Source organism: Ictidomys tridecemlineatus, chromosome 14 (genome assembly GCF_052094955.1).
Source record: "Ictidomys tridecemlineatus isolate mIctTri1 chromosome 14, mIctTri1.hap1, whole genome shotgun sequence".
NCBI classification, from domain to species: domain Eukaryota; kingdom Metazoa; phylum Chordata; class Mammalia; order Rodentia; family Sciuridae; genus Ictidomys; species Ictidomys tridecemlineatus.
The window spans coordinates 61,778,759-61,922,937 of NC_135490.1; the positions used below are offsets into that span (position 1 = coordinate 61,778,759).

Here is a 144,179-nt window from a genome sequence, read left to right on the forward strand (position 1 = left end):
CCAATCCCAAAAAACCAAATGTTCTCTCTGATCTCTCTGATATGCCAATGCTGACTCACAATGGGGCTGGAGTGGGGCACAGGAATAGAAATTCATTGGATTAGACAAAGGGAAATGAAGGGAAGGGAGGAGGGAAGGGAATAGGAAAGACAGTAGAATGAATCAGACATAACTTTCTTATGTTCATAAATGAATACAAGACCAGTATGATCACACATCATGTACAACCACAAGAATGGAATCCAAATTGGAATACTCCACGTATGTATGATATGTCAAAGTACACTCTACGATCATGTAGAACACTATCATGGACTATCGGTAATATCATGTACTATCTATAAACAATAAATTAAAAAGAAAGGAAGGAAAAAATTAGATTACAGGTACATGCTCTGTTCACAATCAACTGGACAATTTGGGTCCCTCAAAAAGAGTTCTGCTTCTCACTGTGTAGTTTTGTCCCCATCTCCAAGAAGACAGGTGCTCCTCTGGTGATCTCTGGGCATGGCAGGGAGTAGGAAGGACTCCACTCTCTGACCTCCTGCTTTCTGATGGTGGAGTTCCCCACTGAGTACAAACAGCTGAGCAGATAACTCTAGCCCTGGGACGGCAGATCACAATTAAGGAAACTCTTGAACCCCTCCACCTCCAATTTAAGGATGTCTTTGTGTTCAAAAAAATCCATGAGAAGTATTAGAAAACCCGTCATCTGACTCTTCTCAAGAAAACTTCATACCCTTCACTCCAGGAATCAGGACCTGTGGTTCTAAAAACCCAGGGATCTTGCCTTCCACTGAGACAGGCTTCCAAATTACTAAAGAGAACCCCCCACCTGCTTCCAACACAGAGGCACCACTAAAACACAGTTCCTACAGCAAAAGGGAACTCAGAGGAACAAACCAAGCTGCATAAACCAAAAGGCCCCAAACCAGATCATAGAGCAAGGGAAAATCTGTCGTCTAAAAATGAAAAGAAAAGCCGCACAAACCCCCAAATCACCAACCTAGACAACAGAATGAGGAAAAGTGATGATTATAAAAATGAAAAAAGCCATCTGGATTAAAGGAAGAGACTCTCAAATTGACTTGAGTGGTGAAATGGGCATGATTTCATGACAACTGAGGAGTTGAGTTTTTTTTAGATAAAAAAGAGATGCTTTCAATAAAACAATTCTCTTCAGTTGTAGAAGGTCTATTTCAAAGGTCCACAGGAAGATGAGGTGACTCATCTGCTGCACAGTGACTGCATCCCAGTGTTTCCAGATTTCAGGGGAAGCCATGCCAGTAGCTGTGGATCATCCAGGACAGTTATCTGAGATCCACAGACCCAATTTACAATGCATGATGAATTAATAAACAGTCAGGGAATTCTGTGTCCCAAATGGAAATGCACCAAACTCTATAAATTAAAGCAACATCAAAAATAAACTGTTAGAAATTCCAGTAGAAACGATAAAGATAATACATTCGAAATACAGTAGAAATGAATAGAAATCTGGTGCTGACATGAGCTAGCCATACACACATACATGTCATCCTATGATGCAAAACCGATAAAACAATAATAATGGCAAATAGGATTTCGAAATGGCTTCATAGGATATCAATTCCCTTGACAAAATAATTCTGAAGTTCATTTGAAAGAAAAAATAACCTGAGATGTCTATAAAATTCTAAAAGACTAATGAAAAGACTTAGCCCTTATCAAATATTAAAATAAATTCTAGAGTTACAGTCATTGAAAAAGTGTGGAATTAGTGGAAGAATTAACGAAAGATGAAGGAAATAAAAGAAATGTCACTGAAGATGTCATACATATTTAACAATTATTAAATTTAGATGCTATTTATATACCCATTTAATGTGACAAATAACTAATTTATTTAATCTATAATAAAATATACAAGTAAACATATTGAGATAAACATACTAGCGGTAAATTTTGATACTGAATAATTAAATATAACTTAATAAAATGTAATATAAAAAAAGCAATAGAGGGTACAACAAATATTGGAGAAAAATGACTAAGCTAGTTGGGGAAAATATCAAGTTAAATTCTCACTTCACATTAGGTGCCTGACAGATAATTAGATCAAAATAAATAAATATTTGTTAAAAGAAGAAATGAATAAATGAATGAATAATATATTCAATTTCAGATGGATAAAATACTTGGCAAAACATAAAACACTACAAGAAATTACAAACATATATTGTGCTGATCTCTAATTGAGAAAGCCCTTCCCAAATATAGAAATGATGGGTAAGATAACAAAGAGGACATTCAACAGCACTGATTCCATAGTATTTTTTAAATCTCCCTATGAAAATTCACACAAATATGGCCTACCCAGGATCGACATCTTGCATGTAGAAAAGGATTTTGCAAATCAAAAGGACAAGACAAATACCCCAAAGAAACATGAGCAAGGACGTGAGGAGGCAATTCTCAGGAGTAGAAAGATAAATGACCGATAAATGCATAAGGAAGTGTTCAACCTCATTTATTATCTAAGACATGAAAAATTAAACAAAAACACAGGAAGAATTCAACCCTTTACAATTCTGTCACCAAGAACCCCCCTCCAAAAAATGTCCATACACATAAAATTCGGCAAACCATTCCAGGATCTCCTCAGACTGCTGGATGCCATGCCAAGGTTCATGGGAACCTGGACTCAGAACCATTTACCGTCACCGCCTGCAAACGAGTAACAGGGATACAGTAAGATGGCTTTTTTATAAACTGCTGGTGCAAATATATGTTCATACATTTCAGAAAAGCATTGGATGACATGTATTAAAGGCCTCAAAAATATCTACATTTTATTCTTGATGTAAATACTTTTAAGAAAATCTCTTGAGGAAAGCAAATAAGATTAAAATGATGTATGTGCAAAGATTCGTTAGCTTCAAAGATTGAATTGTTCATTGTAGCATTATTTATATTAACAAAAGGTGTTAGCTACTTAAATTTCCAAGACAAAGTGTTTAAATATATTATGCAAAATGCTTAAGATGAATTTTTATTCCATTACTATGGTTTTCAAGAACAGTTAATGACATGGGGAAATACAAAGGATGTAACGTATAAATGGAGAATGCTATGAATGTGGTATATGGAAAACAGCATCAGCTAGGGTGTTAGCTTAATGATAGAGCATGCATTTCACATGTGCAAGGCTCTGGGTTCAATTTCCAGGAGGGAGGAAAAACAGTTGTATTATATACCATATCTCACATATGAGAAAAGCTACAAAGAAATCTGTCAAAATGTTCATAATTATTATTTCTATTTGAACAAATTATGAGTGTTTTCCTATTCTTTTCTAATTTAAAAATATAGTTTACTTTCAAAACAGCAAAAAAATTAATACAAAAAAAATACCAAGGAAATGTTGTTTCAATAAAAAAAATGCAGAACGAGAAACTTGAAAGCCTGCACCATGCCTTTAGCTGGCTCCAGGGAAAGTGAAGTCTTGCCTCAGGACGATGCTTCCCAAAGGACATTCTGTTCTCAGTGCTCCTGAGGGACAGCACCACGGTGGTCACTCGGGAGTGACATATACTCACATCCAGGGGCAAGAATGGTCACCAATTCACTTTGGGATAACATAACATAGAATTCATCTTTTCTTTTTTATTTCTTCCATGAATTGCAAATTTGTAGGAAAAACATATTTGTCTCTCTAAAAAAAAAAAAAAAATCTCAGTTTTTTCACTTCCAGGTGTGTGGCCTTGGGCAACTTGCTTAAGTTCTCTGAACATTGATCTCCTGGTGGGTCACAAGAGGCAATACCTGTGCCTACGTCGCAGGGCTGTGGGTACAACTGAGCTAATGTGCCTGATGTGAAACTGTTCATTTTGTCTCCCTGATTCTGTCATTTGGCCCCAGTTGCAAATGACTGTGTTTGACTTTGAGCTTGATCATAGATGTTCCCCTTTTATAAAAGGCAGAGTTTGATTGTAAGGCATATTATCCAGATAGAGGAAGTGATGTCACTGTCACATTCCTCAAGTGGAAAAATAAATAGAAGTTCTAGAAGGAAGTCGAAAGAATTGGGGAGGCCAAGACTCAGGGTGGGAGCCCTCTGGGGTTCACAGGAGAGGATGGGCTTGGAGAAGAACAGGGCAAGGTGATAGGAAGGTCCCAGGAGAACAGCAGACAGGCCTGGGGAGGTTGCCGTACCTCGCCATTATCTGCCTCATTTCTCATTCCCCACCCTTTCCTGAGTACTGTCCCAAATTTCCAAGACGGAAAAGTCAAAAGAAAATCTCCACTTCCCAGTCTGCCTTCCATCTAGGGTTCCAGGTGTGTGGGCCGCACCCAGCTCTGCCAGAGCAAGGGCACCCCAGCAGGACAGGAGCAGAGAGAGGGCAAGGGGGCACAGCAATTCTAGCGTCAGACCTGAGAACTCGGATCGCCTGGTGAGCCTTGCAGCAGAGGCTTAGGCGAGTGTGCATGAAGGCCTGTGTCCAGTCTCCAGTGAGGCAGGTGTCAACCTGCATGGAGCTGTTTTGCTAGAACATTCCTGTGATACAGCTAGGTACTTTCTGGCTGCTCAGTTCTTGGCTATTTCATCCAAGCTCAGTTTTCTGAATGGCCAAGGGGACTTGACGAGTTACCTACATTACTATAGTCTGGATCCTAAGTGCCCCCCAAAGCCCCATGTGTTAAAGCCTTGTTCCCCAGCTTGGCCTTATTGGGGGATGGTAGAACCTTTAAGAAGCAGGGCCTAGTGGGAGGCCTTAGGTATTGAGGGTGTGCCCTCTTCTTCTTTTTCATTTTCTGGCCATGAGACCTCACCACAGGCTCAAAATCACAGGACCTATCAATGATTGAAACCTCCAAAACTTTGAGCCAAAATAAACCTTTTTCCTTCATAAGTTGACCAGCGCAGCTATTTGTTATACTGACAAAAGCTAACAAAAACATCATTTTATAAGCAATTTTCCACTTAATCCACATAGAATGGACTCTGCTGGACAAAAGGTGTTAGCTACTTAAACCTGCAAAATTCTAAGGACATTGGATTTGGTGCCTCATGACCTCTAAGCATCCAGCTTGACATAGGAGGTCCAGAGGACGTGGCCCAGGGGATGTACCTGTTGGGGATCTCCTGAATTTTAGGAATATTCTAGATACTCAGACACTCCCTGGGGCCCTCGTGGAGAGAAGCAGAAGTGTTGAGAGGAGTGTCGGTCTTCAAGAGGCCTGGGAACTGGAAGCAGGAAGCTGATGAGGTAAGGGACTTTGAAGCCAGAGACAATGGTAGAGTCCAAGGGCACCTGCAGGGGAATTCCAGCAAGTAACTCCTGAAGCACATAACAGCACAACTAAAGATGTTTATCTGTAGTGCACATAGGCCTCACAGTATGTGAATTTCAACACTGTATGCTGCATTAGGTCACCAGATCTTCTAAACAAGGCTGTGAAATATGCATCGGTAGACACATAAGGACACCCTGTATCAAAAATTAGGAGAAAATCATGCAGGTAGTGGTGGCCATAACCAGTTCCCCAAACCAGAACTTTCTCTCCATCATCCATGACCATTCCACTGCTCACACAATTCTCAATGATTAATAGCAATTAAAAAAAAATCTCTAGTTTATCAATAAATGGTCCCCATTCCACTTTCAAAAGCATTACCTTTATCATTTGGGTATATTTATTAACCAGTAGGAAGAAAGTTGTGCCTCCTTTCAATCCTGGTTCTTAAGCCAAATTCCTGACTGTCAGGACCAAGACCCTAGAAAACATTTGTTGGTATAATGAGTACACCCAACGATTGGGGGAAGAGGAGGAAGCTCAGATCACTGGCAATACGAAGAACAAACTTGTAGACAGATAGGGCCAATGACAAGGGAGAAGGAGGAAAACATAGATCAAAAGAGGAACCAATTAGTATAGTTTGGGAGAGTATTGAAAAAATCAAATGCATATCCTAAACCACAAGGTTGCGAGGCTCTCAAGATGTTAATTAGCCATGTTTCTGATGGTGAGAATTATGTCAAAAAGATGAGGGGGTCTTTTGGTCAATTAGGTCTGGGAAACACTGGGTTAAAAAAGAACAGACTTCCAGTACTATCAACTACAGGTATATGGATACCTGCCCACTGGACCCACTCACTGTGCACATTATCTCTCGGGACCCACAGACCTCACATCTTCCCATAGTACCTGGGAGTGGCATATTCCCAGCTTCTACAGAGAGGGGGAAATGCCCATAGAGTATGTCCAGCGATCCAGAAATGATGAAGATCTCAGATTTCATCCCTAGAAAGCCAAGAAAACCTGGGTACTACTTAGCCATTTTTAGATGTGTGATCTTCACACTGATCAAATTAAGAACTTGACATTCTTCGAGCAGCATGTACTCGGACTTTCTTTTAAGCAACTTGCTGCTACTTCAGTGGAGAAACTGGTAAAAATAATTGAGCTGCCAGGCGTGGCGATGCTCGCCTGTAATCCCAGCATCTCAGAAGGCTGAGGCAGGAGGATCACAAGTTAAAGCCAGCCTTAGCAATTTAGCAAGAATCTAAGCAACTTGGCAAGATCTTGTCTCCAAATAAAATATATATATAAAAAATCCAGCTAATTAGTTACTAATTACTCTGTGCATTTTTAAAAATCTGCTTATTTTTCCTCCTCTTTGTTAGAGAGACAAAACAGAATTTAGTAAGAGATCATTGTTGTTTCTGTTTTAATTAGCAGGTAAAGTGACTTGGAACTATGATGCTATGATATTGCAGTTTCTAAGCTATGAATTTTTACTATCAAACCAAATGCAAAGAAACAGTTATTTTAAACCCATATAATGTGTCAGTACTTGAATTATAACTCCTGTCCTGTGACCATTATACCCTCTACTAATGTCAAATTTTCGTATCCTATGGCTGGATCATATATGCACCGTTTGTTCTAGGGGCTCTATATTTTGTCTAGTTGTTGAATTTACAAAACTCAGGAGTGCTTCCCCTGGATAGGGTCGAAAGACACAAACAAGCAGTTGCAATTCTTCCCCTGAAGACAGGAGGCCTGCAATGAAAGGGAGAAAAGCAATTGCTTTCTGAGTTTTCCCCACACAGGACGTGAAAGGTATGCAGAGAAGGTTTTTTAATATTCGTCGAAGGCCTTGGAACCACGAGTTCCATTCCACAATGTCTAAAAGATTTATGGAACTGGAAGTTCTTAGCTCAAGTTTCCTGGAAGCCTCTGTTCTGGGAGATTGGGAGAGAAAGAAATGTAAATTCTGCATATTCCAAAGAGCTGAACCCTTTGGCTGTTAAATGATGTGGGTGTGTTCGCTGTTAAGCAGGAATTTTTATGAACCACCACCTATGCTGGGGGGTGGGGGGGCAACTGCCTCTTTAACAGTTAGCAACTCCTTTAAAGTCATTTTTCATTTCACATAAGACCCTCTAGAAAAACTTACAAATAGATAGCCAAAATCACCCAATCTGTTTAGGTGACTTTTTTTTTCAATGACTTAGAGTAAACTTTGTTCACTATAATACTAAATTCTCCACCCAGAGGTCTTCCCTTAAGTATGACTTCAGACTGGGCATGCTCAGTGATGTGCCCACCTGTGCATGAGATGATGAGTCTTTCCTACAGGAACAGGTTTGAGTTTCCCCAATGAAAGCTCCTTGCTTTCTTTCTTCAAGGGGACACGGCTTGGGGAATTATTCCCAGTGCTCTCCGTACTTGCTACAAGTAATAAATCTTTCTTCACTTTTTTATCTCCTGGTTGTGTTGATTGGCTTTGCACTCCATCAGCGGTTTCATTCAGTTACAGGTGCTGTCTGGTGAACTGCCTGCTTCTGGCATTCACCTCTTTTGATAGGATTCACTGAGGACAGAAAGTTCTAAATGGCATTTCCAGGACAGGCGATGACAAAAGAAAAAATTAAAATTATTTATAAGCAACACTGCACTAAAAGGGAATTTCTAAAGAGATTCAATTAAATCTAATAGGTGTGTCTACATGCTCAAGTCTGTCCTAGGAGCTATAAAGGGGCCACAGAAGCTTTAGGAGCAACTGTGAGAGCAAGACGTCAGCCATAGCCATGCAGTTCTTACAATCTAGAGAAGGGAGCAGAACTCAGCATGGGGAATAATTATTTGGAGCTTGGTACAAAATGATGTGAAAGCAGATGCTCAAAGAATGGGGAGCAGCCCAGGGCCGGGCAGAGGAGAAGGAGGGGATGCCCCTGCATTAGGTCTGAGGAGGTTTATAGAGGGCAGAGATCAGCAGAAATGAGGGACAAGGACATCTCCCAGCCAGGAGCTAACAGGCAAGGAAGGACATGAGGTAACTCCACTCTACCATGGATCGTTTCTGGAGTGATGTCACTCCATTGCCCTGGAGTAATGACCACTCCATGCACAAATGCCACAAAATACCACTCAAGTGTGATCTCTGCCTGGACTAATTCCTGTGGTGCCATCTTATCTGTCTCACAGTCCCTCAGGGGAGGGATTCCCAGAAACAGGCAGAGGCTCTGCCTGTGGGAAGGCAGGGCTTCCAGGACGCAGAAGCAGGCCCTCCCTGGAACCTCCCTTATATCAGCTCACATGCAAAAGATAGAGGGACTCTCACCTCCAGGGATGGGGCACCCAGCATCTGTTTATCATGTTTGATAATTAAGTTTGAAGGAGGAAACACAAACTACCTGTGTTCTCCCTAAAGGCAGGGGACTTTGATTGGAAGGTGAGCTTCTTTGCATGGAATTTCACAAAACCCTTGTCCTAGTATCCTTCCTATCATCCCTCCATCACAGGGACCCTCTTTTTTTTTTTTTTTTTTTGAGATAGAGCAAAACCAAACCAAAGAACCCCACATGTTAAGTGTGTTTTTGCATCCATACTGGGCAAACCAGGCATTTGAAGAAACAGCCCTGAAAAACCCAACCAGGATCTTCTGGAAGCACATTTCCCTCCTTTGATTTCCAGAGACTGATTTCCACTTTGGAAGGAGCAGTTACAAAGCTCAGGAAGGTTATGCACCTGGTAGGGAGAGGAGAGCAGAATCAGCAAGGAAAGGAGACAATGTGGTTGTGGTTGCCCATCGTTCTGGGGAAGTCTGCATCTCTTTGTCCCTCTACCTCTTTTCCCCTCCCTAACACATTCACTCATTCTCTTTCTCTCTCCCGCTCCACCCACATCCTGGCAGTGTATCCGGGGTCAGTGTGCACTGATGGAGGAACCCAGCTCAGCCACATCACCCAGGACTTCCCTATCCCTGTCCCTGGGGAAAGATGCAAGGCTGGGTCACATTTCTGTCTTGCCTTTATGAAACGGGGACAGCAAAAGGAAGCAGGTAGAGATGTCAGGACAAGGTGAGATGGAAGACCCTGCAGCCTGAGGTGGCACCATGAGCTTAGAAGTGCACTAACCAGAGAGAAAACACATCCTCAGCCACCCCAGGAGGCCCTCTGACCCCTGCGGTGGCACCTGAACCCTGCCATCCTCACCACCTGCTCTTACCTACTTCCTCCCTGCTCAAGCAGCTGCCTCCAAGGTGGGGATCTTGGATGAGGTTCCTAGTCCTGGAAATCAGGCACAGCAATACCTGGAGGATCCTCAGAGACCGTCCTTTGCCCAGTGGATGGTCTTGGCCCTGGGTTTGTGAGGACCCAGGTCTCAAAGAGATTCTGAGACAGGAAAGAGAATAGATCCCATTTCCACCAGGGAGTTCTAATTATTCATTTTAATCTTGGTTTCCCAAGAGTTCGTGTTTTAAAAACTTCTTCTGTTAAGTCAAAACAAAGCCAAAATAAGTTCTGTCTAGTTCAATCATCTGTATGTAAGAATGGAAGCTTGAGAGACCTCAAGGTCCCTGCCCAGGGTCACCCATGTGGGTCACCTGGTCAACCCCAGTGGAAGGAAAAGAGCACTTGGTACCAACAAAGGAGAGCAAAGTCGTAAAGGACAGGAGCCCAGGAAGTGCAGAGAGCAGAGGCTGAGGAATGGACTGTCAGGGACTCCCTCCTGAACTTGCTGCCCACCGCAGCCCACACTCTCTGGGCTCCTCCCTCACTCTCCCAGCCCACAGGAGGGCCGTCCCAGTTGTCCTCCCTGGAGTCTGGGAGGAGCCAAGCATGCTCCGCCAAAAAGCAAAGCCAAGTGCCAGCAAGCAATTACTGTAGTCACAGTGTAGAGATGCTCATGGAAAGGTTATAAGATAAATGATACAGGCTTTCGCCTGAACCAGGATCTCAGCTGCTGGAGCCCCAGTGAGATGAGTTCTAATGGACAAGGTAAATTATTTTCTCTTCTACTGAAGCACAATTTTCTCTTCGTTTCCTCCTTTTGACGTGTACCATAGAATAAAAAAAAAAGAGGAGGTGGAGGGCAAGGAGAAACAGGGGAAGAAGGAAAAAAAAAAAACCATTTAGACTTTTAATGGAAGCTCATTTTGGTAAAGTACCCCAGCGTCCCCGTGGACCTGGAGAATTAAATGCTGTCACTCAGGTCTGAAAGCAGAGTCGTCCAGTTTGCAGACACCTGTCATAATTAAACTAATGGCTCTGAAAATGTGCCTTGATATTAAATCTATCTTCCACTGAGGAGCAGAGCTGATTAAAACCACTGTTTGACAGTTAATGATGAACCTCTTGCTTGCTGAGCTCTGTGACTGGAACCGGCCAGTTTGGGATGTTCTTTGCTCCAACAGCAGCACGGTTCCTATGCCCTTTCCTTCCTCTCTCATGGATACTGGGGTGTCCCTCTTCACCCTACCTCACAGGTTCCCCTCTCCGCCAACCAGAGAACAGAGATTCTCAGCATGAAGGATTGCCTTGCAGATCAACACGGAGCTATTGTTTGGACATCAGGCATAGAGTTCCTAGACATTGCCTGTGTCAGGAGTAGAAGCAGAAGCTCTGGCCAGCCTTCTGGTGTCTTCTCTGGAAGATTGAATTTCTAACCATATCTACGGGAGAGGCTATATTCAGCATCAAGGAGTCAGAGAAACTGCCAAGTTGTAAGAAGGCCGAGTTGGCTCTCTTTTCCCCAATCAGACTTTGGGCTCAATGTTCAGACAGTGTGGTCTACAAATAGAACCATCCATCCTTTGGGAAAGCAACATATTCTGAGATGACCATTTATACACAGCTACTCTCACCAATGAGAGACCTTTGGCACCAGAGGAAGAAAGTAGAAAACTACAGAGCAAAGCCCTTCTGCTTTCTGGATTTCAGATTCTCCTCCAAAAATGAAAATCTAAAAAAATTAACTTAAAGTCTCTTCTGCATCTAATAATCCAGAAAAATCTAAGAATTTTGTCCCTTAAGGAAGTTATAGGTATGTATTGATAAAAAGCTTCTCCCGTAGTTTAGACAGTTGGTCATGCCCAAGACTGACAGACTACTTCTCAACACAGAATGGAGATTCTCAGGAACAACTGGCTGAACTTAGTGTTTCCTCCTTTCTGGTACCCCAGTCCTTAACAGGCAAATAGAATCAGCAATATAAAATGTGTAGGAGGACAAGATTCTCAAGCTCCCTGCCTTCTCCTAACATTCAAGGTTCCTTCAGAAAAGATTCAGGCTCTCTACCTTGCCCTTGGATTCCCCACATTCACATGAAAACCCGCCTTTACCTTCCAATATCATCCCTTTTCAAGTAGAGAACTTTCCACTTTTGTCCCTGAGAGCACTTGTTACACCTTTCTTTCCAACAAGAGGACAAGGGTGACCAGGGACATAGGAGAGAGAGCTCCATCCTGTCTAGGTCCCTCTGTTCAAAGCTGAGCAACTCTTCCAAGCAACAGCTCTTAAGTCAGCAGCGAACAGTGACCTGAGTAGTCACACAGAGTTTTTAGCACCCGCCAATTATCTCTGCATTGCATATGAGTCTCTGTTGGTAGCTTGCTTAACAGTTTGATTGATTTGTAGTGTTTTATTCTTTTCAGAGCCTTCTCAAATGTTTCCTTTGATTCTGACACCACCCCTTGTTGGATAAGTATTTCCCCATTTTACAAATGAGTAAAAGTGCCTTCTTCAAAGCCCCAGGACCAGTAGGGGGTAGACTGGGACTAGAGCTCACATAGCTGACCCCCTATGGAGGGCCACTCTCAGATCACTGAAACCCCAAAGGAATCTTGAGCTGGGGTCTAAGTTTCTACTTCTTTCTGTATGAATTTGCTTTTGGGTGCTCTATTAAATTTCCATTTTTCTCCATCCTTTTTAAGTACGGTCTGGGAGTATTGTTAAGAGTTTTATTTCGTCTTTCTTACTTTCTTCATCACTATTTTCTGCTTCTATAAAAAATGCATGATTGAGGTAGATGCCTATTAAATTGATCTGCCAAATAGACAGAGAGAGAATAGGGGAGCTGGAAGAAGCAGACAAAGAACATGAGAGGTTCAGAGTGAGAAAGAGGAAGCAGAGATTCAGAAAGAAGGGAAATGAGAATCAGGGAAAGAAGAAAGACTAGATGACACAAAGAAAGACAAGGACAGGAAAATTAGGAGGATAGCTCTCTGTTCCTCAGGGCCCCCCCCCAAACATCCTGAGGTCAGACTCCTTTTCAGCACAACACATGCTTGCACGTGCACACCACACACACACACACACACACACACACACACACACACACACACACACACACACACGGCTGTCACATTTTAGAACACCATTAGGAAAGTGACACCCAGCTAAAGGAGTCCCCTGTCCAGTGACCCAGGCTGACACTCCTGTCTGACCCCTCCCCTCCAAGGGTCAATCCTCCCTGTCTTGAGTGACAGACGCTCCCTCTCTCGGAGGGAAGTGGGGCCTCTAATTGTGCTGAGCAGCGATGCCACGGATGCCCGGGCAGCCTCATGTCTCTCACTATCATTAGCTTTCTTACCAAGGCTCTGAAGCCTTCCGCTGCCACAACAGTAATTACCAAGAGATTAGGCAGGCATTAAGCACTCCTTAATTTGACACATTGCAATGATCTCCATTCAGCCTTTCTGCTTGAATAACTCTCAACAAATATTTCGGAGGCGACCAAAATAAACAGAAGCGCTGTGTTTGCACAGCTGAGGCCTCTTCCTGCTTCTCTAAATGCCATCAATTCCAGGTAGGGGCGAGAAGGGGGACAATGAGGGGCTAGGTGGGCAGAGCAGGGTAAAGAAGAGGGGACAGGGGAGGTGGCACATCCTGCAGGGCCCTAAAAGAGTCTGCAAAGCCCAAGTCCATCCACTGGAAAGCTATCAGTAAAACACTAACATATGGCATGCTACAACTGATGGCGATTTAATAGGGCCCATTTTTTAAGCAAGTAGTTACACAAGAACCTAGTAAAAAGATAATCAGTATTTATATAAAAACCACCATATTAGGAAAAAATAATAATTACAGCAAAGGGAGTTATGTTGTTGTTGCTGGATTTTTAAGTGGGTTATTAGCTCAGATATTATTCATTAAGTAATGCAATGGAGAAACCACTGTTAATATGGCAATAACTCCCACCGGGACCCATCACAAGGAAGATAGGATCATTTGGTAATTACAATGCATTAGAAGTTCAATATTCCCATCCAAGCATTTGTTTCATTTCCCCGCCCCCACCCCAACATTCACATTCTCTCTCTCTCTCTCTCTCACACACACACACACACACACACACACCCCTCCATCAACTAACCTGAATTCCAGGGGGTGGACAGTGGAAAGGCAGAGGAGAATGGCATGAGGTAGAAAGATACCACATCCTGGAGCCCTCTACACCCTCTTAGGCAAGATGCAAGAAAGAATGGACAGCCAAGAAAAGTAGAAATGAACTTTCAGAGAAATGAGCATGCCCAGAAATTGTGTTATGGACTTAGATGTTTATATGAGGAGAACGGGTTGATTAACAGTATTATTAAATGAGAAAAAAAAAGTCCAACAGCGGCATAGTAAAATAACTGGACTACAATAAGATGAGGAAGACTGTTCTAGAGTCAGAAACCAGAGTCAAAGTAATTTTCGTGGGGTATTCCCTATTCCTGAGAGATATGCCTGTCATCCACGTAGTCCTCTTGACAGGTCCCTGGTGAGCACCTGTGTGCAGGAAGGCATCATGGTCAGAGGCAGTTCTTACCTCCTGTGCTGGGAGCTTGGCTGGTATAAAAAGAGGGTGGGGATTCCGGGTGGCCTGGAGTATTTCTTCCCTCCTGGGTGGACATCAGCATTAAACTTCTTTACAAGAGGAAGAAGATAAGTAATTGGACAGACTGAGCAAGAGATTCCCATTTGCAATTGTAACGAGTCATCTTAGCTCTTACACATGCCTGATTTCTCATGGCTTTTCAACCAGAGATGATGGTTATTGAACACTTAAATATTGCTGCAGTGTAAAGAATAATACTTTAGATCAGAGATCAGTAAACTATAAGCCATGGGCAAAATCCAGCTCACGGCCTGTTTTTAAAAACTAGGTTTTATTGAAACATACCCAAACCTATTACTTTATGTACTGTCTATGGCTATTCCACACAATGATAGAACTGAGTAGCTGCAAAAAAGTTCCAGTGGCCCCAAAAGCCTTAGATACTTACTATCGGTTGGCTCATAGAAAAAGTTTATTGATAGATGAATGAATAAGTAAGTGAATGACATAATGAAGGAACAAGTCATAGACTGAAATAGATTCATAAATGTGAGAATGATTTTACCCAATAGTGCTGGTGGTGACATCTAAAAATTTCTTTATTGTAGGGCTCTGTCCTCAGTTCTCTTCTCTTTAATACGTTTTTAACAACTGAGAGTAAGACATAGATGGGACGTTTATCAGATTTCCAAATAATGGGAAGACAATATGGATAATAAGTATATTGGATAACAGGCCCAATATTCAAAATAATCTTGACAGCCTGGAGCAAGAGACTAAGTCTCATCAAATGAAAAATAAAGCAACAAAAAAAATTCTACAGTTGGGTCCAAAATATCAACTTTTCAAATGTAGAATTGGGTAAAGGTAGGAGGAAGAAAAAAGTGTGCCTCAACAAGAGCATGCATAAAGATGACTTATAATCACATTGCCTCAATCATGGGTAAGACTGTCTGCCTCCAAAGACAAAGTTTATTCCCAAGCTAAGTTGTCTGGTACATAGAACAGGTAAGGTAAATGCTGCTTCTGTATTTACAGGTAATACCTATGTAGTCAGATAGTGATTCCTATAACATAACGATAATAAAGTCATTAAAAATTTCTGAGGGTTTACCTTAAGTACAAATGCTTAACATTAACTCTTTCTCTTAATTTTGCATACTTGAACTTTAAAATATGAAGTAGGGACTATTTTTTTAACCCCATTTTGGAGCTGAGGCAGTTTCAAGAACTAATGTCAGGTAGCCAGCGTGTGGTGAGACCAGGAATCAAACCAAGACAGCACTGTCCCAGAGCCCAGCCTTTCAGGAACCAGATTCCGTTGCTCTCCTCCTCTGAGGTTGTATTTTGAGATGAGGTGGTGACTGGAAAACCAAAGAGCCTCGGAAGGTGAGGTACTAACCATGTAGCAGAAAGTGAAACACTCTCTGTGTGCAAAAGAAGATTAAAAGAGGAGGCTTTGGAAGAGGCCTGGGTCATCCTTCAGATGAACATAAAAGCATCACTAAATTTAACTGCAGTTCCTTTTGTCTAAACCAGATCCACACCCACCTGTGTCTTCCAGCTCCTCACATATGTCCACACACAGCCATTGTGAGTGTACTAGGTCAGTGTAGTGGGGAAGGCTAGCTGTGTCCTAAAACCACGTCTAGCACTCTGCACATTATGCAGTGAGCATTCATTTCTCCCATAGGTCAGAGCTGTTGGGAGATGATGGTGATGGAGGCCCTGTAAAAGGACCTTTCAAGGGCCATCAGTGGCCTAGGTACCTCCCATTTTGAAGCTTCACTGTTCTATACAGAACCAGCATTTCTGAGTCCTTGGAGACACTCCTCCATTCAATACAGAAAAAGAAACGGTGGTTCATCCAAGGTTTTCAGGGATCAGGCACCCATCACTTTTGCTCATAACTTACTGGTCAATTTACAACCACCGGGGAGGCTGGAAAAATGGACTCTCTGGGTAGCCCTGAAGAAGAAAGTATGCATGTTGCCAAGTATTAGTCTTCTCTCCTACAATCAGAGCTACAGAATAGTGGTTAGCCACAAGGGTGGGGGAGCAGGGGGCATCAACCAGTACCTACTCTTCGTTCCTAATAAGGGATACATTCTGTGTATAAGTCATTCTGTTGAGACCCCTATGGATAAAATGACCAATGCTAATTCCAGTTTTAGTGAATGAGTAAAGATATGCAAAGATACTTAACCACAATGTTCAATGGGGTGAATTGAATACTCCAGAGTTGAAGCACAAAAGCAGAGTCCTCTGTGATGAAAGAAATCAGAAAAGGCTTCAGGGCAGAGTCTTAGCTGTCTTAGCTAATGATTAGGATTTAGCAGGCAAAAAAAGAGATAATGGAGGACAGAAATAGAATAAGGAAATACAGAGTCATGGGAGAACTTGGCATATTTAGGGCCATGTGATTGGTTGGTTCCATGTGACCTAGTCACAGGGTGTGTGAGACACATGACTGAAGGTAGGATAGACCATGGAGGCCATGGAGAACTTTGACTTTATTCTGAATGATGTGGAGAATGGAAGAGACTGATGCATCCAACCCCTCAGCTACATGGTCAGATGGAAAGTTGAAAGGTTGAAGGCAGCAAAACAAGTTATTAAGTATTTATGTAGGTATTTGATGGAAGCAGGGATTGTATGGCTATCCTGCTCTTTCAGAACTTTCCAAAATGGACATGAAGTCATTTGGTGTCAGTGGCATCCTCATATACAGTTGATTAAGAAGGCAGTGTGTCAATAGAGCTACACATGCAGAACCACCATGTAGACCCAGGTTTGCTAACTTTGAACAGGTGCCACCCAGCCCATTTATAGTCTGCTTCAACTAGGCCCTCACCTGGGAATAATCTCACCTCAAAACTCTGTTTCTCTGCCACTTGTGTTCATTACTTCTGGTCCCACTCACTGCCTCACAATTGCTCCAGTGGGGCTTATAAAAGCCACTTCTATTCTGGGTCCAAAGATAGATGTACCGGCAGCTCCTTTCAAAATCCCTTGGGTAGCCAAAATTCTCCATGGTCCTCTTCTTCCTAGAGGATACATATGCCCATGACTTTCCTACCCTCCCCTATACCTCAAACTCAAATGTCCAGAAGGGAGGGTCACATTAAACTTGCATCCAAACAGTTGGACTCCACTCTCTCCTGCCAAGGCCCATTCCTTTATAGTGCCCATACAATGATGCAACCTGACGTTAGGTGCTTACTTTAGTCTCTCTGCATACCTCCCAAACTGCACTCCTATCCCATCCTTCACACAGAAATTGGCCCTCAGTTCTCAAGGCCTGGTAGAGACCTAGGCCAATCTAACTATGGCCCTGGCTTACCCTTATTTTAGACTGTTATCTTAAGGAAAATGGTACAGATGGCCTTCAGTCCCATGAGCTAGCCCCAAACTCCCTCCTATACCCTTTGCTTCCCAGCATGCATCAAAAAAAGATTGTAGCCAGGCACAGTGGTGCATGCCTGTAATCTCAGCTGCTAAGGCTGAGACTGAAGGATCATGAGTTCAAAGTCAGCCTCAGCAAAAGCAAGGCACTAAGCAACTCAGTGAGACCCTGTCTCTAAATAAAATACAAGATAAGGCTGGGGATGTGGTTCAGAGATTGAGTGTCCCAGAGTTCAATTCCTGGTACCCCCCATCCCCCCAATAAAAAAAGATGGGTGAGCAGACTGTACCCACCTTCTCCCATGGCCAAGAAGTGAGAAGGGGAGAGAATGCTCACAGCATCGTTTGAGGGACCATGGTGAGGAATGACAGTGTTGCCTAGGGAGATGGAGGAGCTAAAGTTCCAAGGTTTTTCTGTTGAGAGAAGGAGAAAACTGTGATTCAGGAGCAAGTCAAGGGGAAAAAAAATCCAACTGCCTTTTGAGATCCATAGTAGTCACAACACAAAAGAGATACATGGCTCTTGGAAAATGAATGTCGTTATTCAGGGAGATGATAAGGGAAGGACAACCAGACCAGACCCACTGTGTGATAGGAGACAAGACAGTGTTGCGGAAAGGAAAAGGAACTCATGCCTACCCACGTCCCAGCTCTGGGTCCAGGAAGCTTTCGTTTTCCCACCTGTAAAACGTGGCGGCTGCGGAGGTATGGAAAGATGGCTTCCCGGAGAAGTTGTCAGCAGGATAAGGAATGAAAAATGCTAACTGCCAAGCTGGTGTCTTCAGTATACATGTGAGGCTACAGAAAATCAATCTAAGAACAAGGAGAAGCTATAAGTAGACAGATCGCAGCCCTAGAGAAGGGGAGCCTCTACTGCAGCCACGAGACAATGAGATGGGATATATCTTGAGATTGGGAGTTCATGTCACTGAAGGTAACCAAACAAATGTGAGATAAGTACACAATCCAGGGATGCTGGGATATACGGGGGTAGATGAATCCTGAAATTTCTCCCTGCCCAGAGATTCAGTGATTCTTGATGTTGCCCTTAAACAGTGAGGAACACAGGGACCCAAATCCTGTCACACAGATAAATGGTCACTCATTGATGCCTGGGAACTGAGGCCTAGATAGACCAAGGGCCCAAATGGCCTTTCTCCAGGCTTCCCCTTGTCCGATTCAGTGTCCACACCTGGCATGCATTCAATTCCATCCGATGGTTCTTATTTGTAAGGGCTGAGGAGGAAGGCAAATCACTCAGGGTTTATTTTGCCAGTCTCTGTAAGTAGAGAGGCTTGATATAAGCAAGCCCCGTGGGCTGCCAGCAAAGCCTCGGCCCTTAAATAGTAATGAGATCTATCGCTCTCCTTAACAAATGCATCTTCCTGAGTGCTAAGTAAACTGTCTCCATTTACAGTGTCAATATCAACGCGGCCCTTCCCTGCCTCTCCAGCAGCTTGAACAGATTGCAATTGGCTGCCAGTCCTGGTGCCTGTGCTCAGTGAGAGCTGTCAATGGGCATGTCAATAAGATACCGGGGCTATTGATCAGCATAGGCATTTAGGGGTCACTGGTCGATGAGAACTCTTGCCAAGAGATGTAGAAAATGATAGCTTTCAGATAAAGGCAGCAAAGTGAGGTTCCCGAAGGAGAAATAATATAGCTCAATTTCCCCTGTCCTGCTGCTTGTCAATTTCCCTTGGTTTTCTTGAGTGGGGGAGGAGAAAGTAGGGATAGACAGGGAAGGAGAGAGAGGGAATGCCAGCGAGCAACACCAGTGTTTGACTGAAAACATCTCAGGGAGTGTAAAATCAGCAGCCACAATGAAACCACACAGCATCCCCCAGGCCACTGTGTGCACCAAAGGAACAAAGAAAAACCCAAAGAAGCAGCACTTCTCAAAGAGGAGAGCACAGAAGAGGAAGGTAAAGATAATCCAGAAATGGAATTTAATGGAATAGCAAAAAATCCTTTGGAGCTCTTCTAATAAGTCTTCTGTTGGAGTGGTTCATCTCTTCACTCATAAGTCATTTGCTAGCCCAGGTGATCTGGGAAGAGATCCCAAGAAGAGAAAGGCAGGTCCCCTTTGAAGCAGTGTGACTTATAATTCATTGCTAAAACAAAGTCTGTATTATTGGCTGAATTCAGTTCAGCCAAAATTCATATTGAATCCATGATAACATTGGATTGTGACTCTGTTTGGAGATAGGCCCTTTACAGAAGTGATTATGTAAAAATGATGTGATTAGGATAGGCCCTGATCCATTCTAACAGGTTCTCATGAGAAGGAGAAATATGGACACAGGAGGAGACACTAAGGAGACACATGTCCTCTGGAAGGAACAAGTGAGGGCACACAGAGAAAGCAGCTGTCTGCAAGTCAAGGAGAGATACCTCAAGAGAAATCAAACCTACTGACACCTTGATGTTGGCTGTCTAGCCTCCAGAACTATGAGAGAATCCATTGCTGTTGTGTAAGCCACCTACCTGTGCTACTTTGTTATGGCAGCCCTAGGAAATGAATGCTATATGTTGAAACAATATTATGTATAGATATGAGACAAGATGGCAGATAGGATGACAATTATTTTTATCTATTCTGTGCCCCCAAGTTTTGACGATTTTTACATTATAAAATGATTGTTCATTATATCAGTTTCAACCATGAACTGCTTTAATGCAATGTAAATTACCTCATTTATAGATAATTGATTTGCATAGAAATGCCCAGTGTGCATTAGTACAACATTTTTAGATATTCTTTTGTTTACTTCCTAATTCTAGGTTTTCCAGGATGTGGTGCTGCACGCCTGTAATCCCAGTAGCTCTGGAGGTTGAGGCAGGAAGATCAAGAGTTCAAAGCCAGCCTCGGCAACTTAGGGAAGCCCTAAGAAACTCAATGAGACCTTATCTCTAATAAAATACAAAAAAAAAAGGGGTCTGGGATTGAGGCTCAGGGGTACAGCACTCGCCTCACATGCATGAGGCACTGCGTTCAAACCTCAGCATCATGTACAAATAAAGATGTTGTGTCCACCTATAACTAAAAAACAAATATTAAAAAAAAAAGAATCAGAGGTGAGCTGTTTATTAAACCTTTGGTTTAAAAAAACAAAATACAAAAAGAGGCTGGGGATGTGGCTCAGTGATTAAGTGCCCCTGGGTTCAATTTTTGGTAGGGAAAAAAGAATTACTCCTAGTCCTAGGTTTGACAGATGATTCTGGTTACGAAATATTCTTTTACATATATGAAGAGTAAACAAAATGATAACTATCAGCTTATAGGTCAGTTATCAGTGAGGAAAGCCCTCTTATAAAGTCTCCTGACTTCTTAAATGGAATACAGCCACACACAAATTGACTACTGTTTTTATCCACCTTTTTTTTTTTTTCCTGGATGGAGATTCTTCTTGTGACCTCATAATATAATTATTTCAGAATTGCTTCATCCTCCCAATGCAAAGTCATGAGACAGTGAAATTTATCTCAAGCTCCCCTCTACCTCATCAGAACTTCAACTTTAATTGAGCCCTGAAAGTTGCTTAAAGCAATAATTCAGATCTATGTCTAAAACTTTAGGAGCCAGGATAGGAAAAAGAAAGAGGTGCATTTCAATGAAGTGGAGCATATCCCATTCAGCCCTGATGACTATATTCTTCGCTGTGTATCGAAGTTCATTCGTTCATCATTTCAAAAGGTATTTATTACCAAATAAGAGATAGTGATGGCTTAAAAGTAAGATATAAAGATGGATGATTGAATATATACATTTTATCCTGCCTGGTTCTGACTAATGACACTAAAATGACAGTAAAAGCAAAAATAGAACAAAACAGAAGTTTAGCAGACTCACAAAGAGCTGGAGGAGAGGTCACGGGCGACAAGAAATAGTCACATAATTTTGGAATCAAGAGAGTAAATAGGCAAATCATAAATGAAATAACAGATAAGAGAAACCTGAACTCTACACAGGCATTAAGAGAGAAGCCTCAAGAACCAGGCCACTTCACAATGGAGTCCCAAAAGGCTCAGGAATTAGAAACACTAAATACCCCTAAGCAGGCATGCCGGGCAGAGCAACACATAAAAAGCTTGATTTAAAAATCTTTAAAAAATGTAGTCAGATAGCCAGGTGGTCCCTTCTTTGCTACAGCAAGAGTCTAAAGGTTTATTCAATGGTATGGTTCTCTGACACCAGCAGCATCAGCTTCGTGCCTGAACTTATGAAAAGTGCATATTCTCAGATCCTACTCCAAAGCAACTGAATCAGAAACTTCAGGATGGGGGCTCAGAACCTGTTGGTCAACAAGCTTTCTAGATGATTCCAAAGAAGACTGATCTCTGAGAACTAACCATCTCTGGAAAGAATGAACCATACAGAGTCTGATATCAAAGGCAACAGCAGTCGCTGAAAGCATGATGAGCCAGCTGCTTAAGAGTGGGGTGCAGGTGAAACTGACATGCAGATGCTGCACATCCTCCAGCTCCCAGAGACAGCTGCTAAGATTCCTATTATATGGAGTTCTTCTAATTTGGTCCTGAGCTCTCTCTGTTCGAGAGTAGTCATAAACCAAGGAAGTTGCTCTTTAAGAGAGGCCTGAGTAGGAAGAAAAGTCGGTTTGTGTGTGTGTGTGTGTGTGTGTGTGTGTGTGTGTATGTTTGTGTGTGGATATTAGGTGAAACTCAGTGAGGAAGTAAAGAAAAACTGCATGAAACAGAACAATTTATTACTCACAGGTCTCCTAGAGGTTGAGTGCTGAGGAGAGGCCAACAGAAATCCAGAGACAACAGGGAGCTCAACCAGTGAGCAAGGGAATGGACCTATAGGACTCTGCCTTCAGCAAGATCCATGGGCATTAACTTTTAGTCTTTCCCAAGGGGGCTATGGATTGGGCAGTTTACAGAAAACACACTTATTTATGATCCTGGTGTCAACTTTTGATTTTATCATAGTAAGTAGTTGTAGGATGTATTGGGTTTAGACACAGTGAGATGAGGAACAAGAGGGGTAAAACACTAACCACCACAGAGGGAGGGGGAGTTTTAACTAGGCTAAAATGACAGAGTAGGATTGGATTTCAAATGACTTAGGTCAACCTAAGTTATCTGGATGCTAAGTCAGCAACATCCATATTACTAAACAAATGTGTGGCAGCAACCAAACTGCCATACCCAGGCAGGCTATTTAAGGATTATTTCCTGGAAATTAATGGGCCTAAAAGAAAATATATGTAGTTAGAGACCTGAGGGATGGAGAGATCCCCAAATAAAATGTCTGGGTCCCAGTCAAATTGACTTACAGACAAATCCTCTGGCAAAGGTACCCCACCCAGGCAGACAAAGCTTCCCATCAGTCTAGCTTAATTATGAACTGAATTCAGTGATTACCAAAGTGTGGGGAAATTCTTCAACAGGAGAGAATAAGAACAAAACAAAAACAAGAAAGCAAAACAGAAATAAGAAATGTGCGATAAACGAAGGCAATGTAGGGAAGAGGAGAAAGCTTTTAAAACAAAACTAAAACTGGGAATGGGGTTGTGGCTCAGCGGTACAGGTTCCAGCCTCAGCACCACATAAAATAAATAAATAAAATAAAGGTATTATGTCCAATGACAACTAAAAAATAAATATTTAAAAAACATTAAAATATAATTAATTATTTCAAAAGGGTGAGAGAACATGTTCATGAAATGAGAACATTGAGATAAATTTCTCACCAAGGCAGCAAACCAGCTCAGCCTGTTGGTTCATCCATTCACAATTGACTTGAAGAAGTGAGAAATCCAGTGGCCCTCAATATTCCCCACACTTTGGAATTACAGAGCAGCTTTGTGAAAGCAAAGATTGCAGGGTCTCACTCTTACTAAGTCTGTCCACAGGGTAATATCAGGATGGTGACAACATGCTATTGGGATGAAGAATGAGAAAAATAGGTGGTGTCCCTGGGCATTTTTTTGAATTGGGGCTTAAATGTCCTCAAAGGGACATGTGTTGAAGACTTGGTCCTCAGCTGATGGCACTACTGGCAGGTGGTAGAAACTTCAAGAGGTGGGGCCTAGTAAAGGGAAATTAGGTCTTTAGAAGCATGCCCTTGAAGGGAACATCTGGACTCTGGCCTTTCTCTGACTTTTCACTTCCCTTTTACCAAGAAGTGAGCAACTTTGCTCACCATGCTCTCCCTGCCATGACACTCTGCCTGGCCACAGATCAAAGGGACTGAAACCTCTGACACCATGAGCCGAAATAAACCTTTATTTCTCATAAGTTGATTGTCTCAGATATTTTGTCACAGAAACAGAAAGCTCACAGACACAGGCATTCACTCTTCAACCAGGACTTCTTTGTTGTAAGAATTTAAAGGTAAAACCTTGACCAGAGAAGATAACTTATAGGAGTGAAGGCAATATGCAGTTCTATGGTGCTTGCGTATCTTCACTCTGGGTCCAGCACCTGCCTTCGAAGCTCAGTATGGCATAGTCTAGAGGACTCCAGCCCCTACGATGGAACATACACATCCCCAAAGGAACTTGAACCTATAGACCCAAAATAACCCACAGCCAAGGCACCTGGGTATTAGAACCAACTGCAGAAAAGACATTTAAAGTAAAATAATTTTAAAAGAAAACAAGGATTTCAAAGGGGGCTCGATAAATAGACTTAAGTATAAAAGGAAAAGTATAAGCATTATAGGGGAAAAAAGAAAAAAAATTATGAGGAACCAAGTGGAAATATTATTTATTAAACAAAGAATAAAATATATGTAATATTAATTGAAGGATACATCTGAAAAATCAGTTACGGAGTTGTGAGATTTAAATGAAGAACTTATCCAAAAAGAAGGAGGCAGAAAACATTAATTTTTTTAAGCCAAGAAACAAACAAAAAGCCAAAAACCATATCTAAAAGAACACAGTAACTGTAAATAGGAAAAGAGAGTTTATAACAGAGGAAGGAAAAATAAAAGCAATAATGAAAACATGAACCCAATTTAAAATTATGAAGTTGCCACGCACTGCTCAGGGTGGGAAGAGCACAAACTTGTATCCGCTGCTGGTGGGATATAAACTGGTACCTTGCAGAGAAAAACACTTTGGCACTAAATATGCCAAAGTAAAGTTGAATATGCACATAACATTCATCCCAGCAATTCTACCAGTAGGCATATACCTTAAAAAATTCTCAGCCTTTCATACCAGAAGATATATAAAAGAATGTTAATGGAAGCACCATCCTTACAGGAAAAACCAGAGGGAAAACCAAATGTCCATCAACAGTGCAATGAATAAATAAGTTGTGGATTATTCACACAATGGATTATATAGTGATGAAAAAATGAATTACAATTTAATTATTATCATGTATAGACCTCAAAACCTATTACTCTAAATACATGCATATTTTAAAGAAAATAATATAGTATTGTTCCATTTACATCAAGGTCAAAAATCAAGCAATACTAAAGAATACATTTTACAGAATATATATCATGTGGCCAAATAAACCTCAAGAGCAAGAAACAATTCAAAATAATTCAAACAAAATTCAGGATAGTGCTCATTTGTAGGAGAGGGAGAGCATGATAAGACAGGGAAACCCACTCGGGCTGCTTCTGCGTAGTTGTTGATATTCTATTTTATAATCTTGGCAGTGAATATCTGGGTAGGGATTTTTATTGATATATATATATATATATATATATATATATATATATATATATATATGTACACACACACATACATACATACACACACAAACATATGTTTTTCATAAACATACCTATGTATGCTACATTTTATAATAAAAAAGATAAATTTTCTAGAACTGAAGAAATATGAAAGTTATTAGAATGCAGGAAAGGGGATTAGGAAATGCAGCAGAGCAAATTAAAAACATGACATGAGATGCAATCCTAATATAATAGTCACTGTTGTAAATGTAAATGGGTTAAACTCATCAATCAAAAGATAAAGAATTTCAGGTTGGACTTTTAGAACTCATCCAGTGATGGAATGCCTTTAAGAAATATATATATTTAAAAAAAAAAAGAAAATAGGTTGAAATGAAAAAAACTGAAAACGTAAAATATCTCAAAAGCACTAGCCAAAATAAAGCTGAGTTAGCACTGCTTATATTAGACAAAATAAAATTTAAGACAAAAACAGAAAATCCTGAGGGATAAAACAGATATCATATGTTGAGCATTTTAAACATAAACATACTTAACAATACAGTCTCAAAATACTAAAAGCAAAAACTGACATAAATTAGACAAAATCATAGAATTTGGAGGGAAGTGGATGGCATTAGAGCAGATTATGCTAAGTGAAGCTAGCCAAGCCCTAAAAAACAAATGCCAAATGTCTTCTTTGATATAAGCAGAGTAACTAAGAACAGACTAGGGAAGAAGAGCACAAGAAGAAGACCATCATTAAACAAGGATGAGAGGTGGGAGGGAAAGGGAGAGAGAAGGGAAATTGCATGGAAATGGAAGGAGACCCTCAGGGTTATACAAAATTACATACAAGAGGAAGTGAGGGGAAAGGGAAAAATAATACAAGGGGGAGGAATGAATTACAGTAGAGGGGGTAGAGAGAGAAGAGGGGAGGGGAGGGAAGGGGAGGGGGATAGTAGAGGATAGGAAAAGCAGCAGAATACAACAGACATGAGTATGTAAATATGTAAATCAATGGAAGTGTAACTGATGTGATTCTGCAATCTGTATATGGGGTAAAAATGGGAGTTCATAACCCACTTGAATCAAAGTGTGAAATATGATATATCAAGAACTATGTAATGTTTTGAACAACCAACAATTTAAAAAATAAATAAATAAATAAATAAATAAACTGACATAAATTAAAGAAATAAATCATAAGTGTAGTTCCAGATTTCAATAGACCTTCCCAAAACAGAACCAGGAGATGAAAGAAATGAATGGAAATGTAGAAGATCCAAAGAACAGAAATGAATTTTGGCACTTCTAAAACTCTGTAGCAAATAAATAGACAAATTGTGTTGTTTTGATCATACACAGAACATTTTAAAATCTAAATTGTATATTGGGCCACAAATGAAACCTAATAAATTCCTCCAAACCATCCATATTATACCAACTAAGCTCTAAAACCAGAAGATGATTAAATTTGATATCAAAAACAAAGTAGTCATTTTTCATTCTAAAGTATATGTTACTAAATAATCATTGAGTTAAAAATTGCTGTAATAAATAAAATAAGAAATATTTTGAACCAAATAATAAGAAAAATATATGTCAACATTTATGGTATAAAATTATTTGTGTTTAGGAAATTTATAGATTTTGTGTATTAGGAAACAAGGATTGAAAACAAATAAAGTAAGGTTTCAGCAAAAATTAGAAATACGGACTAGCCAGGTGCATGTCTGCAATCCCAATGGTTCAGAGGCTGAGACAGGAGGATTGCAAGTTCAAAGCCAGCCTTAGTAACCTATTGAGGACCTAAGCAATTAAAAAGGCGGGCGGGAGTGTGGCTAAGTGGTTAAGTACCTCTGGTTTTAATCCCTGGTTACCCTTCTCTTAAAAGAAAGAAACAAGTAATAGACTAACCCAAAGAAACAAGAAAGGAAACATTAAATATAAAGAGCATTATGGTCCAGTCAGGAGAAAGAAGAGTCCAAAGAAAATTCCATGTTATGAACATGGAATTCTTGATATAGATAAATATTACCCATTCACAGGATACTACCTACTGTGATGAAGATAAAAAGAGAATTCCAAAGAATACCCCAGGTCTAGAGGAAAGTACCCAAGGAAGCCACAAAATGAAAGGGATTCCACATGAAAGCTGGGATTCTGACCCCAGTAGAAAGGGGAGGAGTGGTAATCTATTGGCACCACAGACATTCTCTAGGTTTTCATGGACCAGAGCATGTCCCCATCTAGTAGGCTGAGGTTGGCAAGGGCAGAACAAAGCTCCCAGATTAGCAATCAGGAAAGCCCCCACTAAAGGTCCAAAAAGCTGAAACTGGCAGGCAGGAAACTGGCCACTAAGATAACAACAGAATTTGCAATGATGCCACTCAGCAGAGAACTGATGAACCAACCTCTAGTTCACACATTTTGCTAAGGCATCTAAAATACTTGCCACTTTCCTGCTCATCATCTAGTCAGCATAATGCCATCAGTGATGTGGAACAGGGTGATGTTTTGTGGAATGTTAAGATAATTGAGATGTCTGCAGCCTTTATCATAGTGAAGAGTAGGAGAACCATCACAGGCCCGAAAGCAGCACTGTGCAGATACACTATTGGCACTGCTGGGTAAAAGCAAACTGCTATTGGTATTCCTTTCAGATTGATATGGAGAAACAAAGCATCAGCCACATTGAAAACTACAGAACAAATGCCAAGAGTTAACTGATTTGTTCTAGAAAAGATAGAACACAGTCAACAGCTGCATTTCGACCACCACCTGAATCAGTTTACTCTTCAAAATCCATCCAACTCTTACACGGGCCAAACAGGTGAATTGAATAGGAATGTGATGGCCATCACCACTCCTGCAACTTTCATGGCTCAGATAAGAGCATAAATCTCTGAAATTTGCCCTGCAAATGCAATATTGCCTCTGATTTATTACGGTGGTAGGGATGAGAATTTCCAGAGATTTCTATTTAGTCTTTCCAAACAAGATGGCCCTCTTCCCATGGGTCTAAGAGCCAACATGAGGATACTTCCAGTTCACAAGAACATGATTACAGAAATACCTTCAAGATCTGCAGATCACCACTGGGTGGGTCTGTGGATGAACTAGGCCATCTTTGGAATTAAACTTCAGCTAAGGCTCCATCTATTACTTTATTACCATAGCTCCACTTTGGAGGGTCAGAGTCACATTTTGTTTTCCCAAGAATTCCTATCAATTCATAGCCAATGTTTAGTAATCTCCAAAAAAAATTTGTGTATTTCCTTTTTCCTCATGCATAGTCATTCTAGTAAGGGATCTTACTAGGATCTTTCTGGATTAAGCTTGGAAGAAAATTCATAGTACTTACTTGTGAAAATTGAGCAAGGTCCTTCCAGTGTCTGGGTCCTTCCAAGAAGCTCTGGGTCTGTGCCTTGACTTAGATCTGGAAGCTGGTGATGCAAGTGTGGATTTTTGCCTAATTTTTCTATTGTACAGATCACAAAAATGTTATGGTTGTCTACCCATTTGTTCATTCTGAGGAACCCTGGGATTCATTGATATCGCTAAAGATCAAATTCAGATCTTGTTGAAGAGGTTGTGAATACAACCTGCTAGATGGTGGAGACTTTCTCTGGGTTGTCCTGAGCTAGAGTTGGCCCACAGTTAGTGGGCTGCGCCGGTAGACATGGAGACACAGAACAGAACTGACAAGCAGGAAGACCTGCCACGGGCCAAGCTTGGTGGACAAGAATCTGCCCGCTGGAATGTGGCCTGTAGTCTCCCAGAAGCTGCCCACCATGGCTGCTGCTGAACGCAATTCCTTGAAGCCAGCTGGAGCACTGTGGACCCCACAGGGAAGGCGTCTGCCAAAGTATCATCAAAACTTGCTGGGGGTGAGCTCCACTGAGTGTCCTGCACTACCGCTGAGCACCACAAAAGCAGTGGGAAGAGAAGGCTCTTCAACACCCTCTCCCCACTGTGGCAGCTGGTCTCTATCACAGTTAGGGCGATCACAGGTAGATTTGGAGCTGAGAGGCCACAAAGTCGAACTGCCACGTAAGGAAAGGAATAAACAAAAGAGAGAAAATTAACAAACCCAAGGAGGGTTGTTTGAAAAGATGAAAAGACACAAGAGTCTTAGGCAAGATTAATTTAAGACAAAAAGAGAGCAAAGGCAAAAAAGGAAGAGTCAGAGAACAATAAAGAGATGGTATAAATTTGAAATACAATTGCAAAAGTTTTTTGAATTAACTACAGTGTTGGAAATAAATCCGAGGAGGTTTATTTTCAGATGGTAGAACAGCAATAAAACAAGTCTCTGGGAGTTGTTCTGCCTACCCCTTTCTGCTGCTTTTCTCTTTGAATCAAGTGGTTTTGTTTCACCCATGCGCAGATTGGTGCTCACCAGACATTTCTCAGCCATCAGCCTGTGAATTCTCTTTGCTTTTTTGCTCTGTTGGATTCCCAGTTTCCTGGATGCCATCTCTTCCTCTTTATGTTTATTTCCTCATTTTGGTGGATTAAGTCTTCTAGTGGCCTCCTATGGAATTGGGTTTCTTATTTTTATTTTATTTTGGAACTTGAATGTCTCAGGGTCGATCCTTGTATTTGACTTCATAATTGTCAAGCTTTTTTCTGTTGTGTCTGACTCCCAAGCCTACATGTGTGATCTCTCGAACTGGAGTTTCCCTTCATTCCAAGTGTTCTGAAATCTCAGTTATTAGATACAGTTGAGCACTTGGTGGATCCTCACACTCTGGGAAGGTTCATGTTTCCATCCTGAGATGTTTTTTCCTTGAATTATTTCTTTGGTGAAGTTTTTCCCTCTGTTGTCTATTTTCTCTTCCTGAACTTGTTGGAGAAAGTGGTAACCCTGGTGAGAAGTCAAAAGTGTAGAGGGTCAGAACAATCACATAATTAGAGGTTCAGAGTTTGGAACAATGAGAGATTGGATTTAGCTAGAGCCAAGGCTCTGTGGAATACACCAGTGAAAAATGAAGATGAAAAGGGAGCTTAGAAGATGCAACACACCAGAGGGACTTCAATGACAAGGCAAAGAACTAAAACTTTTACCTGAAGTCAAGGAGGAACTATGAAACACTTTCAATAAGAGGTGGGTCATAGCAGCTGCCCTTGGTGTCTCACAGGAACCCCCTTACCAAGGCCAGGCCCCTCCCCCAGGTGTTGTAGGTAATGGCTGCTAAAGGCTTACACCAGGACTCTCCTTGGGAGGATTTCCTGTGCTTTGTGGGGGAATGGCCTGTGGCCAATGATTGACCACTAGGGGAATAAGCATCCCTGTCTTCCTGCCTGGGGATGAAACAACCTCTTTGGTGCAATTTATGCTCCAGAGCTCCCTGTGCAATTAGGCTGAGGCTAGACTCTCCCTGAAACCACATCTGGGCCTGTCTTCTTCCCCAGCGCTTTCCTTCCTCCCTCATTCCCTAAGAGGCTTCTCCTGAGAACATTCCCTCAGTAAATTACTTGTACAGAAATCCGTGTCTCAGCCTCTTCATCTGGGGAATCCAACCTGGGGCAGAAGAAGGACATGATGAAAGCTATACAAGGGGGACATGAATCTAACAGGGGTCTTTAGGGTGAGTTAGAGCAAGGACACCTGGGCTTAAGGGAAATCAGAAAGGGGAGAAGAGAGGTAAGAAAGACTGAAACTAGGGAGAAGAGGGGGAAATGAAGAGGAGAGGGCAGGTAAGGGATCATCTGTGGATAGACTCCTTAATACTGAGGCAACATGGCAGATGAGAGCCAGGAAGGATGAAATGGGATGACAAGGTCTCGGGTCACTAGCAGGAAGGCAGCCCTACATATAGACATCAGGTAACCAGAGAATGATCACATCTGGAAAAGGCATCCCCCTGTAGAACCGTCACACAAGACCTGCCATCTGCCTAACACTGAAATCTACAAAGCTCTCAAATGTATCATGTACTGTTTTCAAAATTGCTCTATGAGATGGTGTGGTAGGTGTTTCCAGTTCTTTGCTTCGCTCCCGCTCTTCCTTGTGATCTTAAAGGGCTACCCCACTAGGGTATAGGGAGAATATATCCTCATGCCCATTGCCTTGGGCTTGCCTATGTGACTGACTTTAGCCAATGCAATGCAAAGAAATGTGACATGTGCAGAGGCTTTCTGTGTGCTTCCATGATTTGGCTCTTGTGTTTTCAATATCCACCTTCAGATGAACATACCCCTGGGAGGTGCTGATCCAAGGAGAATAAGACGTGTGGAACAGACCTAAATCCAACCCACTGCTTAGAGCTACACATAGCTGATCCTATCCAAGCACAGCAGAACCACAGATATATATATATATAAATGAGAAATAAATGCCTGTAGTCATGTTTGTTATGAGGCACTATTGCAACAATAACTAATACAGTAGGGTAACTGATACTGTTAAAACGCCCATTAAACACATAAAACAGCTGAGACACATAGAGGTTAAAAATTTGCCCAGGTTCACAGCTCAAAGGAGAGGGTTAACTCTGCTCTTATCTACATACTCCACAGAAAGACTCTGTGAACGTTGACACATTTCACAGCTTAGAAGCCCAGCATTCAAAGGAATAATTTTTAAATGCTTTAAAAAAAATAAAGTACTGAGTTTGCTAATAACCTAAGAAATGCATGTTTTCATATATGCTGCCTATTAAGTCTGTTCATATCGTATCAGCAAACATCATGTCGTCTTGGAGAGGTTCCTAGTTTTTCCTGTGAAATGTTTTTCAACGCCTGAGTGAATCAAAATGAATGTAAATGAGGTTTATTAAGTCAACCCCACATGGTGCTGTATTGTCAGCATTTGTAGGGCTGTGACAGGTTAGTTATTGCAGTTTGAAGGAAATGTCACCAACACAGCAGTCTGCAGAATTAACTTAAAAATATATATGTATAAAACGTCTCAGGATTTTCCACCCTTTCAAAAATTGTCTCCTCGGAAGGTGACAGGGGACCCAGAGAGAGGCTAAGGTTTGCTTATTCTTTTTCGTCAAGAATCACTCTCTGGCTACATGATACCTGAGGCCAAGGGTCAGGGGCAGCAGGTAACCCCTGGGATTCTGATGGCTACTGTTAATGGACTGTAAAGAGGAGACAAAATAAGGGTGACTGGAGTTGACAAGGAGTGACAGTGGCTGCGGCATGGAGAATGAGTGTCAAACTGCTTCGGGAGCAGAAGCAAGTAGATAAAGAAGCAAGTAAGGCCCAGGATGCCGCGCTGTGGGACAATGAGTGGGACTGACATCAAGGAGGCTGAGGATCTGGAAGTGGCAGGGTCACTTTTTCTGTGCCCACGAGGGCAGGCCTCAGGAGCAGGCTGGACAGGTGTCAGTCCTGGGGTAGCTTGATCTAAGCAGAGTCTGGAGCGTTATTTCTCTCAGAATCATGTTCAGTCAATGAACTTGAGTTTTGAGAACCATTCCTTTGTGTCTGGGAGCCTTCTTTTGGTCTAAGAGGTCTCCTCTTAGATGAAAATGTCTCCTAGGAAAGGTGAACATGGGAAGCTTTAATCTATGAGCCTCAGTTTAAAGAATATCTTTTCACTAAGACCTCAAGGCTCATATGGCAGGGATGACATGGGCACCTAGAACTTGATGGAACAGCCGGAGGGGAAGAAAAGGAACTAACTGGAAGAAAAGGGGAGAATAGCTGGAAATAGATGTTTCTGACTTCTCCGCTTTTCTCAGCTAACATTGTTTGAACCTGGCACTCCTGCCAGACAGACAATCCAAACTGAGCAGAGGTCTGAGCAGAGTCTGTCTCCAACCCCGTTTTGCAGTTGCATGTGGGAGAACTACCCTTCCTCCTCCATTCTCCTTTATATAAAGTGAGAGAACCACAGAGTTTGGGAGATCCTCATGTTTAACAGTTTTTACATTAGAGAAACAGAATGGTGGTCGGGGGTAGGGGGCGGGTAGTGAATTTCTAACCATGCCCAGCTGTGCAAACTTTGCACAAATCTTTTTCAGAATTCTGTAGGATTTCTGCCACTCCACACTCTGAATTCTCAATATAGGATTCTGCATCCAATGACTAAATTTGTCTGGACCACTACTGTAATCAGAAGCACTTATTAAATGATACTGATGAACTATGCATGATTTTCTGTGCAAACTGGGATTAAAGCTTTCATTCACTCTTTTTGTGCATGTGTTCATTCATTTAGAAAGCATTTGATGATTGCCTATATTTCCCTGATCTCTAGAAACCTTACAGACTAAAAAGCTCAAATTGGGCAAAATCTTTGGAGGCCTACATTCAAATAATATCACATAAATAAAGGGGATAAACATTCACTCTGAGGATTCATTTTATGAGATAGGAGTGGGCAAAACATAGAAGACCTTGGTGGAGATGGCCCAGTGAGGGAAGAATTATGCTCTTCCTCAAAAGACAGATGACACCCAAACAACCCACTTTTGCTTTGCTAAGTCCTCTAGAAAAGAGTCACACCATCATTGTCAAAAGAAAACAAGTTCTTCAGAATTCTGAAAGGCTATACGGTTGTCAATGGCTAAAGTTTACTGGGATATGGGACAGAGAATGCATAGGCCCTGCATCCTAGAAAGAATCAGAGCAAATGTTATTTCAAGGACTGAATTCTGTTCAGTGACTTGAATTACCAAGTTTAAGGACAGAGCTGAACTAGGATAGCTACCACAAGGAGAGGACTTCCAAATGAAAATCCTCAGCAAGCAAGTAAGTGGTCCTTAATTCAAGAGTGACCTTGAGGATAGAGGTGAATATGGAGCATTACAAGTGACCCTGAAGATCCAGAAAGTAGTCCACTGTCTGGGAAGGGAGGTTAATGTGAGAAAAGAAGCCAGCCACGAGCTGAAAAGAATCAAACACAAGCAACAACTAGAGGAGGAACCAGAGGAAGAGTCCAAGAGAAATGGGGTAATCCAGGAGTTTCCTACCACAAAGCCAAGAAAACCACAAATGGTGCCGAAAACTGTTCTTAAGCCATTTATTTCAACTCCCTCCCCACCAAACACTTGTAGCAGCTTTCCTAATGGTATCAATGATTGATTTGGATTTCACTCCCTCCTTAACAAATACAGCTGTGTTGTGGAAAGAGTCATGAGTCGGGTCAGAAGCCTCGGGGCTGACTCCTGACATGACACTGTGTACTTGTCCAGCTGTGTGACCTTGAGGAGTGGCCCTAACATCTGGAAGTCAAGATTTCTCATCAAAACTCACAGATCACTGTGAGCTTCAATGAGGTGATAGATACAAATGAAAATGTAAAGTACCATATGAATACCATGGTTTTTAAAACACCGTGATTCTTAGAGAACTTACAAGTCCCATGTGAACAATAAAATGGTTGGTACACGAAGTAGTCCTGGGCATAGGAGTACTCCAGTACCACAGTCTCAGGGCTTGGTCCCCACTCATTATCAAAACACCACTTTGTTTGTAGTTATTGGAACTGCTCTGCTTTTTCAGTTTATTTGATCCATTTTTAACACTTTGAAAAGCACGATGTTAAGGATAAAAGGAGATAACATGGGTGGAAAGACCATCAGAACAGTAGGAATTTAGGCACTGTAATTCGACCTACTTCTATCTCTCTTACACCAGTCCTGAATTAGCCTTGAACACCAGCTGCCCTGTAATCACCAGAGGAGGTTTGGAAACTGAGTTTGAAGCTCCTCAAAATGTGCCATCCCAAGAACATTATCACTATTTCAACCCATTCACATGAGTTGTTATTTGCCTTTGCCTTCTGTTCAGGCTCACTCTGCAGAAAAGCCCTGTCCCCAGAGTGTTTGTGGAGGGAAAAAATATTAGCAGCAGTTGTTTAGCATTGCAGCTGCTTGCGGATATAATACAAGTTGGAGAAAACAAGAACCTGGCCCAAAACAAAACAAAAAATCTAGGGAATAGGATGTCCACAGAATGCTTTGAAAAGCACTGACATATCTCTGGGGATCTAGAATACCAAGTGCAGGTCTACACACATTCCCAGAAAGAAATGAGAGGTCTTCAGCATCTCCCTTGCATACAACCTTGAGGTCCCATGCAAAGAAAAAGTTAATGCTAAGGAAAAGTTGCTTAAAAAGCATTTAAGGCATGTTCCCAAAATACAGAGACCCTCAGCAAAGGATGAAAGATATATTGGTTTAAAGTACTTAATGAAATCTGCAACCAATCATTAGCAGACCTCTAAAATAATTAGAGATTTTAGTATCCTCACACAATAGAAAGTATGCACTTCATAGAATTCATCTGAGAACGCCATTAAGCAAACAAATAGCAATAACAGAAAACAAGATCAGCCACAAAAGCAAATCTTGATGGAGCAAGACCTGATTTTTGGAATTTCCACATGATGTTATATGAAATGTCTAATTTATTAGAAAAAGATTATAAGACACTCAAAAAATGGAAAGTGTTCCCCATAGGCAGGTTAAAAACAAATCATCAACAACAGTGTCAAAAAGTCATTAGAAACCAACCCAAAGAGGAGTTCAGAATATGGAAATATTGAACAAAAATTCTAAGTGAACTCATATACATATACTCAAAAAACTGAATGAAATTATGTAAAGAATTAAAGTTTGACAACAGTGTCTCACCAAACAGAAAATATCAGTAAAGAAACTTAAATGAGGAGGAAGAGGAAGTAATTGAAGAGGAGATAATGTAATTGAAGAGTATACTAATTCAACTGCAGAAGTCACTAGATTTGTACTCACAGAAGAGTGAAACAGTAAAATTTGAGGATATATGAAATAAAATTATCCAGTCTGACAGAAATAAAAGAGGGTAAAACAAAAAAAATCATGAACAGAGCCTCAGAGACCTATAGGATAGTATGCATATTATGGGAGTCTCAGAAAGAGAGGATACAAAGAAGAGATCAAAAAAATTATCTCTTCGAAAAAATAATAGCCAAAAGCTTCCAAGGTTTAATGAAAAATAATCTATACATCCAAGAAAACAAATAAACTCTGAATAGAATTAACTGAAAGAGATCTACATGTAGATACATCTTTATTAAATGGTTCTAAGACAAAAAGAGAGAATGATGCAAACATCAAGAGAAAAATGACTCACCATATACAAGTGATCCTCAAGTATATTAACAATTGACTTTGCACTGTAAATCATGAAATCTTGAAGGCCAAAAGGCAATGAGGACATATTGAAAGTACTCAAAGAAAAAGCCATAACTAAGAGTTCTATATTCAGGAAAAAACTATCATTAAAGTAAATTAAGACATCCTCACATAAAAATGAAAAAAATTGATCACTAGCAGACCTGATCTACAAGAAATCTTATAGACATTCCTTCTAGCTAAAATAAAGGAAAATTAGATGACTAGATGTTATCTCAAGTGCACTTGAAGACATAAAGAACCCTAATAAAAGTAACTTCACAAGCAAATACAAAAGATGGTGGATATGTATTTTTATAACATTTCAGTTTTCCTATCTGATTTAAAGACAATGGCATATAGCAATAATTCCAAAATTCTCTCATGGGCTGATGATGTCATTTGTATCACAATAATAACACACAGGATGCAGGAAAGAATGGAGTTATACTGTAACAAACCTTCTGTTTGATCATTAAAACTAATTTGTATTAACACAAACTAGACTCTTTTAAGTTTAGAGACTAATTATAATTCTCAAAACAATCATTTAAAAAAAGGTCAAGAGACATAATAAAAAAAATTCTACAAAGAAATTAGTAAAGTAATGAAGGAAGACAAACATAAGATATATATAATAAACAAAGGATAATGGCAGACATAAATCCAAACTCATTAGTAATCACATTAACTGTAAATGGATAAAATTCATCTAGTAAAAATGCTTTTAAAAGAAATCTCAATAAATTTAAAAGGGTTAAAAATATACAAAATGTGTTCTCAGATCCCGATGAAATTAAATTAGAAATCAATGATAGATGGAATTTAGAAAAGTCATAAATATGAAAAAAATTAATCAACACACTCCCAAGTAACTAATGAGTTTAAAAAAGACATCACAAGGCAATTAGAAAATATTTTGAGATAGATTAAAAACATGAACATAACATACCAAAATTTATCAGATGCTACTAAAGCAAGATTTACATGAAAATTTTTAGCAGTATAGGCCTATTTTTTATTTAAAATAACAAATTTTAAATATACATATGCATATATATGAAACTGAAAGAAAAGAACTACATAAAAAAGCAGATAAATGTTAAGATTAGATTGAAAATAAGTGAAATAGAGAATAGAAAAAAAAATAGAGAAAATTAAAAATGAAGATTTGATGTTCTGAAAAGGTCAACACAATTAACAAAATCTTAGCCAGAGTTAACAATAAAAGAGTAAAATTGGGAATAAAAGAAAGGACATCAATGCTCTCTTTACAAGAATAAAATAATTACAAGGGAATATTATGAGCTGAACATATGCCAACAAATTAGATAATTTAGACAAAATAGAAAAATTCCTAGAAATACATGAACTACCAAAACCAAGCAAAGAAAAAAAAAAGTAGGAAAGCTGAATTAAGCTACAATAAGGGCTGTAATTGAATTTAGAATTTAAAAACTTCCCACAAGGAAAGACTCAGACTCAGATGGCTTCACAAAGGGAATTTTACCTAATAGTTAAATAATTAATAGCAAATTATTCTAAAATATAAGAGGGAAAATAGTACCTAGTTTATTCTATTAGGCCAATATTACCCAGATACCAAAACCAGGCAAAGACATCGTAAGAAAAGAAAATTATAGAATGATATTATTTATGAAAATAGAAAAATTCTCCTCAAAGTCCTGCAATATATAATAAGAATTTTGCAACATGGCCAAGTGCCACTTATCTCGGGAATATAAGATTAGCTTAACAACTGAAAAATCACCAATGGAATACACCAGTAACAGAATAAAAACAAATACCATGTGATCATCTCAGTAGACCCAGGAAAGCATTTGATGAAATTCACTATCACTTCATGATAAAAGCACTCAATAAACCAAAAACACATTTTTCTCAACCTGAAAAAAAGAGTAAAAGACAACATTTTCTAAGAGAAGAAACAAAACAAGCATGTCAATTCTTGCCACTTCAATTCAACATTGTCTTGGAGGTCCCAGCCAGGGAAACTATGAAATAAAAAGCATCTGGATTGGATAGATAGAAAGAAAAAAAAATATTTCTCCATGCAGATCATACAATATAGACAATCTTACAGAATTCACTAACAAAATTATCAGAACTAATATATGAATTCAGCAAAATTGCAATATCAAGATTAATATATAAAATTATTTTATTTCTCTACACTAACAATGAACAATCAGAAAATGAAATTAAGAAAATAGAAATTTCATCTACATTAGCATCAGAAAGAATAACATAACTAGGAAATGAATTTAACAAAAGAACTTCAGGATGGAGAACTACAAAACATTTTTGAAATAAATTAAAGAAGTTCTAAATAAATGGAAAGATACCTCTTTTTATGAATTGGAAGATAATTATTGTTAAAATGGCATTATTCTTCATATCAACCTATGGATTCAATGCAGTCCCTGTGAAAACCATAGCCTCTGTGTGTGTGCGCCCCATGCACAAATTGACAAGCTGATCCTAAAGGTTACATGGTATTCCAATGAACATAAAGTAGCCAAGCAATCTTGAAGAAAAGAAGAGCTGGGCATGGTGGCGCATGCCTATAATCCCAGTGACTGAGGAGGCTGAGGCAGGAGGATCTCAAGTTACAGGCCAGCCTTAGCAATTTAAGGAGGCCCTAAGCAACTTAAGAAAACCCTGTCTCAAAATAAAAAGGGATGGAGATGTAACTCAGTGGTAAAGTGCCCTTGGGCTAATCTCAGCTACCAAAAAAAAAAAAAGAAAAGAAAGAAAGAAAGAAAGAAAGAAAGAAAGAAAGAAAGAAAGAAAGAAAGAAAGAAAGAAAGAAAGAAAGAAAGAAAGAAAGAAAGAAAGAAAGAAAGAAAAAGGAAGACAGTTGAATATTTATTTCCTTATTTCAAATCTTAATGCATAGCTAAACTCATCAAGATAATGCAGTACTGGCTAAGTATGGACATATTAATAGATGGAATAGAATTGAGAGTCCAGAAATAAACCCTTACATTTATGTCCAAAAAGGACAAGTCTATACAGAAGATACAGAAAGATTAATGTCTGCCATGGGCTGATGGAGCAGGGAGCATAGAAAAGAGTGCATTTGCTGCAGGGTTCTGTATTCCTTTTGAGGGTGATGAAATGTTCTAAATCCAATTCTTGTAATTATTTTGCACCTATGTAAAGCAACTGCATTGTGTGCACTTTAAATGGGTAACGCTAATAAAACATGAATTACATCTCTAACAAGCTGTTTTAAAATAAACGTCTACCAAAACAATACATGCAGAGAATCTGGGAATTCATAAGAAGAAAAGTGGATTCATAGTCCCAGGCTTTAAGAAAATCTGATTCCCAAAGGGATTTATTTGGGTGTGATTTTTTTTTTTCTTGAAGTTTCCACTTTACAAAACCGATCTCTGCCTTTGCATATACATCCACGTGCAGGCGAAGCCAGGTTGGGCTTTTCTCTAGCCTAAACCCGCAATGCACAGGTAACTAATTCTGCCTGTTTGGGAATTTTTCCCACAACACTACAACAGCCCCTATGTTGAATGGTCCAATCTCCTGATTCAGAACTTTCCCAAACATTCAGTTTGGGATCTAGGGAACCAGGGCTGGGCAGAGGAATAAAGAATGTAGAGTTGGAGGGATGTCATCTGGTTTTTCCTGGATGTCAATGTTTGTACAATGTAGCGCCTGGGGACGGAGAAGTGGGCATGAGGGTTGGCTGTGGAGAGATCAGACAGGAGGTAGGACAGGCAAGGAGAGACTCCATTGGCCATGATGGTTGTGGCTAACGAGAGAGGAAGAGTTGTCATTCGTGGATTCCGAATTGCTGCACATTCTAATTTCAACAGGAAGATGTCCTTTTCAAGTATCGCTTTCCAGAATGAATGATCTGTTTGTAAAATAGATAATCGATTGGTTTATTTTTAATCTATCAGGGTTGCTTTTATAAAGGTCATATCTATAATCAAAAGAAGGAAATATTTTCTCCACTATTGAAAGAGCCGATCGATACATTGAGTGTTGGGTTCTCCCAGTTGCCTTAGGACAAGCAGGTGGCGCTCCGGGAGGGCACCCCCCCACACACCTCTGCAGAAGAAATTCCTATTTCCAGAGCTCTCAGTTATTGTATCTGAGCTGTGTGCATGCCCTGTGGGGGCTGACAGCTTAGAAAACCTGATTGGAAACTGGCCTGTTTCCTCTGGAACACAAGCAGTAAAAGTGAAAGGGCAAAACTCAGCCCTGAGATGGAAATGGACCCAGGAGTTGTCAGGTTTAGCATCTCACTGTGTAACTGAGGAACTTAGCCCAGAGAGGATAAGTGACTTGTCCAAGGTCACTCAGGCAGATGGTGGCAGGTTTGGAATGAATGCCTGGCTTCTCTCTCCCAGAAGACACACAGCCCCCAGGCAGGCCAGGCTGTCACTAATAGGCATATAAGCACGCCTGCACCTGTCCTGGCATGCCTCGCGCTCAAATCAGGAAACCTTCTGCTGCGACCCTGATGAGGAAATTAAATTAGCTACTAATTGGTTAATTGGCAGCAGGCTCTGTAAGACAGTAAGGAGCAAATTAAGTTGGATGGAGAAGCACACATTTGTTAGGTTTGATCATCTTCATTATCACCTCTGTGGCCCGCCAGCCACTCTGTGTATATCACCCCTGAGAATACTCTTAGGAGGATTCTGTCCTTTTGGCTGTCAGAGAAATTGTCCCTTTCTCTACCTTTTTCTTTTCCACGTCCCCCACCTTCTCAGTCCCTGTAACGCAGCATTTCCCAAAGTGTCATCCTCACCATTCTAGTGTCAGCAGTGTGCTGATAAATGTTTAATGACTGGCTCTCTGGGGTAAAGAATCTTGATTTGTAGCATTTAGCAATTTCTGTGGTGTAAATACATCCACCAGGGTTCAATTTCAAGGAATCAACATGACATGCACTGGCTTTGCAAACTTCCTGAAAATTTAACAATAGATTCTCACAAACCAGCACAAGCCGGCTCCAACCCACTTCTGACAGTGAGCACCGAGGTTAACAGGACCATTGGAAGGGTCCCATGGTCAAATAAAGAAATAGGAAATTCTGCATATGGTGTAGTCTCTGAGAAAGTCTGCAAAAGAAAACGACATTTAATCTAACTTCGTACTTTTCTAACATATGGGACCAGTGAATTCGTATTTCATAAAATATTAAAACTTCCTAGAATACTAGGTTTCTGCTGACTTGAAAAACACTGTGATAATCATATCATTATTTGCAATTCTGGATGCAAGCATCTTTCTAAGCAGCTCAGATAAGATATACAAGATGGACATTTCCCTTAAAGTAACCAAACTAAGGTAGTAAACCTCGAGTATCAGGTAGCTGGTACAGATCACAGTTACAGTAAGATTTTAGAAAATAAATACCATCACCAGACTGGGATCCAAATAAGGTACATGACTCTGCCAGGGAAAGGATCTCCCGGGCAGACAGGAGTGATTGGCAAAGACGAAGAGATGCAAATTCCTACGTGTGTTCAGAGATAACTAGGAGACCAGTATGACCAGAAGTGAGGCGTGGAGCATGGAGGTAGTGGCAGATGAGAATGGGGGAAAAAAATACGGGTGAAGGTCTAATTGGGGGAAAAAGGAGCTAAACACTCAGGAGTTTGAGCTTGTGCCATGACATGGTGGAGATACTGAAGCAGAAGACTTATGTTGTTTGAATATTTCCAGAGCCTTCCCCATCATATAATTTTTTTTCATTTTTATCAGGGGGAGAGAGATGGTGTCTCTTGACTTGGGACTTGAAAAAATGGCCAGAAACTGGGTACAGTGGCACATACTTATAACCTCAGCAGCTCAAGAGGCTGAGGCAGGAGGATCCAAAGCCAGCCTCAGCAACTTAGTAAAGCCCTAAGCAATTTAATGAGATACTGTCTCAAAATTTAAAACATTTTAAAAAAAGACTGAGAATGTGGCTCAGTGATAAAGCATTCTTAGGGTCAATCCTCAGTACCAGAAAAGTAAAAAAAAAAAAAAAAAAAAAAAGATAAAGAAAAATAGCCAGAGAAGTTTACTTAGCTCTCTCTGTGGAGCCAAGTGGTTTTATCTTCTGATCTCTGCACCAGTTGACAGGGATGTGGGTGTCCACCTAGGATTTTTCCTCCTTCCAGCCCTAGACATTGTACCTAAATGCCCTTGGGGTCACCTCTATCCCTCAAGAGTTTCTGTTCACATATCCATGTGAATATGTATCTAGGATAGAATGCAATATCCTCAGGCTTTGAATGAGTCATGACAGCTATGTCCCTTTGGGGATATGTTTTGATCCCTAATGTCACTATTGCCGCCCCTATAAATCCCAGATGAAGCTGGTCCCCAGCCTGTTCCTCCATTCTCCTTTGGCCCCACAGCAGACAACTTGGATGTTCTCACTTCCCTTGTGTTGCGCTTTCTAATAAATAAATAAATAAAAATATTTTTAAAAAACCCTGCTCTCAAGAAAAGACCTAAAACTTACTCTAAGATGCAAATAAGTGATAACAGCTTAAAGTCATACCTTTCCAGAATTATTTTTGTCTTTTCATCATGAAAAAAAACCTGAAAGCTCAAGGATTCAAACTCTAATTTGGGAATAGTAGGCAGCCCAGAGGACATAGGTAGTCGTATTTCTAGAACAATCGTGTTGTGGCAGGTCCCTGCAGGGGCTCCCTGACCTATCTACATGAAGAGCTGAATTTGACTCTGCTTCCAGGGCTTGCCATCACCCCACGAGCAGGACTTGTGTCTCCTTGTGCCTTCAGATAAAAAGAATGGGAGGCCAGAGCCTGTAAAGGTGACGATGATAGAGAGAGAGCAGCAGCCGGGCTAGTGGCAGAGAGGAAGCAAACGTCATGAGTTTGACCGTGGTCCTAAATTCTAATCACAGGTACATCACTTTCCAGCTTCGTGACCTCATGAAAGACGCTTTATCTCTGATTTCAGCTTCTCATCTTTAGAACGGAATGCACAAAGCCTCCTTGTGGGATTGCAGTGACACAGGGTGATAACGGACAAGCTCCTGAGGGTGGGGATGGCCTGGAAGGAAGAACTCGGACCCCAACCTTTTCTGGGAAATAAAAGTACCAAAGTCGAACATTCCCAGAACACTCCATGCAGATGATCCCTGGGTATAGGCTATTATTTCTCACTGGCAACACACTCAAGCTGCCAGCCCAAATGATGTAACTCTGCAAGACTCCAAAACTTGGTTGAGGGCAGTGCTCCTCTCTGGAGGAAGCTGGACCCGTGTTGATTGGTGCTGACAGCAGGTGCCGGGGAGACATCTTTGCCGACCGTCCAATTGCCATGGTCCTCTGGTAATTCAAATTACTTTCCAAATGTCACTGCATCTGTCTGAGTCTGACAGCTCTTCAAACCAGGGCCCTGTCTCTCAGTCTGAAGACCTGGACATATTCCTGAAGGGGCTTTTGATCTTCATTTCTTTCCACGTGGGAGGGTCCTTTGTCAGACAAAGTCCAGATTCGTGAAACCCGCAGACAAAAACCTTAGTGACAGGTAGTGTGGCAGGTGTAGGCAATAACACATCCAATGCAGAGACCCAGCTAGTTGGATAAGACACATGACATTCCTGAAAATGAATAGTCAGGGGAAAATACTTATACGGTCTTCAAACCCACTATAGCATCACTCTCACTTAATCTTGAAGTCTGACTTCTGGTAACTTCCAAGATGTGCAGGAGAGAAAGCCCCAGATACTTAAAATGAGTATTGCACAGTCCTACACCAAACTGGTGGACTACATTTCTTAGAAGGAAGACCAAGGCATTCGTTCAAGTCCTCTGCACTCTTGCTTAACATGAAAGTGTAACAATCTCAGATGGTGGGTTTCTCGGATACGGCAAATTGGATATAGCATATATAAGATGTTCAGGAGAAGGAAGAGGGAAACATAAGACAGCTCACTCAATAGCAGTAATGAGAATTGGCAGCTGATTGCCTGGTGGCAGAGAAAATACACAAAGTTAAGCAAGCAGAGGAGCTGTGTGTGTGTGTGTGTGTTGGCTACTGGTAGAAATTAGGCAGGGTCATCCAGAAAGGGTTAAACCCACTTGTGTTTCTAAGAAGGTAAAGAGGTGTGTAATGCACTTTAGAAAGTCTTCCATCCAGAATAGCTAAAATAAATGAAATTTTGGCTTTAGAAAGAACAAGCTTGGGATTTCAGGAAAATTCACTTAAGTGGAACACTGTACTCCCCTGACAGTGGAAGATAAATGAGGCGGTACTGTACCTGCAAAGGCCGCCAAGACAGGCTGAGGAAAGAAAATAGACCCCTGTAACCTTTCCAGCAGCTCATAATGTTCTGAAATTTCCCCATACCCTCCCAAAACACCCTGGGCCATGCCTTGCTGTAGGAGCTGCTGTGTTCATACTGCAGTGCAGAGAAGCCCCTGCCCTACAGTCTGCCTGCCCCTTAGGAATGGATGCCCTGGAGATATATTGCAGGTCACGTGGCTTCTGCCTCTCCTTCTCTCTCACCGTCCCTTCCACCTTTCACCTCCCTTTTCCTAAGTTTCCCAATGCCTGTGTGAACTCCAGCTGCTGGACTACATTTCCTAGAAGGAAGACCAAGGCATTTTAAGAATCCTGACAGAAGACGGACTCTGATCATGGATGTTCTCAACCGTAGCTTGAACATAAGAACCACCTGGAGAGCTTTCACAAAATACAGGTGTCCAGTGCCCCCATCACCACTGGACAATCTGTTCCAGTTGACCTGGGATGGCCTTAGCATCCGTATTTTTCAGAAGCTTCCCCATCATTCAGCAGCCTGAGTTGAGAACCACTCACTTATCCAAGAACAAAACAGAAATAGATGTGATTTGGGAGCTCCAAGGAAAGCCTCTATGCCATCATGAATCTGCCAGGACAAGGTTGAGCCTGACTTTGCTGAGAAAAATAAAGCCTAAAACCTGCCTTTAACCCATTCTGTTCCATTGTCTCAGATGTGATCCATCTACAAAAACTTAATTTTAGTACATAATAAATAACATAATTATATAATATATAATACAATTATAGTAATAAAAAGAAAAAATTATAATTATAATGTAATAATTTAACATAATATATATACTCTAGATTTAACATAATAATAATATATAAGCTCCAGATTATGATTTCTAATCTATTTTAATATACCTGTAACAATTTCATTAAAATATTTGCAGAATTGGAAACTTGGGACTGAACATGATTTATTAAAGATCAGATACTAAGAAGTGGATAAAGAGAAAAAGGAATGTTGCCCTGGTGTCACCTGGTGTCATTCACATGGTGATTGAGCCAAAATCAACTCCACAGCCCTGTATGGGCTTGCAGCTCCTCCTCTGCAGAGAAAGGAGGGAGAAGTGCCATCCTAGTAGACTTTACCATCTGAATGAGCTGAGTCAGGTGTAACTGGCCATATGCCTCTGCTGTAAGTGAGGTGGGCTGGAAACTCTCAGGGCCTCTCTTTCCTGAGAGCTGGCCCTTTGGAGACTGGCCTGAACATGAGTATCATACAAGCCTGACTTTTGAGAACCACATGCTTCTTACTTGATGGGGACTTTTAGATATAAGGGCACCCTTTCCAAAAGCTCGTCTCTCTGAAAGCTCTACTCTCTTCCTGGCTGCAGCTGAAGAGCCCTGTGCCCAGATCTGCCTGTCTCAGCACATGGGTATCAAAGCCCGGGAGTCCTGTTTCTTCACCCCAGTCAGTCACTTGATTTACCACCTGGTACCAACAGATTATTTATTTACGTTATTTAGAAAAGCCTCATTCCACAAGATAATATAAATTTAAAATAAGAGAAGTAAGAATAAGAGAGGAAAATATCAGCAGTGAATGAGATCAGTATCAAAATCCAGACCTGTCTCGGAAATCAACACACTGGTCAGGAAGGGAATACCAATTTGCTTCAGTGTTTTCTAATTGCAATGCAAAGAAGGAAATGGGATCCTTCACACGATTCAGAGTTCACAACACTAAATCCAAACCGTCATTCAAGATAAACATAACCATTCCTGGAACTAAAACCAGACAGGAATGCTCCCCTAGCTCCATGTGGAGAGGACTCTGTGATTTAGAGAATAGCATCCTCAAAGCGGCCTTTCTATAAACATGGCAATGAGTTTCACAGGTCTGTTTGTACAAACATCCCTCAGCATAGGCTGATGTCATCATGCCAAACTGTTACCCAAATAAAAAAAAAAGAAAAGAAAATTCTACAGGGGACCAGCACTAAATGTTCCAAGAGTCTCATTTAATTAGAAAATAGCTTTTAGAGAAACTAGAATGAGTGAATGATCTTCATCTTATATGTAAGAAAACCGGAGCTCCAAACACTGTCCAGATGAGTCACCCCTCAATGTCCCCCATCTCTTATGTGAAAGCGCAAGAACTCAAACAAAGGGTTTGGTTTGTACTTTTGTTTTGCCTCCAATGCTGCGTTCTAATCCAGACAATTAGATTGGAGGTGGCCTGTAGGGATTAGAAGACCTTGTTCAGGGTTAGAAAATAAATAAATAAAATAAACTTCAGGAAAAGAAGCCCTAAAGTTTATTCTCTGGCCAGGATCTGCCTGGGGTGCTGAACCTCAGCCTTGCCTCTTCTTATGTGGTCTACCCCTATCCCTGAATTGTGGTTCCACTTCACTGTGGCAATGGAAGAACACCCCTTCTAGATGCCCGTGAGGAGGTGCTCTGCCTCCACCAAGGGCACATTCTACCCTCAGCATGTGCCCAAAGCAGCCCCCAGCACCAGGCTCAGCTGCCTCCAGCACCCCCACCCTTGATCCCTCTGCAGGCCCCGCGGGAGCTTAGAACACATCTGGCCTCAGGTATAGGAGGAGAGCTGCCGCAGGGCATCTGTCCCGGGAAGAGGAAGAAAGAGAAGAAAAAAAAAAGAAAAACGGCCCCCTCTGAAAGCTTTCCAATCACTCCAGCCACCACCATCTCTAATTCTTTTCTTAAAGTATAAAATCATTCTTCCACTGATCTCACTCGTGGTCAGAGCTCAGTACAGGCCCATCCGTCACGGGGCTGATTTGGTTCAGCAGGTGTTGGCTGGGCAATCGCTCATTTCAGGCTAATCTGCTAGCGGCTGTCAGGGGTTATGGAGTATTTATTGAGTTTGTGTCAGGTCCGGATGACCAATAGCCAACAGCCGGTGGATACGCACTGACATTGATGATATTGCTGAATTAAACGAGGTGATGTATACTCAACTTGCTTAGAGCCAGGAGTGGACCTTGGGATCATTTTGTAACATGATGCAGACGATCCCTGGGCTTTCCTTTTCAAAGAAAACATTACACATATGGTGTTTCCTTTTAAGGGAGAAAAAAACCCATACATGGTCCCCAACAAAGGTAGTCACATCAGTACTTAAATGAACAGGAGCATTTCCTAGGGAAAACAGAAGGAACAAATAAGATCCAAACATCTAGCAAATGGCCCTCTGTGCACCATCAAGGCCTGGTGAATCCACAACATTTAGATTTTAGGCCTCATCAGAGGGGACCCAGACTCAAGATTAACTGTTTTTGGTGGCAATAAAAGATGTCACAGACAAGAAACAGCATTTGAGTTGGATTTAAAGCCCGACTCTACCATTTCTTAGCTGTGTGTCTTTGAGCAAATTCCTAAATCTCTCATATCTTCAGGTATTTTTTTTTCTCTTTTAATCCAAATAGAATAGTGATACCAGCTAGAAGACCAGTACGAGGTCACATGAGAAGCTGCATGTGCTGGTTCCTGGGAATAATTTCTTACACTTCTCTTTTTCCTTTACTTTATACCCAACTCCAAAGCAAAGCATAGTATTTTTTACCATGTCCATGATGATGGAGGTATTGTCAAAAAAACTCATGGGAGCATCACATTCAAATCAGCAGAATTTGGCATAAAGTCTCTGGCTTAGACCACTTCTAAAAGGACTTGAGCATTGAACCATCCCGCAGCCAGTCCTGTGGCCTGACCCCAGGGTCAAGTCTGCAACACCCTCATAGGGAGTGAGCAGGCACAACTGCACGAAGCTGCAACTGGCCAGGCAGGTCCCGCTGACCCTGCTGGGGGTCCACAGCTGTGTAATGTTGAACAGTGGCTTGCAATGTTTGAGTCTCAACATCTCCTTCCAGGAAATGCCCACAAGGAAGTAATTGATCTACAAGTTCCCTCCAGTCCTAACAATCATGATTTTATGACGATTTTGGAAGGGAGAGGAAGCTCCTCTTAAATGCCACCACTTTTTTCTAAGAGAAGCACTGGTGTCCATGATGTGGTGATAGTTGCCTCTTGGAGGTTAAAGTAACAGGATGAGTCTTTTTTTTTGGGGGGGGGCAGGGTGGAGGTGGGGGCGCTACCAGAGATTGAACCCAGGGCCATTTAACCACTGAGCTACATCCCCAGCCCTTTTGGTGTAGTTTCTTTTTTAATATTATAATTTTTTAATTATTATTTTGAAACAGAATCTCACTGAGTTACTTAGGGCCTCACTAGTTGCTGAGGCTGGTTTTGAACTTGTGATCTTCCTGCCTCAGCCTCCTGAGCTACTGGGATTATGGGTATGTGCCTATGCGCAGCTCAGGGGAAACCTTTCTTTTTTTTTTGGTATCAAGGATCAAATTTGTGATCTTCCTGCTTCAGCATCCTGAGCCACTGGGATCACAGGCATGGGTCACCATGTCCAGTCAGGGGGAACCTTTCTAAATAGACAAGAACTTAGAGGTCAAAGTATCCTCATTCCTGTTGACAAGCAACAGCTTCCATTGTTTGGACACCTCTTCTAAGCCAGGAAACAGGTGAATGCTTTTCTCCTTTACAAATAGAAGAACCCAAGCCTTCAAGAGATAAAGTGACCAATAAGGCCACACAGCTAAGAGGAGATGCAGCTGGATTTCAAAGCTCAGTCCACCTGGCCGCACACTGCCCACTCTATCTAAGAAACGCACATGGCCACATCCCACAGAAGTGTCGGCAGTTCCCAAATGTACTTAGAGCAGCACCCCCTTTCATCCTCGAGCTTTTTGGAGAACTGCTAAGAAGCCTATCAGAGGGTTTTACACCTCCCCTCCCTCTCTGACACTCCTACCCTCCCCGTCTGCCCCTGGCTACAAGAAAGGACAGAATTAAATACAAGCAGTGAGAAAGAAAAAGAAAGGACAGGTCCCTGCATAATGATCCCCCAAATAATTGATGACTGCCTGCACCAATATATCATGCACATATTAATCTATCACATATTAATAGAAATGACTGGCACACAGTGTACATATCTATACATCCACATGCAAACTTCTTAGATCGCTAGGTACTCTTGGCAAGTGTGTGACTAGCTCCGTGATGCTTCCCTGTGATGGAAATTGAATTTAGGTTACAGAACATCATCTGGCCCAATTGCCACTGAATTATTCCACACAAAATATCAAAGTTAATTTTTGGGCCTGTCAGCCCTGTTGATGAGTCGGGCGGCTGTCAGCCCGGCTGCTTCTGCCTTCCGTGCCAGAGAAGAGTCTGAAAGTCACGCAATCCAAACAGCGACCTTGGCGGGGACGAGGGGTTAGATTACCAGGATGATTAAATGCCAAGGCGAAGGTTCCGGAGCCGGGATTTGAATACCTGTTTACATGTAGGATAACAGATAGCCGCCCAGTGACAGCAAGGTTGTAACTCACTCCCATGAGTACTGCCACCACCATAAAACAGGAAGGCCCTGCTCGGGAAGTCTGCACCCTGGCAGCAAGGCCTCGGGAGTGATTTAGAGCCCTGGATCCATTCAGAGACTATCTAATCTATTGTCTTTTATTACATGCACTACTCAGTCTCTCTCGCTCTCTCCCTCTTGCAATTTTTTTTTTTATCCAAGAAGTACCAGCAATCTAATCTCCCTTAAAGGAATGTTATTCCAAAGTGCTAGTTTGATTCAAAGAGAGTAAGGATTTTTTTATGCCATAGACCAATAAAAAAAAAAAACATAACTGCTGCCACTGTAGAAATATATATATATACATTCTCCCCACCCCAGCAGACCAACCTAGCCCTATACCCTGTCTCTTTCCATCCTTGCTTCCACCTTAAATGCCCCCAAAACCTCCCCTCCAATGAAAGCCAGCAGGGCCACTTCTTCGCTTCCCTTCTGACTAATTGTCTTGGGCCATCTGATGTTGAAATAATCCATAATTGCTTAATCTATCCGCGTCTGTGTGGCAAGAAACGGAAAAGCACTTTGGAAAGATCAATCATCTAAAATCATTGAGCAGCATATTGGAAGCAGGGTCGTCGTCTGCTCCCAGCTGAGAAAATGATGGTGGTAAGAGATAAAGGCTCAGAGAAGAGGCTGTCTCTGTCTCCATAGCTTTTTGATTCTGAGATAGATTACCCAGAGCACTAACTGCTCTCCGTTTGTGCTAAACAAAGATAATAGCATTGGAAGTCACAGCCACATAAATGATACGACAATCAAATAAACGACCCCATGCCCCTTGTCTCCCGCCAGCACTAGCACACTCATAGATCAGGCAGCGTGGTGGGAGCAAAAAAAAAAAAACTTTGCCATTGGGACTGGATCACCAGGGACCCAGGGGGAAAGAGAAATTAGTTCCTAAATAGCTGGGAAAAAGATGCAAAAAGGTTCCATACACTCTCTGAGAGTAAAAGAAATTCAGGATGGCAAAAACTTGGTGGAATAGGGTCAGATCTGTCAACTTAGTGGCTTTTAAACTAGTTTTACTACACAGGAAGCTGCAGGGACTAGGGAAATGCCATCCAAGGCCATGCTTTCTCTGGCTGGGACCATCTCCTCATCATGTGATACCCCCTCCTCGAACTCACAGTACAGGCTGCTCTGTTTCTGCAATAAATGCTATGACAGTGTCTACCTTCCAGAGCCCTGGCCCTTTTCTGGAACTCATTGCTAGTTGTCCTCTATACAGGCAAAGTAGCTGGAAGGAGGAATGCTGCCACCTGAGAAAGAAGAGCCAGATCTGCCCTCAGCCCTTCAGTGCTGCTCACCTGACATGTGCACACATGCAGTTTGGGGTACAGGAAACTGGGAGGGGGTCCCAGAGGGTTAGGAATGCCCCAGAAGCAAAGCTACAGGTCTAGCTTTCACCAGATACCACAAGCATGCAATGCAGACAGGTGGCAATGTCAATAGGTAGGAGCCTTTGGTATCTAAAGAACCCAAGCCCACATCCTCCCTGTATCATGGGATTAGCCCTGTGAATAACTATGTCTGCACTTCAGTGTTAGGGATTCCTCACAATGATGTTGTGAAGGTCTTATCTAGTCATGCGTCATTTAGCAGCAGGGAAACATTTCTGAGAAATGCATGGTTAGGCAATTTCTTTGGGCCATCATGAGTATACTTACACACTAAGATGGCTACAAGGTAACTAGGCAATTCAATCTCACAAGACCGCTAGGTTGACTGAAATGTCATTCCGTAGTCCATGACTGTATTTTAAACAACTGACAAATTATAGGCTCTCTCATAAGTGGTTGTTGTAATCAGGTAATGTTATCCCTGAAAAAACTCTGTGGGGCAAATATTATCAATTTTCCTAACTTACAAATGGGCATTACACTTACACTGAGACACAGAGAGGCTTATGTAACTTGTTTAAGGACATTCAAGTTCACTTCTGTGTTATAATTTATCATCATCATAAATAATAAGAGCTAGCCACCACTTCTCTCATCCAAAAAGATGGACTGAGTCTGGATAGAAACCTCTCTTCTATTCTCTGCATCAGTGTAACTCAAGCCACGTCGAGCATTGGAGGACTTTCTAGAGCTTCCAGAGCAACCTCAGCTGCTCAGAGCTCAGAGCCACTGTATTTTATCCTGATCACTGTGTCACTATTCTCTCCTTTCTCCCCTCACCATCACCTGGTCCTCAGCTGAAACCCAACTTCATCAGTTACAATCCTCACAATCCCAGTTACTCTGTGTCTAGGGGAGAATACTTGATCCACTCGAGGACTGCTAGTGTGCTAAGCATCACCAGCGACTAAAACAATTTAAGGCACAGTCTCCAGGCCCAGCCTCTGGCCCCTGACCTCTTCCTGGGGTCAAGAGGGACTAGACTTAGCCAGAAAGGCAGACACATCTGAAGAACTCAACAACGCACCACAAAGGATTTGTTTACAGCCTGCAAAGGGGATAGAAGGGATTAAAATGCAAAGCCAGAACACGCTAGAGCCACACATTTAGTGTAAAAGATAGTAAAGTGAGAGCAGTGGGCCATACTCTTCCCAGAACTTTAGCATTATGTATGATCTAAGCAGAAAACTAGGGTCACAGGCTTGTGGTATACACATTTCTTCCTCCAGTACCTCACCCCCCCACACTACCACATATGAACACGCACACCTACATCCCACCCTTACTGGGAAAAAAAACCCAGCAAATCTCCAGTGTGCTTGGACTCAGGGCACTTACACTAGAGGGGTGGGGTGCTCTTTTCCTAGTGGCTGCCTGAAATATTCCTTCTCTCTTGAGACCCATCAGCTAAGGCGAGATGGGGCTCAAGACCTCTGCTCTCCACTGAGCATACAATTCCTGACACCTAACAGGTACTCAGTAAGCATCTTCTAAGTGGAATGAATCAATGGGTGTCTAAGAGAGACACCACTTCCTGGTAGCTAGAAAGCAGTAGAGGAAATGGAGACTGGTGGGGGTGACTGATCCTAGTGCAGCCAGAGACAAGGTGGCAGCAAAATGGATATTAGAAAGGAGGTACTAAGACTCGTAGAGTGACCACAAACAGGACAGTCAGGGTGTCTAGACAAAATTCCCAGGCTGTGGTTAGAAAATAGGTAGAGACACCCTTGCAAAGCATACAACATCTAATCGGGATCTGATGGAGATATGTCCTGGAAAAAGATACAAAGATATAAGGAGAGGAGCCCAGGGGACCAGGAAATGGGGCAGAGTGAGGGAGAAGTTAGCTTTCAAAATCCAGGAAAATACAACAAGAAGGGCAAAGAGACTATGCCAGCGCTTCCTACAGACCACCTGGCTCCAGCCAAAGAATACAAAGGTCACAGCTACAACAAAAATGTCTCAGAGTCATAATAAGTTCTGACAAGACTTAGCAACTTCACAACCTTTTTGAATATGAGAAAAGCTAAACACATGGTGTTTTCTCTTAATATTTTTTTATCTAACAGATAAGGGAACCTGAAAGTTTGGATTTAAATTAATGCTGCTTTGTAGACTAATGCAAAGTTACAGGGCAGAGAGAAATCTTCACCTCCCCTTACTCTGGAAATTCTATCTCGCCTAATTTGATCTTGGACTACCAACTAATGAGGTGCATTCTCAAAAAGAAAACTATGAGATTTTCTCCTATTTCCTTGGGCTGGCCACAGAGGCCTCAAATTTCAAATACAAAAAAAAATCTATGACAGCAATAGAAATAATAAAATAGCTAGAATACACAACCAAAAACCACACTAGATTTTATGAAGAAAAACTTTAATCTCAACTAAGGAGAAAAAGGATCATTCTTAAAACATGAGAAAGTCTATGGGTGAAAAGAAATAGTTAAATATAACAAAATCCTGGATGAATTAAAGACCCACATATGAAAGGTGAAACTATAAGTACAACTTTTTAATGGAAGAGAATATTTTTTGTGATCTGAGGACAAGAAGAGCTTCTTAAGACCCCAAAATACAAATCATATTGTAAAATATTTTGTAAGTTCAACTGTAGTATTTCTATTCCATGAAAAATACTATAGAAAAAGATAATAAATGGGGAATGAGAGAATAAAGAATATTCAATGTTAAAAATTAACAACTGGGGCTGGGACTACGGCTCGGTGGTAGAGTGTTTGCCTAGTACATGTGAGGCACTGAGTTTGAGTCTCAGCACCACATATAAATAAATAAAGGTCCATCAACAACCAATAAAATATTTTTTAAAAAAATTAACAACTTGACTATTGTCAAGAATATACAAGCAATTTTTACAACCAATAAGGAACTAGGAAGCTAATATATAATTGGAAAAGGATGCAAATAGGTAATTCATAGGAGACATCTAAATGTCTAACATGTAAGAAATACTCAACTTCATTAATAATTAGAAACCTGTAAATTAAAATAACAGTATGGTGCCACTTTCTGACCATTTAAATGTCCTAAATTTTAAAATCAGATAATAAATGATGGGAAGATATGGAGAGACAGAAACCCTCATGCATTTTTGGTGAGCAGGTGCACTGGTGCATCCATTATGGAGAACAATATTGTGATGCTTAGCAAAAGGGAAAATGCTAAAAAAAAATCCAGAAATTCCTCAGCATTTCAATCACATAATTGACTAAAGTAGCAGGAATTGGATACAACACACCCCTGTGAAACTGGATTAATGTGATAAATACTCTCATAATACCGAACACTATGCATCAGATGGAGGGATGAACTATAAGTACACAGTAATATTTTTAAAAACAAAATAGTGACTCAAATTTCTGGGTGGAATGCAGTAGCTAGGGGCAGGAGACACTCCCACAGAGAACAGCTAGGGGAAACTAAAATGGCAAACGCTGATAGTGCCAAGAGCCGGCAAGGAACAGAAACTCCCTGTCTGTGGGAATAACCACTTTGAAAACATTTACTACAATTCACTCCCAGGTGTGCCCTCAACAGAGATGCATATAGATGTTTACCACAATAATCTATAAAAATGTTCATAGCAGCACTACTCCTAATCACCCTAGTCCAGAAACAGCCTACATACTTACCAAACATAGAATAAACGAAACATTTTGGTGTATTCCCCCAGCTGAATATGACATTGCAATGAGAATACATGAACAGCATAGATTAATCCCACAAATATATCATTCATTAAAAGAAATAAATATATAAGACAGCATAATACCAAATTTCATTTCTATAAAATTCAAAAACAGACAAAATCAATCTAATTTTGTTAACTGGGTGAAAATTCCCTATTTGTGCAGTTTTTTTGTACATATATTATATTTCAATAAAAATTTACATAATATCAGGGTGCGGTGGTACACACCTATAATCCCAGTGGCTTGGGAGGCTGAGGCAGGAAGACCGCAAGTTCAAAGCTAGCTTCAGCAACTTAGCAAGATCCTAAGCAACTCAGTGAGACCCTGTCTCTAAATAAAACATAAAAAGGGGTGGGGATGTGGCTCGGTGATTAACCAACCGTGGATTCAATCCCTGGTATGCCCCCTCCAAAAAAATTCATATAATAAAAACCAAAGTCCTGAGTGGCACACTAAGAAACAGAATTAATTCTATCCTATGGACCTGAAGTTACCATGAAGAAAAAATTTTTAGAGTAAATAAATAAAAACAAAGGTGACCTCTGAGGGAAAGCATTACTGTAAGAAAAAAAAGGAAAGGAACAGAAAGAGGGGGTATCTAACAGAGAGAAAGTCTGTGTGGATTCCATGCGGTAAATCGTGAGTTCAGAGGACAAGGTGAGGGCTCTGTAAGAGGGTGTGAGGTGGAATGGACGGACGCAGGTGCATGTTAAGCATGGGGATCTACTGCTGCCACCATTCACTCTTTCTATAAGTGAATTTGATTTCACAGTACGAGTTAGAATCCAATCAAGGAAGGAAGGATGGTGGGAGGGTCAGAGAGGGAAGTGGGAGCACAAGGAGGGATGGAGGAGGAAGGGAGGAAGGGAGGAAGGATGGGTGTGGAGTGCTGCTTGGTGTTTCCACACTTGTGCAGCCATGTGGGCCTTGTGGGCTCATTACCAGATGTGAGTATATTATTTTCCATCACAAACTTCAGATCCCTTTCTTAGTGTGTAGTGGGAAAGAGAGTCTCATTGAGCATGAAACGACCTGCCCCAGGCTACAAAGTCATTGATTCCCAGAAAATACACTTCATTTTGGGTGTTGTTTTGCTTTTTGCTTTTTTTTTTTTTTTTTTTTTTTTTTTTTTTTTGGTCATGGTTTTGTTTTATTCCCTTTGACCTATAAGATTTAATTGAAACCAAGAATTCTCCCGGACAGATTGAAGCCGCACTTAGAGAGAAGGCTGTTTGCAGCACAGGCTTTCAGAAATGGGAGCTGTATGAGTCTCTGTGGGCTTCTGCTCCTTCCATTTTGGACTCCTTTTTGTCCATTTTCAGTCCATGCTCTGTCCTTGAAGACCACTTCAGAAGAGTCGCAAAGGCAGAGAAAAATGTGTCTTGGAAAGTCTCATACGCCAAGATGGAAAACTCGAGGTTTGAAAGCCAAAACTATGACCCACAGTATACCTAAAGTGGATCATAATTCTTCTTGTTTCCTTTTTTTATAAGAAGGCCTTTAAAGTGTCAAATTTATCAAATTATGTTTTGCTTCAGATATTTCCAACTATTTTCCTGGAAAATAATTGCCCATCTGATTAATTTCCTGTCCCTTCTTAAAATCCCTTCCTAGCTATCCACTCCTCTCCACTCCTCGGCCAAATGTGTTGTACTTCTGAACCACATTTCCTCACACATCTATCATTGTGCACACCTAGTTCTATATTAAAAAGGTGTCTCACCCACTGGACTGTGAGTCTTGAATGCAAGATTCTAACATATTTGTTCTGTAACATCCAGCACCTAAAACAATATTCAGCATTTGAAACATCTTCACCACTTACTGGATTGATTGTGCAGTGACTATTTTTATGTGCTCTAATGTACACTTGAGGGATGGAGTTCAGGCTAAAAGAGTATGTGGAAATGTTAAAAGAGTAAGAAGGTATGTTTTGCTGAGGTTTAATACCACACTCCCACTAAGGCAACTATTCTGTAAACAGAACAGTTCGTTCTCTCTCTCTCTCTCTCTCTCTCTCTCTCTCTCTCTCTCTCTCTCTCTCTCTCTCTCCCCCCATAACCTCACTTTCTTTTCCTCTTGATCTAAAAACAACCTTTTCAACTCTTATGCACTTAATTTCCAATTTTTTTTTTTTTTAGAAAACACTTAGAAATTCTGAGGATTTCTTAAATTCTCTTGTCACTCAGGAAATGGCTTTACACAACTTTGGTTCCTATACAAAGTTGCCTCCTATTAGAATGTTTTCTTCACCCTATCCAATTTCATGGCAACAGAGCTAGATGGCACAATGAAGGGTGATGAGCTGTTCTTATGACTTTAGCAGTTTGAGATTTGCAAAGTGCTTTTATGTATTATCTCACTTGAGACTCATATCAACTCTGAAAAATAACCCCATGCTTATAAATGGGTAAACTGAGGCTCGTAGGCCTCAGTGATTGCTCAAGATTATGGAACTAGTAAGTAGCAGAGCCAGGACTTCTACCAGCCCAAGTCTTCAGCTAGTAAGACTGCATTGTACCAAATAACAAATATTCAAATAATGACTCTCACTCATTCACGTGATTTAATGTGCATAACCACAGAAAAGGAAATTTTATTAAGATAATAGTATAAAGTTATATGGCCTAGGTACATTACATACACTCTATGGTATTAACTGAGAAACATAAAAACTTGGCCTCTAGGGTTGGAACCACCAACCCACCCAATCAGACATTCTGAAAGGAAAGGTGTTCTCTCTTCCACCCTATTCTGCCAGAAGAGAAACAGAAGCCCAGCGACTGCTCGTCCTTTAGTGGAAAAACTCCATTGCACTCTGAGGAATCATTTAGTCAAAACAGTTTAATGACATGATTCTCTGGAAGTTGTCCCCAGTTTTGCAAGTCAAGATGGCAGATTAGCATCCCTTTGAGGTACAAAGATTTTCCAGCTCCTCTCTCACTGGACTGTGCAGACATGCATCCTACCAAAAATATAGCTCTCAGATGCCAGTCTCAACAGGCGTGGGTGTGTTTGCTTAGAGCAGATGCTGAGCACCATGTGGCAGAGGGAGGAAGGACTAGGCGGATCATGCTTCTGACATGATGTTTGCTGGAATCTAAAACCCACTTCTCCAATCCCCAACCATTGAGCTGGGCTTTCTTGAAGCTCCTTGGCTCTTAGCTCCAGCTAGAGGAATGATAGAAGATTCAGAGCAATCATGGGCAGCCTGTCCTACAGCCAGAACATGCCTCATAAGTAGGGTCCATCCTTTGAATCACGTTATGACATTATCAAAAGGAGATTGCAGACATTCAGTTATATAATCTTAAATCATTTTATGTGTACCTACTATGGAGCAATTGCCAAAGAGGAACTAGGGGAGACACTGATGAAGTGAGCATGTGTTTTCCCCCTTGAAAAATTTGTATATGAATAGAACATAGCCTTTGAGTAACCAGTATAGTACCAACTTTAATAAGTACTACATCCTGCACTCATTATTTCATTTAATTCTCCCAACAACTCTTTAAAGCTGAACATTATTATCCACATTTTGGAGATAAAAATTCTAAAATTCAAATAAACACAGAAACTTGCCCAAGGTAACACTGCCACTAAGTGACAGAGCTCAGATTCAACCCAGACCCGGCTGGCTCAGAAGTTCATTGGATTAGAGAGAAATAATATGCATTATTCACTGAAGGACATGATAATGGAGTTCTGCCAGTGTTTCTATAAAACCAAGTCTTCTTCTGTCACATACTCACAAGGAACCCGGTTTTCACTTCAGGACCCATCAGGAAAAACCATGTATGGACATAGAGCTGGTCTTGGACTTCCAAGAAATTGAATAACTTGCAGCCTTATGGATGCCTGAATCCACTGGAGTGAGCTAGGAGAGAGGCCTCACTCTCCCCAAGATGGAAACATTAGGAGCATTCAAGGTTTCTTTTGAATTCATCTTGGTCTGAATCATCTTTGTATTCCCTGCAGCACCTTGTACAAGACTTTGCAAATATTAGGTGCTAAATAAATATTTGTAGAAGAAAGAAAAGAACGAGGAATGGGGAAAATAAGTTATTTATGAAATAGCAAGGGAAAAAAAAAAGCAGGAAAAACAAAAACAGTGTATGCTGGAAAAGTGGTTCGTTACCCCTTCTGGGAGAAGTCTCCATCTGCAGCTCTGGTTCTTAGCACCTTTTCTTGTGCTACGCTGTTCAGAATATAATTTTAGCCGCATCCTGTTGTCCATTAGCATATGCTAACTTATGTCTATCCAAGTACTTAACAAATATAATTTAACAAATATACTTACAAACGTAATTACGTGCCTATGGAGGATTTGCTTTCCATTATCCTTTCATGCAACCCTCTGCCTGTATCTCCCCAATTAGTACATAAGGTGAGAGGGGAGGGGAAACTTGTTTTATTTGCTCTGTATTCTCTCCCTGCACACTTAAGACAATGCCCCATTTAAAGGATAGACCTCATAAACTTGGCTTAAATAAGCTTTCTTCCAGCGGGCACTCTGTAAATCTTTCTAAAGACCAACTGTCCAGCTATCCACTGCTCGCTTTGGACATCATAAACAACCCAGCACCTGACCCAGGTACAGATGAAGCTCACCTGGCAGAGTATGGAGGCTCCCTCTTAAGGGTCTCCCAAGCCTGGAAAGGTAACTACAGGAACATAACTACCTTTATCCTTTATCCAGATGCCTTAATAGAGTCTCCTTGGGAGGGGCTCATGCTGCAGCCATAGCCCGTTTCCTTTAAGTGAGAGTGAAGCCTGGCTTTGAATGCAACAAGAGTTCCTTGAAGCTTGAAGTGTTCAATTTTACTTCGCCATGCCCCCAGTATAATCCATTGAAAGGGCACTGTCCTTCAGGCCTTTCAGCTGGGCTGACAGCTGCCCGCTGATTAATTGACAGGTTAAAAAGATTGATTCCACATGTCAGAGCTGTAACCCTGCCAGAACAATACAGCTGTCACTTGGGCTGTAAAACAGACGCTTACATTAGCAGGCCTGACAGAGCCGCGCACGGACACATGCACCTGCCTTTATGGAGAGCCTAAACACACGGCCACGCTGAGATTAATCATCTTGAAAGCAACGTTGGAAGATCAAATAAATGTTTCTGTGATGGAAATAGTGGTAGCCATGCCGCCTTGGCATGTTCTTGGTCTGCAGATGGTGCCCAGTGGGCATGCCAATAATGGTGCAGGGGACAAGATGGGGCTTCAAGAGTTGTGTGCAATTACTGTCTGCACTTCTAAGGCCCAGTCCCTCCAACCTGCACTTTCATGCAGTTCCCTACATTCATAGACAAAGCCCCAACATTTGCCTGGAACTCCATCTCTCAGCACAGAGCTAAGCATCCAGGACAATAATACATACACACAACCAGACCACTGTCATGTCAACATGTTTGTTTAAAACTTCGGTGGATGGGAGCCTTCAACACACCCCAAATCAAAAACCTGAGCATGTCAAAAGCAGGGAAAGACCTCAGTGGCCTGAAGACAAATATTTTACCACCAGAAAATATCTGGGGCACATAGGACATCTGGAAAAGCAAAGCTGTTTAACACTTCTTAAATGCCTATGAGGAGCTTCATAACAGCAATGTCCCAACATACCTTTTACATATTTAAAAATTTCAATGGCCTGAAATCGTCACTAAAATTGTCACTATAGAATTTAGCAAGGAGCAACAATAGCACATGATCAGGATCTGGTAAGAATACCTCACCAGGGTTATTTGGATTTACAAATTTCATGTGCTCTGTTTTAGGCAGGCTTTGTGTTGTTGCGGCCAAAATGGCAGACTATGGATGGCAGACTCCCTTGCTCTGGGCCAGCATAACATGGAGGAAGGACTCAGAGCAGGGAAGCTGTTCAACTCATCAAGGGATCATGAAGCAGAAAGAAAGGAGGAAGGTGCTACAAGAAAGATGCACCTTTCCAGGGCACACTCCCAGTAACACATCTCCTCCAGCTACGCCCCCCCTTCCTACAGTTACCACCCAGTCCATTCAAGCTAAGATGGACTGATTAATTTACAGCACTCACAATCCAATCATTTCACATTACTGCACTAATACAGGAATTTGAAGGGAAACACCTTATATTCAAACCATAACATCAGCTAAATTCCCTGGAATTTCCCATAATGAAAATAGTGCTCTGGAATAAAAAGTGTCTTGTAAAAGTTTTCAATGAGAATTCTGAGTCTCATTAGAGTAGCAGTCCCCAAACCCTTCTGCAAATTACAATCAATTATGAGATATGTAGAAAATTCAGATATTAGCCCCACAGTAAGGCTATGAATCAGAATTTCTAGGCATAGGGTTTAGACATCTGAATTTTTTTAATAAGCTTCCTAGTTGATTCTCGACACATAAGTATTTGGTAACCACAGCTTTCAAGTCCATTCAAACTAAAATCTCATCTAGCAAACCCTTCTGTGTGAGGATAAGCTCTACTGGAAGGACTCTAGGAACGTGTTTATTGACAAACTTCTCAGGTAATATTCATGTCATATGTCACATGGTAGAAAACCATTAGTATCATCAAAATACTGAAAGGTAGATAAATAAAGATTATGTACACACACACACACATACACACACATATATAGCTTGTTAATAATTTAAATATAATGCATTCACAGCTTTTGGATAATTACCTAAATTTAGAAAATTCAGTTATGATATATATTTTTATAAATTAGGTCATAAACATTACAAAGGTAATATATATTCATTATAATACAGAAAAACATAGAAAAGTTATCCCCTCCAATAAAAAATCATCCTCTCTCCTCATCTCCTAATCTAACCATTCAGGTAAACAATGTTAACAGCTCTATGTGTGTTCTTCCATATCTTTCTCCATGTTCTCACAATCCTGTACAAATGCCTATAGACCTATATATAATATAGTGGTTATTATAAAGAGTTAACCTGACTGGGCTAAGGGAAGTCCAGAGAGCCAGCAAAACATTATTTCTAAGTATGTCTTTAAGGTTATTTCTGGAAGGAGTGAGCATTTGAATCAGAGACTGAGTAAAAACGGACAATGTGAATGGGATTCATCGGATCTACTGAGGATAAAATAAAAAGGCAGAGGAAAGGCAAATTGACTCTTCCCTCTTGATCTGAGACATCCATCTTCTCCCATCCTCGTACATCTTGGAATCCCTCCCGACATCTTGATTCCCTCCCGAACCTATCAACTGCCTTTGGCCTCAAAGTGGTAGTTACACCTTAGGCTCCCCTGCTTGTCAACCCTTCAGACTAAGACGTAATTATGCAAGTGGCTTTCTTGGTTCTCCAGGTCACACATATGTGATGTGGGGACTTTTAGCCCATGTGAGCCAATTCTAATAACAAATTCCCTCTTGTATGTTAATACATATATATACACATATATGTAAATTACATATAACATATATATATCCTTTAAGTTCTGTTTCACTGGAAAATAACTATGCATTTGGCTAAAATGCATGGTTTGGATTTTCTTTCCTTTTTAAAATGCTGTCATATTGGGCATTTTACCCTGCCACTTCTTTTGGGAAAATGTATTCTAAAACACACCACAAAGTCATAAAATCTATCATTGTATTTCATCTTCCAGGGTTTCTCTAATGCTTCTTGTTCCATTTTCTTCTAGAGAACACACCTGATTTCCAGTGGATAATGCAGACAGAATATGTGAGGAACCCTTTGCATCAGGGCAGAGATGAGAAGTAAAAGAGAAAAATGTATTGATTTCCTCTCTAGAAATAATTGGCCAATAGCTAAATCAAAACAGGAAGGTGAGTTTATATCAATGAAAAAAACAACAGTGACCTCCCTGAATAGACAGACAATACTAGACAAGCCAGTGAACTTTCTTCAAGTCAAAAAGAAATTGTTTTTATTACTTTACAGTCCCATCTCATGTGTCGTCGCATCTTGAGTAGTTCCTAGGAGCAAGGCACTGTGCCATGTGCTGGTGTTAGGCAAGTACAATCTACTATTTACAGAACACACACAAAGCAGATGCTACTCACTTCTATTGATCTTTCTAAGTGATACACGAGTGACATGGATGATACCATCAGGATGAGTCATCTCTCAGTGGCATCTCCACAAAAGGAAATGAGGATGCCATGTTCATCCTCAGTTAAAACTGACTGAGTGCCATTTACAGCCCTGGTACCAGAGGACAATTAAACCGACACACCTAAATCCATCCTACTGCAATCCCTAATGTAAAAGGTAACAAAAAAACCAGACACATTGAATGCTGGGGACACATGGCCCCCATGGAGAAGGAGGTCAGATACCAACCCTGGCTCTCAGCCACCAGTTTTCCAGCCTGGGTTTCTGATGAACTCAGGTGCAGTCAGATGAAATCCTTTAGGGTTTCTTCCCTTGAATTCTCCCACATGGTATCCACTTTAACTAGCACAAAGTCACAGAATCACAGAACCTCTTCACCTATCATCGCCTGGTCCCTAAATGTCCTCTGCAACAGGGATTTCCCAGCTAGTGCTCAAGTCTTCAGAATGAAAAGTTTGCTACCTCACCAAGACAGTCCAGTCTCTGTGACCTCCACTTTTGACTCTGATGTGTAATAACATTTGTCTATATTATCTAATGCGATTTGCTTTCCCAAGAATTCTTGTTACCTTGTGACCCTTTCCTCTCGAGGATAGCAGTCAAGGCTTTTTTTTAAAATAATCTTGCCCTAGGAAAGGGATGACAGAATACAAGAGTCAAATTATAACAGTGAAGTTTTCAAAAGCCAATGTCCAAGCAATGAGTCAAATACTTAAAAGAATAGGAGATTGGTCTGGTTCAGATTACCTCCATCAAAACACTATAGAGAAATAATTATTTCTTTTTAAACTTAGAGGAAGGAGTTCATGAGTCCAAAACAAAATAAAGAAAATATGGGTTCTGCACAGAGGGAGAAGGGATTCTCACCTGGGCTGATCCTCAGGATGACGATAGGCTTTCTAAAACAAAACAAGGGCAAAAACGTCCTCTGTCCCCCCACCAGCTCCCTCCATCTTTATAATAGAGCCCAAAGATCCCAGCAAGATCCCTGAGATCTAAGTCCCCTACTACAGACCATGATGTTGGAACCAGGAGGAAATGTGGGTGGGGAAGGGGCAAGCAGACAGCTGCAGAGTTTCCCAAGCCAGAGAGTAATGGGGTATTCTCCATGCAGTCACGAGGAGCATGAATGTGGCTCAGCAAATGTGATGGGGTCCAGCAAATGTGATGAGGCTTCATGGTAGGAAAAGGAAGACATTGCAGAAAGATGCCTGGACCAAAGAGTAAAGGCCAGGTAGATGTGAGGACCCCTCAAAGCATGCCCAGGTGGACAGATGGCAGCAATCCAGGAGCAGCTCCCTAGCCCTACTCCAGCTTCTTCTCTCTGAAGCTCTCTATAATTTACATGCTTCCCAGGGGAAGAGGAATGTGGATGAGGCTTCAAATTGAGATTGTTTCTTCAGCGCAAGCAATGTGGTACCATAAAAAGTATTGCTGGGAAAAAAAAATGTAAAGGTATTTTTCACCCATATGAGTTAGTGCATTGAGATTTGTGTCTGCAACAACTGTTAGAAAATCTTTTTGTCCTATTTGGATAAAATAGGTCTCTTTGTACTTGTATCCATTGCCTTTAATTCTCTTCCCAAGGGTTTGAAGGCAAATAGAACAAATCTGCATCAGCCTTACTCTAAGGGCTGACTGTTACTGGTCCATACACTGTGATCTGGCCTCAACAAATGCATGTGTGAAAGTCAGAATTTACAAAGTGTTACAGCAGCTGGGCATTGACATGTCCTAAAGCTCGTGACCAGTGGACACATCCTGTTGGACACAATTTATTATGACATTTATGGAACAAGCCAGATGTGAAGTGAGATGTATGTTAGTCACAATAGTATTCTGTAACAAAAAACTAAAAATTATTTTAAAAAACTAGTCCTTTACCATGATTAACTTAAGAATTAAGAAACACTGTAGCAGTCTCCCCTTAGCTGTAAGGGATACATTCCATTATGTTGGAACCAGGAGGAAATGTGGTGGGGAATGGGCAAGTAGACACCCAAGGAGGATGCCTGAAACTAAAGATAATATCAAACTCATATATATTATGTTTTTTCATATATGTATAATATACAATAAAGTTTAATTTCTAAATTATAACAACAACTAATAATAAAATTGAACAATCATAACAGTATACTGTAATAGAAGCTATGTAAATATGTGTTCCTTTCTCCCTCTTTCTCCCTTCAAATGTCTTATTGTACTTCCATCTTTTTATAGCTCTTCTTTGGCAAACTTGCTTTTAGGGGTCATTATTAAGCAAAGTAAGAGTCACTTGGACACAAGCACTATAATACTCCAGTGATGGATCTGACGGGTAACTAAGGGGTGTGTAATGTATACAGTGTGGATCCATTGGGTGAAGGGATGACTCACATCTCAGGCAGGACAGAATCAGGATACATAATTCATCATGCTTTTCAGAATGGTGAACAATTTAAATCTTGTTATTATTATTTACTTATTATTAAATTATTTTTGAAATTTTCCATTTAATATTTTTGTACCTCAGTTGACCACAGGTAACTGAAAACGTGGAAAGTGAAACCACAGATCAAGGGTGTTGGATTTCACAAAATATTACTGCAAACATTCTAAGGTAGTGATTTGCGCCCCCCCCCCCGCCCCCAAGTCAACCCACCCTTTTTTCTCCAAGCTAAACCACCATTGTTACTTTAGATATTGTGCCCATAAAAATTTTAAATCCCTCCCAGCCTGGTCATTTAGTTTTAGCTGCTATCTAAGAAATCGGTATGGAAAAGGCAGGGAGCCAGTGACTACAGACATAAGATTCCGGTTTTCTCCCAGCTTTCTTCGACTCTCCAGCCCTGGAGTTCCTCTTTGGAGAGGTTCTAACCCTGGCTGGGTGGCCCCAGAGAAATGTGATTTGGGTCTGAACAAGCTTTGCCACAAGTCTCTTCAAAGCTTTTATGGTGAGATTCAATACAGATATACAGATCAATTATCTTAAAAGCAGCAAGGAGGCCCATCAAATATTTCTAGCTTTAAACAGGTTTATTTCCATCTGCACTTATCTCTGCTATTTAAACTCCATTGCTTGCAGTTAATCTTATGTAATGCAGCATAAGAGGGCTTATTTACTTTCTAATGACATCAATTGGCCATAAATATTAGACATCCAAGGTTCGTTGAAGCTGTGGGGACAGTTTTCCATTCTTACTTGACATTTGACTATTTGCAGAGCTTTCTCTTCTGTTTGTTCTTGTGTGACTCACTTATCGGCTGTCATAGGCCCATGTTCGATTTATTTAAATTGAATGAATAAGTACATTAGGCAAGGCTGTCAGGAGGAGAGAGAATGGGAACTTATTGGGATGAGTGATAAGTCAACACACTGCAATAGAGATTCTCAGAAAAAACTGCACAAATCAAAATGCTAAATGGAGGTGAGGAGACAGCCTGGGGCCACCCAAGGCAGGTGCGTGGAATGAACAGGTCCCATGGCTCTGAGGATGGGAGGAGATTCCTGGGTCTGAGGTTACTGTGGACCTCATTAGAATTAGTGGCAAAATTCTTCCAATGGAGTAGACCCTGAATCTATAGATGATTAAAATGTCTAAAGTAAATTAGCTGGTATCTGAATAGTTTTAGAGCCATTTTATATTATCTCTTTAATTCTTATAATAGTTATTGGTTTTTTTCTCCATTTTACAGACCAGGAACCTGAGGTTCAGAGCTCCTGAGGCTCACCTGAGACCACAGAACCTTGGCTCCCCACCACCCCCAACCTCACGCCCTCAACCTCTGTTTTTCATCCTCTACCTGGGAAGCACAGACCCATAACAGGCCATTCTGCAGCACTGAGATTTCACCTCTGCTCAGATTTATCAACCAGCTAATTTGGTGAATTCACAGAGTAGATGGAAGCCCTTTCACTTGAAAGTTGTTGGATAATTACCTATGATTGGAGTTCCCTTCCTTTTACCCCATGTCTCCCTTTGGAGGCCCCAATGTCTAAGGTATATTTATTCCTCAGTAGACTTTCAGCCTCAGTAAATACTTGTTTGAAATCTTAGACTGCAATTCAACCTAAAATTCACTTCAACAAGTATTTGTTGGTTACACCTTAGGTGTCCAGGATCATGTTTTCCAAACTGCCCCATTTTCTCCTGCTTGCTAGAAAGTGCATGGCCAACAATGCAAGCATCTAGATTTCTCTGAAGTTCCTTATATAAGGGAATAGTGACAATCTTCAGACTGGATAATAATAGAGTATCCCCTGGGATCAGTTATCTCCTTTCCATTCATTCATTTACTCATACAGTGATAAGGACTTGTACCGGGCATTGGAGATTCAATGGTGAGAGAACATACCAAGGTCCTTACCTTTAGGGAGCTCACAACCCAGCAGAAGAGATTAACATGAATTCAACAATCACACTAGTGGGTGGATAATTACAAACCACGTCTATCTTAGGGAAGCATGTGGTAAATAGGGGGAACCAGAGAAGAACAGTGTCAAGGAACATTTCTTCTTTCACCTGAAAAGCAATTAACTCTATGAAGAACTGATTATTGCTAAATATATGGATTAAGGGAAGCATCCTGGTTAGAGGAGAGTTTGTGCAGATGTCCAGAGGTGACATGAGCCAAGTTCAGAAGGTGGAGACAGTGGTACCAGATGATGCTGGTGAGTTGAGCAGGAGCTAGTCTTCAAAGGACCTTCCAGACCATTCAGTCCTTTGGCCTTCATCCTAGGATCGACAGGAAACCCCTAAAGAGTTTAAAGCAGGGTTGGGTTGCTGATGGAATCAGATTTGCATCTTGAATAAAAGAAAAATCACCAGCTGTATTGTGAACAATGGAACACAGGACAGAGTGGACTTGCAAAGACCAGAGCTGCTCAGTGCAGCAGATGAGTCGAGGGTGATGGTAGCTCAGACTTGAGTAGTGGTGTAGAGATCAAGAGCAGCAGATAAACAGTGCTCTTGGGAAGGTAAAATTGATAGGACTTAGTGACACGTTGGGCACATGGGGTGAGAGAAAGGGATGTCACAACAGAAGCCAGCTAGATATTTTTACTTAGAGTGCTATCTCCTCAAATAGGCACTAGGAAACTCTCAAGAGTTTCAGTGAAGTCCTCAAACAATAAAATCCTACTACTCAGAATGCAAGCCCCATGACACTGCAGTCCTATTATTCTGAAGGCAGGCTAGGATCCTCCTCCCCACCAAAAAAAAAAAAAAAAAAAAAATTAAAAATCCAAAAAAATGCAATGTTCAGCTCATAGATACTCAATAAATACTTGCAGAATCTCAGCTAATTCTGGCCCTCTCTGTTCTGCACAGATCTCTGCAGCTCTAGGAACTTCCCTAGGAGTAGCTATGATCTGAAAATACCATCTAAAACATTTCCTGTCTCAAAATATTTGTGTATGCTTCCTGATCTCTGGTGGAAAAGCTCTCTTGTCTCAGGTGGAAAGGATTATCGACCTCCTACTAGACACCTGTCAGAGTTACCAACTAGCTCACAATAACCTCGCTTTTCAGGAGAATATTGCAAACCCCACACTGTTGCTGGCTGATAAGGGGCAGCCATCACATTTAGGCTGATTCAATACAATTCTCTTTTCCATGAATTTGAAATTTTAAGAGAGACACATAAAAACTAAAATAGTTGTAATCAAGTCCCTTTATTATCAGCAATCTAGCTAAAATTTCCTTGAAGTCATCCAACAAGCCAGTCCCCAAAACTGGTTGTTCAAATCTTCTCTTCAATTATAAGACATGTTCATTTATAATAAATTTCATTTATTGGTTTAAAATAGCAAAATTAAGGTGTTTTTTTGCCTCCCCAAAATCTAGATGGAAAAATTGAAAAAGTAAAATTTAAATGTCAATCAAGTCGTGTTTGGAAGACTTACCCAGAAGCTCCCATTCCTTTGGTTTTTCTCTTCGTTTCTTACAATCAACTATTATCCTTGACTTGAGTTGCTTGCTGAAGCTTTACTGTTCAGCCATTTACTCCCCAATGAAGGTGGGTTATAGAAGGACTGTTTTGCTCCAGCTGGAGATCCTCTGAACACCTGCCTGAGGGTTTTTGCAAATGCATTTTTGAGAATCCCTGAGCTAGAGCTACAGTTTGCCTGGTTCGTGTTAAGGGAATGAATCTGTATGTTCCAAATGCTAGATGATAAAAAGACTTGACCTTGCACCCAAAAGCTTTCATAATCATGAAAGAGCTGAGCCAAGCAATGTTTCACTCTGGTCCTGTTTTCTATCTTTTGCTGCCTCCCCCAGCATTTAAGTTCCAACAGCTGATTAACACTAGTTTCACTTCCCACAGGAGAGACCAGCAGTCACATGACAGCCTTGGTACCAGATGTAAATGAGGAGGCTTAAATTACATCTCAGAGCCAGCGTGACAGCCATCATCCTGTGTGAGGATTATTTTAGGAGGAGACACAAGTCAAATATTTATCAGCAATCCGTTGTTGGGGCTGGTATCCTGCAGCATCAGGAGGAGGGCTGTCATGTTGACCAGGCAGTGCTGATGACTGTGCTTCTGGGCTCTGACTCAGGGGTGTGGGGAGCAGACAGAAGCCAGTGCGTCCCAACTAGTGGCCAGGCAGCTACCACAGTGGAGAAGTCCTAGCCAACCTGAAGCTAGGACTCTGCAAGAATCAGAACATACATGGAAAGCTTAAAAAAAAAAAAACTGGCATCCATGAGGTAGAAGAGTGAGAGAGATTAACATGAACGAATTAGCCCAAAGGGGGTTGAATACAGAAGACTTTGGGGTCTTATCATGCTATTCACAGACAGATTGAGCATAGAAAGTTCTTGATAGAGTGACGTAGGAATACAGAATAGGGCACTAGGGAACCAAAGCTGGGGAGTGGGCTGACCCTTTGACCAAGTGCTTGCCTGTCCAGGTAAAGCAGTGTGGTAGAAAAAGCCAAGCCCCGTGTCCTCATGGGAGAATGGAATGGGACCTAGGGCACCAAGCTGACATGGGTGTCAACAGTAAGTGATGAGAGTCCCTTGGTCTTCTCTACCCCTGCCCACCATTCCTTCTTCCACTAGATGCTTACGCTGCCCTTCTCCAAACAGTTTCCTAGTTTTCACCTTATTAGCTGGTGACATTAACTGACTGGGACATCCACCAAAGCCAGGAATTCCTCCATCCTTCCTCCCAGGGGGAGCTGGAGACAGGAAGCAAAGGAATCCACGTGTCTTGAGCAGCCCTCTCCACACCACCTGGAAATGCTGGCGCCTCCCCAGAGGGCTGCCTTTCCAAGAGCCGAGGAAATCCCAAAAGCTGTGGCTTCGGGCCGCAAACAAGGCAGGAGATCTGGCTCTCCTCCCTCTGTCACCCTGGCTGAAGTGCCCACCCGTGGCCTCGGAGGTGCCAAAGCCAAGAACAGACCCTGCGCGTCCCCAGAGCCCGTCCCAGCTCACCTCCTCCCCGTGGAATGACCCCACGGGCTAGGGGGCTCTTTCTTTCTAGCCCCCTGCAGGCAGCCAGGCCGTGCAAGGACGAGCCCCCCAGCCAGGGAGGCTCAGGATCGGAGCCAGGCGAGTGCAGACAATCTTGAGAGACAGATGGCCAGGCGGATGGGCCGGCAGATAGAGGCTCCTGCTCCTTGTCAAGATGACACTCAAAAGTACATCCCCGTCATCACAGGTTGTCAGTGGTGTGTCAGCGAGAGATGCCGTGTGTGTTTTTGGACACTCTGTGAGTTTGGAAGACTGAGCTGGTTCCCACTTCCATAGCAACGACAAAATTCCAGCCCCAGACACAAGTCTCTGAGTTAGTGTCAGACGACGGGGGGGAGTGGCAGGCAGAGAGGGGTGTCACTCCTAGCAGAGAGCAGCACCGCAACGGCAAGGGTGGGCAGGAGGCAGGTTTCTGGAAGTCTGTGGGGAGACCGTGTGTGGGCACAGAGTGACAGAAGGCAGGAGCTAATGGCTGAGCTAACGGGAAATGCAATCTGTCAGCTTGAGTGAGCTGGAGACTCGGGGTTTCCTGAGCCCTGGAACCTTCCAAGACCCCTAAGGGTCCTCTGTGTTTTGAGAAGAAAATTGCTCTTGGTTCAAACTTTATGAAGCCCTGTGGAGGAGCCGACTTGGATTCTCATGGAACGAAATTGAGTATGGAAGAGAGAAATACATGATTCCCCAAGGACAAGAACAAGAGACAGAAACACAAGATACATGTGCCCCTCTCGGAGGGAGCTAATTTTATCCTGACTCTGAAAATAGGTTCATCCACACATGAATGGCAGAGGGGTTCTGCATCCAGAGAAAGAAGTTTGGGTTAACAGACTCTTAAAAATCTCATCTTCAGTCTTCCTTTTCTAGTCACCAAGTCACTAAACCTTATCATTTTATGGACCAAAGAGCCTCTTCCTAGACTGTGCTCTGCCAACCACTGGCTCTGCTATCTGAGGTCAGTCACTTTCTCTCCCTGAGCTGCAGATTCCTTCTCTGTAAAGTGAAGGGACTGTGAGACAGAAGGGTGATTTGCTACATGAATTTAGCCCTGGAGGTAGTTGCAAGAGATCCTCTTTGGGCCATGAAAGATCAGCCTGTCCATAGTCCTTGTAAATGTGAGACTTAATAATGCCCTTGAACAACAAAGATGTTCATGTCCTAATCCCCAGAACCTTCCATGATAAAAAGCGAATTTGCAGATGAGATTAAATTCTTGAGATGGAAAAATAATCCCACTTTATCCAGGAGAGCTCAGTGTCATCACAGGGTATTTATAAGTGAAAGAAGGAAGCAGGAGAGGCAGAGGCAGAAAAGATAAGATGATAGAGGCAAAAAGTCAGAGTAATTGGATTACCAAGGCCATGGGCCAAGGAATCGAAGCAGCCAATAGAAACTTGAAAAGGAAAAAAAAAAAAAAAAAGTGACATAGTCCTGCAAGAACCTTGATTTTAGTCCAGTGAGATGCACTTTGGACATCTACTCTTCATAACTTAGGATGATAAACCTGGCTTCTACTAACCCACTATGTTTGTGGCTACAGCAGCAATAAGAAACTAACCTAGTCCTCTACAACCTAACTTGGCCTGAAAACCCTCCTCTTTTGGCCTTATCATAAGGCCAAGAAAAACTGCTCAGAGTCCACGGTGTTCTTAACATATGCCTAGAACTTCTGGAACCCTGGGCACTGGAGAATTATGCCATTAGTACTCACTGAGTAGATTTCATTTGCAATAAGGAAAACAAAATATTTGGTGGTCTGGCATTCCCAAAGCTCTTGAGCATAAGAGTGAATGCAGTCTGAAAAGTCCTCTAGTGGCAAACAGCCACTGCTCAATGTGTTAATTGTGGAACAGGAAGGCTGTTCTCTGCCTGGGTATTCACCATAGGCCACCTCTGCTATGTTGACTTTGGCTCGGAGAGCATCCGTCCAGCAGGGTCGTCTATCAAATAGAAAGAGTGACTAAGCAGTAGCCTATGGTTAGGTGGGGGATGTAGCAAAACCAAAGATTTCAGAAGAACTGAGAAGTTGAGAAATCAGAGAATATTCCTCAACCAAGATTCTTTCAGCAAACATTTCATAAGCACTGTGCTACATTCCGGGGCTAGCAAAAGGAACAGGACAGTCTCCACACTCAAGGAAATAGGCTGTCAGAGTACACAGCCATAAAAGCAAATAATTCTGAGACAAGATTTTCAGTACAAAGAGCTTATAGGAGTAAGAGGAAGTGACATTTGAGTTGAGCTTGAGGAAGGATTTCTTTATCCAAAGAATCAGGGCAAATAAATTTCCAGACAGAAGGGAAAATCTAAGCCAATCATTAATTAGCAGTATAAAAGCGCATTAGAACATTCAGAAAACCAAGAGTGTGCGAGGATTTCTTCAACATCATTAAGGGCATTTATGAAAAAAAAAAAAAACTTCAGACAACATCATATTTAATAGTGAAAGTCTAAATTCTCTCCCAAAAGATCAAGAACAAGATATAGATACCTGTTTTTAATCACTGCTATTAAGCATGATCCTGGAAATTATATTCAAAATAATTAGACAAAAAAAATAAATTAAAACCTTCTAAATTAGAAATAAAACTATACTCATGGATGTAAAAAAAAAACTATATATGAAAAAAGTAAACTATATATGGAAAATCCCAAAGAATTCACAAGAAAGTTAATACAGCTAATAAATAAATTTAGCAAAGTGCCAGATTATAGAAGTCAATTAACTATGTTTCTATACAATGAATAACCTGGAAGGAAATTAAGAAAGGAATTCCATTTGTAATAACATCTAAAAGAATTTTAAAAATACCCCAAAATGAATTTAGCTTAGGAAGTAAAAGACTTGTGCATTGAAGACTAAAAATATTGCTGAAAGAAATTAAAGGCCTAAATACATGCAAATGTATCCCATGGTCAAGGAATGGAAAACTTGATGATGTTAAGATGTCCATACTACTCATAGCGATCTACAGACTTAATATACTGCCTAACAAAACTCCAATAGTTTTTTTTCCAGAAATGGAAAAGATCATCCTCAAATTCATAAGACAATTCCAAGAGACCTTGAACATCCCCAGCACTCCTAAAATAGAAGAATTAATTTGGAGGACTCACACTTCCTGATTCCACGCTTAATACAAAGAGTCAATAATCAAAGCTGCGGGGTACCAGTAGGTATGAAGGCATGTACATATCAGTGGGATAGAATTGAAAGATTGGAAACAGACCCATTCATCTATGGTCAATTGAATTTTGACTAGGATTCCAGGTTCATTCAATGGAGAAAGAATAGACTCTTCAACAAATGGTGCTGGGACAACTAGATTTCCACGGGAAGAAGCATGAGATTGGATCATATCTCATACCATATGCAAAAATTAACTTATAAAAGATGAACCACTTAAATATAAGAGCCGAAAACTACAAAATATTTAGAAGGAATTATTAAAAAACATCTTTACAAGTTATCATTTTACAAGGGATCCTCACATACAAGAACGAAAGCATAAACAACACAAGAAAAAAACAGATAAATTGAAATGTATCAACATTAAAATCTTTTATGCACCAAAATATATTATTAATAAAGTGAAAAGACCATTAATGGAATGAGAAAATATTTGCAAATCACGTATTTAATTAGGATGTAATACCCAGAATATATAAAGAACTTCTACAACTCAACAACAAAAAGACAACCCAATTTAAGAATGAACAAAGGACTTGAGTAGAAATGTTTAAAGAAGATATAAAAAAATGGCCAAGAAGCACCTGAAAAGATACAATAATTTAGTTAAAATTCCACACTTAACTAGAATGGCTATAATTTTATTTTATTTTTATGGCTATAATTTTAAAAGTGAAATATAACTAGTGTTGATGAGATCATGCTACAAACATGGATGAATCTTGAAAATACTGTACTGAGTGAAATAAACCAGACACCAAAGGACAATTATTATGAGATTTCACTTATATGAAATGCCTAGAATTGGGAAATTCACAGAGAAAGAAAGCAGAGGTCATCATGGATGAGGAGGAAAGGGAATGGAGATTTCTCACTTCATGGATGCAAAGTTTCCATTTGGGGTGATGAGAATTTTTGGAAACAGTAGTGATAATTGCACAACAAATGAATATGTAGTTAATACATTTGCATGTACTATAATTAATACATTTGAATAAAAAAGGTTAAAACAAAAAAATGTTATGTCATCTCTTTAGCATTATAAAAAATAATGAGGAAAAGTGCCTGGGTAAAGACAGAAGCAAAAGAAGTCTACGACCTGGAACAGCCAAGCATGTGCTTGTTGGAGATTTGGGAGTGATGGACGGCCCAGTCAGGGTAGATCAAATTGTGAAGGAGCCTAAGAGCCCTGCTGGAGAGTTGGGACTGCTGGAGGATTCAGTACATTTGACTGTTTGTTGTTGATGCCATTTTTATTTTAGTTTGGAAAACTGATTCACCTGGAAACAAGCTACAGTCATAGAAATCACTGAACAGCTGTTAAGAAACTACAAACCAGAAACAGCAAAGGCCTCTCTAGAGCCCAGGGCAGGAGGAGAGGGAGATAAGGTCTGCAAGAAAGGGGCAGAAACTGAACCCATGTGACTTAGGGAAGAATAGAGAGAAAGGAGAGGAAGGTTGAAAGCTAAGGATGATTCTCCAAGATTCCAGTCACTGCCTTTTCCCCACGTGAACAGACCTGAGGCTCAGAGCATTCTGTGAGTTGAACAATAGCCAACATTGAGTGAAAGGCAGAACTGGGACCCCAAATCAGGTTCCTGAACTTTCCCTTTTACACACCGCATAATTTACATTTTAGTTTTGTTGGAAACCCCAGCATACAATCCAATGCATTTGGGGTTGGGGAGGTCCCTTGTTTTGCTGAATGACTTACTTTTTGTAATTCTAATTCCTTCAAGTTACCACCTTCCACGGGACCACTTGCTTGGCCCTCCTCCAGTTCAGCAAGAGCTCCAGGATCATCCCCTTTTCCTTTGGCTCTTTGTTTCCCTGTCTGAAGACTCCCCATTTCCTGAATCCATAAGAGAAGAGTGAGTCCAGTGAGGTCAAAGAAAAATATGTAGATGGTTGTAAATTAATTTCCATGGTTTCATCATTGCTAATCTTGTCTAGGTTCATGATTAGAGACCAATGACATATTAATTAGCCACATAATTAGCAAGTGTCAGAGAAAATCTGGGGGCTCCATGGCTTAGACACAGCGTTTGCTTTTGATAGCAGGGTCACACACAGCCCACCCGCCTACTGTTACAGCTATGATCCAACCCAAGATGCATTGTGTGGGTCCTGTAGGTTTTTTGCCTTCTCAATTAAATAAGAATTTCCTTTTGCTTACTATACAGAAGCATAAACAACAAATGATCAGATGGGCAATGAGTTAAATACTAGAAGAGGAAAATAATAAACAGGACAGAGTTGTCAGAGAGTCCAAAGAGGCAGGAGAATTGAACCTATACCTCATCCCTGTCAAGGCTAGTGTGTAACTTTAGGCAAGTCTCCTCACCTGTCCTGTCAAAACTAAGCTTCTGTTGGACAGACCTGGAGGTGGGAGAGGTTTTTCTGTAGTGGTTGCTCTCTGGTGGTATTGGAGTCATTATTATCTCACAAACTAGGGATTAAACTTACTAGGTTACCCAGTACATCCCCCGTGTAGAGAAATTGCATGCCTTCTAATGAAGTTCTTTTATACAATAATCAAGAAATTATGACTTCACATTCGTTACTCTGCAAGAATTTTTCTTACAAATAAATATCGAATAGCAAAAAAAAAATACAATTGCCAAACTATGTGTCCTATTTTGTTAAGGAAATAAATTCACAGTACATTATTTTGGATCCTCTATTATGGTTTAGAAATGACGTGCCCCCACAAAAGCTCCTGTGTGAGATAATGCAAGAAAGTTTAGAGGTGAAACTGTTGAGTGATAAGAGTCTTAACCTAATTTGTGAATTAGCCCCGACAGGCATTCACTGGTTGGTAACTGAAGGCAGTAGGGTGTGGCTGGAGGAAGGGGGTCATCAGGGCTGTGACTTTGGGATGCATACTTTGTCCTTAGAGAGTGTCACTCTCTCTCTCTGCTTCCTGGTGTGATCTCCTGTACCACCTCCCTGTGTCCTTAGAGAGTGGCACTCTCTCTCTCTCTCTGCTTCCTGGTGTGATCTCCTGTACCACCTCCCTGTGTCCTTAGAGAGTGGCACTATCTCTCTCTGCTTTCTGGTGTGATCTCCTGTACCACCTCCCTCCGCCACGTTCTTCTACCATGATGTTCTGCGTCACCTTGGGCCCACAGCAATGGAGCTGGCCATCTGAAGCCATGAACCTCCCAAATAAACCTTTCCTCCTCTGATTGTGCTTGTCAGGTCTTCTGGTCACAGCCACGAAAAAGCTGACAAAAATGATCCTCCAACATAAGGGGCCATGAGAGGCATCTGGGCGAGCTTCAGTTCTGACAATGAGTTTCAGGGGCCCCTCCTTCACACATGTTTCTTCCGCAGTGAGGCAGATCTAAGTGCATTTCTGATTGTTTTAATCAGCTTTTTCACGACTGTGACCAGAAGACCTGACAAGAACCATTTTAGAGGGTGAAAAGTTTATTTAGGACTCGTGGTTTCAGAGGTCTCAGTTTTCCATCCATTTGGAGCTGCAGGAGAAGAGTCAGAGCAACATGACTGAAGGGTGCAGCAAAGGAAAGCACCCAGGAACACCACACCAGGAAGGAGAGAGGGAGAGAGGGGTGGGGGGGACAGAGAGGGAGGGAGGGAGCGCACTGCTTGACAAGGACCAGGAACACCCCCAATGACCCTCCTCCTCCAGCCACACCCACCTGCTTTCAGTTACCACTCAGTTAATCCCTCCCAGGAGATGAATTCACTGATTGGGTTAAAGCTTTCATAACCCAAGAGTTTTGCTTCTGCCGCAGTCTGGCTGGGCACAATTCAGGAGCCACTTGTCAAAAGAAACTAACTTTATTTTTAGAACTACAAACGCCAAACAAAACAGCTCCTCAGGAAAAACCCTCAGAGCCCAACTGCCACCACCGGCTTCCACAAGCCTCTCCCCCACACCAACCTCCCCACCTCCCACAATCCTCCTGCTCTTGAGGCCGATTGGCTGGGTTGTGTGGGCGGAGCAGCTCCGTTGAGGAGCCAATCAGCTAGATGTTGCTGGGGCCGCTGTGAGCCAATCATCAGCTGGCAGTCTGAAGGGCAGGGAAACAGCCCAATGAACATCACCGCAGAGGAGCCAATCAGCTAGATGTTGCTGGGGTCGCTGTGAGCCAATCATCAGCTGGCAGCTGGAAGTTTGCTGGCAGCTGGAAGTTTGCTGGGGCCCCTTCGGCTGTGGCTCTCAACAGCTTCTAAACCTTCTTGACTTATCTCCCACATAAGCTCTGGGGGCACACTCTAAATCTAAACCATAACACCAATTATTAATTTTCCCACACCACCAGAAGAAGCCCGGCAAAAGAACCTATAAAAATCTCAACAACCTATAAGCCTCTAATCATCTCATCTAACATCCAGATCGACCCTCCTTCAGATAGATATCTGTCCCTTAATTAGATACCTTCCAAATGTGCAAACAGAGACCCATTTCCCATAACAGGCAGGAGAAAGAACCTTGACCTTGCCCTTTAGAGAGTTCTCTCCACCCATTCAAGTCTTGGGTGTCTCCCTCACACATGCTGTGCGATTCTAAGAACGCTGCTCTGGAGGAAAGAAGGACCGCTGGTTTTCAGTGTCATACACATAGGTACATAGTGGGTGACACCTTCTTCATCTAGATGAAGCCACTCCTTTACATACAGACCTCTTCCTAATTAATGCATCATGTGATTAAAAAGTCAGGCATTTCCACACTGGGTCGACCATCACCACCACGTCTCCTGCTGGCCCTTGGCTGTCATCCCAACCCTCCTCTATGACATGCTGCTGTAGACGCTTGGTAAGTTAATACTTTCTTTTTCCCCTGTGGAATAAATAAATCCACGAAATTATAATAGTTTCATTAACTGCAGTCCTGCATCATAGATAATGCCCACGACTTAGAGGGCATTTACAGGGCCCGTGGTGACCAGCTTGCCACACCTGGCAGGATTCTTACCTGTTCCATTTTCACCCCTTTCCTTGCGGGATCCCTCTGCCAGCCCCAAGATCCTGGAATAAATAAGGCCTTTTCGACTCAGTCTTTAGTCTCAAACTTGAATTCAGGCTAATGTGGCCAGTTATATTCTAAACCTCAAGTTGGTGCTAATTCTCCAGATCCAGAAATCCTCCTCCACATGCCTTTTCCTAAGATCACAGACCAGTTCTGCCCTTTACTACTCTCCTACCTTCAGTTATAATCTTTCTGTTCTATCATTTCTGTCAGCAACACAATAAAGTTCCTTTTTGTCTTGAATTCTAATATGTCAGATACTAAGATTGCTATCTTAGCTTTCTGCTTGTGTATATTTATCTGGAATATCTTTTCCAATTTGTCCTTTTACTTTCATCCCTCCTATATCATTGATGTGTGTCTCTTGTAGACATACCTGAAAAAAAGTTTTCATCTAGTCTGAGAATTTGTCTTTTTTGTTAAGTGTGGTTAGACTCATAACATAAAACTTACCGTTTTAGCCATTTTGTAATGTATAGAGATCAATGACACTAAATACATGCACATTGGTATTGTATTTATTTGGTGTTCAACCATCACCACCATCCCGGTCCAGAACCCTTTTAATTTTGCAAACAGAAACTCTGTACTCATTCAACAAAAGTCCCCATCCACACCACCCCAACCTCTTGGCCACCACCATTCTACTTTCCCTATGAATTTGACTACACTAGGTACCTTGCATACCTGAAATCATACAGCATTTGCCTATTAGTGACTGGCTTGTTTCACAATGCCCTCAGAGTTTATCTATGCCACAGCATCTGCTAGAACTTTCTTCATTTTAAAAGCGGAATTAATCTTCCATTGTATGCATATACTATATATACTTTGTTCATCTATTCATCCATCTATGGAACTTGGGTGGCTTCCACTTTTCCCCTATGGTGACAATGCTGCTGTGACCATGGGTGTACAAATATCTCTTCAAGTCCCCACTTGCAATTCCTATGGGTATATACTTAGAAGTGGAATTGTCAGACATTATGATGTTTCAGTCTTTAATTTCTTGGGGGGGGGGAGGGACTCACTGTACTCTTTTCCATACGAGCTGCACCATTTTATATTCCCACCAACAGTATACAAAGGTTCCAATTTCTCCACATCCACATTGACACTTGTTATTTTCTATTTTTAGGCCACCCTAATGCATGTGAGGTGGTAGAGATTATCTTTGAATTTAACTCATCCAGATTTACTACAAGAAACACTCGATGATGATTCTTATTTCAGTTTCTTTTCAATTTTCTGTCATTTTTATTATTTCTTTCTTTTTGGCTGGCCATTCAGTAGACCAATTTTTTTTTTCTGGCTCTCCTATTAAATAACTGTTTGTATTCCTAATTCTTGTCTTCATATCTTTTAGTATTTGGCAAAGGGGCCATTCTTCAATCTTACGTTTTGTTATTATTACTGTTATTTTATCCTATGGTTTATGTTCTTTATTTCAACAATACAGTTCTTTGCACTTAATATTTCACTTGTAGGACTTCTTTTTTGTCATTTTTTAATAAAAAAATATTTTTATTGATTTTTTAAAAAAATAAATGGCAGTGGACTGCATTATAATTTATATTCCACGTATACAGCACAATTTTTCATATCTCTGGTTGTATATAAAGTATGCTGACAACAATTCGTGTCTTCATACATGTACTTTGGATAATGATGTCTATCACATTCCACCGTCCTTGCTAATCTCCTGCTCCCTCCCTTTCCCTCCCACCCCTCTGTCCTATCTAGAATTCATCTATTCCTCCCATGCTTCCCCTCCCTACCCCACTATTAGTCAGCCTCCTTATATCAGCGAAAACATTCGGCATTTGGATTTTTTTTTCTTTTTTTTTCCTTTTTTTATTGGTTGTTCACAACATTACAAAGCTCTTGACATATCATATTTCATACATTAGATTGAAGTGGGTTATGAACTCCCAATTTTACCCCAAATGCAGATTGCAGAATCACGTCAGTTACACATCCACAATTTTACATAATGCCCAATTAGTAATTGTTGTATTCTGCTACCTTTCCTATCCTCTACAGCATTTGGATTTTTGAGATTGGCTAACTTCACTTAGAATTATCTTCTCCAAAGCCATCCATTTACCTGCAAATGCCATGATTTTGTTCTCTTTTATTGCTGAGTAAAATTCCATTGTGTATATATGCCACAATTTTTTTATCCATTCATTACTGAAGGGTATCTAGGTTGGCTCCACAGTTTAGTTTATTGTGAATTCTGCTGCTGTAAACATTGATGTGGCCGTGTCCCTGTAGTATGCTGTTTTTAAGTTTGGGGGATAGACCAAGGAGTGGGATAGCTAAGTCAAATGGTGGTTCCATTCCCAGATTTCCAAGGAATTTCCATACTGCTTTCCATATTAGCTGCACCAATTTGCAGTCCCACCAGCAGCGTACGAGTGTGCCTTTTCCCCCACCTCCTCGTCAACACTTATTGTTGTTTGTCTTCAGAGTAGCTGCCATTCTGACTGGAGTGAGATGATATCTCGGCTCCCCAGACACCCCACCAGACACCCTGGTTAATGTAGGATTTCTTTATCATGCTGCATTTTGCTACCTTTTCCCTTTCCCTTAGGCATTTATTTTGCTTATTTTAAATTCTCTGTCATTGTGTTCTAGTAATTCCACTTCGGTTGGAATGTACCCTTCGGTTTTCTATCTTTCTTTTTTCTCGGTTGCGTCTCTCAAGTGTTTTATTATTTCCACCTGTGAGCTTGTTTTCTCATGAGGATTTCTATTCTCTACTTTGCATAGTAATGTATGTTGACGACATGCCAGAGGCCAGGCCCTGTCCTGTGTTTCACTCAGACCCACTTACTTCCGTCATCCCCTCACCCTGTCAGGCTGTGTCACTGCCAGGAAGAAGCTGTAACTCTCTACTTAACTGCAGTAGAACAAATGATGATCATCTCAGGCAACATGTGAGATAGTCAAGATTCCCTAGTCTGTCCTCTCATCTTCAACTTCAACTACTCCTTCCATTTACCCCCTAAACATGCGCGCACGCACACACACACACACACACATCAACTCACTACTGCCTTCCATCCCTTGGAATTTTCCCAGTTCCCATATGGCTATTAATTCCTCTGACTCACGCTTCCCTGAAATATGCTATTTCACCATCTTGCTAGGAATGTCCAGTGGTCTCTTGAGTCTGAATCTACGTAGCATCAACTGGAAGATCGTCACATTGTTGAACATTCTCTGTACCCAAACCTCAATGTGCCACCTTGCTTCACTCGCTTTGCAAAGTAACGCGTGCAACATGGATGCTAATAGTACCAATCTATGAAACATAGACACTTGTGTGTTTATATGTGTGAAGGTCCCAAATGCCCAGATGACTATTATTTTTATATTCATCTACTACATTCCTGGATGATCTCATGTGGTCCTCACAGTAACCCTGTGAGTTGAGCAAGACAGGATACATTGTCCTCTTCCTACCTGAGGATGAAACTGAAGCCAGGAGAAACAGGAAGCCATCCAAGCACGGCTGGTTGGTACCCTTTGCACCGAGGCATGCAGCCTCTGGGGAAGGTATTCAAGCAGCCAGGTTTCTGGCTTAGGAAATTCATCCACTGGTGCCAGGCACTAGGAGAGACCTGATAAAAGCTGCCCATGTACTCCTCACCTACCACATGACCTAAGCCTAGACCAAGCACAAATTAACCAATATCACCACAAAACCCTGGGTTTTCACAAAGGTCTCACCGATGCTAGTCCGATTAAATATTTCTTTAGTTAGCAGGAGACTTATGATGTACAGTCAGGTGAATCCAATGATAGAGAAAGGAGGCCTGGCAAGACTGTGGGGAAAACAGTCCTCCTTTCTCTCCTTTTCAGTAAATCACAACTCCATTATCCCATCGGCTCCAGCCCAAACCTTTAGGTCATCCTTGACTCTTCTCTTTCTGCCACACCCCAGCTCAATCCATCAGCAAATTCTGTCAGTTCTACCTTCAACAAATATCCAGCATCTGACTCACCACGGCTGCCCCACGGCCTTTTCCTGGATGGTCTAACAGACTCCTTTGTGAACCACCACCTATCTATCATCAACACCGCGGCCAGAGGGATCGTCTTCAACAGAAATCAGATCACATCACTGCTCAGCTAAAAACCCTCCAGTGACTGCTTTACCTACTCAGAATATGAAGCACGAGTCCTAGCCACCAGCTAGAAAGCCCTACCTGCCCTCCTTACCTGTGATTTAACTCTCTAACCTGTCCGCTCCCCTCTCTCCCTCATCCAAGCCACTGCAGCCCCTGGCTCCCCACTAGTGCTCAAGCATGCAGGCCCCGCCCAGGCTCTCATGCGTGTTCCAACCTGCTGCACACATTCTTAACCAGCAATCTGTGTGGCACGTTCCCCCACTTCCTTCAGGTAGGTGTCTACTCAAGTAACACGTCATTAGACACGCTCTTTTTGACTACCCTGTGTTGTCAGCATTTTGTCACAGTGACTGAAACACTTGACAAGAACAACTCAGAGGAGGGAAAGTTTACTTTGGCTCTGATTTTCAGAGATTTCGTTCATGGTCAGCCAACTCCATTGCTCTGGGCCCAAGGTGAGGCAGCACATCATGGCAGAAGGGCACGTGGTGGGGAGCTGTCAGCTCATGGCAGGGTTAGAGCCACAGGAAAGATGCACCCTTCCGTGGTGCAAGCCCCGTCACCCACCTCCTCCAGCCATGCCCCACTGATGAGGATGGACTGATTAGGTACAGCTCTCATGATCTACTCATTCCACCTCTGAACATTTCTGTTAACACAGGAGCTTTGGGGAGACACCGCCATATGCCCTACACAACTGGCAATATCCCTGTGCTCCCTACTTTCCTTAGTCTGATTCATTTTTCTCCATAGCAGTATCATGCTTATGGCATCTGATATATTAAGCTTATTATCCATCTCTTTGCACTAGAATATAAGCTCTAAGAAGCAGAGGGTAGTTTTTTTTTATTCATTTCTATATCTTAGTGCCTAGAAGAAGGCCTATCCCATATTAATCACTCAATAAATAGGTGTTGAATGAGTGGATGAGTGGATAAATGAAATGCTGGCAGACAGCAGTCTAGAAACACTTCCCACCACTCCCTGTAAGCACTGCCTCACACTCTAAACCAAACCATCAACTTCTATTCATCCAGTATGGGAAAGAACACAGGAAAACAGAAAAGGGCCCATTAACTGCATGGAGAAACTTATTTTTAATTGAAAAATATTAATTTTTCACATTTATGTGGTACAATGTGGTGTTTTGATACATTTCCATAACACAGTGGTTAGCACCTTTGCCTCACGTGAGAGAATTTTAAAGTTCTGGGCTTTTACACATTTGCTCCAGATGCAATCCCTCTCCTGATTCCCTCATACTCTTCTTCGAGTCTGACTCAAATGCCCTATTTTTTATCCCATTCCTTGGTTTTTCTCCTCTTCATCATCATCTCAGCAACTTGGCTCTATCCAGCACAAACAAAAAAAAAAAATTAAACCACTTCAGACCCTAGAAGAAGTTTCTGAATCCATGGACAATTTTCCACCACAGATGCAAACCTGAGAGGCATGAAGTTAACAGTGCAATCTCTTGGGGAGTTAATTTATTAAGTAGCCTCTACATTCACCTTGCCAAAGAAAGTATATGCCAAGTGCCAGAAATAGCAGCCATTTGCTACCCCGCTCAGAAAAAAACAGGCAATGACTCATAGCTTTCCCAGGAAACAGATAGTGGAAAATTAATTTCAATATCTTATAGATCGCAGTGAGCATACAGCCAGGAAAAGGAAATGGGGGTAGACTGAGTCAGGACAGCCTCAGAAGCAGACCACTTGGTAGATACAATGGGACCCTGGATCTCCACCTCTGCAAGCATCATCCATACTCACTGGCACAGGTGGCAATTTTAAAGCAGTCTAACCCAGCAGTGGTTTCATGTTAGTGGGCTCAGAACACTCCACAGTAGGAAATCCCACCAATCTTTCATTTGCCTTCAAGTTCCATATGCTTTCAAGGCATCTTGTAGCTATTAAAAAGAAGTTACTCAACTTATACAATTGTTGGACAGCCACTATTGTCTAAGATGCCTTTTCACATTTGTAAGAAAATTTTCTTTCTGGTAAATTAAGTATTTATCTAGAAGCACAGGCAATATTGAAGGTCTGGGGTGAAGAATCTAAGGAAGAGTGTATACGTTTCTCTCCATTTTTCTAAGAAAGCAACCAATATAGTGGATAAAACAAACAAAAAAAGTGCATACTAATTATCTATCCCATTGCTAGAACACTGCACAGATTGCCAGACACTTTTCCAAAGGCATTATTTCATTTGATATACGTACAAGCTAAGTTAGGTAGGAAGATATAATTATACCCATCTTATACATAAGGAAATTGAAGCTAACCCACTTGGCCACATTCCCACAGTGGGGTAGAGTGCAATGCAAATCAGATGCAATCAAGGTCTTAAGATGTTAAGTACATTGTTCTTTCCACCATGCACAGCTGTACCTCTGTACATGACTTTAAGACAATGTGATTCCTGCTTAAATCTATTATAAAATGGTTTTAAAATGCAGCATAGGTGAGGCATGAGCTGAATTTAGATGTAAATTGCATGTTAGTTTCAAAGCAGTTTGCCAGAGAGGCTTTTCCCCAGTCCACGCTGGTGACATGGCCCAATCTTTCCTTCCCTTTGCAGAATTAGTCTCTCCATCTTGCAGAAAAGGACTTATGGATAGGAAAAGAGGCCTGAGCACCAGTCAGCACCACTGCAAAAACAACAATATCAAAAGATTCAGTTCATCCTATGGAAGAACAATCTTAGGGGTTGGAACAGATTTATCCACGCTTCAGACCCAGTGTCAGGGTAGCCTGTGATGAATCCTGTACGTGTCTGTCCTCAGGCATACTGTCTGACTCCTCAGAGCTTCAGTTTGCCAACTGCAAAATGGGGTATCATTTCATTAAAAAAAAAAAAAAGCTTATTGGGTTTTTTAATTCTTCTTCTTCTTCTTGTTTGGGGCACTAGGGATTGAACCCAGGGGTACCCAACCACTGAGCCACATCTTTAGCCCTTTTTTATATTTTCTTCAGAGACAGGATCTCATTTAGTTGCTTAGGGCCTCACCAAGATTCTGAGGCTGCCCTTGAACTCTGTGATCCTCCTGCCTCAGCCTCCCGAGGCACTGGGATTATGGGCATGTGCCACCACACCTGGCCAAAAGCTTATTGTGATGTTTAAGAACATTATGGACATGAAGCATCAGACATCAGTTCTAGAACATAGATGGTGTTTGAAAAGTGATGATTTCTTTCTTAATTTTTATGGTCAATGGAAACAGATGGCAGCTGGCAGAACCTTGGGCTTTTATTTTCCAACTTGTTCTGTGGGTCTGTGGCTGACGGATAATATGGTTTTTGTCTATGCCTGGAGAACAAAATTGGTAGAAAGACTGTCCTGTCTGTATAAGGTCTCCCTGTAGTCATCCAGTCAACAAGGCCCAAGGAGGAGCTCTTAATTCAGAGCCTGTATAAAAATCACTCAACAAGCAGGCTGCCTGTCTTTACCACATGAATGGGGGAATACAAAGCAGTATGCTAGAATCAAGAGGTCTGGATTCCCTCTATTTATGCTACTTACACATGGGGAGCCACAGTTCTCTTGTCTGTAAAATGGGCTCTAACTGTCATGTATAACTAAAAAGAACCGATACATTTAAATTTTTTTTTTTAAAGATTGGTACAATCTTCCTTCCTTTTAGAGAGTGTGAGAGGAAATGGGACAGGTAGGATGGAAATAATACAAGTGTTCGATGCACTAATCCAACTAATGAGGCTACTGTGTTCCCAGTTTCCATTGGAGTCTGCCATCCTCCCCTTGGCTGGCTCCACCCCCCTATGGGATGTGGGCTGTTTGTGAAAGTCCTTGGATATGGGGCAAGGGGTTCTGAAGCATGATAGGAGGGGTAGCAGCCCTCAGCCAGAGTTGCCCTTTCCAAAGGTGCTGTTCAATAGAGCAAATCTGTGAGTCCGTCAACATGGTAGAATGGAGAGTGGATGGAGAGCACTCCTGGCCGCCCAGTACCTGCCTTGGCTCCTCATCTTGCAGTTTTCCTAGTAGAGTAAGGCTGTAGGGGAGAAGAGCAGGTCCAGCACATGCAGAACACGCCCCCACACACACACTGCTAGCTGAATCTTCAATGCCCCTCACCTCCCTCACCTCCTCACAATAAGTGCCTGCTTGGCTACTGTTGGTTTAGGGCCCTCACCCTCCACTTGATGGGAAGCATGTAACTCCATTTAAAATGATGCCCAGAACAGGAACAGAGATTTGAGTTTCTCACCACAAAATCCACTATGAAGTTCTCCAACCTCCCAGGCCAGGCCCTGGCAAGGAAGCAGCATGTATAGATGGGCCCTGCCAACCCAAGGCTGAGCCTGGGCCCAACGTAGATCCTGCTCCAAGGCCCAGAGAGCAAGGGCTTCTGGTTCTTGCTCAGAGTGATGGAGCAGCCAGCAAATGCCCCACCACTGGGGCATGGCAAAATTGCAATCAGAGACCGTGCAGGCTGTAGCTATGTTCTCACTTAAAAGCACATCTATAAAACAACAGTTGTATGATTTAAGCAAGAGTTGGGAGGAGCTAAAATCTCTATTGCTAAAAATATGTTTTTCTCTCCCCAAAGATTCAGCCCCCACCCGGTTTCTTTAAGAGGTAACTCCCATAGTGCAATTAAAATGACTTTTTGGAAAAATTGAATTTCTAAGCAATCTGCAGTCAAAGCAGGTACTCCTGTCATGGGGTAAGAGATACCCCAGCTGCTCCCAAATCCACCCCTGCCTCCCTCCTCAGGGCTGGGGCCTGATGTGGGTTGGATGCTACTGTACTGCAGAGGGGAGGGTGGCCATCGCCTGTCACAAGACTTCAGGGACACACCTAATCCTATACTGCGGAGCAGGACACTCCATCAGTGGAGTCAAGCTGGGGCATGGACTTGTAACACCTGCCTGTCAGCTGCCCTGGCTGGTGAGCTGAGGCCACGCATCAGATTCCCGGGACGCAACACATCTGCCTATATGTCAGCAGCGGAGGGAGACAGGCACCTGATAAGCAGGCCATTTGTTCCTTTTCAGTGGAGGAGAAAGATGTAGTGTAACAGCAGCAAAAAGCATAAGCCAGCAAGACTCTCTTCAAAACCTTTGTAGCCTTCAACCCATCAAATCAGCATGTCAAATCCAATGGGGGGGGGCAGGCAAGTTTAGAGGGTAAAAAACAGTATTTACCAGAGATCTAAAAATCCACATGTCTCCTGCGTGTGTCGCAGTACATTCCCCGTCTTCAGCCCAGTCACATACTCCATGAGACCTTATGAGGTTCCCCTTCTTTACACCCTGTATACAGAAGGCTCCGTGGACCCAGGCTGATAAGATCAGATCAGGAAGGAGACAGGGCACATGGTTGTCACAGCCAGGCTTTCCTGAGTCCTCTCCTCCTTCTCCTGCCCAGCCTGAGAGGATATTCCACTTCGCTGGGGATCTCACAGAGGTGCTGGTGATAAGGAGAGAAGCCAGGTAGTCTGCTGAAGCTGACTTTAAACAACAGTGTGGGGCACACCCACCAGCTACCCTTGCTCTCCTTGGGAGGAAACAGTCCCCAAGGCCTTTGTGTTCTTGGTCATCTACATTTGGAATAGGAAGAGCATCCCAGCCTCATTCCTCTGCTTCATGCACAAAAGAGATTCAGAAAGGCACTGATTTTACCAAAAAAGCCACAACAAACAGCTACCTACAGGGTGCAGTCACTTCAGAAGTCCCAGAAATCCTTCTCTGATGCCTCATAGACGGGAAAATCATCTTCCTCATCCAAATGACTGATCACTTCCAGTTCCACCATGAAAGAATCATTCTTTGGTTTGGGGTTCTCTGGTTCAGCTACAAATATCCAAGAGAGAGAATACTTTCAGTCCTTGGGGGGTGTTTAAATTCCAGAAAGAATAAGAGATCTTTACTTGAGTTGGGAAAAGTAAAGAATTTAAGCCAAGGGACTCCCTGAGGGACAAATGACAATGGCAGGTGTTGCAGGCAGAGAATGCCTCCCACTGGTGGTGGCTTCACCTCTTGGGGAACTGGTGGGTGGTCTCTGAGGACAGAGGTGTTCCTGGTCAGCTTTGAAGAGAGATATCTTGAAATAGCTTCAAAGGTGGCATAAGGGAGGTAGCTTGAAGGAGGTAAGAAGGACAAGGATCAGGGAGACAGAGCGTGACAACAAAGTCACAGCACCATGGTAGGTCTGGGGTCCCCCATTCTAGGATCCCACCTAGCACCGGGTGGCAGGATTTGTGGACTCCTGGTGCCACTCCCTTCAGGTGAGCCTCCAACTGAGCCCTCAGCCACCCTGGGCATTCACCCACATAGGGCCCAGACCCTGTCCCTGTTTCTTTTACTCTGCCTCTGTGCAGAATAATGTGTGATTAATTGATTTTCTGTCACTCTTTTAGTACAGAAAATTAATTTCTGAGCAAACTTGTTTTTCTCGGGGTATGAATCCTCCACACGCGGAGTAATTCAGCTCCTCCATTATTCATGAGAGAAAATAGTGATGGAGTGTGCAGCGGGGACCGCCCCAAGGCCACAAAGTGATAGTCTCTGTTACTGATACAACAATATTCCACCGGTGCCTCTAAATAATTCACATCTACAACTCAATTTGGGCTTGCGGTGCTGCTCAGGATGTGGCTGGGGAGGCAGAGCTGTGACATCGGTGAGATTCTCCATGACAAGGACGAGGTGAAGCCAGCGGACGGGCCGGGCGGGGCCTCCCTCCTGATGCTACTGATGCCATCGCAGCAATCTGGGCTGGGGCTGGAGGGAGAAGGGGCTGCCCGGGCTGAGACCTGCGTGGTAGTGCAGCCTGCTAGCGAATTCACGCAGGTCTAGAAGAGGGCTAAGAAATGCAGGGTTCCGTGGAGTGAGGAAAAGGGGAGCCTTGGCCCTGTCAACCCCAGAGCTGAAAAGGTGGGACCTGCCCCACGGGGGCTTGGGATGCAGTAGGTGACTCCTCTCTCCCACCTTGGATATTAGGGTTTGTCTTGCTTTTGTTAGTTCTGAACCGAGCTGTGCATCAAATTCACTGATGCATTTGTGGAAATACAGATGTCAAGCCCCCACCCAGATCTGCAGGATCAGGAGCACCTGTGGAGCTTGTGCTTTAGGCTCATTCTCATGGGAATGCAGGACTAGAGGATGCCCCAGGGCCCTCCTCCCAGGGATACCTCCACTCTGGTATCCCTGATGATTCTCACAAAAAGAAGGGACCAGAGGGTGGATAACCAAAGGATGGAGCAGGTGGTCCCGTCTGCTATAGAGGAACAGAGGGAAAGAAACTAGGCTTGACCTGTGACAAATCCTGTCCACTGGTCTTCCCTCATGTGGCTGAAACCAGTTAAAGGGAACTGGGTTCCCACTGACTCCAAAAGAAAGACACAGGCTCCGCATGCAATACCCATGCCATCTTGCAGTGGACATGTGTAGTAGGAAAGGCTTAAAGATGGCCCAAGATTGTTGTCCCTAGTGTACACCTCCTATGTAATCCGCAGCCTTTTGATTTGGGCAGGTATGGTGAATACCATGGTTATCACTCCTATGATTAGATTATTGATCAGTCAACTATGATAGATAATAGCCCTTCACTTATTCTCTGGTGATACAAGTTCCCCAGTGGTCGCCTGAAGCCATGGACAGTAATTGAACCCTACACATGTGCAAGCACTGGGATACCAGGACATTTGGTCTGATAACTGAAATGACTACTATGGTGATCAAAGGGTAGATAATACATCATGGACATACTGAGCTGAGGGATGATTCACATCCTGTGGGGGGCGGGGAGGATAGAGCGAGATGGCCTGAGTTTCCATCTTACCCATCAGAATGGTGTGGAATTTAAAATTTATGAATTTACTTATTTTTAGAATTTTCTAGTTAATATTTTTGGACCGTGCTTGACCATATGTCATGGTTTGTATGTGAGGTGTCCCCCCAAAAGCTCATGTGTGAAACAATGCAAGAACATTCAGAGGTGAAATGATTGGGTTCTAAAAGCCTCAACCCAATCAGTGCATTAATCTCCCGATGGGATTAACTGGGTGGTAGCTGAAGGTCGGTGGGGTACAGCTGGAAGAGGTGGGTCGTGTGGGGGTGCCTTTAGGGTATAAGTTTGGTGATCTGAGCTTAGTCTCTCTCTACATCCTGAGCATCATGTGAGCTGCTTTGTTCTGCCACAGTCTTCCACCATGTTGTTCTGCCTCACCTCAAACCCCAAGGAATGGAGCCAGCCTTCTATGGACTAGGGCCTCTGAAACTCTGAACCCCCAAATAAACTTTTTCCCCCCTAAAATTTTTCTGGTTGGTTCTTTTAGTCATAGCAGTGAAAAAGCTAACTACAACACCATAGAAACAAAAACTGAGGAAAAAAACAGTGGATAAAGGGGGCTACTGTATTGAGAAGGGAAAACACCGTGAGTGGGCCCATGGTGGAATCCATGGTCTCAGATCAGTTGCTGAGAGTGATCTCCATCCAAGAGCCAGCAAGAAAACAGGGTCATAGATCCTATAACCACAGGCAAATGGATTCTGCCAGCATCTGAAGGAACTTGGAAAAGGACCCTAAGGCTTAGATGTCATAGCCCTGTTGACACCTTGATGCAGCCTAGAGAGACCTGGAGCAAAGGACCCAGGGAACCCATGCCTGGACTCTTGATTCACAAAGAATGTGAGATAATAAATGGATGCCATTTTCAGCCAGTGAGTCATGCTTATTTATTAAGAAGCAATAAAAAGCCAATATCATATACAATAAAATTAAAACAATAGAACAGCAGTATGTGGATGCCCACTATGGTTTACAAACCCTGCATCTTACCCATTTTGGCATAACAAGGGCCTGTCTCTCCAAACCATGTACAGAGAAATGTTCACCGAATGAAACTCCTCAAGCAATGCCGTAAGTCTGGGAGGGTAGTTTCATTTTTCCTAAATTTCTGCTTCACAGAGGGGGAAAGTGAAGGTCAATAAATATGTCCAAGGTCATGTAAGGAGTCCATAGCAGAGCCTTTGGATCCCAAGGCCAGGAGTCTGCCCTCTATTTCATTGGCTCCAGCATCCATTTTCATCATCTCCAAGAAAAGGGTGTTATTTTAAATGTAAATCCCAGGGATCTGAAGAACCACACTCTTTAAAAACAGAAAAAGAAAATCAAAGTGTGTAAAAGAAGGTAAGTGCCAAGGTGCCATGCGTTCTTGCTTTGGTTTTGAAAATGAGTAGTGTCCCAGGGGCCCTCCACCAAGCCTCTGGTGTACAGTCTAGATTTCCTGCACTCCCCTGACCTAGGGAGACTGAGTCCAGCCAAAACACTCATCAACAGACCCATTGTCATTTGCCATTAATGATGTCAGATCAAATCCAAGAAACAATTGGAAAAACAGATTGCAACATTGTGCTTTTTATTACTAGTGTTTCTGTGGAACATTAGCAATAAGAAGGCTCCAGAGAGGAGCTGTAAAAGAAAAAAAAAAAACAGGAAAAGAGTAAAAGAGAAAGAAGTTTGCCTTGCTGCAAACTTCACGACCCAGCCACTTTGTAACATGCACCATATGCAGCAGCCACGCACCAGGGCCAATAACCTCCTTCCAAACGGTAATAAATCCCCTCGGACCCCAACACATTTGTAATTTACAACTTGGCTAAAATGAACATTATTTCAAGCTAAGTGTATTCTCAGAGGTGCAGGAGAATGTGGCAGCTTTCCTGCTGACAGAGGAGTTTCTTTTTAAATGTCATGCATTCACTTTCATTACTTCCAAATAATTGCCCGAAAAGATCGGCTGCTGGACAGGGCGGCCCACTTTACATCACCATGAGTCAATTTCATCATCATCAAAGGAGCCCCTGGGAGCTGGTTTCAGCCTGGGGCGGGCTCAGCTCTAGTTGCTGCCTCTCTATTGGTTTTCTGCCTGTGCAGATAAAGGTGCCTTCCTCGTTCTGCAGGGAAGCTCCAGGTAAGATGGAATATGGACTATAGGTAAGCAACACGACCTGTCATGGCGACCACCATCAAATACCCTTCTGCATCCCTTGGCTCATAATGTCATTTCCTGACCTCCTATGTGTGGTGCTTATTATCTGGTGCTAACTGAAGGACATATATTCCTGTGCTGTAGAAGTTTGGTCTTTCATTAAGAGGATAGAGAAACAGGAAGACGTAGCTCACTGGGGTTAATCAGGATGTTTTCCCTTCCATTCCCACCAGCTCACTGCATAGTTTGGAAAGCCTGCTTTCAAGTCTAACACAGTCTTTGCTTTCAGAGGTCTGGTTTTGGTCTTCTATTGCTACATTAAAAAAAAAAAACACACACACACACACCCAAAAGTTTATGACTTAATTACTTCTTTGGAGCCTGTGGGTTGACTGGGCTCTGTGATTGTCCTTCTCAATGTAAGGTCAGCTGGGGTTGGAGGCATCAGGGAATTGGACCCACTGCAAAGTCCAAGTTGGTCTATTCACATGTCTGATGCCTTGACATGAAAGGCAAGAGGACAGGACTCTGTGGAGCAGGTGGTCAGCTGGAGCTCTCCTTTTCTCCATCAGGTTAACACAAGTCCTTTTGTTCTCCATATGGAGATCTTTTGTTTTCCGTATGGTCATCCCACGGGGCTTCTTCCATGGGGTAGCTGGATTTTTTCCCAGGTGGCTGAGAACTGGAAAAAAAAAATCACAAAAGTAAGAGTCACCAAAACTGATATAGGGTCACTTTTTGCAAATTCTACTGGTTAAACTGAGTCATAAGGATGGCTCTGATTATACATGAATGGGTACCAACCAAGGACGTGAACACCAGGAGGTGAGGCTCATTGGAGGTCATCTTGGGAGAGCAGCTGTGAACCAGGAAGGTGGAAAGGAGAGACCAGGAAGCACATATCCTATGGAAAATATCTCCCATCATCTCTCATCTCCCTCAGGGAGCAAGGAGAGCTTCCAGTTTCTGAATTGTCTATCTAGAAGTCTATTTTGGCTCTTAGATATAATATGCTGTATCACTGAGGTGCGTATTCTTCTCCCAACCAAGCAGATGGCAAGTTGCATGAGTATTAGGCTCTTGCTTAAAATTCTCCTCTTCCCCTCGTAGCTCCTATCCCAGGCAAGGCAAATTAAAATACTTGTCGGGCCTTGATAAAGCTTCTGAAGAAGAGTTAAAGAACCTCATGTTTATCACCAACTGACTAATAGAAAAACATCCCACTCTCTTGCCCCACTCAGCCTGGATCTCAGTCACTAGAGTTTTCTTCCATCCTCATCTGGGGTCTCTTGACCTCCAAACATGGGTCCAGACCTTTCAGTTCTTCAGGATGGAATCCAGCCCCAGCCAGTAGCATGAGGAACTCTGGCTTGATGTTCAGGGCTAGGCATCCAGGATTACAGAGTGCTGGTTGTGTCCTGACTTTGAACACCACATTAATATCCACCCCTTAATCAGATCCCTCAAATCAAATTCTGTTATCTATTCTCTCTTTTTATCTTGTTCTTTAGCCTGAGACCCCACCCAAAGAATCAACCTGGAGTTCCAGTTTCTAGAAGAAGTCATACAGTCATGCCGAGAACCAGAGTCCTATCCCAGAGGCCCAAGAACTGCACCCTGCTGCCTCCAGACCCCCTTCCAGTTGCTTCCAAAGACTTCTTGTCTTGGATTCTTCCCCATCACATTCTGCCTGCCACAGGGACTCTGCCACTTGTGGTCAGTCCCCTTGTGGATGGTTCCATATTCTATCCCATTACAGGAAGCACAGCCCGCCGCTGAACCATGCAAGTGGCACATTTGGCCTGCACAGCGGAACTCCCTCCCAGGCCTGAAGTCCTGAGGGCCCCACGGGTGTCTCCGGTCACTGGCTTTTAGCCTTGGACCGTCTTTGCTCTTCTGCCACAGGAAATCTGGCTGTGCCTAGATGCCTCACAAGACGCAACTCTTTGGAGAGGAAGAAATGGAAGAGAACACCCTTTACCGCCATCCTGCTCCCCTTTGCCTCTACAGTTTTAGAAAGAAAGGAAAGAAAGAAAGAAGAGAAGAAGGAGGGAAGAGAAAAAGGGAGGAGGAAGGGCATCTAACCATTAACAATCAGTGACACTCTGAGGTGATTACATGGATGTGTGTTGTTCCACCTGTTTAAAATTTCGCATATTTTTAAATTTTGTTATGATCTGGATATGAAGTGTCCCCTCAAGCCTCATGAGTTAAAGGCTTGGTCCCCAGCTGGTGGCACCATTGGGAAGTGGTGGAACCTTGAGGAGGTGGAAGTTAGGTCATGGGGAGCCACCCTGAAAGGGGATGCTTGGTCCCTGGGCCCTCCTCTCTGTTTTTGTGTCCTGGCTTCCATGAGGGGCGCAGCCTCCTCCATGACACACTTCCACCAGGATGCACATGTTGCCACAGGCCCAAATCCATATGGCCAGGAGGTCATGGGCTGAAACCTCCAAAACTGGGAGGTTTCCCAACTTTCCTCCTTCAAGTTGTTTACCTTCAGCAAGATGGACAGGGCCAGCTGGCTTCCATGATGCCTCCTGATCTAAGAAGAACATCAAAGTGAGGGGTGGGAGAAGGCTGCTCAGGGGTGCTCCTTCTCCAAGCCCCACCATCTCCAGTTCTCTTTCCCCTACTCTGAGGAAGGCCTGTGACCTCCCTCAGGAAGACCTCCAACGAGGAGATAAAATGCTCCTGTTCCACTGTTTCAAGGAGACCCTCCTCTTCCGGTTGGGTGGACAGGAAGGGTGGAAGCTCTTCTTTCTCTCCCCCTTCACTATGAATACTGCATCTCCCATAAGCAGACAATTCCCATGACCGAACGCCCCCTCCAAACCCAAGTTCTCACCTTAAGATAGATTGCGATTAAGTAGTTTTGAAGGGGTTTGATGATGATCATAGGAGGGTTCATGCCACCAATTTACAGGAAGCTCTGGAGCAGGGGCTGACCCAAAGGTTACGGGCTTTCTTTAAAATGTGGGGATTTAGTGCCTCCTCTATTCAGCTGTGGACTTTAATCACTGATTCTAAGGCAGTGGGAAACACTCTACCCCACATCCTTCACAGAGGCAAAAGTACGTTCAATGTATCTGGGTGTAGAAAACCCAGGTTACAACACAGCTCAATTGCCAATTTGCTATAAAAGTCCTTGGGCAATGGATCTAACTCTCTGATCCTTGTGGTTGGAAAGGGCACACCATATGGCTCAGAGGGTTTCTAACAAGAGTATTACAGACTCCTGGGGCTCATGGAAGAAACTTTAGGGGCTCTGCTAATGTTTCCATGAACCTGACCAAAGAACAGAGAGTTACTGGCCAGGGAATCTGTTCATGGCTCTAATCTATTTTTAACATTGGGATTCCAGGTAAGAGTTTCATTTGGAAAACAAGCTCTGTTCTGAAAATGTTTAAAGGCTATTTAGCAGTCCCACTGCCTCATTTTACTGCCACAGAAAGTACCAGCCTCTGAGGAACAGTGAGTGTGGGATGTGCTGTCATGCTGTTTAACAAACCACTAGGACTCTCCGAGAGAACCAGACGAGAAAATGGTCCCCAGGTTGAGAGAGAGAGAATCCTTTGAAGTGCAATGTGCAGGGGAGAGGTTTGACCACCACCATCAACTCAGAGAATCACTGCCGGCTTGGGTTTTCTCTGTGTGTGTGTGTGTGTGTGTGTGTGTGTGTGTGTCCGCGTGTGCACGCACGCACATGCACCTCCCCCTCTGTCTGCTTATTGTGTGGCAGGATTAAATTTAAAACTACACGAGACATCTGAGGCAGGATAATCAATCACTCCATCACTGCCATGGCAGATAAAGAGAGCGGCGAGACAGGAGAAAGGGTGCAGGAACACAGAAGAGAGAGCGATAAACTCCTGCCTCTGAATCAGCCTCAGAGCAGCAAGCCTTATTCCTTTGGTGCCGATGGGCCTCTTTGTGCAGGAATTGGAGAGGACAAAAGAAGCCTCCATTACAAATCTAAATTTCTTCCAAAAGAAACCCAAGACTGTCCTAAATATCTGGTGCCCTGGAAAGACTGGAAGCAAAAAACAGGGGTTTTGAAGATGTTGGATTAGGAGGAAGCTTCATCCAGCACACATAGGATGCCCGAAGAGGTCATTTCATGCACAGTCATTTGCTGCAAAACAATGGGGGGAGGTCAACAATGGGCTACATGCATGATGGTGGTCCTAAGTGATTATATCACCTGACGACCTCGTAGCCATCTTATGACATTCACACGCCAAGGAGATTATTGTTTCCAAGAGCAGGTCCCCACCATTAAGTGACACATGACAACCTGTTCATTAAATTGACCTACCAACCCCGTTTTGTGGATTCCGGAATGTTCCCTTATAGCTAGAGCAACAGTGGGCATAGCAGGGCCTCAGGGCCCCTCCTACCTCCCTGGATGGGCCAGGGCTCAGCCTCCCTGAGGAATATCAAGGTCCAGGCTCTGACAGGAAGGACTGCAGTCTGTCAACCCTGAGTGGCATCGGTGAAGTACCACGTTCCAGCATCCTGTGTCCTCTGCATAAATGCAATTTCCCCAAATGTCAGGAGGAAAGCATTACAGATAACACATTGTGTGTGTCTTTGACCCAGTAAGTGCTGAAATCACAGATCTCATTATTCTGACATGATAGAATTTTCTCTCTTTCTCTTTCCCACTGCAGGCTGGATGCTGTTGTTTTCGCAACTGCAGACCTAATTGCCCAAGTGCAAAGCCACCGGAGAAAAACAGGACTCTCCTATTCCCCCCTCCCAAAACAAAATTTCAGGTCTCCTTGTAGGAGAAGAAAATGATCATAAAGGCAGCTCATAACAGGACATTAAATCGAAGATAATTTTGGCCAGATCTTTATTTGACCTTGAAACCAGAGTTGCCAGGGATGACTCCTCCCATACATGTGACCCTCAGTGCTGGGTCAGGGTCCCCTGGCCGATTGATCAAGGGCACAGAATATGCAGCAGTAGACACTGGATTTGAATTCTAGTTCTACTGCTTTCTATCCATCAGAGGGTTAAGCTTATGTCACAGGGTGAATATAAGGAATAGAAACGATGGTTGCATATAGGGTGCCTGGCAATAATTGTTGCTGAAAACATTTATTACAGTTAAATCTGAGTTTCCACTTCAGGATGCAGTCAATATTAGCCGTTCATTCCATCGGCAAACAAACAAGCATTTACTGTGTCCCCTGATCTTGAGGACAGGAGCCCACTAAACATTTGCTGCATTCATAAATTGCTTCTCATTTATCACAAGGCAACTTTGGACAAGTCACTGACTTTCCCTCTTACTCTCGCACAGCCTATAAAATACAGAGTTGGATGGAATATTTAAGCAGTCTTTAAGTTTTAAAATCTTTTGTGTGTGTGTTGGGGGGGGGTACTGGGGATTGAACCCAGGGCGTGTGCATGTGAGGCAAGCACTCTACCAACCGAGCCATATCCCAGCCGTCTTTCATCTTGATACTCCTTTCTTCAGGGGGCCCATGAAAAGCATTGGAGAGTTATGAGCCAGAGTTCCAGCCCCACAAAGTCTGAAAATGTAGTTAATGAGATGTATCAGACACACCTGAGTTAAGGCAGCCAATCATCAAAGGCAGGATGGGAGGGGAGCAGGGGAGAGGCACCTGCGGAAGGTGTGCAGAAAGGACTCACCTGAGGTCGGGACTAGAAGAAGTGAGGCTGGGCCTGCTTCCTGAATAACAGACGGGATCATATGGGCAGCAACAAGGGCAGTGTCCTTCTAGACAAAGTTGCTGACAGGCACAGCTCCAGCTAGGCTGGTTTAATATCCAAAATTTCAGTTAAATTCAAGGAAAGTTAGAAGGTAAAGCATAAGATTTTACTGTAGGTATTGGAAGCAGACCTGCATCGGATGCTGCCCTCATCTGACATCCTAACGGGCCATCTTCCAGCTCCATCTGGAAGCTGCATCCTAACAGGCCTATACCTAAAATGCCAGCCAAATCCCATCCCCTCTGACCTCCCGACCTTGCTTCTCGGCCACTTCTTCATAGAGACTTTCTAAAAGATCCCTGCCCAGCACATCTCTTCTCTCACCTAACTTCCCCTCCAGCCTTCAGGATGCAGTCCCAGAGGGCTAGAAATACTGGGCAAGTTCCCTTCCGTCTTACCTCCTGCTTGGAGAAAGTGCCATCTTTCCCCACCCGGCTTGGTCTTGCCTCCCCTTTCCTACCATAAAAACAACAAGCAAAGATACATAAATTGAGTTTGCCTCTTATGGAAAAAAAATCCTGTTTTATTTTCATTACAAACTTTGAGAAATACAGTTAAGTAAAAAGAAAATAATAATTTCCAGTGTTGAATATAAGTGATAGAAGCTGGCTTCAGTGGTCTGTGCCTGTAGTCCCAGTCAGTGACTTAGGAGGCAGAGGCCAGAGGACACAAATTCAAGGCCAGCTGGCAGTTAAGGGAGATCCTGTCTCCAAATAAAATAGAAAGGGCTGGGGATATAGCTTACTGGTAGAGAACCCCTGGGCTCAATCCCAGGAGAGAGAGAGAGAGAGAGAGAGAGAGAGAGAGAGAGAGAGAGAGAGAGAGAGAGAGAGAGAGAGAAAGAAGAAATGGATAAAAAGCACTGGGGATATAGTTCAGTGGAAGAGCACCCTTGAGTTCAATCCCTAGTTCCTCAAGCATAGCAGATGATAGATAGATAGATAGATAGATAGATAGATAGATAGATAGATAGATAGATAGATAGATAGAAAGAAAAGACAGATGATAGATCACAAATATTCAAAACTAAATATACAACTTTGCCTTTTGATTATTTGTTTTCACTTAGGATCCCATTTTAAACATTTCCCTATGCCCTTAAAACATAATTTTAAATCACGGTTTTAATAACTACATAATATTCCATTTAAAGGAATTTAACCATAAGTTTCTCAATGATCCGCTATTGCCGGACATCAAGGTTATTTCTAATTTCTAGCTATTATAAATAATGCTGCAATGAACATCCTGTACATACATTGTTTCTAAGATTATTTTCTAAGGTTAAATTCTTACAAATGAATTTATATTTATGGCTACTGATGTACATTGAGTTCCTCTCCAGCTTTAAATGCTCTGCAGTTCATTGACTAGCTTGTATGATATTGCTAAATATTACAATAGCCTTCATGAAGACATGCCTTGTCTCCCCAACTGAACCCGGAGCTCCTCTAGAGCAAGGGCCAGTTATCCCCCAGGCAGCCTTAACTGGTGAGATGGATACATATTGAGCAAGCCCATTAGGACCACTGGATCTTAGCAAGTCACTTTCCCATCAGAGGAGTCTAGCGTCACACAGGGTCCACTTGATATTCATCCAGGGAGTGTGGTGGTGGAGTGCCACAAAGACCTCATTACTACTCCATCTTCCCTACAGAGCAATCCCACGATATAACTTTTAGGTTCTGGTGACTTTGTCTCAGCCTAAAGAAGAGCTTCCTGACAGTCTGAGCTTCCCTGACCCCCACTAAGTAAAATAGGCTCCCCTGAAGGGTAGGAGTGGGGACCATTTGACAGGGTGCTGCTAAAGGGATTAAAACATGAGATGAAATTTAAGCACCATCCAGTCCTGAGATCCAGGGATTCTCTTCATGACTGTCGATTCTCATAACTCCAAGGTGTAGCAGCCTACACCAAGGGCTTTCCTAGTAAATGCTGTTGACTAGACAGCAGGCCTCCGACCAATTCAACAACTGACAGAAGTGGTTTGAGGGCAAGATCAATGGTGTTCACAAACCTAAGGGGCCTATTGAATCTTTCTGCTCAGTATCAGTTACATGGTAAGCGTGTAAATCTTCTCCAACAGCTCCAATATTTCATTTCCGTGTCGCTATGCTGCAGAAGTGAGTGAGTGCTGTGCCTCCAATTCGCTAAATTCCACCCAGGGAGGCCTTTGGACTCACAAGGGCCCGTCAGGTGGCACAGAGTCTAGACGACAGGGTGGCACAGAGGCTAGACAGGGTGGCACAGAGAGCTGGTGGGACCAACACTTCCCCCAGATGAGGCCAGAATGGGGTTTGAGGAAGTACAGGAAAATCATACTAATGACACTAATTGCAACTAACTGAAGCCAAATGGAGGAACACTATCAATTTAGTTTTTAAAAATCATTGACAGAATGAAAATAAACTCGGGAAAACTCCTTGGAAGTACCAGGAACAAGGGTCAAGTTAACAGCTTGCTTGTCTGGGAGGTCCCAAGGGAATCTAGTCCAGAGGCAGGAAGATACTATAAACCATATGCCACCCTAACTAAATGGGTGCTTGGGAAGTGTATGAAGGGTTCCTCTAATAAAGAAAGAGCTTAGTTCTCCTTATTAAAAAAAAAAAAAAAGTTGGTGCTGGGGATTAAACCCAGGACCTCTGCACCTACTAAATATGTGCTCCAGAGGTGGTAATTCTGCCCATTGGGGGAACAGAGGGCTTCCAAGAGGTGATTCAAAGACTACATTCCACGTAACTCACCTGTTACGTAACTCACCTGCCTCTGGGAGGCAGTCATTGCCAAGATCTTCTAGTGCCCTCCTCAAAGTTTTTAACCCCGCTTTCAACCTGTTCCAAATCGGGTTTATTTGTACTGCCCGGAATCGGCATATACACTGCATGAAGGTATCATCAGAGGATTCCTTTCTGAATTACCCTTACTCTGAGTTGAGGTCAGAATTAATGAGATTTTTTTCTAAACCTTTAAAGAAAAATGAGCTGTAAGTTTTTCCCAGTTTCTGGGTGTTTTATGAAGGACAAGGACCCCACACTTTGTATCCACAACACTCCAAAGCTTTGCCGAAGAAAGAGACAGAGAAGGCTGTCATGCGTGTGGCACTATTATCCTTAGCAAGCAAGAAGAGAATCAAGGGCTGGGGATGTGGCTCAAGCGGTGGCGCGCTCGCCTGGCATGTGTGCGGCCCGGGTTCGATCCTCAGCACCACATACCAACAAAGATGTTGTGTCCGCCGAAAACTAAAAAATAAATATTAAAAAAAATTATCTCTCTCTCTCCTTAAAAAAAAAATAAAAAGAAGAGAATCAAGGCACATGAACACAGCAACAGCAGCATCCATGGCAGGAGACAGAAGGGGATAGGCTTCCCTCTCTCGTGTTAATTAATATCAACCTCAGCGGCTCACCCCCAAGAAGGGAGGGGACCTCAAACTTGAGACAGTTCAGGTGATTCTTAGGAGGCTTCTTGATAATACTATCTTGTACCCTTTCTCCCGCTCCCATATGCTCTTACACAGAAATGAACGAACGACATGCTCTGGGTGGCAATTTTGCTACAATTTTCTCAATGTCCAAACCCCTGCGGACTCCTGATCATCTTGCCAAATATCTCATCCCCCCTCGTCATCTTCAAAACCACAATGGGAGGTTTATTGAGTTTCTTTTTCCTATCTCTTCCACCTTTCATTCCATCCCACCCCACCCCCACGTGAGCACGCGCAACATGTTCATTAATGAATGCATTTAATCAAGTTTATGAAGTCTTTTTATTATCAATAACCCTAATCACTCTTAATTGCTGCATCATTAGTTCGGCCACGTTCAGATGTAGCAGTTAGGCGGAGCAGTACGTGATAACTCCAGAAAAATGACTCGGTGCATGAAAGCCTGGGAGGAAGGAACTGACAGGAGAAGAGGTGAGGGAAAGGAGAGAAGAGAGAGGATGTTCAAGCTGTGCACACGGCAGCCTGCTGCTGGGCAGAGCGAGAGGGAGAGATGCCATTAAGAGGTGCGACCAGGTGTAAAGATGCTGGTGAGCCAGTTTTGCATATTTCGAAACTTTGGGGAGCTCTGTGCATCAGCAGCATGAGCGAACGAACGTTCTGCTTGACAAAAGTTGATGTTATGTTAATATCGAGCACCTGCCACCCTCGGGGATCTCCAAGCCCTCTGCAAGCGCCATCGTGTTCAAAGCCAAATGCTTGGTGGATGTGAGGTGAAGGATGCACCTTGTCATTGGGAAAGCAGCAAGGGGTGGCCTGCTGCAGGTCTTTGTCGAGACATTAACTCCCCTGCCTTGTACATGTTCTCGAGGGCTCTGCACAGCCACGGAGACCCACTGAGATGCCTCAGGTGACAAAAAGAGGCGGTCAACAGCATGCTTTGGGTATTGAATTAACCTCCTCTCCAAGGAGGCCAGAGGCATGAGGCTGTGTCTAAATGCAAGCTTAACTCAGTGGAGTCTGAATCAGGCCTCTCAAACTTGTCATCTGCCTCCGTTTCCTACTCCATGACGTGGGGTGGATGATACCCACCTCCAGACAACTTCAAATGGGCATTATGTATGGGAAGAGTTGAAGGAAATCCTTGGGATATTCCAAAATGAGAGAGCAAGAGAAATCCGACTAGGAATCTCCACTTTATGGCTCCCTCCATCTATGTAGTTGTCTCACGGCTGTTTGCTCCAGTCTCACCATGTCTGAAGACCCATTCACTTGACTTCCCATGCAAAAAGTCTGAATCTTAGAGGCACAAAGCTCGCTTGATCTCCCATTCCTAGAAATTTCTTCTGAGCGTCATGCCCCTCAAAAATGCAAAAATAGCCTTTCTGCCTCCACCACATACAAGACCATCTCAAAACAGTGTTCATTGAAAAACACATCTGCCAATACCACTCTGTGCCAGGCACTGGGAATATAATGGCAGATCAACGTGAAACCCATTTTCAAGGAGCTTATTTGTTAACAACAAACCTAAATAACTGAAATGTAACTATATGCCAACTCTGCTTGCCACCTGGGTGTTCACCGTTCCATAGAGAGATACTCTCTGTACTAGATAAACAAGCCAGTGCCTTACCTCCCCCAACCCTTTGCCACTATATCTTCCCTGGAAGCCAACCAACTAGCTGGATAATGCTATATAGCTCAAGGCCCTGGAACAAGAGAGAACTCAGCAGAAATCCAGAGAAAGGATGCAGATCTCTAACCAGTGAGGCCACCAGTAATATGGTGGGACTGTATCAGAATGACATACGCCCATACCAGCTATGGAATTTGTGGAACCCAGTGCACAACAAAAATATGGGTTCCCTTCTTTTGGCCATCATTCAGAATTTCAGCGCAGTGACAATAGCACATGAAACCAAACACAGGACCTTCGAAGCATGGGCCCTGTGTACGCACCCAGGAAACATGCCCATAAATGTCTGAATTCATATTTTAAAGTCAGAAATCTTGTTGGTCTTCCCAATGCATTTTGAGTGCCCAGACAAAATGTAAAGGAAGAAAAGTATGGTCTGGGTGTCTATTTAACTCTTCTTCATTCTCAAATGCACAAGCCCTTTGATATTCTCAAATCTTTAGGAACCCACTGAAGTCCCTTTATGGGCCAATCCTCCCTGGGGAGTTCCCAAGTACACACAGACCCATCCCTACTTCAGAAAAGAAGGTTCTAGACGCTTCACTCTGAGCAGAAGGGATCTGAAGCTTTGGGACTCACCAAGCTGCATTCTACACCCCAAACCCTGACATGCCTGCCCTTCCCACGTGACTACACCTCCTTCCTGGGTGCAGGTTCACATGTCACTGCCCACTCACCCTTCCCTGGGAATGGCCTGATCACTATGCCCCAGAGGCTGGCTTGACCACTGCCCAGGCCTGACAGCCCACTGAAGATCCGTCACCAGGGAAAACCCTCTGTCTGTTTTTGGCAGTCCTGGGGATTGAACTCAGGCCCTTGCACACGCTTTAACGCTGAACTACATCCCCAGCCCTCCTTACTTTTTAGTTTGAGACAGAGTCTCCTGAAGTCAGCCAGGCTGGTCTTGAACTTGTGATCTCTCTGCCTCGGCCTCCCAAGTCTTTGGATTATAGACATGAGCCACCACACCCAACTAGTTTTTGGTTTTTTTTTTTTCCTTTTAGTTGAGCATGAGCCCTACCTCAGCCACTGGAGGCAGCTTGCCTGACCTAGTAGGCTTCACAAGTCACCAATACACAAGAAATTTAAATTGGCTAAAGAACATATGGGGTCTTACTTGCTCAGAAGCCAGCCCTCCAGGCCGACACAGCCTGGCCCATCACCCCCAAGCACTCGTGCACAAGGTTAACCCTATTGGGGCCACAGGTAACTTTCTCTCTTATCTTCTGAATACTAGAAAGTTGTGGACAAACACCAGGGAAGAGTGGGGAGTGTGCCACTGCTGATGTCAGAAGGTGACACTGTCCTAGAGCACAGAGGTGGCTTCAGCCTCAGAGGGCTTAGGCGGGAGTCAGGAGGACACAATTAACCACATCTCTCAAGATATGAATGATTTACACAATGTAGGGTTGTTCCCCAGTAGAGCCAAGTGGCCACTGTCTTACTACTTTGTAATCTAACTCACAGGTCCAGAGGTCTTTGAGAAATACCATGCTAATTACAAAAGTTGCTCACAGTAAAGCTGAGGTATATTTTTCAATATTAAACAATTTATATGATAGTCATGGGTCCCTTAAAAACAGGGTACATTCTGAGAAATGCCTTATCCTGTGATTTTGTTGCTGTGAGAACATCATAGAGTGCACTGAGACATGAAATTCAATGAAAAGATGATGAAATAAGAAATCTGATAAACATGGGAAGTGTGAGGCTACTCTTAACGTGGCATGCTGTTTTACAGTAATCCATTTTTTTGTAAGTGGAGTACACTCTAATCAAAGTATATCAGTAATACAGACAATTATTATCGAGTGGTAGGTACTGTATTTAACTCTATGTGCTGTATTTGGACATGACAGCCCATACAGTGAGGGTGTTTACATGAACATCTAAGTGTGGCCTTGAAGGGGAAATTAGGATGCCAGTCCCTTCTTCTCTGCTTCCCAGCCACCAAGGGTTGAACAGCTCTACTCCACCACTCACTCCCTGCCATGATACTCTGTCTCGCCACAAGACCAAAGCAGTGAGGTCAAGCAATCATGGACTAAAATGTCTGAAGGTTTCAAATAGGTTGATTTTCTCAGTTATTTTGTCATAGTGATGGAAACCTGACTAACACACAGTCCACTGTTGACTGAAACATCACTATGCAGTGTGTGGTTGTACTTTTTACATGTGTGCATGTGTAAGTATAAATGGGTAAAGCCTATGATGCCAACTCTTCACATTTCTGTATGGATCTAGATATTTCTTTAAAAGTCAGTGAACATCACAATATAAGTGACAGCGATTTATACGATGAAAGTGATATGCTCTGTAGAATTTTCTGAACTAAGAATAATTTATCATACGTGACCCATTTTAATGTTCAAACAGCATATATAAAATTCATGTTCATTTCCGAATCTGTGAATCACTTTAAGGCTGATATCGACAATTCTGTTTGCTACTGCCTCAGCAAAGCACAATTTCTCCAAATTGAAATTAATACAAGACTACATTAAAAAAAAATACAATGACTCCAGAAAGTCTGTCTGGGCATTGTCAATAAAACACAATTTGCATGAAAATCTCAATTATAACAACATATTAATCATTGACTGAACTAGAAACAAGAAAAATAAATTTTATATAATAAATGCATAGGAAAATTAAGAATGCCTTTTTTTTTCCTTTTTTGTTCTTTGTTTCCACTCATCCAAATACCTCTGATTCATCAGACCCTTGAGATAAGCACAATAATTAAATTTGGTTATCTTTATATTTGTCAAATGAAACTATATATTTCAGCCAAATGAAACTATATTTTTTCCCATGTTTGAAGATACGTTTATGAAGATGGGAAGATATAGTATTTTTATTTTAGCAGTCTGTTAGCTTAATTTGCACCTTTTCTATATTGAGATATGTACCCTTCTGTACTCTTGCCTTCATCCTTAAAGGGTTAGGTATAGGTCTACTAAACCTCCATCTAACCTGTCAGGTTTGAGTCAATCATAATATATTAAAATAAATCACTAACTGGTAGACATTGAGGAAAGTTATAATTCTTCACTAAAATAAATCATATATTAGTTAACATTACATATGGATCTTTGCAAATTTGTAAGATTGTTTCCATAGATAAATATATATCCATGTAGTTGCTAAGTCATAGTAAATGCCCATTTTGAATTTGACACATGGATAAATTGCCCTTCCAGATGTTACACCAATCAATTTATATCTCCACTGATAAGATGTTTCCACATATCTCAAAACATATTACCCCCATTTCTAATTGGTAAAAAGGTATATGTCACAGATTTAACATAAATTTACTTTCTCTTGTGGAAGATGTTTTCTTAAGTTTTTGGAATTCCTTTTCTTTTTTTGTGAATCATCAATTAGCATCATTTTGCTGCTATGTACCTTTTTCTTATTGATTTCTAGAAGTTCTTTAGATATTACGGTTATTAAATATTTTCCTATCACATCTAATATATATTTTTGAGTTTTTGTTTGTCTATTAACTTCGTTAATGTCTTTTAATGTGGAAAAGTAATCTGTTGATTTTTAAAAGGTTTTCAACCTTAATGTAATTCTTAGAAGATCATTTGAAACATGTTCTTCTCACCTAAGGTTAAAGAATGTTATTCTCTATTTAATAGCATTGAAATCCAAATCCTCCTGTAATTAACTTTGATAAATTAGTTTGTCAATTCTCATGCCAATAAGATAGTATTTAATTACTCTTCGTTCATAATATGTTGCATAGATGTCAGATAGAAATTATTTGCAGGAATAAGTATTTGCAGCAATAATATGGTTTCTCAAATTTTTCAGTTATCTTATTAGCTCTTTCAAGCACTTCATAATGTTCTTTGACAGATTTCCTATGTTTCATGTTATTGTTAATTTCCAGAAATTAACTATTTATTTACAAGTTACGCTAATTTGGAGAAGTATTTTTTTTTCCACTCTTAGTCTCCAACTGTTAGTTGTTAGTGCACAGGAAAGTGTTTGACTTTGTCTTATATCAGTTCACTTCCTGAACTCTTATCTGGTAGATCCTCTTTTGATTCAGTTAGATTTTCTAGGTTTACAAAAATACTGTAATCCATACTGGAAATGTTTTGGCTCTTTCCAATATTTTTCTCTAATTTACTTTTATCTTATTATTTCATTGGCTAGACCTCAACAAAAATACAGAATGACCATGATGTATAAATTTTTCTAAATTAGTATCTATCTCCAGTTCTGGATGTTGAATTTTGTAAAATGCAGTTGGGGACCCTAATGAGACGATCATGTAATTTTCTTCTTTAACCTATTAATGTAACAACTTACAGCACATTTTTAAATTGCATTACTACATTTCCTAATGTTGAGCCAAGCTTTCATAATCATTCTTGGAATGAAGCCTCACGGTTGAAGCATATTTTTCCTTTTTAATACATTGCTATATTTCACTTGCTAATATTTTTCTCAGAAATTTCACATTTCTACTCAAGTGCAATTATTCTATATTTTTATTTGAGAGACTTCATTGAGTTTTCTAATCAGAGTCAAAAAATGAAATTGAAGATATTCCATATTTTTTTTTTTTTGCACTGAAGACTCTTAAGTGATCTGGGCCTTGTCTTTCCATTATAGACATGGTAGAACTTGCCCACAACACTACCTAGATCTAGTCACTTTTGATGAAGAAATTAGGATCTGTTTTCTGCTGATTTTGTTTGTTTGTTTGTTTTACTTATTCATGAGTTAATTTTGGAAATTTTCTCAGGATAGAGGATACCATTCATGTAGATTTTCAGATCTACTGAACTCTTTTTACATATAATATTTGCTTAATTATTTTGCTTTGGGTTTTTCCACCTTTGTTAAAGTATAGTCGACCAGTAAAAATTGTTTATATTTAAGTTATGCCATGTGATGTTTCTGAATTGATTACCACAATCAAGCTAATTATTGTATCGATTATTTTGTCACCTTACATAGTTACTTTTTGTGGTGAGAATACTTAAGATCTATATTAACACTTTTCACATTTAATTTGAAAATATTTGTGATTATGAAACATGATAGGCTGGATAATGTTCCCCCCTGTTATTGGCTGTGGTGTCTCCCAAAAGCTCATATGTGAGCAAGAACAGAGGTGAAATGATTAGATTATGCACATTGAAACCTTATCGTTGGATTGATCCACTGATATGAATTAAGTGGGCAGTATCTGTAGGCAGGGAGGGTGTGGCTAGAGAAAGAAGATCTCTGGGGACCGGAGTGATACAAGGAAGGGGTCACAAGTCAAGCAATGCAGGAGGCCTCCAGCATCTAGAAACCGTGGGAATGAGTCTTCCCTCAGCACCTCCAAAAGGAGCCAACTCTGACAAACACCTTGACCTTAGCCCAATAAAACCTGTCTCAGACTTTTGACTTCCAGAACTTCAAGAGAATAAATTTGTGTCGTCTTAAGCTACTAACTCTGTAGTAATGTGCTACACTAATAACAAGAAATAATGCATGCAATCTGATGTGATCCATTTTTCTTGATCATAATCATCTCTTTGTTTTTGGGGTTGTCTGTTTGTTTTTGTAATCTTTGCCAAAGCAGCTTAATCTGTCTTGTTTCAGTGGGTTGTTTTTGTATTTTTGAAATATTCACTCTTTCTTTGTTCTAATTCGTTTGTTTCTGCTTTTATCTTGCCTCCTCTTGCTTCTCATTTTCCTTGGTTTTATTTTTCTTTCTTTTACTTCTTGAATTCAATTTTTACATTATTTACTTTCTCCTTATTAATATAGAATTTGAGAATGTGAATCATCCTTCAAAATTAAATTTTTCCCTCCCCGCAACTTTGGAAATGTGGGATTTCAGACTTTTAATAATTTGAAACAATCTATTATTTGAGGTTTGATTTCCTTTCTGTCCCATTTTTTTTTAAAGTTGTTCTAAGTTTGGGATTTTTTTTTTAATTCTAAGTTTCTAAAGTGTATGCCAAATATTATTCTATCAGTAAATTCTAAAGTTAATGTATTGTGATTAGTGAATGTGACCAAAAACTTTCTACTTTGGGAAGTTATTACTAAAGAAGTTCAAGTTTTATAAAATACTTCATTGATTTGGGGGGAAATGGGCATCTCAGTTTTGTGGGGAACATAGTTCCCTCTATAAGAGGCAAACCATGTTTCATAATCCTATTACCCACATCCTCTATGTCCTTGTTTATATCCATTGCAAGGAATTCTGTTTATCCCTTTGGTGTGGGGGATTTAGGAGAGACAGTGATGACCTGACCAAGTTTTCATATTTAGAAAGTCCACTCTGGGGGCTGGGGGTAGGAAGATGGAATGTGTATCAAGGGACAAGAATGGAGACAGTCAGGGGCCCCCATGGGCAACAGGAGAAGAATGCCTGAATGAAGTCGTGCAGTGGAGATGGAACCGCAAAATAAAACCATAGGCAATCATTTAACCTGACCCTCCAGTTTGATAGATGAGAAACCCAAGGCTAGCCAAAAGATGGAAATAACTTACCAAAGTCATATGGGCAGTCAGCCATAGAGGGACTCAAATCCAAGCCATCTGCCTGCATGGGGGTCTCCACTCTGCACCTCAGGAATAATGACACAGAGCTGTACACCTTCCTTTGTTCATTCTACAAGGGCACCTAAACCTCTTCACTCTCTACTTTTGTCACTAAGAAACAGACTTTCCAGAAAGAATCTGTTGGGCCCTCATGCTCGTGAAACACTGGAAAGACACAGTTCCCAGGACTTTCCAGATACAGCGCTGCCTGAGACAGACATTTCAAATAGCAGCAAGCATCCCAAGCCAACAGTATCAAGTCAGTGTCCTGCAGCGCCAGGCATGGTGTTTGTGCACCATGTCCATGTCAAGATGAAATGCATTTTTGCCAGGTGGGGTGGCACACACCTGTAATCCCAGCTGCTCGGGAGGCTGAGGCAGGAGGATTGCTAATTCAAACCCAAGGCACTAAGCAACTCAGTGAGACCCTGTCTCTAAATGAAATACAAATTAGGGCTGGGGATATGGCCCAGTGGTCAAGTGCCCCTGAGTTCAATCTCCAGTACCGAAGGAGGAGGAGGAGGAGGAGGAGGAGGAGGAGGAGGAGGAGGAGGAGAAGGAGAAGAAGAAGAAGATGATGATGATGATTAAATGGTGCATTGTAGCACACATGAAAAAACAACTGTTTTTTGAGCATTTGGGACATTGAGAACTACCACACTATTTAAAAACTCAAAATGTGTGTGTGTGGTTGTGTGTGTGTGACTATGCGGTGCAGAGGAAGCATTATTTCTACTGAACTCATTTCCCTATGTTTCCTGTTTCTCTTTGCCAATGAAGAGAGAGAGTGTGGAGAAGGGCAAGGCCTTAAAAAATCTTGTAAGTTTGGGTGCACTTCAAAAAATATAACCATGCTCCTTATCATGTTGGTACTACTGTCCCTGTTAGATGGCTGCTATTTTAATGTCTCATAGCTTCAGGTTCCTCATCTAGAAAATGGGTGGGGGGGGATTGGGGAAGAAATGTTATAAGGATTAAAGCATACAGTGCTTTCAAAAAGGTTACTAGGAATTCAATTTTTAATTTCGACTAAACGTATGGTAGCTTTCATCAGACTAATTTAGTAGAATTAGTATTTGATCCTTTTCTACAGAGCCTTACAGCCAAGTTCTCAGAATCCTTTCTGCAAAAGGCAAGTTAATGCAGTGGAGAGAGTTCTGGAATCACACAGGCCTAGGGTAGAATCTCACCTCTCTCCTAGGCTTAACTATGACATCCTGAGCCAGTTATTTAGATCCTTCTTCTTATCATCTATAAACCCTGTAGGGCCAACAGACACACTGACATAAGAAAGGAATCCCAGCATTCTTCAGCCCACACACTTCTCCCCATCAACTTCTTTTCTAGAATTGACTCAATTTTTTTTATTCCCGGGTAGACCTGTAAGCCACGTTGGACAAGGAAAATAAGAGGTCCACTCCCAGGACTGGAGAGTACAAATCAAGTGAAATGAAAACTTGGGAGAGGGTGAGCTGGGATGGCTGAGTCAGAACATGCAGGTGTCAGAAACATCCAAGGCCCAGAATAACTAGGCACAGACAATTTGGTGTGGAGATGGAGAAAGTCAGAGGTGGACTGACGGGAAAGGAAGATGGTGCCCTTTGTCAGGTCTACTCCATCAAGGGGCCAGCCAAGGTTGGAAGTACTTTGTATAAAGAGAAAGTCAGAAGGAGAAGCAACCAGAGACCAAAAATCTTGCAAAAAATAAAAATAAAAAAGAAAAGAAAACTCATTTGCTTTTCACAAAACTCAGTCATGTCACTTTGAAATCTCCCAGCAAGCAAATGTGATCCTGATACCAGAGACAGACCAATGCAAGCAAAACCCCAGCAAAGCACAATTAAAATGAGAGTCTTTGATATATAAAAAGAACAAATGGGAAAAAAAGAAGAAAGAAAGAAAAGAAAATGAGAGGCTTTGAATGTAAAATGACTACCAGAATGCTGGGCATTGCAGGCACTGATATGGACAGTACTCTTGTTGCTATGAGTTGCTACCACACATCCTCGTATCAACCCACGGCGACGTGGAGATGCTCTGGCCTGTCTGAAGCCCTGGGATGCAGTTTACCAAGAAATAGAGAATAAAAAGTATTAAAGCAAAAGGGATGATCTATGCTATTGCAACACCTGAGCAATATCTGGAGATATGTGGAGATGATTATCCCAGGTCTCAGGACACACGTAGACGGTGTACCGGCTGAAACAAATAAGAACCCAGTAAGCCTATGCTCTACCTAGCAGGCCTATAGGTGATATGTTGCCAAGATGTTCCTCTAAGAGATACAGACACACATATGCCCTGTTCTTACTTTGATATGTGGTGCTTTTAAATTATATCCCCTTTATCGCCCATGGTCTGTCTGTTCACCTTGGAAAGATGTGGCAATGTTAAGGTAATGACACACTGGTGTCTGCTCCTTAAAGGGATCAAAAGACTCAAGTTGGCTGCTGGTCATATCTCACATTCGACTCAGGGATGGGGGTGCCTTCTCTCATGGCTGACCAGCAGGCCCATCTAGATACAGCAGATGTTTGCCAGCTCTTCTCCACGGAGGGCAGACAGGGGAGACGGATTTGCAGTGGCCAAGAGGATGATGGAAAATGTGAGGGAATCACTCCCTGAGACAGAGCAGACCACTGTGCCTGGACACAGAGGCCCAGCCCGAGTTCTAGAATATTGCAGCCAAGAGAAACCAAGGCTCTTTCCTCGCAGCTCCTCTGTGATTCCCATCTCTCTTCTCCATTTCCAAGGTGCCCTGGAGGAGAAATGACCCAGCTAAAAACAGGGCAGCAATATTAGAAAATATATCACAGGTGACTATTTCAAAGGAATCGAAAAAGGTGACATTTTCCATTATGGCCCAGTGTGTCGGCGCTAATATTCCCTTCTTCTTAACCACAGGTTCTCCACCGCCACCCGCAGCCTCTTGACTTCACTTCTAATAGGTACCGCGGCGGAGCCTCCAGGAGCGGTTTCGTCTTGCTGACACATCTTATTTCCACTCTTGTTGGCATGGAGAAGGCTACTTTGTTTGTGTCTGATTCCAGCTGGGCCACGCGGGGCCCGGTCTGATGTTGGGGCAGGGCTGTAGATTCCTCCCACCCTGGCCCACCTCTATACCCATGCCCTCAGGCTCCCACTGTCCCTCTCCACATGCACACCACACACCCCTGCAATGCTTCCCAGCCCTGGGTACCTGGGAGGCATCTGGGTTTATACACACAAGGATCACCAAAACTTTGTGCCTGCCTAATTTCCTTTCTGGATAAGGAAAGAAAGGAATGGCTTTGTGTAACATTTCTCCCATGCGAACCCTTTCTCTAGCAGAAGCCTGTGCTACAGTAAGAGCACAAAGGTGGGAGAACCAAAAGGAACCTTCATTTTATTTACTCATTTCCAATTACCTCTTCTAGGAATCACAAATATGCCCCCAAAGCAGCTCAAGCCAGGAAAAGCCCTCATGTGCATGGGAACCACATCCTCCTGAGCTAGGAATTCCTGGTCAAACAGGAAACGCTGGGAACTTCCACCACTTCTCAGCACTGTTGTTTCTTAATGTATCCAAGGGGACTAACAATGATGGCTGCCTTATCAGGACCGTTGAGCACCTTGGCAAAGGGCTACACAGACGTCAGTTATCATCGTTCATGTTTTTACAGCCTAGATGCACAGAGCAGTATTCCCTAGGAGAAGAGCAAAAACTCTGATTATGCTAGTTCCCTCTATCCTGGGTAGTTCAACAGCCTCAGACCCAGAATCTTCCCAAGCTGACTTAAAACTTCCCTCATCTTTCCCCTGTCCCTTGTTCTGTGTCCACCTCAGCTCCAGTATATCTGACACACTGTTTGGAACTGAACGCTGCAGTCACCTATGAGTCTAACAGTCTTCAACACACATCCTTTGTCTTATTCAGTCACTGATCTCTGGTGCCTGGGACAGCATGGCTATTTCATAGGTATTTAAGAACAGTTAAATTTAGAAGAAATTACGAATGAGTAGGAGTGGATGAATCGGAAGTCTTGAGGACAATAGCTCTATGTGTTGCATTCTTATACAACCATGCCCCTAAAAGAGAAAAATAGGCAGTTTATTGCCTAGGTGACATTGTCCTTCAAACTTGTCATTGTCCTCCAAGTCTGCCCATTCTCACGGGAATGCCGTCAACAAGGGCTGCCTGTCTCCTGAATATGCTTCTACTATGTCCCTTCCAAACTGAAGCTGCTCTCAGGCATTCTGTTCATTGTGCGCTGCCTGGGGAGCTGTGCCGAAGCCGGGTGGCACAAGGTGGCAGGCACACCAGATGGCTGGACTGTACCACATTCAAGGCGACCAAGGAGCTGGAGTTTCTCCTGGAATCAAGGGCCAACAGAGCTGAAGTTTGAGTCCTACGCCATGCTATGCAGGATGGGTGAGAGGGATAGAGAGTTTCTTCCCGCTTCCCTAGGTAGCTGCCCGGGGTTCAGCTCCCTGAGCTACAGAATTCAAAGATATTCTAAATCCTGGTCTCTTGAGCAGCAACGCTGAAATCAAACCAAGCTAGTTTCGAATTTCAGCTCTGCCATTGACTAGCCATGACCAGGTGACTTTTCCTCCCTGAGCTTCATTAGGTTTCTGCATTTATAAAACAGAACTAATAATAGTAAGTTGGATATTTATTAGGAATATTATCAAAAATAACTCATGAAAAGTATGGAGACCCTAATATAGAGTAGATGTTCAATAAATGGCAATAATGACATGACTAAAATTTTTTGATGTGCCAGACCCCATTCTAAGGTCTGCCACGTACATACTCATCTAATCCTCCAAATAACCCTATGGGTGGTGATATATAATAAATATACAAATAAGACCTATAATATGAATATTAAATGATATATGAGTATATCACTGATATATTCATATGATATGTGAATATATAAATATTTATATTAGAATTTATATTATACAGAGGAAATTAAATCACAAAGATGCTAAATAGCCTGACTCAGGCCACTCAGCCAATGAGTCCTTAGTCTGGACTCCACTCTGCCCCTCTGACTCCAGAGTTCCCTCTTCAGACAAGCAGAGCGCTGTTTCTCCTGTGAACTCATTGCATAAGCTCCCTGAAAGTGTTTAACTTCGCCTCCCCCACCTGACTGACAAGGGACTGACATCCGCATCCTTGACTTCCCTGGGAAAAAAAAGGTAAGATATCTCAGTGCGGTCCTTCAAGCTTGCCATTGTCTCCAAATCTGCCCATCTTCTCATGGGAATGCAATCAGCAAGGGCTGCCTGTCTCCTGAATATGCTTCCAGACTATGTCCCTTCCAAACTGAAGCTGCTTATTTTAGCTTATCCTCATGCCCGTAAAATGCGGTCCTGAGCCTGTGCTTAGTGAAGGAAACCCTCAATGAAGAGCCCGCCTACCACCTCTGAGAAGCTGCCAACCTCTGCAAGTGAAGACAGTAAGAACCTGAGGCTCTAAGATTAAAAGAACCACACAGATGACATCAGGCCTAGGGTGAGTGATAGAGAAGGAAATTTGGGCATGCTGAGTAACAAAAGGCACTGGGACAACATAGCCCCTGTCACGGGCAAGAGAAGCAGTCCTGCGCTCAGAAGACCTGGGCTTCGTTGACATTCTCCCCTCGCTGAAGCTATGGACCATTGATCCAGATAAGAATTGTTGCTTCTCGGGGTGACAGACTGGGGAGTTCAAGAAAAATCTCAGCTTGATCGAAGAGTAGTGAGGCAAAGAGAACAGAGTGATAACGCCAACTTCTCCTCTCCCCAGCAGAACGCTTGGTGTAGGGACTTGGCCAGCTCTGTAAATTCTGCTCTTGTATTTTTATCTTCCCATGCATGACTCCTGTCTCCCTCACTAGACTGCAGCTCTTCAGAGGCAGAGTCTAGGTCTATTCACCTTGTGCATCACAGGGCATTTCTCCTGGAGGGCTGCACCCTGACCATGTGGATTTTGTAGGTGCACAAAGTAGGAGATTCCACTGCATGATGAAAAGAACCTCTGTTGGGAATGAGAACAAGGGGTCAAGGTTGCATCAAAATCATGGCATGTGGGATGGATGTCAGGTTCTTCTTCTCTTCCCTGTCTCCCAAGAAGTATGACATGGAACGATTCCATCTAAACCCTCAATGAGGGCACCTCCTCTCCGGGCTCTGCTCTGTCCTGGAGGGAATTTCACCAGGACCCCCAGCCCAGCCCAGGTACGGCCCTGCGGGGGACACTGGGTCCTGACATGCCTCCCTCTGCAGAGGGAGCACAAGCCCGACTCGCCCTCGCCGGCTGAGTGCAGCTGTGTCTGTTGCTTAAGAGCTTTCCCGCGTGCAATAACCTCTCATTATATTTTAATGTTGTTGTAACTTTATGGCTTAATCAGTATTTGCAATTTGTTAGTAGCCTGGGCGGCCATAAAATTGTTTTTCAGGTACTGAAACATCCCATCAAGGTTTGTAAAGCAGTGGTTCTTAGTTTATCACGCCCATAAAATGCCCTGGCAATTTGACAGATATAATAACTTTTTTTATCAAGTGTCTAATTTGAGAGGAAATTAAGCCATACGTTACATGCAGCTTGCACTGGGCTTGGGAGCTCTTCGGCCTCCGGTCTCTCAGGGATGCCCCTCTCCTCAACCCATCTGTCCTCTTCCGGCAAGGGCTAGAATTCACTCTTGCCCTTGTACAGGCCTGATACCACCTTCGCAGAGCTGGGGGCCGTGGCCACGTGCCCGTGGTGTGGCCTGGGTGGGCATCTCTGATGAGACAGTGCTCCTACCTTCAGTTCCAGCAGTGGTAGAGAAAATAGACCCAGTAAAAGAGATAACATCCTACTAATCTCTCCCCTCCCTGTCCCTTCACAGGTTGAAGCTCCCCAGGCCTAATTCCACCAGGTGTTTGTAAATAAAAAGGACAAAGGTGATTCTCTGCCCATCTTTGCTCTCCGCATCTGCCTGAACCTCTCCTGCTTTCCTTTGCAGCTTTCCAAGTCACAAGGAGAGACCAGTTGTATCAGAAAGACCCATCCCCTCCCCAATGACATGATTGTGCTTCTCCCTGTTATGCATTGCTCTTGGGAAAATGTATCTGAACCTCCCTGCCTCATCCAGGCCAAAATTAGGACCAACCCATAAATACCCAGCATCAACATTTAAATGTGGCTCAGAAACATGGGTCAAGCCGATTTCCCCTCCGGGTCATCTTTGTATGGCCAACAGTGCCACCAACGGTGAACAGTTTTCATCTGCCTTTCCAACAGTTAGCTGCAAAAGTTTCCTCCCGCCGTGACACCAGCCTTTGACAATCATATTAGCAAATGGGATCTGGGCCACCTTAGGGCATCATTTGCCACCATTCAGTGAGCGTTTACTGGACAACCACCATGTGACCTGCAGCATCCTAACCCCTCGGGGATTCAGAGACCATGAAGACAGGATCTCTGCTCCTCTGAAGAAACTGCCCAGATGAACAAAGATGAGAACTGCTGCAGGCTATGGGAGCTCAGAAAGGGCCACAAGTTAGTTTGGTCTCATGGAAAGTTTCTTAGTGATGATGACACCAGGCATGTATACCAAAATAAGAAAAATTAGCCTGGTGTGCAAGAATGGAGAGGGGGAATTTTGTGATTCAGGAGAAACTACAAATTTGCAAGAGAGAGAGAGAGCACAACCAACGTGAGGGAAGGTCAGAAAGCAGCAGAGTGGAACAAAGACTACACGTGGGCTGTGGGCAGTGGCCAGAGCACACCTACAAAGATAGACAGGGGTCAGAGCCATGGTTATCTGACTGCAATCTAAAGAGACCAGGCCTGAGGATGAAACTGTGGGAAGCTGTCAGAGGATTATAGGTCTGAAGGTCACATGATCACAATAGAATCTTTAGACCCCCATGGCATCAAGGTAAGACCTACATGGACGTTGGAAGTCAGAGTAAGTAGAAGACACTGGTTAGGTTTTGTGCTGAGAGCCACAGCCGAGTCTGTATGGCTCCTGGGCATTTTGCCAACAGTATTGATTGATAGGCGAGGCATTATCCACCTCTGCCGCTACTTTTGCGATCTCGTGCTATTTTTGGACTTCTTGCGCTATTTTGAGTTCTCACGGGGATTCCCCTGGCGTTCCCGTTGGTTGGCAAGTGCAGGAGGAGGGATTTCCCGGGGAGCTATTTCCGGCTGGGGGTTCCTGCAGGAACCTCGTGGCTTTTCGGGAGGATTCCCCAGGAGCGTGTGTGAGGTTTTTTCCTGCAGTTAAAAAATAAAGTTTGTTCCTGCTTCAGTGGCTCGTGATTTGTGCCCAGCCAGACTGCGGCAGTTTTGGCCAACTAACATTCAAAAGATCCTCCCTATTCCCTTATCCATCTTCCAGTACACTGATATTCCTTTGGATTTTTTCCTTGATTTTCCCCCCCATATTTCTTCAGGGCCTAGGATAAAACTCAGGGCCTTGCACATGCTAGCCAAGTGCTCTGCCCACTGAGCTAAATCCCCAACCCCACTGATATCCCTTTGAGAAGAAACTCCCCATTTTGTGAAGTCTTCTTCCATCACCAATTGGGTGAAACTCACTGTCTCACCACCACTGGGCAGGCAGACCCTTGACAGGCACAGCCAATCTGGTGTTCCCCTCTAGGAATGTTGAGTCCTGATAGGTCACTAAACAACACCATCTGCATAAACTGCTGCGACAAATTGTATCTTCTAAAAATGGCCTCCGCATTATTTTCAATTCTGCATGTTCTTTCTTCCAGAGCCTTGCCACTCTCCATCAAGAGGTGGGGTCTATTTCACCTCCAGAATACAGTGTACATCAAGCATCCCCTCTGGAATAGAAAGAAGGGACGTGACATCACAAGATCTCAGAGACTACTTCAGAGAAAGTGAAATAACTTCCATTTGGTTATTCTCTCTGGAGAAGCTTGTCCTTGGAACCCAAGCACCACATTACAGGAAACCCTAGGCTGCCCAGAGGACCACATGCATGGGTGTATCCCAACCAATGACCCCAGGCAGGATGCCAGATGATTGGCAGCATCGGCCAGCAGGAAGGCAATTCTACCTTGATTCCAAGTAGAGCACAGACTGTCCCTTCCAAGCCATCCCCAGATTGCAGACTCATGAGAAAAACAAATGTTGTCTTTTTAAGTCACTAAGTTTGGGACAGTTTATTACATAGAAGTAGATCACTAGTGTGACCACCACGGCTGGGGATCCAACTGCTTTACCTTCGGAGATCACTGGACTCTTAATCCTTTTCTAGTCTAGTTACCCCCCACTTCCTAGAGCAGCAAATATACTACCAGTAGACACCCCCTGGGTATGAGAAGCAAGATCAGGTTTCGGTTGCTTGCAACCACTATCCCCAACAGAGGAGGAGCGTACTGCCACCACCCAGGGGAAGGAGGAGGGGGGCCTGAGAATAGCTGTGACACTGAGCGGGGGAGGGATTGGAGCCAATAGACATACAGGGCACAGAATCCACCAGGACTTGAGGAAGAAATGAGAAAGGAGAGAGGCAAGGATGCTGGGGTTTTTAAAGGGGCTACCGGGCAGATGTTCGCGCCATTCAGTGAGGAATATAATTCCAGAACAGAACGCAGCTTTCAGGGAACTAAAACATGCAGACTAATTACAAATCAGTTATCAACTTGAAGATTTTGAGATGCTTGTGGGAAACACGCATGGATCTAGATTACACAGGAGCACAATCATATCTTTCCAGCTTCTCCACGCAACTGAAGAAAGATGCACTGGGGACCAGGATAAAAGTCTACTGGAGAGGCAGGAATCTGTGGAGAGTTAACTGCTATCACTGTTCAGGGCCAACATTTAACTACCAAGTGCTCTCCACTAGGGATGTGCGTGTCTGTGTGCGAAGGCCTACGGGTGAATCTTCCTGCCTTTTCAAGCTGAAACGGAAAGAGAAGCCGCATGTCTTATTTCTTTTCCACTATTCCACAGTGTCTTATGGGCCGGTTCAAAAGGCTGATAGGTGACTTCATCTAAGCCCAAGAATAACCGTGCATCTATGTAAAGTCCTCCTCAAGGGGCTTCCAGTGCTCTGCAGATAATGGACTTATTTATCCACCGAGCACCTCTGTGAAGCACTTAAAGGACAGGGGTGACCAGACTCAGGTAATAAACAATGTCAAGAACAACACAAAGCCCAACTCGACTCTAACTCCCGATGCCCTGGAGGAGATGGGGTGGGCACAAGGTCACCCAGTGTGTTTGGGAATAGGACAAGCCTTCATGCTGCGATGGCATGACTCATAGTCTCTCTGAATGCCCCTGGGGCTTGCTTGGACCTGTCACCTGTGTGGTGAGTCTGCAGTTGTACAGTTAAGAGTAAACCTGCCAGACTGACTGGTTAGGACAGGTCAACAGCTCCTTTTTCAGGCAAGCCTTTCCTTGCATACCAACAGTCACCAAACGACTGCTTGGAAACCCAGAGGCAGGGTTCACACAAGTAATTGGGAAACCCGCCCGGCCAACCGAGCTTTAAAAATTACTCCCAACATGAGCGAAACGATCGCAGATCAATGGGGAGAAAACCGTCATCGCCAGCTTCACGCACAGAGACCGATCCTGCCCTGTGAAAGCCACAGCGGTGCTGGTCATAAAAAGCCCTCTCTTGGCTGGGATAGGTTTGCTCCAGAGGCTCCAAGTGAAAACAGAAGTTGAATAAGAGCTATATACTGTATTTGTTTAAATTTCATGCCAGCGAATGTCTGTGACGCAGGAGACAGGTTTATGGAGAGAGAAATAAAATGTTGACAAATGGCGCTGTAATCAACTGGAACATGCAATAAATCATTAGAATGCCAATAACACTTCCAGGACAAGCTTAGAAAGGTCATTACTGTGTCACAATATATCTTCCAGCACCAAACAAAGCAAACAGAACATGTTGGGAATAGGATTATGGGGGAAGCATCTGTCAGTCCTAATTAAGAATTAACTACAGATCGTATCTCGGGAGATGTATAATTTATTTTCCCTCTTCTTCCTCCCTACACACTCACAAAAAAGAAAAATAAATCAATAAAAAATTTAACCCATTCTAGGTCAGAGAGGACATGGAGGAAGCAAGCATGAGGCAAAGCCCAAGGTGAGCTGAGAGGCCCGGAGAGTCAGGCTCAGGGGCAGGGGAGGGAGACAGGCAGGAAGGTGGGCCAGAGGGTCAGCCGGGGCCCCGGAAGCTCCAGTTTTCCACCATCGGGAATGCTGGGGTTATTTAATACTTGGGCAACTGAGTCTCATGAGCTAGAAAGAGGCAACAGGAAGGTTAGAAGTTAAAACAACAAAGAAGTGCCAAGTTCTTTCTACCTGAAGGTTCCAGTGAAGATTGAGTTTGGCTGGGAGAACAAAAAAAAAAAACCCAACTCCATGGTGACTTAAACAATGAAGTGTTTATTTTTCTCACGTAACAAAAGTCCAGAGGCAGGAGGTGCTGGATCCGTTTTCAAAATGTCTGCCTTATCATCTTGCAGGTGTTGGCTTTTGCCCTGATCGTGTGGTCACAAGGCAGCTACTGTGGCTCCAGACATCATGTTTGTGTCCCAGGGAAGAATACAGGGAGAAGACCTAGTTTTCATTATCCTTGTTATCAAGAAAAGCAAAATTTTCCCAGAACCCTCCAGCAACCTTAGGCTTTTATCTCATTGACCAGAATTGTCTCAAATGACCCCCAAAGAAGAAGTAGACATATAAGATTAGGGGTTCCATTTATGAAGAAGGAGACAGGAATGGATTTTGTAGTATCGACTAACAAGACTGGCCACACTGGTAAAGTGGGATCTGCGCAGAGAGAACTGGCCGGGATTGTGCTTGTCCCCTGCTGTTCACAGAAATGTTCCTCAACCCAGGTCCCAGGCAGAGAGCATGCTGGTCACCTAGTCCCAGCTCCCCAGTTCTGCTGCGCTGCGGTTGCTGTGCTCAGTGTGCGCGGTCACAATGGGCCAAATGTGTTTTCCTGCTGCTCTGCGATTTTCTAACGAGGGCAAAGTCCTTGTTCTTTGTTCAGCCTCAAAGTAACTCTGGGTATTTCAAGGAGACAGAGTTCAGTCTTCTGCACAGCCCCAGAGGACGGACAGAAAGTGTCCCCTCTTCCACCGAGACATTGTTCCAACTGGCTTTCACCAGTGACAGCTGTAGAGAAGGCCCGGATGTTTTTGATGACTAGCCTGGATTTTTGCTTTCCTGCAAAAGCAGCTTCTTACCACTCCCCTGGCTGTGTGTGAGGGTGTGTCTCCGATTGCCCCTTCCCTTCTCCGCACAGGAGCCAGGTCCACCCTACAATCTGGGCGACTTCCCCACAGCTGTTCAGCAAGGTGTCCACACACCGCCTGCTTTTTTATCTCATGATTGTTACTTTGGCCCTCATTAACAGCATCACTGTGTGGCTCTCTCTCTCACACACACACACTCTTCCTGCCTTCCCTTCCCAGGTCTGTTTTTCTGCTAGAGTTTGCATTTCTCCCTTTATTTTATATTTTTTTTTCTGCTGACAGAGACAAGAGCTCATCCTAGTTCACCATTTCAGGATTTGTTGCAAACTTCCAGGTACAGGTTTATGGCTGCTGGTGTCCTGGTTATAGTACAGTTCTTATGGGTCCTAATAAACTTAGCTGCTCTAGGGTCCTCTTAACTTCCAGTATGAAAGAGAGAGAAAAGGCATTATTCAGTGCTGTTGCATTCAGGAATCCTCACTGTCAAAGGCGGAGGATAATGTTTCTTTCTTGGGGGAGAAAAAGCCCATAACTCTTAAATGCTGCCCAGGAACTAGGGGGTAAAAGAAAAGTCCTTTTCTCCTTCCCAGCACCCTAGATGGATGGCAGATGGGAGACACGGCTGGAGCTGGAAAGATGGGCACAAAGCAAAGATGGAAATATAGCGGTATTTCTCACCAGTCCCCCAGAGCCTGCCCTTGGGTGCTGAGCACGCAGTTGGGTTAAGACAGACGAGGCTGGTTGAAAATCCCACCCGGTTCCATTCTGTACACAGACTGCAGCCCACCTTAGGGCGGCCACCAAAGCCCACCTAAAACAGTCCCTACCCCGTCTTTATCGCATCTCGCAAAACACTTTACTTCTTTCACGAGATCCTTATAACAAGTCTGATGGCTATTCCTATTTTGCACATGAAAAAGCCAAGGCTAAGTGTGGGTAGTGACTTCTTCAAGGTCATATCTCTGGTTAAGCGGCAGCTGAGTCTCAAATCCAAGTGGCCGTCAGGTCTCCTGGGGCGAATGCTACTTCAAGCTGCCAGTTGAAGGCCAAGGGCTATTGGCTGACATAGAAGCATTTATGCCCATCCCTAGAAATTGCTGAGAACAGACTGCCTGATAGAGGGACGTGAGTACTGACCTGAGAAATGACTTCCGCTAGCCAGAGCTGTGTGCCCTTAAGAAAGCCATTGGACATCTCTGGGCTTCAGCTTCCTAAGATACAAAGTAAAAGATCATATTCATGATGCAAAACCCTAGGATGCCTCCAGGACTACTGGTGGGAAGGCAGGGAACGTCCTGCCCCCCGTTTTATGTCTTATACATGGAAGTTCCATGTAAAATGTGGTGATGTCACTGAGATGCTATTGATTTTAAAAAGCTTTCCTTGTTCAAGAACACTTGGACCTCACATTCTCTGTGAGCCTGCTGTGGTTTAGATGTGGTTTCTTCTCCCAAAGACTCCGGTGCTAAAGCTTGTTCCCCAGGGTAATGATACTGAGGGGTGGTGGCACCTTTAACAGGTGGAGCTTAGTGGCAGGTGATTAGTCCTGGGGACTTCACCCTCATGAACAGATTAATTTCTTTCTCAAGAGATTGGGTTATCCTCTGGAGACCGAATTAAGTCTCAAGGGTGTAAGTTAGGTCTCACAGGACTGAATGACTTACTGTAAGATTAGGTTGTTGAAAAAGTGGATCAGCCTTTCCTCTGTTTCTCACACACACACACTCCAGCTGTGCGCTACCATCAGCCAGGAGCTGATGAAAAAAGCCAGCACCATGATCTTGAACTTCTAGTACTGTGAGTTAAATAAACCTTTTTTCTTTATAAATTAGCCAGACTGGGGTATTTTGTTATAACAAAGGAAAAGAGATTAGTAAGACCCCTATGTTTTGTTTATATCATTATCAGCATCAACAAAACAGCTGTGATTATTTGTAAAGGGTTTGGCCTAGTACCTGGCATGCAAATATTGCTCAAAAATGACAGATGAACTGTTAAGTGTCCTCTTATGATGAACACCCACAAAACAGTGGCCTTCTATACCTGAGAGAGTTGAGAGAGTTCTAAAAGCAGGGTTAGGGGCTGGCTAGCGGGGTTGGTGGTCTAGGATTTACTCTGCATTTCTTTCTTGAGGGTTTGACATTTCAAGTCACACCACTGGTGCTGTAAGATTTGTATTCAGATAATTTCAAGTATTTTTGTCCCTCTGTCTCCAATGTGGATAAAGAAAACTAAAGTAATTCAGCCTGCAGAATGATTTTTTATTTATGAAGTTGTGCAATTTAGCGTGTTATTTCAGGTCACCTTAAGCTCTCCCGTACAACCTGGATTTTGCATTAAATGAAAACTATTAGTATTCGGAAACACTTTAGCATGAGGGTGGATGGGTGACCGTGACCTTTGTGTCTATGTAAACGTGTTTTCATTACCACCATTCCTGCATGGAAAGGGAAAGCCACTGCTTGTTAACACTGTCCTTGCAAATGTTCTTTTATTAGCAGTGGCTCGGGTCTAAGGGGGTCGGACTCTGCATGTTGGTTCTGAATTGCTCCCTTCACAGTGTCTGTGCCTGGCTAGAGGACACCATGGTGGGAGCCCCTGGACCAGGAAGATGCTGTGCGGCCTTCCTTACCCTCTATTTCGTGTTTCCTTCAATTCTTCCTGGATCCTCTCTTCCCTAACCTTGACCCACCCCTTCCCCAGGAATCAGCGCAGAGGTTGGCAAGCTACAAGTCCACAGCCCCTTCTGGCCCACTGCCTAGTTCTGCATATCCCCTAAACTAACAACGGTTTTACAAATAAATAAATAAATAAGAGGGACATTTGGTGACACATGAAAGTTCTATGGAATTTGAGTATCAGTGTCCATTAATAAAGCTTTATTAGGATACAGCCACACTCATCAATTCACTGACTTGGATTAACTGGGCAGTAACAGTCAGCATCAGAGTGTGGTTGGAGGAAATAGGTCACTGGATGGTGCCTTTGGGGCTCATATTTTGTCCCTGTGAGCAGAGCGCTCTCTCCTTCCTATTGCCGTGTCCTGAGCTGCTTTCCTCTGCCACACCCTCCACCATGATGGTCTGGGTCACCTCAGACTCAGAACCGTGGGCCAGCCCACCAGGGACTGCACCTCTGAAACCATGTGCCAAGTGAACTTTTCCTGCTCTCCATTTCTCTTGTCAGGTCTTTTTTGGTCTCAGAGATGAAAACACTGAGTAAAACACCATGCTCCCTCCTCACTGCTGGTTAAGACCCCAGTATCTCTCACCGGGACCCCTGCAACAGCCCCAAGCTGGGTTTCCCAACTTATCTAAACTCGCTATCTGGAACTCCCCCTCATCCCAGGGTGCATTAAACTAGCCAAGAGCTCAGATTCTGGAGTTAAACTCCCTGGTCCCAAATCCCAGCTCTCCTCCTGTATTATGTGCGTAGCCCTGGACAAGTCATTTCCACTCTCAGCCTCCATTTCTTCATCTATACTGTGGGCATAACGATGGCACCTACCTTATAAGGTCCTGGTGAGAATCATTTGGAAAGCACTTAGTGCTTAGAAAAATATCAGTATTTGCTCTCATCATCCTTGAAAAATTGAAATTTTATCCTGTCATTCTTCTTTTTGGGACGGGGAGGTACAAGGGGTTGAACTCAAGCACTTAACCACCAAGCCACATCCCCAGCCCTATGTTGTATTTTATTTAGAGACAGGGTCTCACTGAGTTGCTTAGCACCTCGCTTTTGCTGAGGCTGGCTTTAAACTCAGATCCTCCTGCCTCAGCCTCCCAAGCTGCTGGGATTACAGGGCCCACCGTGCCCGGCCTCTCCTGTCTTCTTCTGCCTTAAAGGTAACAGTGGCTCTTCTTCATGGATCAGGTGAAGCCCAGACTCCTTGGCCTGGCACATGGAGCTCTGCATTCTGCTCTCTATCAACTGTGCCCAATGTCTCTCTCCTACTCCCAAACTCATGAGCTCTGCGGGGTCAGCCTCGTTGCTGGCCCCCTGCCCATGCCTTTCTCTGCTGCTCTTTTCCAGCACTCCCTGCCCAGGGTCTCAGATTCACCTCCTCCAAGGAGCCTTCTCTGACTGCCACATCAGGCACTCTGCAGAGCTCTAGTGCCACTTAACACATTGATCCCAGTCTGCTGTTGACTCTCTCAGCCACCCTAACAGCAAGAACATCAGAGTTTAACATGAAAGGGCAGACCATCTTCAGAGAGCTTGCCACAGAGGCTTCTAGATGAAGGTCCCTTTGAGCTGACCCATGGAGGCTGAGCAGGACAAAGATTGGCCTGTATCCTCCTGGGCGGGGTGCAGGGAGGGTTTCTGGGTGGCCTAGCTATACCTGACTCATTTAGTTCTTTCCTAAATGGTTGTGGAATGAATGATTGAATTACCTATTACTTCCATCCATTTGCCTCTCTAGAGAACTGTAGCTTTATGTGGCTCGAGTTCTAGCTGTATTTCCCAAACCCTGTACCCTTGATTGAATGATTCTAGACTTAAATATGATTCCAGGCACCCCAGAAAGCAGGGATAGAGCCTTGGGGGGAGCCCCCATTTGCATGATACACAGTGGCCTGATTCATCCCATGTGGGTGCTACTTTGACTCTGGCCAATGCCCCACTCAACCTTTATGGCTACTCCTGCCTGCAGAATAAAGCCTGGACGCCCAGAAACAACTTCCAGCCTCGCCTCCCAGGAGGTCCCCTGCAGCCCTGGGCCACTGTTGAGCAGAGCTCACACATCTCCAGCCAGCAGGGTGCTCATCAATGCTCACTATTGTCGCTCTCGGAGTGAGGGCTGAGTCAGATGACTCATGTGAAAACGCTCAGCTTCAACAGGGAATCATACCTTCTTCATGACGGGCACTCTCCTGGTCCTCTCTTTGCCCATCTTCTATTTTGTTTTCAGGGCCAGCACAAACGTCGGCCCTTCTGGAATCCCATCTGTCCGTTCTTCTGTCCTGTATCAGGGTAGACACTCCCACTTCACATCATCTTGGTTTCTTAACCCATTTTCTCTTATCATCCCAGATGCGGAACACCTGTAAAAACTTAAAATAGCCCATTGTGGTACCTTTGTTTTAATTGTTATGTTTTAAAGAGGTCTGTTCTTTTGAGAAAAGCAATCGGTAACTGAAGAGAGCATTGGATGTTTAAATGCATGGCAAAAATGCATAAACTTTGCTGCAAAAATTAATTCTACTAAATGTTCGACTGAACAAAATATCACATACATAACTGATAAGTAATATAAGAAATTATAAGGCTGGGGATGTGGCTCAAGCTGTAGCACACTCGCCTGACTTGCATGCGGCCCGGGTTCGATCCTCAGCACCACATACCAACAAAGATGTTGGGTCTGCCGAAAACTAAAAATAAATATTAAAAATTCTCTCTCTCTCTCTCTCTCTCTCTCTCTCTCTCTCTCTCTCTCTCTCTCTCATTCTCTCTCTCTCCAAAAAAAAAAAGAAATAAAAGAAAAGAAAAAAGTATATATATATTGCATTCAGGGGGGCTGGGATTGTGGCAAGAGTGCTTGCTTCGAACGTCTAAGGCACTGGGTTTCATCCTTAGCACCACATAAAAATAAATAAACAAAGTAAAGGTATTGTGCCCATCTACAACAGAAAGAAAGAAAGAAAGAAAGAAAGAAAGAAAGAAAGAAAGAAAGAAAGAAAGAAAGAAAGAAAGAAAGAAAGAAAGAAAGAGAGAGAGAGAGAGAAAGGGAGGGAGGAAGGAAGGAAGGAAGGACATGCATTTGGGAAAGTGTTTTCTAGGACTAGGTTGTCATTTGATTTTGAGGAATGCATTGCATTTCAAATCACCAACAGTGGAAAATAGCTGTCCTACAAGGAAGACTCTGGGACAGCTGATGCTGCAGTGTGTGGCGTGCAGTGTGCGGCGTGGATGCTCCATGACACCCACCCACTGCTGGGATTCTCTGCACACTGAAGTTCATCTTTGCCCCTCTCTATCCATTGTGAGTTCTAAGAGATCGACTTCTCTTTGTATTTATAGAATGGCTCCTGTATGTAAAAGATACTCTATTGTCTCTGTGTCCGGATCATCTGTACTTTGGCTCTCACTGATAATAGAAAATATGTAAACATTGGACATGGTGATGCATAACTGTCATCCCAGCAACTCGGGAGACTGAGGCAGGAGGATCGCAAGTTTGAGGCCAACCACAGTAACTTAGTGAGACTCTGTCTCAAAAAAAAAAAATAGATACATACGCACACACACACACACACACACACAGACACAGGACTGAGGATGTAGCTCACTGGTAAAGCACCCCTGAGTTCAATCCCCAGTGCCTCTCCCTCAAGTGACCTAAACTGAAATAAAATAGAGGACAGATGAGCTGCAGATTGTGATTATGATGTCCATCCTCTTTTAATGTGCCTGTGTCATTGAAATATTTGCAGAATTGAAAACTTGGCGCTTAATGGATTAAAGCACTTTCAGTCCCTACAATGGTTACTGAAGTGCAGATTTGATCTCTGCAGGCTGAGGGAGGCAGCATGGCTGTCTGTCTTTGAAGGCCCACAGTCCTTCAAAGGCCTCACCCTGAGCAGCTCATCCCATGTTGAATGACAAGTGGCTGGGCCTGCGTCTCCCCAAACCAGGACCCTAACTAAGAGAGAAAATTGCTAGCTAAGGTTACTAAGGGATAGCTTCCCTCAGGCATCAGGACCCTTCATCCACTTTCCCATCATCCTCCAAATTGACTTTGAATAATGCATTTTAGAGATGAAGAGACCAAGACTCACAAAGTCTGGTTTGCTCCAACTCTCCCAGCACTGAATAGCTGAAGGGGAAGCACTCCTTCAGTGTCCACACCGACTCCACTTACCTGCCAAGCTGCAGGCTAAGGAGAAATGCTTCACTGGGGGCTTCGGGCCCCTCCAGGGCCACTTCCATCAAGAGACATGAACACAGCTCTGATCAGACAGAAACTCAGTTTCTATAATTGAAGCCCTCATCATCCTGCTACTCCTCCGTTCCCACCCTTCATTCTTCCTTTCCCTACCCCCAGAAGGAAGCACTGAGAAGCTGTTTAAGGTGAACTGTGTTTATACATGTGGCTGTCATCATCGTTAAGGATGTTTGCAGTGGGGTCTCTGTACCCACTCTACCACCACCGTCTGCCAGGTCTCTCTGTCTACCTGTGTTTACATAGCGCCTATCACCAGCGCATTGACAGCCTTTGACAAACAAGCGGCGTTATGCAAGAAGAAAAGGAAAAAGATGTTTGTGAGTGACGCCCGTTAATTATCGCTTCATTACACCCAGGCACTCCTTACAAGTGGCATGCGGTGGCTCTCGCTGCCTTCGCACATGTGCACGTATTTGAAGACATCCTCCCCATCACAACATGATCTAAACTACGATTGTTAGAGAACATGACACAAAACTCGGCAGCTCCTGCCCATACAATCAGAATAGCCGCCACCCAAACGGGCAGTGCTTTTATGACCTGACAAGGATTCATCGAAGCTGGGAACACAATCTGATGGCTAAATAAAATCAATGCAGGATCAAAGTTAGGTTTCCTTAGGAGAAGCAGAAGTTCCAATCTCAGGAAGGAAAGACCCTACTCTGGTTGGTGATAGGCAGAGACCACACTGGTTGAGTCTTGAAAAACCTGCAAAGGCATATTGGAAACCTGGAAAGTCTCAAGACAAGGGTGACCTGGGCTATGACAAGTCAGATAACTGCTCCATGAGAAAGGTGGCAGGAATTACATTTAATCTGGAAAACAGACTGCAAAAGGGAAACAGAAGCAGCATCTTAAGAAGTCTGTTCTCAGCCAGGTGTGGTGGCACATGCCTGTAATCCCAGAAGCTCCAGAGGCTGAGGCAGGAGGATCTCGAATTCAAAGCCAGCCTCAACTATTCTGTGAGGTCCTAAGCAATTGAGTGAGACCTCGTCTCTAAGTAAAATATAAAAAGGGCTGGGGATGTGGGTCAGTGGTTCCATCTCTGGAATGAAAAAACGACAAAATAAAATAAGAAGTGTGTTCTCTGTGACTCCTGATGCCTGGGCTAGTGAGGTACAAATGAAACAGTAACTATAAGCCTAGGAAGACATGTCAGGGGTGATATTAGAAGTCAGCTGATCTACAGCATGAGTAACTGCAGCTTGGCCGGAAATGGAGATCTTTGGGAGATTAGCTGAGACCCCATATCCCCTACACCACCCCCCACTGAGTTATATAAATCCCAAAGCCTGGCCTCTAGGAAATAGGCACCTACAGGGAGATCACACATGTCCCTAGGCACCTGCTCCCATTAATATTGCCTGTTCCCTGTCCACAAAAGTTCAGGGATGGAATGAAGTTCTTTCTCAATTCCTATATACACAGGGTACAACCCCTCTGCAAAGCATATATGCTCCTGGTAGACCTCCTTGTAAGCGGGGAGAGGATACAATGGAAGGACAATTTCCACTGGAACCAACTTCCAAAGGGGGCAGTAAGCACCCTTCTCAAATGTCCTTCAGTCTCCCTGTGGCCTTGGACTTTCATTCTGCTTCACTCCACCCAGCCCATCTCTCTCCTCTCCCTGGTTTCTCTCCTTTATCTTTTCTCTTTCTCTTCTGCTTCTCTTTTCTCTTCCCTTTTTAAAGAACAAAAGCAATGCATTTCCCCTTGGCCTCAAGCAGAGCAGCTTTCCCACTTAATGTCTCAGCATCCGGTGACAGACATACATACAAAGTCACCCACATCCCCAGCTGGCTTGCCAAGATTGTCCCTGAACCTCGACATCTCCTTCTACACGGGAAGTTCTGGTGCCAGATTTTTAAGAAATCAGCATTCCACCAATCCTCTGAGATGCTGAGGAGGGATGCTCCCATGAACAAGTCAGTTTGGGAAACTGGACCTGCTGGAGGCCGGTCCTGGAACTTCACAGTGGGCGTGTTAAAATGCCTATGAAGTCCTCCAGGAGGGAAACCTGCTTGACTGTGAAACCCAGTGTTGCCAGAGCTCCCTGGGCTATGGGTTAATAATACCTCTGATATCCCCAGGGATAGACCTTAGGATATGCACATAAAAAGTTCGGAAAAGCCAAAGCAGCGAGCAATCAGGCCCTTGGAGCCCAAGTGCTAGGAAGAATGAGTGACCACATTACAGCACGAACACTTGTCCTATTCCCAACTCACTGGGCGACCTGGGACCTACCCCATCTCCTCCAGGGCACCGGAGTTCTAGGCTAGTTTGGCTTCGTGCTGTTCTTGACATTGTTTATGATGTGAGTCTGGTCACCCCTGTCCTGTAACTGCCTCACAGAGGTGCTCTGAGGATAAATAAGTCCATTATCTGCAGAGCGCGGAGAGCTCCTTTGAGAAAGACTTTACATAAATGCACGGTTATTCTTGTGCTTATATTAAATCGGTTATCAACCCTTTGAGCTGGTACAGTTCTCTGCACAGATTTTATGGAGTAATAGGAAAGAAACAGGTGATGTGGTCCCTAGCCAAGTGGAACTTTTGTCCAGGTTGAAACAATTTGTCTATATGCCTGTGAGTCTACACACACACACACACACACACACACACACACACACACACAGGTAAGACACTCTGGAAATTCGGTATTTAAGCTAAACAACACTACCATTGTACTTCTGACAGATGTCTTTGTCTCTACAGACATTTTCTGGTCACGGGATCCTCTTTCTAAGGTATGAACATGAACTTATTTTACAGAAGAGAAAGCTGAGTCTGGAGAGATGATGGAATTCTCCAGTAGCTCCTGGTGGGAAGTGATGGCAGGACAAACACCGGCAGCGTTAGTGAGTTTTCCATTGCTATGACAAAATACCTGAGATAAATAATTTAAAAAGAGGAAATGTTTATTTTGGCTCATGGTTCAGAGGTTTCAGTTCATGGTTGGTTGGTTCCATGCTCTCCTGCCTGTGCTGAAACAGCACATCATGGCAGGAATAGTGTGGGAGAGCAAAGCTCTCAAGGAAGCAGGTAAAGGAAAGAGAGACTGAGGAAGGGGATGGTGTGCTATTATCTGTCTTCAAGGGCACACCCCAGTGAGCTAACTTCCTCCAACGATGCCCCACCTAAAGGTTCCATCACCTCCGAATGGAACTACAGGCTGGTGACCATGCCTTTAGTGTAGGGGTCTTTGGGAAACAATTAAGATCTAAAACCATGATACACAGGGATTCACAGCCTGTTGCTTTTCCCCCAGGTTTATATGCAGATGTCCAGACAAGTCTTACTGAAAAGCGCCTTGTCACCATGCCACGATTCCACACAGAGATCTTGACAACTGTGGCCATCCAATAATAGACGTCGTCAAGCTGACCAATCCTACCTGGGTTTGAGCAGAAGCAGAGTAGGCGCTGGACAGGTGAAATCCATTCATTTAGGTGATTACTCATGGCATCTTGTTTTCATTTCTCATGTGCCGTGGAAGGTACTCTGCTTTGGGTGGTAATGAACAAAACCAAGCCCCTGCCCTCACTGGAACTTACACTCTGTAGAAAGTACAGAAAATAAGCAAATAACTGCATGTGCTAATGACCTGTAATGCTAAGTCCACTGTCTCACCCTATCCGAGTTTTCTTCATAGGAATATGAAGACAACTCGGACAGGGTGAGAAGATAGACACGAGGTTAAGGCTTGGACCAGAGGAGGGACAGTGTCGTCAGAGAAGCCTCATGGAAGGGGCTCTATGAAGACAAACCCGTGAATGAGAATGAAGGGATCTTGTGAAAATTGGGGCAATGGACCTCAGAAGCTCTGAGCTGAGCTTAAGCAGAGTGCGTCAAGAGGTGTGAGGAGACAGGTGGAGCTGAAGCAAAGTGTGTTGGGGTCGGAGACAAAGCAAGTCAGAGTTTTAGAGGCATCAGGTGGACTCCAGGCTGCAGGAAAGACTATTGCAAGGGTCCTTCCAAAACTGGTTCCCCAACCATGTGACTAAGTCACAATGAGGGATACCACAGCACCTGACTTCTATAATTCTGATAAGCATGCTGGCTAATTGCTGACCTAAAAGTAGCATATACAACCAGGGCTGGAAAAGCACCTCTCTCCCAGGACAGTTGACACAAAAACCAAAGCAGGGAATGTCTTCCATTGCCATTTTCTGAAAGATGACCTAGCCATCCAGCAGGAGGGACTTACCTTTACTTCCTCATCCCTCACTGAACACTACCACATAATGCTGTCTAAAATGCATTAGCACTTGCAAAGCACAACTGCAATTTCTTTTAATTTTATGGAATGCTCTTACCTTCATCAGCACTCCACTAAATCAGAATTCAGCTTCTCATCTGAGGTCGAGTCTGACATAGGGATTAGACATGAGTCCTTGACAGCACCAAGAATATAAAGGAGGGACCCAGAACAAAGACAGTGAGTGTACTGAAGGAAACAATGACCCCTATATTCATGTGCAAGTTCAAGCAGGATCAACCCTCAAACTGGAGATTTCTGACCTAGAGTGTCCTATTTTATTCCTTTTCCATGATGGTTACTAGTCTTGGAGGTGGGGAGTGCACGACCTCTCCAGTACCAAGTTGCTGACACATGGTCAGAGAGTTGAATAGATGATCGTCATCTCCATGACATCTGTAGCCATCCTTCCCTGTCTACAGTCAGTTCTACACACACTCCACCTTCCTACACCAAGCAGGATCTGTTTCCCCAATAGTCAGAAAGCAAACTCAATGTAGGACTGGACATGAGAGCGGAGAAGGCCTCCACCTATATTATGTGTTTCAACTGAGCTCAAAAGCCTTAGAGAAGAATCCTCAATTTCTTTGTGTGGTACAGCATGGTGCAATTGGGTTTTCAACCGGACTGGGTTCTGGACCCCTGGAGAATGAAGGAGAGGAGGAGACTGAATGGGGAAAGAGGGACATGAAGTCAACCTCTCCTGCTCTAGTTTTCCTAGAGCTGAGCTGACCTATACTGATTACAAAACTGTCTTTATAATTTTGATTTTTTGATTGACACATAATAATTGTACATACTTCGTGGGATACAATGTGACATTATGATGGATACATGCATTGTATAATGAAAATCAGGGTAGTTTGCAAATCCATCACTTTAAACATTTATCATTTCTTTGTGGTGAGAAAATATACACTACATTATGGTTAGTTTCAGCCACCCTCCTGTCCAATCAATGACAAAAACTTCGTCCAACATTGTCTAGACAGATGTACAACAAGAGGGGATGTATTTTCATGAGCCTCAGCTCACAAGCCCCCTCAGAAGTTAGTTAAGCTTTCTGAACTCAAGGCCACAAGTCATCAGAGACACAAATCCTCCCCAGCAGCAGCTCTTCTACATGGAAGTGATTGATATCAGTCCTGCAATACTTTCTGCAGAGAAATCGTGCTGAACAGAAGGGAAACATGGAGAAAGATAAAGAGGGCACCCCCATCTATTCTCCCCACTCTTCCCATCAGAATCAAGAGGAACCTGGTGTCTCCACTCCAGGGGGAAGAGGGGGAAAGCCTACAACTGGATCAACTACTGTGCTTTCAAAAGAGCTGTGAAACCCAAAGCGCACTCTCTCTGGTACAGCACCCACCAGCGCGCGGCACTACGGAGCACTTGCAATGTGGCTAGTGTGAATTGAGGCGTGTAGTAAGTGAAAAAATACAACTGGCGGAGGGCAGTGGCACATGCCTGTAATCCCAGCAGCCCGGGAGGCTGAAGCAGGAGGATCCTGAGTTCAAAGGCAGCCTCAGCAATTTAGCAGGGTCCAAAGCAACTCAGTAAGACCCTATCTCTAAATGAAATACAAAACAGGGCTGGGGATATGGCTCAGTGGTTGAACATCCCTGAGTTCAATCCCTGTCCAGTACCCCCCACACACACACACAAAAAAAAATTTACAACTGGATTTTTAATACTATATATTAAGAAAAAAAGAATGTAAAATGTGTCCATGATTTTTTATATGGCTTTTCTTTCATTGATTGTATCAAAGCTATCTTGGACTAAAAGTTAATCAAAATGTATTCAAATTCCACTTGTTTATTCTCTTTTTTAAATAAATTACTAAAACTTGTTAAAATTATGAATGGGGCTCACATTTTTTTTTCCTATTGGACAGCCCTAAACTAGAGAAAGAACAATGAATGACAGTTAAAGACCAGGACTACTAGTTCTTTCCAATCTGAGAACCCCCATGAATAGGAAACATTTAATGCCAATCATGCCTCAGTTTACCCAGCAAATATAAAGATTGACATAGAGAAATGGAAAGACCATCGGCCTAAGCATCAAGAGTCCAGGCCCGGAGCTCCATCAGCCACCTGTGTGACCATGTCAGGAAGTCCAGCCACATCAGGGCCTCGGGTTAGCTGGTCGGCTGGACTTGCTTCCACCACAGGCTCCCCTCAGAAGATGTGGAGTTTCCCAATTCAAAGGCCCTCCCGGTAAGCATTCCTTATTCCATCTTCTTAGAGAGCTGTTATTGGCTTCTGGAAAATCAGTTGCTCAAGAAGGGATGAACCAGGAGGACCTTTTTGAATACAGAGGGGGAAATGTGGGATTTGGGGCTGGAAAATTCTGGATTCAAATTTCCATTCTGCTGTTACAAGTCTCACAAGCTTTCACAAGAAAATCAACCCGAGTTATGATTTCTTCATTTGTAAAGTAGGGGAAATAAAACAAAGCCTCAGTGAAAACTCCACTGGATACGCTCCAGGGCGAACGTAGAAACTGACATATAAATGGTAGCTAGGATTCATCTGTGTTCCTTTGAAATTTTGTATTCTTCATTTAGTTGATTAAATCTTTTTTTCCTCCTGGTGCTGGGGATGGAACCCAGAAGCATGGGAGGCGAGCTGTCTACCACTAAGCTACACCTAAATCTTATTTTAAATTCAAGAGATGATCTAACCCTTGGAAGGATACTTGCTTAGTCCCCATCTAATAGAGAGCAAGGTGGTAATGCCCTAAAGAATGTTCCCTGGCTTCCAGTCAAGTTCCCTCTCTCATCCTTTGAGAAGTCCTCCACTCCCTTCTAGTTACCTTCAAATCATCCAGATTTCTTAAACCTGGGCTCTCAGATTTACCTACACTGCTGCCCTGTGTGCCTGATTCATGAAACAATGCTTCCAAAAGGTCCAGATGCAAAATCTGCCCTTGGTCCCAGGCGGCCAGGTGTAGAAGGAACAGCCCCACCGCTTGGTTCAGAAACTCTCCCCAGAAGCACAGCAGGGCGAGACTGAGGGAAAGAGTCTGCTCAAGTAACAGGAGGAGGCAGAGGATTTGACAGGCCAGTGGCCAGAGCCCAGGAGGGGGAAAACACAGCTTTAATTAAACACAGTGTATCTAAATCAGAGAGGTGTGCTCAGGGAGCAGGGAAGGGTGAAATGGAATTTTTACAAGTAAACAACTTTCCTACCTTCTTAGTCTCATTAACATTGAAATGAACCCCCTGAGGAGAAGGCCCTGCCTCTGTTCTGTGCGGACCAGGGTGGAAAACTCCCCCAGCTTCAACAGGCGGGTGCCCCTGCAGATCCCACCTGCCTGCCAGGCGTCCCTTCCAGACCCCACCCTTGAGGGCACCTCCCCTGCCTTTACAGCTGGGAGGTGAGATTTCCTAGGACAGGACCTTGGGGGAGAGAGGTCAGGATTTCCCAGGGATCCTTGATCCTGGCGGGCTTTTCCTGGCTCCTCCAACCCCCTCCCTTGCATGCTTCTCTGCAGAGCAATCCCCACACATAAAAGTCACCAGGATGTTTCAGACCCAACAAGGCTGCCAACCTCTGCATCTTTCCTCTCCCCCAGTTCAGGAAACTGGATTCCTAGTTGGAGGCCCTACCAGGCTTCAGACTCTGTCTCTCTGGAGAGCATCCAGATTAAAGAGGTTCTAGACTGACTTCAGGGGAATCGGCATTGAGTCTTACTTGCTGCTAACTTGACCTCAGGTCTAATCACTCCAAGTCTCTCTTATCTTTGCTGGCACCGCCCAGCACCCAGTTCTTACACCTGGGTCCCTTCTTATCCTTTTCCTCCTCTTTCCCCTCCTCTTCTTCTTTCTCTCCTCCTCCTCCTCCTTCTTCTCCTTCTCCTCCTCATCTTCTTCTTCCTCCTCCTCTTCTTTCTCTTCCTCCTTCTTCTCCTTCTCCTTTCCTATGGGAGCATAATAATTAATAGTAGGTCCTATTGATTATGCCCACAACAACATTTGATCACTTCTGGGACTTCTGGGTCCTCCTAGCGCCAAAGACTTGAAAGTGTCATGGATACCTGTCTGTTATTTGTCACCACGTTTTAGTGTCCCTTAAACATCCGTCTAGTGGTTTAGTCTGCCAGTAGAAATATCCTGGCCCCAGCTTCTTTGTCCCAATGCCTTCTCCCACCTACTTGGAAACTTTATCATCTCTTGCTTTGGCACAATGCCTGGCACACAGTAGAGGGTTAATAATATACGCTGAATGAATGAATGAGTAACCGAGTAAACCTAATGAGGGACTTGGGAAGGATTTAGGTAGAGCCAGCCCTTGTACTTGCAAGTCCTCTGTGCTCTGAGGCCTGCTCAGAGCCACAGCTTTGTATAGATCATCCCCAAATTTTGATGACTTGCTTGGAACTATATCAATGAAATGACCCAAATACATTTATATCCATTCGATAAACAACCAATCCTAATATTGATGTTCAATGGAATTTGCTGGTCAAAATCAAGTTTAGCAGCCTCTTAACGGACTTAATCAGCTCTTCATTTAGAGCAGAGGATTGCTGAAGCAAAGAAGAAATAGGCTGGGTATACTGTCAACCACATATTTCCCTTTATTGACGATTCAAAAACATCTACTGCACAACCTCATTGAGCTACCCATGCAGATATCCTAAAAATTTACCAAATAAATGACATGAATTTGAATGCAAATTAATGGTCCCTGAGCAAATAAAAAAAAAAAAAAAGTCTGTAAGGAAAGTCTACAAGGTACTGGAGAGACTTTACCTAATATAGGCCATAATGAAGAATCACAGAGAGAAAACACTCAAAACAAAGCTTTTATGTTATGTGATTTTGCATACTTACCTTTTGTAAAAGCATTTATTTGTGATTCAGAGTCTTATTCAATTTCAACATTGAATGTTGAAAATTTTATGATACGAAAGTGAGAACTAGGGATGGAAATAAAGATTCAACACTGATTTTTGTATGAATTGTTAGAAATAGAAATGAGGAGATACGAGAGGTATCTTTTCATGTATAATGTATAAATTTTCATACATTCCAGAAATCAAGCTTAAATCTCCCCTCCTTGAGAGTAGACTAGACACCGTTTTCACCTCTAACCAACAGAATGTGGGAACGTGACATCATAGGACTTCCAGGACAAGGCCATAGAGGGTATCAGGATCTCCTCCTTGCTATCTTTTTTTTAATATTTATTTTTTAGTTGGACACCATATCTTTATTTATTTATGTATTTTTATGTGGTGCCGAGGATTGAACCCAGGGCCTCACGCGTGCTAGGCGAGCGCTCTACCGCTGAGCCATTTTTGCTATCTTGAATCAATTGATTTGGAGAAGGCACTTGTTGTGTGGTAAGGAAAGCTCAGACAAACTTAGAGAAAAGTTAGTGTGTCAAGGAGATGAGGCCTCCTGCCAACGTCCAGGGAGAAACTAAGGCCATGAGGGGAAGTGAGCCACAGCGGGAAGGATTTCCCCTGCCCAGGTCAAGCCTTCAGGTGACCTGGGCAGATCCTCACAACAACCTGAGACCAGAATTACCCACATAAGCTGTTCCCAAATCCCTGTTCTAAAGAACCTGTAAGATAATTACTACTAAGCTTTGAACACATAGTAATGGATGACTATGGAGAAGCCGAGAGACCTCGGTGTTCCAAACATGATTAGAACCCAAGACCAAGGGGGTGGTGGGTTTTCCTATACCTACCAGCAGCTCCAGCTCCTATCCTAGGGATGAGAAAGAGCTCGGCTCTTTACGGCTTGTGGGGCTGGTCTTCCTGTCTCACAGTGCTGTGCTTCCCATGTCTTCACGGCCTGTCCCTCAGCTCGTGGCATTACTGGGAGGTGGTTGAACCTTTTACAGCAGGGTCTAGTGGGAAGACTTCCAGCCCTCTAGGGGCATGCCCTTGAAAGGGACCCTGAAACCCTGGCCCCTCTTCTCTCTCTCTCTCTCTCTCCCCCCCCATCTCTCTCTCTCTTCTTCCTGACCATCATGAAGGGAGCACCCTACTCTGCCATGTGCTCCCCACCATGATCTACTGCCTCGCCACATGCCCAAAAGCAATGGAGTCAACCAAGCATGGAATGAAACCTTTAAAACAAGGAGCCAAAATAAACCTTTCCTTTTTTAAAGTTGGTTATCTTAGATATTTTGTTATAGTAATGAAAAACTGACTAATACATGACGTCATAAGGCCTATAGACTCCTCCATAATGCTGACCATGCCTGGGAAGCTTCCCGGTTGGGAAACCAAAGCTGTATCCAACACATCTCTGCAGAGATTTTTTTCCAGAGCCCCAAACAGAATCTTAAAGAAAGCCCATTGTCACGACTAGTTAGAACATGCTGAAGTTATCACCATCAAAAACCCCCTCAAAAAAAAAAAAAAAAACCTGGATTTTGGGTTGTGAGGAATGGGATCCATCATCTAATGAAGCAGTTTAATAGCATCGTCTGCCTTCCCAAATTCTCCTATAATCTGATAATACATTGTGTTAGGTGTCAATTATTTAGTACACTCATTTAGGAAGCTGACTACCTCTAGGAATCATTAAAAGGGAGGAACTCTTCTTCTGCCCTATGAATCACTGAATTTTATCTTTATTGGAGGAAAACAGGGACCCGTTAGAGGTGAGAGTGGCCGATGATTTCCACAGATTGGACTCTCCTAACAGGAAGCCCAATGCCCCTCTTTTTGCTTCTTACTCCTCCATTTCTTGGGCCTGTGAGAAGCCCCCTTCTGAGGCTGTCTCCGGATGACAGGACACAGGAAGCTCTGAGAGTAGGTGTCTTTCTCCCAAGCAGGCCAAAGAGTATTCATCCTGGTAGAAATTAACTAGTGAAGCAAAAGGATTCTAAATCACCATAGAACCAAACTGGATCCACTTCCTCTTTTTATATATTATCAGTGAGATCAACGACATTTGCTCTGCTGCCTGGCAGGTATTAAATTCATCTCATTGTGCTTACTTTGTTTGTCCAATGCACACGCCTAACAATAAAAGAAGGGCTGGTCCAGAGCTCCTAAGAAATCTAGGTCTTTATCAAAGTCTATAGATCATGGTTAGGTAGCCTCAGCCAGCTATTTCTCCCCCAAATAAGGCCTGTATTGACGCTTCTGAAGCCTCACATTTTGAATTCCATGAAATGAGAGTATATTTTGTAGAGGACAGGAAGAGAAAAAATTAGAATCAACTACAGAGTAGTCACTGAAGATTTAATTAGCACAAGGGCCCACCTAGTGGATTATTCCAGTGCCCTTCAACAGATGAGGAAACAGATACAAAGAAGCTATTTTGCCTTGGACGGCATTCCTCGTAAGTGGTGAAATCAGGATTGGGACACTGGGTCTGAAGGCAGAGCCCATGTATCTTCCATTATGCCTCCTTGGATTATAGGTAGGAAAGGGGTGAGAAGGTAGCCAGGGTTCATGGGGCATTATAGGTGTTCTTAGCTTTCAAAAATAATAATAATAATAAAATGTAATAAAAACAATCTAAAGTCTTCAAATAATTACCTAGATGTTTAGTAGAAGTTTTCTTTGTGTTTTTTTTTTCTACTTGTGAGACAACCCACAGTTCCACAACCAGAAAAAAAAAAAATCTGAAACTTTACTTTTCAAATGAGCTACAACTAGAATCAGATCAACTATGGAACCAACCTAGTGTCCTTCAACAGACGAATGGAGTAAAAAAAGGTGGTGTATATATACCATGGAATATTACTCAGCCTTAAAGAAGAATAAAATTATTGCATTTGCCAGTAAATAGAAGGAGCTGGAGAGTATCGAGCTCAGTGAAATAAGCCAATCCCAAGGAACCAAAAGTCAAATGTTTTCTCTGATATATGGATGCTAATTCACAATAGGAGGGGGCTAGTGAAGAATAAAGTACATTGGATTAGACAGAGGGGAGTGGAGGGGGTGGGGTATGTGGGTAGGAATGATAGTAGAATGAACATGATTACCCTGTGTGACTATATGATTACACAACCCGTGTAACTCTATACCATGTACAACCAGAAGAATGAGAGATTATACGCCATTTATGTGTGATGTGTCAAAATGCATTCTACTGTCATGTATAACTGATCAGAACAAATAAAAACTAGAATCAGGAATGTTGAGAGGTCAGAAGGAGAAGGATACAATTCTTCCGGTATCTCCGTTCAACCGAATCTCTATTCCATGTTCTCATTCTTCACACTTGCCATGCACACTGCCTCTCGAAATAATAAAAAGCTATTTCTTTGTGAAAAATAAATGGCCACCAGAGGAGTTAAAAAGATGTTTAAATTTTATTTTAAAATTTAAACGTAACACTTTATGGAAAGGTTACAAGGGGAAGATTCAGAAATCTATCTAGACATGCCTTTCTAAATTGGGGCAAATTACGAAACCTGGAAAAGTCTTAGTAACTTTCTTTTCCAAAAGCGCAGGGTGTATTATATAGCAAACTTCCATCTGCACGGCTGTGGGAATGCACAGAGGAAAGAAACATGATTAAAACCCCCACCTCCCAAGACTCTACACACAAACACTGGAAAACCATGTGAGAACTGGAACAGGATAGCATATGGTTAATTACCACCGAGCAGGAGGCATCAATAAGTTCTGGACATTCAGAGGGAGCCAACCACTGACCTAGAAATGTAGAGTACCACACATTTTTATTTCAATTAAAGAATATTGGGGGAAAAAATGTTAGGCATGGTGGGAACGGAGCAGTAAGAAGAGATGGGAAAATATTTACATACCTCAATACGTATGAGTATATTGTAAGCTTTCCTGTTAAACAAAAATCATTTTAAAGGCATCCACCTTATAGAACCTAGTCAGGGCTTAGACTTAGAGAAGGTATTCAAATTCTTTTGAATGATAGTAATACAGTCCTTGAAATGGTATTCCAGCATTTGTGTAGTCTATGTATGGATGCGTGTGTATTTATGTGTATGTGCGGATATGTAGGTATGTGCGTGCGTTCATGTGAAGACGGGGTGTCTTCGTAGAAAACCAGACATCCAGAGATGCAGACTGAGCTCTCCATGCTTCTTAAGTCAATGGAGAGACTTGAATCCCTGTGGGAATGCCCTCACTACAAAGGAGCTCAACTCTCCATATCAAGTGGATGCAGCAGGGCTCTCTTCTGTTCAAAGTAACCATGTGGAGAAAGTAAAGCAATTCACCACAAGCCTTTCCAAGGCTTTGATCTGAAAATCATACGGAGGGAAAATGATAACAATAATTAACAAACAGCTTTCAACTCCAGACACCCCAAAGCTGGGAACTTCATTGGCAGGAAGCATGGCTGAAATAAGATCCCCAGTACCTGGGTTGGCCCAAGCCTTCAAAGTGTGATCCCACAGAGCTCCACCCCTCTGAGCACCCTCTCTGCTCAGCTGACTGTGAAACTGAGTAGCTGAAGGCAAGAAGGGAGGCCACCCACCAAGGAAAAAAGCCAAGGAAGGTCCTGTGTCCTGGCTCTGAGGTCAGCAGGTGCCCAGGCTCCCCAGGTCCTTCACCTGCCGGGCGATCTCACCTGTTCTGCCCCTGGCAGGACAGTGGGGATGGAGGTGGATTCTCCACCACTGATCTCGCCTGCCTTTTCAGCGGAGACACTGAAGCTGAGAAATCTCCTGGACCTGCACCCTAATGGCGCTTTAAAAATGAGTTATGCTTTGGATGTGGCAGAGTTTGCCCAATGGCTAGTGGGGAAGAAAAATGTAAAGAAAAAAAAAAGTGTGGGGGGGGGGAGGGGGAAAAAAAAACCCAAAGCAACATTATCAGCCAGCTTTGATCTCAAGACTGTTTCATGACTGCGCTCTGGGTTAAAGGGAAGAGAACAAGAAAGCAACACTTCAGGCAGGAAATGTCTGTTATTCAGAAATGTAATATAATTATGTGTCTGGATGGCCCAGTTTATCAGACAGTGTTTTCTGGGACGGGATGTGGTGGGGTTAGGCAGATCATCTCCTCTCTGCGCCAGCTCCTTCCCACCCCCGGACCCCTTCCTCCCCTCCCCTCCCCTCCACCTTTTCTTTTCTTTTTCTTTCTTTTTCCTCCAGGACACTTCCAATTTCCCAGGTTTCGTGACCACTTACATGTCTTTCCTGAGTGTTTTTATATAGCGTAGGAAATTGGGTAATGAAAGCCGAGTCATACATTTCTGCTTTATGTTTCCAAAGAAGCAAGTGTGACTGTCAGGTTTACAAAAGATTGTTTATGTTCACTGGCGTGAAATGGGGAGCGAGCGTTCGGAGCAGAGAGAGAGAAAGGCCGGCCAGGCTGGGATGACAGCAACGCATTCATCCTCCACGCTACAGCA

At 42.8% G+C, this 144,179-nt stretch overlaps 2 long non-coding RNA genes across 3 annotated transcripts; both read right to left on the bottom strand.

Annotated features, from left to right (window-relative positions):
• Nucleotides 1–2,488: 2,488 nt before the first annotated feature.
• LOC144370446 (uncharacterized) lies at nt 2,489–17,127 on the bottom strand. Of its 2 annotated transcripts, XR_013430415.1 has the most exons (3): nt 16,965–17,127; nt 7,596–14,183; nt 2,489–5,758 (listed from the first exon to the last, which is right to left on the bottom strand). It is a non-coding gene; the product is annotated as an uncharacterized LOC144370446 (long non-coding RNA). The 2 variants fall into 2 exon arrangements; XR_013430414.1 differs by lacking the exon at nt 16,965–17,127 and having other exon boundaries at nt 7,596–16,954.
• A 665-nt stretch (nt 17,128–17,792) lies between these two features.
• LOC144370633 (uncharacterized) lies at nt 17,793–69,349 on the bottom strand. Its single transcript, XR_013430537.1, has 3 exons — nt 69,119–69,349; nt 28,533–30,038; nt 17,793–17,913 (listed from the first exon to the last, which is right to left on the bottom strand). It is a non-coding gene; the product is annotated as an uncharacterized LOC144370633 (long non-coding RNA).
• Nucleotides 69,350–144,179: the final 74,830 nt, after the last annotated feature.